The sequence below is a fragment of the Panthera tigris genome, chromosome C1, assembly GCF_018350195.1.
Source record: "Panthera tigris isolate Pti1 chromosome C1, P.tigris_Pti1_mat1.1, whole genome shotgun sequence".
NCBI classification, from domain to species: Eukaryota; Metazoa; Chordata; class Mammalia; order Carnivora; family Felidae; genus Panthera; species Panthera tigris.
In genome coordinates, this window is record NC_056667.1 from 65,254,716 (window position 1) to 65,371,098 (window position 116,383).

Below are 116,383 nucleotides of genomic sequence, written 5' to 3' on the forward strand. Positions count from 1 at the left end.
TACCTGGGATGAGTCCCAGGCACTAGCATGTCTAGTGAGCTGAATCTTCCACTAATCCCACTACATTTAGTCTTTATAAACAGGGTTCTATCTTGGTTTCTTATTCTATGCTCTAGTTCCTTGTGTGATTGCTACCCCAACTGGCTGGTGCTCAGACCACCTGCATGGTATATGGAGGGCCAGTTTCATTTAACATGCCAGAGTATGATCAGGGGTTTGTATCTGGGTTCTCCAGAATAACAGAGCTAAAGGATGTGTGTGTGTGTGTGTGTGTGTGTGTGTGTACGCATATATACATACTGAACACTTGAATAGAACAAAAAGACAGGCTTTTCTAAGGATATGATACATATAATGAAATGTATATATTATGTATATATATCATATCTCATTCTATGTATATCTGTCTATATATCTATGTATGTGCACACACACACACACACACACACACACACACACACACCTTAGTGGTTCTATTTTTCTAGAGAACTTTGACCAATACAGAATCCTAAAGACCATTCTATCCTAGCCATTTCTCCTCTTTTTCTTTCCTTTGCCTATTGCTTTCCAGTGTGGAGATGAGAAAACTAAAGCTTAGAGGGGTCAAGTGACTTGTCCAAGATGATCAGCTGAATGGTGACTGAGTTGGCATGTTGAGCTCTTGGTGGGATGGGGAAGGGGTGGGATCGGTGATGGCTAATACATTGACCTCTTGGATACCTGGGATTGTTTGAAGGAATAGAGATGCCAGGAGAATGTACATATTTTGAGATAAAGTTTTACCTTGATTCAATTGTGTTTAAACCATCAACCGTGGCAGAGATATGCAGAAGGTGTTCAATGTGCAGGAGAGCCATTTTGGAATGGCAGACATTTCTGTCTGATGATTATCCTATTAAGAATAAAGATTTGATTATGTGAAAGAAAAAAACTTCCAACATGTGTGAAAAAAGCAGTTTCTATTTGTCAGGGACACAGTGTTCTGACAGCAGTTTTGTTCCCTCTGGTTAATGATAACTGGCTCTGGCTGACACTTTCATGAGATGAGCTCGTCTTCTAGTTAGAGAAGTCAAACTCTGAAAGCCAAGATTTTTTTGAACTTTAATAAAGAAATGCATGACAACTCGATTTTTAAAAATTTGACAACAAAAGAAACAATGTCAGCAATTTAAGAGTAAGTTACAACTGGCTTTTATAAAATGAGATGTGAATCTTCAACTATGTCTGGATGTAGAACATATTGGAGAATGTGGATAATTAGGTGCACAATTCAGCCAAGAATGACTTTTCCTCTTCGTTTCCTTTTCTGCCTTGTGTGTTGGATAATTTGAGGGTATTTTTTTTGTTTTAATTTATTCAGTCTATAATTTTTATGTCCACTTAAAATTGTATAGAGAGATATAGTCATTGAGACAAGGAAAAGACACAAATGTACATAATATTTAATATACGTTAATAGCTATCACCAAAGGAATTGTGCTAAGTTTTATGGAAGATACAAAAATACAGAGAATATAGCTTCTTTGTCAGTTTAGCTGGTAGAAAGAATTAAGTTCCATAAGGGAGAAATTGTTATAGGAATTTATTTGCTCACTCACCAAATATTTATTGATTGTATATTATAGCTTAGACACTATAGATTTATAGATGTATAGATGCCTAAGATCCAGTGTTCAGTGAGGAAGCTGAGAGAAAAGCAAAAAGTAGGGAAAAGTACTAGAATATAAAGCTTTTTCATTTATTATTTTTGTGGTCTCTGTCTCAACTTGTCATGGTGTTATATGCTATTTGATGTTCTAAGTAAATAAAAATCAAAATGTTAAATTATTAGCATGAATTTTAATTGTTCATCTCTATATTGTGCAATGCCAATTAAAATGCAAATATCAGAGCAGTTCATTTGTGTGCAATCACCAAAATTACACAATTTGTATTTTGTGGCTTGTCCTTGGAAGGTGCCTCTAGTTGGTTAGAGATAAACTCAAGACAGAATGAGGAGGATTGGAAGGAAGAAGAGAAGATCCCCTAGGCATGGAGCTGGCTGAGGGGACACTCAGAGCAATGATATTCATGGGGCTATGCAGCCTCTCACAAGCATCCTGCTCCATGATTTGGGGTGTGTGCGCATTTGCTTGGGCCTGATGGCTACTACTGGGTTTCTCTTTCCATCCGCCAAGGAACCTATAAGCAGCATCCAAGCAGGGGCCTGGGGCCATGGAGTCAAACCAGGGGTCCCTTATTTCCATGGGCCTACCATCCCAACCGATGGTAGATGGCAACCCCTACAGATCCTAAGCCTCTGTGCCAGGATGTATTCCATGCCTGGATGAGGTACAGAGGCTTGCTCCTGTCCTGGCCCAGACAGATCTTACCTGGAATGGAAATGGCAGCAGCTATGCCCGGTCTGAAGATGCCACAGGGTATGGCATCTGATCCCAACCCCACCCAAGCTCATGGCCAGGCCCCTTCCTAGGGTGAAGAGTGACAGCAGTTACAGGTAGGGGTAGGGTTGGGGAGTCTGGCTGGAGTCTGGGACAGGGGAATGGGTTGCCAAGAACTGGTCCCAGGGAGGCCCATCCCAGAAGGTGGGACTGTGCAGGAACCAGAAGTTCTAAGCCCCTGGGGCATGCTCCATTGTCCCGTTGCACTTCACTTACAAAACACAAGTAAAAAATGATTAAGAATTTCAAGATTTCGCTGGCTGCACAGCTAAGAAGCTACTCCTAGTCTGTACTCAGTTTTTTGATACTGTTTCCACAGGTATGATGACCCCATCTTTCAGGGAAAGCAGTTTCTTCTCTGTGCTGAGTTAGAGGAATAGTGAGCTATCAATATTTTCCCCTTCAAGCTCTCTTTCCTTGAATTGCAGTTCCAGAGACTAATTTTTAATTTTTTTTAAGGACTGATTTTCTTCATTTTTACAAGGATGGTATCATCATCCTTCCTAGTAGTTGTGGATTTGCTTTGGATTTGCATGCTGGTGTTTTGAAGCTTCATTAAAGTGAAGTTTCATGTAAAAGTTGTGGACAAGTATTGAATGCAATCAAGAAATCAAGATGATCCTGATAACCACTTAACCACAAAAGGAAGCTCCATAACAGCTTCCTTTGGATATTGGATAACCCTGTATGTCCAACTGCAGTGTGCAGGGGAGTTGTGGCTGCTTATCATTTTCAGTGAGGCAATACAGCCACTGGTTAAGGTCAAGGGAGGTATTGAACAGATCCGAGACTGAGTTCCTCCTCTATCATTATGTGATTTAACCCCTAAATCTTTCTGTCCCTCAGTTGCCTCATGTGCAAAAGGAAAATCATGGTTTTGTCTTTTCTTGTAGAATTCTTATGAAAGTTAATTGAACATGCATGTAAAGCATTTAGCATGGTAGTTGAGACATAGTCACTTCTCAAGAGATGTAAACTCTGTGTCTTTTCATATGCAAGCATGAACAAAAAAGTGAACACTATTCTCCTTTTTGACACCCTGTTCCAGGGTCCCCGTTGCCCTCAAGCATTTCTGGTCCACTCCCTTCCATGCAGCAAACTCTTGCTTGTTACCTTCACTCTTGTCAAACACTATATCTCCTGTGTCCCACCTGCTTAGGACTATTCAAAAAAATAGTTTACTTTGTGGCTTAAATTTGTTTCTTAGTTGGATCCTAGATACCTATATCAAATATTGAAGTCAGGTAAGTCAAGAAGAAAAGTTCCATAGAGCAAATAGGAGTCTGGAAAAGGATGCAGGGGGTACTCCCAGCAGAAAGCCATGGCTGCCATGGATGGCCAGAGATGAGATTGGGTGCTGCCAGGCACTGGGCTGAAGCTGGGGAGCAGTCCAGAGTCATGGAGGGCCAGGGTGGGGGGAGCTGGAGTGGGTGGAGGTTTCTGGAAGATCTCACTAGAAGATTTTACAAAAGAATTTTTTGTGGATGGTTGGTCATAGTAAACTTCCTGAGCCACTTGGGCCCTTCAGGAGTTTCTCTTCAGGCCAGTTTTTTCTTTTTTAAATATATAACTATAATATATATGAATATATAAAAATAGGTAATATTTGTGAGAATGGGGCAGGCTGACTGAGGTGTTGGGGTCAACAGGGAAGGGCCAGAGCATCCTCCCCTTCAGCCAGCACCCCTACCTCCACCCCTAGTCCCAGAGCAGGTGCTTGGAAGCCATGTGGCCTGATCTTGCAGTCACGAGGTGCCTGCTAGCTATCTCCTCTCAAAGGTCAAACCTTCTGGAATCAGAAGAGGACCACCATGGATCCACCCCAAGGAGTACAGCAGGGGCTGCTGGAAGTGAAGGTATGGAGGGCTCCTTGCCATCATGAGCTCTCCCCACCCTCCACAGTGGCCCTGCAGCTCCTTGCCTCTTCTGATGTGACCCATCTCCAGCTGGAGGTGCAGGCTTGTGGAGATCTAAAGAGGTGGCTTGGGTCAAAGGCCCACACTCTGCCTAGGAGGGGGCTTGATTCTCCAGAGCCACCCTGCCTGTCCTGCTGTGTGTCCCATCTGAGTGGGTGACAGAATAGAGAGTTTGCCTTTGGATTTTGTTCCCAAATCAATCATCTCACCAGGGTGAAATTTTAATTTAAAAACTTAAAAGAGACTTTTCTAAAAACAAAAACAAAAAAAAAAAAAAAAAAAAGGAAGGGATGAAGTTGAACTGGAAAGCAAAGTTAAAAAAAAAGGGGGCTGTTAAAGCACTCTAGATTTTAAGTCTCTTGAGGGCAGAACCTGGAGCTATCTGGTCTCTGCATCTTAAATGTTCTTAGCACAATGCCTTGCTCACTTTAAAAGTGCACCAAATTCTTAGAATAAATAGCAAATAGTGCTAGGCCCTCAGGGGTCTGAGGGGAGTGGCCAGGAGCAGAGTCCAGGTTGAAAGGAGGTGTGGGAATGGGCAGGGGGTTTAAGAGGGTCTGTACTGCCCCCTGCTCCCTGAATGAAGCAGAGGGAATGGACACTTCAGGGCTTGGATTGTATCTCACTTTCAGCATAGCTGTGTGATCTTGGATAAATTAATTTATGCTCTTTGGGCTTCAGTTTCTTCCTCTCTTCTCTGTGTAATAAAGGTAAAAATAACCACCTGCTGGTGTTAATGTATACATTAAAAGGGCCTGCCATAGTGCAGGGCAGGAAATCAGTAAATATTATTGTTTTATTCTGCCTCTTTCCAATTGTTCCCTTCTTCCCACCTTGCAGACTTTCTATTCTGCTCCTGTCATAAAGAGTTAACACAAACATTAATGCTAAAAATGAGCCACTGTTGGGTTTTGGGTATTGTGAAAGAATGTCAATGGATTATTGAAAAACTTTTTGCACTGAAAGAAAAACAACAGAGGCTTCTGTCCTTCTGGTGGTAGGATTAGTAGCAACAAACCTTGTGCATAAAGGACAGCACTTTATGTTTTATTAAACCCAGAGGCCATATGAAGAGTTGGTCAGAGTACGGGTTTTGTGGTCAGATAGAATTGATTTTGTCACATGTGCTTGCCATTCTAATCAGGCAAGTCATTTCTTTATGCTTGGGTTTCCACCTCTGTAGTATACATATTTTATTTTTTCATTTCTTCATTCATTCACTCATCATTCATTCATTCATTCCCGAGCACCTTCTCAGCATGTAAAAAATGGTGAAAACACAATGGCAATGGCAGATGTGCAGTTGGCACAATGTATAGAAAGCACACTAACTTCTGGGGCGCTGAGCCCTGAAGCCTGAATAGGAGTCAGGCAATGCATGAGGGGTTGAAGGAAAATCGTTAAAGATAGGAGGTGAATGAAGGCCAAGGGATAGGGTTCAAGTCCTGAGAGTGTCAATGGTGCTGAGACATTGAGCTCTAAGGGTGAGGAATGAGTTAAGCCTTGCGGAGAAGCGGCTGGACAGATTAGGAAAACCATGTTAAAGAGTTCAGAGTGTCCTAAGAGTGACAATAGCACTAGGACCAGAGGGCAGGGGGACTGCTGAGCATTCTGTTCCTTCCAGAATATTCACAATGCACAGTAGTATCTGTTAATGTTCTTCAATAAAGAATTCTATTTAATATTTGTTTGCCAGCTTTCCCAAACCTAATTAATGTTTTTAAGAAATTAGCCTCTTTCAAACTGAGGCCCCAGAGAAACTGCTTGGGAGAAATGATGAGAAATGGAAAGCCATTTCAAGGTTGTAATTTGGGACCCAACATAACCATATTTGCATTTTATAAAGATCTACCATATATGGAGCACCAGGTACTCTTCAAAGCACTTAACTAATTTAATTTAATTTTTATAACAAGTCTGTGAGATAGGTATTGTTATTTTTTGCATTATTAACATGAGAAAATCAAGGCATAAAAGAATTAGGTAATTTCCTAAGGTTATGGAACTAGTTGTAAGTGGAGAGCCTTGAATATGAACTTGGCCAGTCTGGCCTTGGAACCCATACTCAATAGATCAATGTGACTGCATGGGGCAATGGATTAGAGTCAAACAAGCCTGGAGACAATTAGGAGGAGGTTGTTGCCATAATTCAGATGAGAGGTGATGGCCACTTGGACTTCCTACATTGGTTTACAAGATTAAATATCATAACATAATTAAAATATTTAGTATAGTTTTTGCTATACAGTAGGAAGTCACCAAAAATAGTTTTCCCATGAATGTATAGTTAGTGATGAGGCGGGGGGGTGGGGGGGCGGTGTGTGCTGTATCAATTTGCTAGGGCTGCCACAAAAAATGACCACAAACTGGGTGGATTAAATAACAAAAATTTATTATCTCACAGTTCTGGAGGCTAGAAGTCTAAAAGCAAGGTTTGGGCAGGGTTGGTTTTTTCCGAGGTCTGTGAGGAAAGATTCTGCTCCAGGCCTGTTTCCTTGGCTTGTTGCTGGCCATCTTCATGTTCACATTGTGTTCTTCCTGTATGTATCTGTCTCCAAATTTCTTTCTTTCTTTTTTTTATTAGGACACCAGTCATATTGGATCAGGGCCTACCCTGATGACCTCATTTTAACTTTACTACCCAAGACCTTATCTCCAAATAAGGTCACATTCTGAAGCACTGGGGGTTAGGACTTCAACATATGAATTTGGGTGTGAGGGACATAATTCGACCCCAAATAAAAAGATGATTTAGTAATAGCACCACAAAAATCAGTTATCTGTATGGAGAAAAAACCCTGGATTCCTACCTTACATAATACTCAAAAATCATTATCTGAAAGATTGAAGACTTAAATATGGAAGATAAGAATGATAAAATGTTTAGAAAATGTATAGTAGAATATCTTTATAATATGGAAAAACTTAAAATGTGACACAGGGGGTGAATTGCTGGGAAGATGGCAGAGTAGGAGGATTCTAAGCTCACCTTGTCCCATAGATACAACTAGATAACATTCATATTAATGTAAATGATCGAGAAAACAACCTGATGACTGGCAGAACAAACTTCATAACTAAATGTAGGGGAAAAGCCACATTGAAGAGGGTAGGAAGTGTGAAGATGAGGTGGGGAGGGACTGGTAGGCACGGAGAGGGGAGAGAAACAGACTATCACACCAGGGAGCTTGCATGGGGAAGATGAATCCCTATAACATTTGGCTTTGAAAACCAGAGGGGTTGAATTTCATGAATTCTTACACCAGCAGGACTTAAAACCTGGAATTTTAAAAATCAGTGAGCTCAGCTTTGGGAGAGTGGGGAGGGCAAGAGGAAACTGAGTCCTTGCCAATAAAAAGAAAGCACAATAGCCCCTGGAGATACAGCATAGAAGCAGTAGTTTGAAAAATGCCTGAGGCATATGGGAAGGAGAGTTATTTACTAATCTCAGAGCCACAGAGATGTTGGGAGACTCCTCCAGGAATAAAGGAGCTGGCAGGCACCATTTCTACCCCCCCCACCCAGCATAAACACACAGGCAACAGAGGAAACTAGCATGGCACTGACATTCCCTACCTAACTTGCTAATGCTGTGCCCCCTGTTCCCCCTGTTATGCCTCAACAGATCTGCCCCCTCCAGGCAGGCCTGCTTTGGTTCTGGTGCTGTCAGTCCCCTCTCTCAGAAGACCAGTGCAAACTTTCCTAACACCGTATCTCCTGACCTATGTGCTTTGCGGATCTGCCCACTCAAATTTGGTTGGCCTCAGTCCTGGCAGTGGCAATGGCAGGTCCCTCTTATAGAGGACCAAAATGCAAACCTTGCTAAAACTATGTGCCCCACCCCCATGCGTGTTTTGGATCCATTCCCTTCAATGTGCTCTTGGCTGAAGCCCATCCAAACCAGGGCCACAAGCTGGGCTATGTGAAAGCAGCCCTGAGAGAGGCCAACACCACTCCAAAGTGACTCTTGTCCTGGGGAGAAGGAAAGATAACCATACACACCAGTCAGACTATGGTCCCAGCAGTGGGCTGGGGGAAGACAGTCTGATTGGAGGCCCCACCTGCCAATGAAAGCTTCTCAGGGGACAACACAGGGAAAGCACCTTGAAGTTTGGTGATACTGCATCTCTAGCAAATGCCTGGTCTGACTCAGCTCAAGCCCAAGGTGGCCCAGATTGGCTCATTAACACCATGGTGACGAAACACTGCCTACAACAGGCAGAGAGCAGATGACTGGACTGAAGGGAAAATCAGCTTAGCCACAATAGCAGGGCACGTACAACACACATAGGAATCACCTCTGAAGTGCCAGGTTCTGGTAAACAGGGGAGACTGTACTGGGGGCACTCCAGGACATCTTCATAAGGCCATTACTTTAAAGAGAAGGGTATATAGCTGACTTTCCTAATGCACAGAAACAGACACAGAGAGGTATACAAAATGAGGAGACAAAACAATGTATCCCAAATGAAAGAATAAGACAAAATCACAGCAAGATACCTATGCAAAATGGAGATCTGTAATATGTCTGATAGAAAATTTAAAGTTATGGGGGTGCCTGGGTGGCTCAGTCAGTTGAGTGTCCAACTTTGTCTCAGGTCATGATCTCACAGTTCATGGGTTTGAGCCCTGTGTTGGGCTCTGCACTGACAGCTCAGAATCTGGATCCTGCTTCAGATTCTGTGTCTCCCTCTCTCTCTGCCCCTCCCCCACTTGTGCTCTGTCCTTTTCTCTCAAAAATAAATAAATAAACATTAAAAAAAGAAAATTTCAGGTAATGATCATAAAGATACTCACTGGACTTGAGAAGAGGGTGGAGGACATCAGTGAAACATTTAACGAAGAGGAAAAAAAAAGTCAGAGATGAAGAACACAATAAATTAAATTAGAAACATACTAGATGGAATAAATAGCAGACCAGAGGAAGCAAAAGAACAAATCAGTGACCTGGAGGACAGAGTAATGGAAAGTAATCATGCTGAGCAGGTGAAAGAAAAAAAAAAATTACACAAAATGGAAACAGAATGAGGGAACTCAGTGACATCATCAAATATAATAACATTTGCATTATAGGGATCCCAGAAGAAGAGGGAGAAAAGAGGGCAGAAAATTTATTTGATGAAATGATAGCTGAAGACCTTTCCTAATCTGGAGAAGGGACAGAGATCCAGATTTAGGAAGCACAGAGAGCCCCCAATAAGATCAACCCAAGGAGGTACACGCTGAGATACATAGTGATAAAAATGGCAAAAAGTAGTGATAAAGAGAGAATTTTAAAGTTTTTTGTTTTAAATTCTTCAAATTTTTATTTGAGAGAGAGATAAAGAGTAAGCAGGGGAGGGACATAAAAAGAGGGAGACAGAATCCCGAGCAGGCTTTGCACTGCCAGCACAGAGCCTGATGTGGGGCTCGAACCCATGAACTGTGAGATCATGACCTGAGCTGAAGTGAAGAGTCAGACGCTTAACCAACTGAGCCACCCAGGCACCCCTAAAGAGAGAATTTTAAAAGCAGCAAGAGAAGGAGAATAGTTAAAAGGAAACCCCATACATGGATTTAAAGAAGAGTTAATACCTATTATTCTCAAATTATTCCAAAAAATGGAAAAGGAAGAAAAACTTCCAAATTCATTCTATGATCTTTCATTACCCTGATACCAAAACCAGATAAAGACAGCACAAAAAAAGACAACTACAGGCCAATATCTCTGATGAACATAGATGCAAAAATGCCCAACAAAATACTAGCAAAATGAACCCAGCACACGTTAAAAAATCGTTCACCACGATCAAGAGGGAATTATTCCTGGGATGCAAGAGTGGTTCAATATTTAGAAGTTAATCAATGTGATATATCACATCAATAAAATAATGAATAAAAACTCATATGATTATTTCAATAAATGCAGAAAAAGTATTTGACAAAGTACAACATCCATTCATCATGAAAACCCTCAACAAAATGATTTAGAGGGAACCTACTTCAATATAATAAAGGACTTAGAAAAACCCACAGCTAACAACATGCTCAATGGGGAAAACTGAGAGCTTTTCCACAAGGTCAGGGGCAAGACAAAGATGTCCACTTTCACCACTTTTATTCAACATAGTGCCAAAAGTCCTAGCCACAGCAGTCATACATGAAAAAAGAATAAAAGACATCCAGATTGGTAAAGAAGAAGTAAAATTGTCATTATTTGAAGATGACATGATACTATATGTAGTAAACCCTAAAGACCCCACCAGAAAACTACTAGAATTCAGCAAGGTCACAAGATACAAAGTCAACGTACAGAAATCTCATGCATTTCTTTTTTTTTTTTTTTTTTTAAGTTTTTAATTTTTTTATTAAAGTTTTTAAGATGAAAACAAAATGAAAAAGAGAGCCAATTCACAAAGAAACACTTAAAAATATTTTCTTAAGTGAAAGAACACATGTAGATAACGTGCATTTGCACTGGTGATGCTTTCTTTTTTTTTTATTTTATTTTTATTTTTTTTTATTTTTTAATATATGAAATTTACTGTCAAATTGGTTTCCATACAACACCCAGTGCTCATCCCAAAAGGTGCCCTCCTCAATACCCATCACCCACCCTGCCCTCCCTCCCACCCTGCCCTCCCTCCCACCCCCCATCAACCCTCAGTTTGTTCTCAGTTTTTAACAGTCTCTAATGCTTTGGCTCTCTCCCACTCTAACCTCTTTTTTTTTTTTTTTTCCTTCCCCTCCCCCATGGGTTTCTGTTATGTTTCTCAGGATCCACATAAGAGTGAAACCATATGGTATCTGTCTTTCTCTGTATGGCTTATTTCACTTAGCATCACACTCTCCAGTTCCATCCATGATGCTACAAAAGGCCATATTTCATTTTTTCTCATTGCCACGTAGTATTCCATTGTGTATATAAACCACAATTTCTTTATCCATTCATCAGTTGTTGGACATTTAGGCTCTTTCCATAATTTGGCTATTGTTGAGAGTGCCGCTATAAACATTGGGGTACAGGTGCCCCTATGCATCAGTACTCCTGTATCCCTTGGATAAATTCCTAGCAGTGCTATTGCTGGGTCATAGGGTAGGTCTATTTTTAATTTTCTGAGGAACCTCCATACTGTTTTCCAGAGCGGCTGCACCAATTTGCATTCCCACCAACAGTGCAAGAGGGTTCCTGTTTCTCCACATCCTCTCCAGCATCTATAGTCTCCTGATTTCTTCATTTTGGCCACTCTGACTGGCGTGAGGTGGTATCTGAGTGTGGTTTTGATTTTCTCATGCATTTCTATACACTAATAATGAAGCAGCAGAAAGGGAAATTGAGAAAATAATCCCATTTACAGCTGCACCAAAAATAATAAAAATGCCTAGGAATAAACCACCACGGAGGAGAAAGGTCTGTACTCTGAACACTATAAAACATCGATGAAAGAAATTTGAGATGACACAAAGCAATGGAAAGGCATTCCATGCTCATGGACTGGAATAACAAATATTGTTAAAATGTTGATCCCTCCAAAGCAACCTATAGATTTAATGGAATCCCTATCAAAATACCAACAGTATTTTTCACAGAACTGCAACAAACAATCCTAAAATTTACATGGAATCACAAAAGACCCCTGAATAGCCAAAGCAATCTTGAAAAAGAAAAATAAAGCTGGAGGTGTCACAACTCTAGATTTAAAGTTATATTACAAAGGTATAGTATTAAAAATGGTATGGTACTGACACAAATATAGGCACATAAAATAATGGAGCAAAATAGCAAGCCTAGAAGTAAACTCACAATTGTATGGTCAATTAATCTTTGACAAAACAGGCAAAAACATGCAATGGAAAAAAGGCAGTCTTTTCAGCAAATGATGTCGGGAAAATGGACAGCTACCTGCAAAAAAAAAGAAACTGAATCACTTTCTTACACGGTACATAAAAATAAAGTCAAAATGGATTAAAGACCTAAATGCGAGGCAGAAAACCATAAAAATCCTAGAAAAGAGCCTAGGCAGTAATTTCTCTGACATCTGCCATAGCAATATTTTTCTAGATATGTCTTCTCTGGCAAGAGAAACAAAAGCAAAAATAAACTATTGGGACTACATCAAAGTAAAACGCTTCTACACAGCAAGGAAACAATCAACAAAAGTAAAAGACAACCTACCCAATGGGAGAAGATATCTGCAAATGACATATCCAATAAAGGGTCAGTATCCAAAATATATAAAGAACTTGTACAGCTCAACACACAAAAACCTACAAATAATCCAATTAAATACATGCAGAAGACGTGAACAGACATTTCTCTAAAGAAGACATCCAGTGAATGGATAAAGAAGATGTGGTACATATATACAATGGAGTATTAGCAATAAAAAAGAATGAAATCTTGCCATTTGCAACAATGTGGATGGAAGTAGAGGGTATTATGCTAAGTGAAAATAGTCATTCAGAGAAAGACAAATATCATATGACTTCATTCATATGAGGACTTTAAGACACAGAACAGATGAACACAAGTGAAGGGAAGCAAAGATAATATAAAAACAGGCAGGGGGACAAAACATAAGAGACTCTTAAATATGGAGAACAAACAGAGGGTTACTACTGGAGGGGTTATGGGAAGGGGGGATGGGCTAAATGGGTAAGGGGCATTAAGGAATCTACTCCTGAAATCATTGTACTATAGGCTAACTAACTTGAATGTAAATTAAAAAAAAAAAAGTCATATGGACTTATAGACTTAGGCAAGGTTATTGAAATAAAGTTTATTTAAACTTAAAAAGAAGACATCCAGATGGTCAACAGTTACACGAAAAGATGCTCAGCATCACTCATCATCAGGGAAATGCAAATCAAAACCACAATGAGATATTATCTCACACCTGTCAGAATGGCTAAAATCAGAAACACAAGGAGCAATAAGTGTTGTGAGGACATGGAGAAAAAGGAAACCCCTTGCACTTTTGGTAGGAATGCAAACTGGTGCAGCCTGTGGAAGATAGTATGGAGATTCCTCAAGAAATTAAAAACAGATGGGTGCCTGGGTGGCTCCATTGGTTAAGTGCCCGACTTCAGATCAGGTCATGATCTCACAGTTTGTGAGTTGGAGCCCATTTTGGGCTCTGTGCTGACATCTCAGAGCCTGGGGTCTGCTTCAGATTCTGTGTCTCCCCCTCTCTCTGCTCCTCCCCTGCTTGCAGTCTGTCTCTCTCTCAAAAACAAATAAACATTAAAAAACAAGTTAAAAAAATTTAAAAATAGAGATACTCTATGATCCAGTAATTGCAGTACTGGGTATTTACCCAAAGAATATGAAAACACTAATTTGAAAGGATATATGCACCCCTATGTTTATTGCTTAGTATAATAATGGAAGCAGCCCAAGTGTCTATGAATAAATGAATGGATAAAGAAGACATAGTATATTATGTAGCCATAAAAAGAATGAAATCTTGCTATTTTCAACAACATAGATAGAGCTAGAGATTATAATGCTAAGAGAAATTTGTCAGAGAAAGACAAATACCATATGATTTCCCTCATCTGTGGAATTTAAGAAAAAAAAAAAGAAAAAACAAGAGACAAACCAAAAAACAGACTCTTAAGTATAGAGAACAAACTCTTGGTTAGTAGAAGGGAAATTGGGGGGGGGGGAAGGTGAAACAGGTGATGAGGATTAAGAGTACAGTCATCTTGTTGAGTACTGAGTAATGTATAAAATTGTGGAATCACTATATTGTACACCTGAAACTAATATAACACTGTATCTTAACTACACTGGAATTAATATTTTAAAAAATGTGACACGGGGTGCCTGGGTGGCTCAGTCGGTTGGGCGTCCGACTTCAGCTCAGGTCATGATCTCTCAGTCCGTGAGTTTGAGCCCCGCATCTGGCTGTGTGCTCAGAGCCTGCAGCCTGTTTCAGATTCTGTGTCTCCCTCTCTCTCTGACCCTCCCCCATTCATGCTCTGTCTCTCTCTGTCTCAAAAATAAATAAATGAAAAAAAAATTAAAAAAAAATGTGACACAAAAATGCTAAAAGGTAACACAAAAGATAAGATTTAGAATATTTAAATTTGGTCACATTAAAATTAAAAACTGATTTGACAATTACATAGTTTACAAAGTTCTCACCAGCATAAGTGTAGTTACCATCTGTCACTATATACAATTATTACAGTATTATTGACTATATTCCCTATGCTGTACTTTTCATCCCCATGGAATTATTTATTTTATAACTGGAAGTTTGTACCTCTTAATCCCCTTCACCTATTTTGCCCTTCCTTTCATACTCTTTCCCTCTGGCAACCACTTGATTGTTATCTATCTTTATCAGTTTTTTTTCTCTTTTTGTTGTTATTTATTAGTTGTATTTCTTAGATTCCGTGTATAAGTAAAATCATTGTGTATTTTTTTTTGCATGATTTATTTCACTTAGTATAATACTTCTAGGTCCATCCATGTTGCTGTGAATGGCAGATTTTATTCTTTATTTATGGCTAAGTAATATTCCATGTGTGTATATACCACATCTTTCTTATCCACTCATCTATTGATCGATATTTAGATTGCTTCCATATCTTAGCTATTGTAAATAATGCTGCAGTAAATATAGGAGTGCACATGTCTTTGAATTAGTGTTTTCATTTTCTTTGGGTAAACACCCAGAAGTGGAATTCCTGAATTGTATGGTAATTCTATATTTTATACGTGAAACTAACACAGCATTAAATGTCAACTATACTTCCATTAAAAATACAAAAGATAAAAAGTAAAAATATGCAAAAAATGAACAACTGTTCATAAAAATTGATAGCATAAAGAGAATGAAAAGACAAGGTGTGATTTGGAAAAAGATGTTTTCAAAATGTATAACTGAAAGAGGTTAGTATCTAGAACACAAAAGAATTAATGAGAAAAAAAATTGGATGAAAGAGATATTTTATAGAAGAATAAACATAAATGTAAAGGGAAATGTAATTTAGGTTTGCAATGTAATATCATTTTACTACCATCTGGCTGGCAATAAATGAGAAGGTAGACAGTTCCAAGCATTATCACGAAATGTGGCTGGCAAGACATCCTTATGCACTGTTTAAGGAGTATGAATTGATACAAAATTTCAGCATTATCTTGTAAAGTTGAACATTCTCACACCTTATGATCCAGTAATTTCACACAAGGTACATATTCTAGAGAAACTCCTACATAAGGTGAAGAGTATGAGACCATACTCATAGCAGAATATTTTCTGAGAACAAAACCCAAGGGTTATTGACAGAATAATATTTTAAAAATTTGGATATCCAAACAGTGAGATATTATAGAACTTTGTTAAAGAATAAACTACTACTGCATACAACAATATGCATGAATCTTATAAATCTTGTATGAAAAAAGCAAGTTATGGAAGGTTAAGTTATAAGATAAGGAAAATTAAATAATATGTTGGTTCATCTGCATATTTATGTGATAAAACAATGAAATTCAAGAGAATGATGACAGACACACAATTCAGGATAGTGGTTATGTCTATTATTCCTGAGAGAGAGATACAGAGGAATGGAATAGGGCAGAAACATATAAATAAATGTAGCAATATCAGTAATGTTCTAATATGGTTCTTGTTATGGATTGAATTGCTTCCCCCCCCACCAAAGATATATTGATGTCGTAATCCCCAGTATCTCAGAATGTGAATTTATTTGGAAATAGGGTTATTGCAGACATAATTAATTAAGACCAGGTCATAGTGGAGTACAGTGGATCCCGGTCCTTAAAAGACCCCTTGTGAGATCAGAGACATGGGGAGGATGGCATAGATTGCTGATGAAGGTAGAGATTGGAGTGATGCATCTACAAACCAAGAAACACTAAAGATTACCAGCAAATCACCAGAAGGCAGGCCTGGGACATGGAATAGATTCCCCCTCACAGCCCATAGAAGGAGGTTTTGGACTTGTAGCCTCCAGACTGTAAGATGATAAATTTCTATTGTTTAAGCCCCCTCGACTTTGTGGTGCTTTGTAGGAAATGAATGCTGTCCTTATATTAGGTAGTTGGTGCATGGGTGTTTATATTATGTTATAATTCACAATTAACCAATGTGTTACATGTATTACTTTTTATGTATCAAATGGTTATATAATAAAAATAAAAAACCGAAAGAAGTTATTAGTTTCCAAATCAGGGCATGTGTCTACTATTAATCTCAATGGCAAATTCCAGAAAAGATTTCTAGACAGTTTTATTAAAACTATAAAATTCCACTTCCAACACTCCCTTTAACTTTTATGGAGTTTTTATTGCCGCCTCAGTGTCACTGAGTCCCCGTTTCTCTGACTTTAATTATAGTGTTCACGTCTCCTTAGCAAAGTGTCCTGCACTGAATTCTGAGTGAAGGTGGATTGCCATGCACGCACCTGTCCCGGTATGTTATCTCCTTGTAGACCGGCTGACATCAGCTTTGCCTCCATTTCACACAAAGGGAATCCCGGACATCTAAAATCACTTTAAAGTTCCCGGCACAGGTGCCACAAAAGTAAGTGCCTTCTCTTGGCCTAGAAGTCACACCTGAGCAGGGGTGTTTTGTTCACGTAGCTGCATCTCTGCCACCTCGAAACAGCGCCTGACACAAAGTAAGTGCTCAAAAATTTTGTTGAATGCATGTGTAAATGAATAGTTTTATAAGAGTATCCACTTCTCAGGATACCAACTGCTATGTTTCAGAAGAGTTTATCAGCCATTCCCCACGCCCCAATCATTTTTGACCTGTTTGTTTTTCTTGTCTGTGGAATTACATGTTATTCTTCCTTATATAAGCAGCCAAAGGCTACCTTTGGGAACTTGGAATAGAGGACCAGATTTGGGTCCCATAAGGCCAAAGTGTGTGTATGTGTGTAATTTTTAAAGAAAAGTTAGGTGTTTAATCTTCCATACTGATTAGTAGCTGGCTCTACTAAGAGTAACATTGTTTTTATCTTGAGGAGAAGAGATGTTGGTGTTTTAGAATCTTTTATGGAATCCCAAGTGAAATATGTCTTGATTAAGGATTGGATTCTAAAAAAGAAACTCCAAGAATACATGCAAAGTAGATACTTTTTTTTAAAAAGTGGGACTTATGTAGTATTTTGAAAAATAAATTGCTATTGTTTTGCTATTTTGAATATGTCACATAAAGAATGTTATGATGCGACATTACATTAATGAGTTTTTGTTTGTTTGTTTGTTTTTTTTACACGATAGAGCAGCTGATGTTAGTTAGGTGCTCCAGTGAGAGATGGAGAGTTGTCAAGGTCTCAAAAGTATGACACTAGAAATGCTGGTTGTAACATTGATAAACGCAAACAGCAGATAAATGACCAGGCACAGTCCTAGGTGAGGATGGAGAGATGAACAAGACCTCTGCAGAATTAATTTCAGTGGGAGAGACATAAATAAACAGATAATAGAAATGTAATGTGATTAAGTGTTCTTAATCATTCAAGGAAAGAATATTGCTCTATGGCATTCATGTTTTAAGTATAGTTTAGTAAAGTTGTTCTTTGGATACTGGTTACCCAGATATAATATTCCTTTACTAACCAGAATATTTGCTTAATCAAATTGTTCAATTCCCTGACCATACCTGAGTAACAGTTTATTTTACAAGTTATGATCATATCATTAAAAAAAAATCTCAGTATCTACCACAGGGGAAAACTGTGCAGTTGTTCCTTTCTATAGTTAATGGCTAATTTATTTTATCTTACTTTAGCGTTTTATGGTCCTTTTCAATTTCCAGGAATTTAGAGGCCCCTTCTGATTTTAGAACAGAAAAGAGGGTTTATTTCCACGTGGCACTGTTTTTTCACATAGGTGGTGGCAACATTTTACTAAAATAAAAAAGAGCAAGGGTCGGTAATAGATTTCCTTTAGTGTTTCGCTGGAAAAATGAGACACAGCAGGTATGGATCCAAACAATATTAGCAAAAAAGCAGTTACAGTGTTAAAATGACTCAAATCATAATTCCTAAGGAAGTAGTGGGTATTTCTTCACTTGATCATAAAACGATCTCCACAAAATTTAGATTCACAACTCTGGGTAAACACACCATTAGAAATACTGTCAACATTGGGCTTTTAAAATCATTACAATGTTACTAATCCCTTATCTGCAGGTATCCTTCATGAATACTTCCCGTCCCTTCTCCTTCGCACATTAGAAAAGTTAGAAAGTAGTCCAGTCTTCTAAGTGACAGTGAACCCTTAGGCAGCGACTGCTTTCATTTACAACGCGTGGCTTGAATCCTTGTTCTAAACCCCCTGGGGATATCGGCTAAGCCCCACCGTCGCTCTCTCCCTCCTTGGTTTCTTTACCCCTTTCGAGGTGGATTTGGGGCGAATTCAGTCTGCAAACTACAATCTGACAGTACAACACGCTGCCAAGACAGCTGTCTGCAGGCTGTCCTCAACTCTCCCGATTCCTATTTTGCAGCTTTAGAGGCGGCGCCTTTAGCTTGAACACAAGGTTGAAGCAAAACTTTTCCCTGAGCGGTGGGGCTGCTGCAAGGGCCGCTCTGATGCTGAGGGGGGATGCGGTTGCACCGGGGCGCGCAGCCCGGGTGTCTCGCGGTGGGGCTCTGGGCTCCTGGAAAAGGGGGCGGAGAGGAGCGACGAGAGGAAGGGGGGCTGAGGTCACCCGCGTTCTCCATCCCGCCCAGGCTGCGAGCGCCGCTGGGCGCTGAGGGACCAGAGGAGCCCAGCGCGCCCGCAGGTTCCAGGCTGGGGCAGCGCGCGGAGGGACGTGCTGCGGTGCCGAGCGGGGCCGAGCGGGAGCGCGGCGCTGCGCCAGAGGAGCCCGCAGCGGCCGGGAGAGGAGCCGGGCGCGCGATGGCACTGGGAGCCGCGCGCCCTTCGCCGACAGTCCTGCGGGCGGCCCGGGAGGCCAAGGTAACCACCTTTCCAGGGGCTGGATTCCCGCGCGTCGGCCTCCGGGTGCTCCACCCGACCGAGGCGGCGCGCTCACCCAGCCGCACTGGAGGGCACCTTAGTCTGAGCTTGGCAACAAGTTTGGACCAGATGGCCCGAGCTCGGGAGATCTTCAGAGAGAAGAGTATTCCGGCCGACGCGAACCGATTCAGAGCTGCGCGAGTAGGAAGCGGGTGGAAAGGGTCTCAAGGGAGGGAACTGGGCCAAGGGGGAGTTCTCTTCTCGTCCCGCGGTTCCCGGCCAGCGACCCTTGGGAGTCCCGCGCAGGGGCAAGCGCAGGCCTTTGGCGCCCCCCAGGGAGGAAGGGAACCGGCCCTTTGGCGTTTGAGCAATAGCAGAAAGTTTCAGCAAGTTAGGTTTGGGAAGGATGTTGCAAGCGGAGGCTTAGGGGCAGAGGGGTAGTAACGGCGAAAGTTGAGCTGTGAGTAAGACCCGGAGCAGGCGGCCGCCCTCGGGGCAGCCCGGGCGTCCCCACTCGGGCCGGGCCCAGGAAAGGCTGGCTCGGTAATTCCCAGCCTCCCGGAAAGCGGCTCGGGGAAACCCCAATCGAATTAGTTGGGGCGGGTGGGTGGCTGTGGTCTTGGGTATCAAGGTCTGTGACTCAGACCTCAGCACACTACGGAAAGGACGATAAATGAATACAAATGAATACTTCGCGTTAGATGTCGCTCCCCTGAAGCTGTCACTTGATCAACAGCATGTAGGCAGATGTGCTCACAGTGTACATGACCTGCCTCCTTTCCTACCGAGAGAGCCGGGATTTCTGCACAGGTTGTGGCTCGACAAGAAAAGCTTCTTAGCGACCCACCAGTCTACCTTCCAGGGGTTCCAGACCGTGTGGTTTGCTATTATTTGATCTAAATTCAACAGTCTTAGAACGTACTGTGGGAAGCCCCGTTTAACAACAGTGAGTTTGCTGGTCCACTCGCCCCCTCCCAAAGTTCGAAGAAGATGGTTTTGTCCGCCTGACAAACAGGTAGTTTACCTAAAGAATAATCTGCAGTTTGGGGACAAAGCCTATGCAAGAAAAAAAAAAAAAAAAAAAAAAAAAAAAAAAGCAAAACTTGAAATGGTCACTTAATTATTTAAACAGACTAGTATGCTTTTACAAATTTTCTTGGGTTTAAATCTAATCTTGTTAGTGATTTTGTAAGCTTTAAAAGTTTTAAGGTGTCTGTGAAGTGTCAGGAGGAGATTTAGGAGGCACCCATTTGCAGAGGGGCCACAGCCTTAACCAAAGGGTCTCAAGTTTGGCAGCCTCTTTACCTTGAACATGAAATGTGGAGCCACAGGCAGATGTGTGCTGCTTTGGTATGATGCAACCTTGCTTATGATAGGCCAGATAAATCTGATTCTCACCACAGGGTGCTGGGGCGCTTCAGTCTTAAATGTCAGATGAGCAGTTATCCAGGGCTCATAATTCCTCTGTCTTTATGCTGCAGATGTCCGGACTAGAAGCCTGCACAGTTTTGAGAGGGAGATGACTTAAGTGGCCAGCTTTTTATCTCCACAACGATGTCTATGAACAATTCCAAACAGCCAGTGTCTCCTGAAGCTGGGCTCCTTTCAAATACAACTTGCCAGACGGAAAACCGGGTTTCAGTATTTTTTTCAGTAATCTTCATGACAGTGGGAATCTTATCAAACAGCCTTGCCATTGCTATTCTCATGAAGGCCTATCAGAGATTTAGACAGAAGTCCAAGGCATCATTTCTGCTTTTCGCTAGTGCCCTGGTAATCACAGACTTCTTTGGCCACCTCATCAATGGAGCTATAGCAGTCTTTGTATACGCTTCTGATAAAGAGTGGATCCGCTTTGACCAGTCGAACATCCTTTGCAGTATTTTTGGTATCTGCATGGTATTCTCTGGTCTGTGCCCACTTTTTCTAGGCAGCGTGATGGCCATTGAGCGATGTATTGGAGTCACCAAACCAATATTTCATTCAACGAAAATTACATCCAAACATGTGAAAATGATGTTGAGTGGAGTGTGCTTGTTTGCTGTTTTCATAGCTTTGCTACCCATCCTTGGGCATCGAAACTATAAAATCCAAGCATCGAAGACCTGGTGTTTCTACAAAACAGAACACGTCAAAGACTGGGAAGATAGGTTTTATCTTCTACTCTTTTCTTTTCTGGGGCTCTTAGCCCTTGGCGTTTCATTCCTGTGCAATGCCATCACGGGAATTACACTTTTAAGAGTTAAATTTAAAAGTCAGCAGCACAGACAAGGCAGGTCTCATCATTTTGAAATGGTCATCCAGCTCCTGGCTATAATGTGTGTCTCCTGCATTTGCTGGAGTCCATTTCTGGTAAGCGTCTAACGTTTTGACAATTTCTGCTTTCTTCCATTTTTCCATGTTTAATACAGGGTTTGTTGTGTTTTTTGAAGCTGTTAGTCTTGATGGGCAACAGTGTTCAATCTTTTAATGCTGGAGTTTATTCCTACTCAAAACGTATGTCAACACCCAGCTCTGGCTTAGAATTAAGCTACTTATGGTACATGTGGTTATTTTCCCACAAGTCCTGAGTTGAAAGAAGGGTCTTGCTAAACAATTCTAACCATAGTGTAACCTGCTTGCAGTAGAGTAGGGAGTAATTTTAACAGAGTAACATAGTTTTAATATACTTAATAGGATTGGTTTCTAAAGTGTGAAACAAAAATGACCAAGTATAATACAGTATTGGAGTGGACTCAACCAAGTCTTGGTAGCAAGTCACAGAGACTTTTAACTTATAGAAAAGGCATATTAGCTACTGAGTTTTTCTAAACATATAAGACTAAACATATAAACATATAAGTCTCGGCTTGCAAGAGGAGGTGATGAGTTGAGATAGTTGGATAGTGCAGGTGAAGTCTATGGATAGATTAGGTGAAGTGATCACTAGTACCCCAACCCAAGAGCAGTGCCAATAGTTCAGGGAGAGGTATGGTTCTCAGGAGAGCCAAGGATCCTTCCCTTATCATTCCATTCCATTCCATTCCATTCCTTTTTTTTTTTTTTTAATGTAGCCAGTAGCTATGTTTCACAGCTTGATATTTTTATTTGGAAATGAAGGCTAAAGTTAAGGAATTAGCAACAAACATAAGTCATTTATATTACCTTCTTGGTAGAAGGAAAAAATACTTATAATTGATAAGTATGGCCTTAACTCCCTTCATCATTTTATGACAGAAAGGTCGACAACATGTCACGAAAGAGAAAAGAATCCTCTGTACATAGTGAGTGAAAGCAGCAAAGATGATTTTTATTCCTTTTTCTGTGCCAGTGAAGAAATGGGCTAGAGACAATAATATAGGTGGTCCGCAGGCAGAGGTAAGGCAAACTGGGGAGACAAAGGTAGATGGAAGAGAAAGGTTGTGGTCATACTTTGCCCGGTACTTGTTACTGATGCAGTTTTCCTAGGCCCCCAGCAGGACCACTGTCCGAGAATTGTTGCCAGTGGAGTTTTAATCAACAATCCTGCTGATCCTGATGCACAAGAAAGTTGGGGAGAGCTCCTGTGGCTGACAGATTCCGTGACGGCTGACTTTATTTTACAAAAGGATTTCTACTTTTTGAATATTTCTTTATTCATATTATGTCCTCACACTTTGAATTTAGCGTCTTCAATTGTTAAATCACTTAAATATTTTTCATGATGTGCCTGAACTGGTCCTAAGAACCCAACCACGGGGGGTGGGGGTCAGGTTGAGATTGTCAGTGGCAGGTCAACATTTTCAGGCCTGCTTGTTGTCAGTTTAGGAGGCCTGGGGTGAACCCAAGCAGTGATCTGATCTGTGCTCAGAGTCTAGTTATTTGAATCTGAATAGCAGAGAGCAGTTCTATCAATACTTAGAATCACTTTAGTGCTCATTCTTGGAGATTTTAATTTACACCACTCAACAAAGGGAATTTCCCTTGGACAATGCTTCTTCTTTTTTCCTTAAACTTTGAAACACAGTAACTTATCCAAGTAAAAAGTGAGTATGAATAGCACTGAAATTAATTTGGAGGTTGGAAAGGGAATGTGAAGAAGGTGAGAAAAGAGGTACCTGAAAATATTTAAAGAAAAATTTTAAATGAGGGCCCTAGCGCTGGAGAGATCCTGAAAACAACAAAATAGTGAACTCGGTGAGGTACAGATAGTCTGGACAACTGAGATAATCACTGGTGCTTTGGTTTTTTGTTTGTTCCAGTCACGTTTAAAATCCTGCTTCATTCTGGCTTCTGACTGGGAAATAGGAATGACAGGTTAGCTGCGGTGACACGGTGGAAGGTAGCACAATTTCATGCTCATCATGGATATTTTGAACTTATGTTTTTCTTTAATTTCTCTTTCTGAATTCTTGGCTTCCTTCACTGTTAAATTGGATATAATTTAATTCATATTTTGAACATATTTCTAGTAGAAGCATAATTTTATTTCTGAGATCTGTGTTCTACTTACAAGTTATCAATACATCTATGACACCAATGTATCAGTACTTTTTAGTGTGAGAATTATTTCTGTGTGAGATGCATGGTAGATATACCACAGATACATACTCCTTTTATTTGAAACATTCTTTGCATTCCTGGTTTCTCTTGTGGAGACCTGGGTCTTCATAGCACATTCTGCCTAAAGGATTTATAACCTTTGTGGTCTGGACACATGTGCCTTGGGCATTAGGTTAAGGCCATCAGACAGCTCTAAATGGAGCCCTCATAAAAAACTCAGGTTTGGGAATGCCAAATAGCACCCAACACTAATATCTCATTTGAAACATTTCTCTTTTTTTTCCCTTAAATGCTTAGAAAAAGTGCATAGATATTAATGACTGAGCCATCATTCTCTATTCTCCATTTTTATTTTATCTTATATTTTTAATTTTTAAATTTTATTTAAGTCCGAGTTAGTTAACATATAGTGTAATAATGATTTCAGGAGTAGAATTTAGTGATTCATCACTTACATAAAACACCCAGTGCTCATCCCAACAAGTGCCCTCCTTAATGCCCATCACCCATTTAGCCCATCTCCCCACCCAACACCCCTCCACCAGCCCTCAGTTTGTCTTCTGTATTTCAGAATCTCTTATGCTTTGCCTCTCCCTCTCTCTTTATTTTATTTTTCCTTCCCTTCTCCTATGTTCATCTGTTTTGTTTCAATTCCACATATGTCTACTGTCCATTTATAAAGTGCCTCTGAAATCAAGCTTCTGGATTCCCATAGTTGTACTATAATGCGAACAGCTTCCACAGTGCCCTACTTTACATCATGTGTCTTCTTTCTATGATTGATGAGTATGAATCAACTGGATTCATACAATCTAAATCCAATAAACCATTTGGATTTATAATTTGAATGAACATCTATACACATTTTCTGACCTGTTATCACTGTCATGTTCAAGCCTCAAACTGAAACAAAGATACAGGTGCACTCATGAAAAGGAGCAGATGATAGTGTTTGTGCTTGACAAGATTTAGTGCATCAGAATTTATCATTAGAGGCATACTTTCTAAAATTATTTAAATTTGTAGCTGATGACAAAGGGAATACTTTATTAATTTTGATGATTAGGTTCAGTCAATACAAAGTAAGATGATCCTGTTGTTTCAGTTTTCTCTTCCTTTGTGTTTTTAATGGACTTTATTTTTGAGTACCTTTAGGGTTACAGGGAAATGAGTGGTAAGCACAGAGTTCACATATACCCTCTCATGTCCCTCCCACACCCCCAGGTATCCTTATTATTAAGTCTTACCTGGGTGTGGTACATTTGTCACAATTCATGAGTCAATACCGTTACATTCTTATTGACTAAACTCTGTAGTGTTTTACCTTAGTGTTGTAGATTGTGTGAGTTTTGATAAATGTATATTGACATGTGTCCACCATTACAGTATCATGCAGAATAGTTTCATTGCCCTAAAAATCCCGTTTTTTTTAAAATTTTTAAATTTAATGTGTTATTTTTCCAAAGGAGGAAATGTGTGTTTTCAGGAATTAAGATTTAGAAATGTAGTACAAAAATAGTGTTAGTTTAAAATATAGCTCATTAAAATTTTGAAATTAAAAATTTTACAATATCTGGATTTTATAGTTTTAAACATGGTGAGCTCATATAAATTCGTTTAATTACAATCCCAACTGAAAAATACAGGAGACTACAATGGGCACTTATTAGCTTATGATTTCATTTAGCAACAAATTAATACAAAAATCTTTAAGAGTCAAATGGCAGTTATAAAATTGTCTTGTGCATATCCTAGGTGAATCACTTCTCCTTAATAAATAAATCTTAAAGACATTCTTTCATTGTTTCTAGAGTGAGGGAAAAAAAAAACCCATTTATCTACACTTCAAGTAACATTTTCTTATTATTTTTGCCTTTATACAAGTAATGATTCTTTTTAATGTTCCATTTCTAGAATACGTAACCCTGAAAAGAATTTATTATTATTGCTATGCTTATTTAACCAGTTTGGCAGAGCAATAAATACTTGTTGACTGGTTGACTGTAACTTAAGTAGTATGAATGTCAAAAGATTGCAAATGATTGACCAGAATGTGGATTCGCAGTTTTGTAGGTAAGAGTTAATTAAGCAAATACTGAAACCAAGTGGTAATTTTTAATCTGTTCCCTAAGTCAGCAACTGTAGATGCTATTAAACTTCGACAATCTTTTACTAGAAGGCCATACGTTTGTTTACTTTCTCTTCAGGGATAGAAGATAATTTTGACTTGGGAAAAGAAGTGTAAAGTATATGAAAAGTACATAGATTTCTTATGTAGGTGGGTTTACCCAAGAAATGTGTTCTCTTGCATATATAAATTTTGAACTTGATTTTTAAAAAGGTTATTACTCTTACGCTAGTGTTTCTAGTCAATGTAGTTAAACATTTAGTCACTAAGATGTTTGTCAGATATAAATAACAAAATTAGGTAGCTGATTGATGTTTGACTGAATTACTAAAGGTATTGGCATCATAATGAACAGGTCTTAGAGGGCTAATGGCAAATGATAGGTGAGTCTTGCTCTCCGGGAAGTTACCCTTAGCCAACGGAAGCTGCCTTGACTGTGGTGCACCCTTTGGTCACTGTGTATGCAGGGACGGATGGTTGTAGAGATACAAAACTCTTACTCCCTTGCCTCATTTAGGACATTTCTGAAGGGTCATCCATACTTCAGAACTCACTGGCTGAGGCCTTTGTTGCAAATGCACTGAACTCTGCTTCCCTCTTTGCCAAACCCTGCTTCCCTCACCATCCCACACTCCCCGGAACCACTCCCTGCTTGCAGATCTCTGTCTCAAAGTTTATTTCCTGCAGAGTCCAGCTTAAGACAGTCTTTCAGAAGCCCATTTGTTCATATATTATCTAAATAGAACATATATTACACATAGGTTTACAGTCTGATTCGACTAATATATTGAGGTATGTATACATCTTTGGAGGTGAATTCCTTTCAGTTTATTATCTCCCTCCATGGAGCATATGGTGTAAAATTGGTCCTGCAAAGGTCAATCAATTAAAAAAGACATTGCTAAGCTGACGATTTTCATAAAAATCTGCTTTATATGTGTACAGTGGTGTGGAATAATTTTGGTATTTTAAGTTCATTTACTCTTAACAAAACATGATTTCCTGTTTTTAAGGAGAAAGAGTTATAAAAATGCCCAAAGATACCATAGACATTGGGATGGCACTTAAAAACATTGCTTGAGTGATTCAAGTGTAAATGAATCAGAAACATGTGGATTTATTTATACTCCTTTGGATATAAAAATCTTCTGGCTTAATGTGTCTTGGGGTTTTTATTAAGCTCCCAAACATTTAAAGAACAATTCAAGATGTTAATGTGCCCAGAATCTCTCTAGGTTGCCAGTTTTAACTTTATTTGTTTAGTCGTATCCTTACAGGGGGGTATATAAAATGCCTTCCATTTATATTTGCTCTGGAAGGCATTTATAATCACATGAAATTTACCTCGGATATCAATGCTGTTTATCTATATTTAGAGAGGACTTCATCCAATAGGAAAAAAACTGCCTTTTGATATTTGCAAATATTACTTTTCAAAGCTTGTATAAGTTTGTCATTCTGTCCATCCTCTGTGCTGGGTGTAAGTATGGTAGTGTCACAAAAGAGTGGGTACAATTATGGCTTCATACAGATGGGGAGGTGGTTTTTCTCACTCCCCCTTGGCTAATAAATCCTCAAAAAGAGTTCAGACAGTGGAATGTCAGAATGGAGTGGCTGTGGTATGGTGGTGAAGGAGACAGAGACAGTGGGATTATGTAAAAGGATTTGTTTTTAGCTTTTAGTGCACAGTTTCAAATTAAGCCTTCTCTTTAGGTACTGTAGTTGTTCAAGTACAGGAAGGGGACAGGATCCCAGCCCTACCACCTCTTAGCTGTCACATGGAGCTACTCTAAGCCAATTTTGTGCCGTTGTCAACCGATTATAATAATGCTATTTCCTTAAAAGTGCTATCAGAAAAAATGATTTGACCTCCCTACATCGATAGTACAGTGATTGGCTCATAGTAAATCTAAAATCCCCAAATCCTGCCACCCACCATCTCAATTAGAAAAGATCATCCCTGTTTAGTTCAGATGTTTTCCGTGTTCTCCTCTATGAAGAAGCTTTGCTTGCACTGGAAAGGAGCATAGGGAGCTCGCAGCTTCATAAAACTTTTCTTGGACATTTCCACCTGAAGTTTCGGGTCACTGTTCCTTGTTTCACTGTCTCATAAGAAGTAAAGATGTCGCCTGCTAATCTTTTGCATCTTATTCAAATTCTCTAATATTTTATAATTATAATAATTTACAAGGTATTAATGTACAAATTATTTAAATCAAGTTAAAATTAGTTCAAAATGATTGAGACTGTTAGGTATAAGGCATTATGCCCAGGTTGTGAGTAGTTCTAGGGAGTGAGAGATAAAGCTCTTTCCTCAAAGAGCTTATAGCTTGGAGTAAAAGATATACCCTGAGAGCTAAGATAAGTCTTATTTCTTCCACTTCCTGGCTGTGTGACCATAACCACTTTGTGCCTCAGTTTCCTCATATGTAAGACGTGTTGTAATAGTTCTCAACTTCCTTGGGTTGTTGTGAGGACTGAATAAATTAATAATGCAAGTTAAAATAGTGCCTGACATAGTATCATATGCTTCAGTTATTATACTATTATTGTTATGGTTGCTGTTATGATTAAATATTAATGCAGGGGTGCCTGGGTGGCTCAGTCAGTCGAGCATCCGACTCTTGATTTCAGCTCAGGTCATGATCCCGGGTGGTTGGATTGAGTCCCATGTAGCTCTGTGCTGGACATGGAGTCTGCTTAAGATTCTCTCTCACTCTCTCTCTCTCCCTCTGCCTCTCTCCCCAGCTCGTGTGCTCTTTCTCTCTCTCTCAAATTAAAAAAAAAAAAAAACAACAACAAAACATTAATGTTGCCAGACAGTAACTTTGTCAATGAGATGATTGAAGGCACTTTTTAGTTATTAAATGAATAATGGATGCTATAGTAGATGGCTGTCCACGAGTTATTTATTTATTTGACAAATATTTATAGAGCACCTACCATTGTGCAAGGCAGCGTTTTAGATACTATAGTAACAATCTCTGTGATTTAACTGTCACAATATCTGTGCTGTAAGCAACAATACTTGTAGACGTTGAGAAGAAAGGGTATGTGTAGCAAATTGAAATATGAAGATACTTGATTATATTTTCTATTCTAACAGAGTAACAGGTATTCTGTTGTGAATATTTGTGGATGAGATTGTTTTTTATAACATGAAGGTGAAAAATTTCTATAGTATATCACTTAGAAGGAAAAATTACTGGAAGTAAATGTGATCCTAAGTGAGGTCATGTAAACTGTAAAAAACAAGGAGAAGAGAGATCATAATGCATATAATTCCTAGAGATATAAAATTACAAATAAGACAGTATTTGGACAGGTTTGAACAAGATAAGAATACAGCAGGCTGTAATAAACTAATATTGAAAGCTAGAAGAATTTTCAAGTAATGAAACAGGAGTAGCAGAAAAATTAAATCATATCATAACAAGTTAATAATTCAAATAAGTATTTTATGCTATCATTTGATAAGAAAAGTGACTCAAGATATAGAAGAGAAATAAATGGTGAAGTGAAGCATTACAGAAACCACCAACTCTTTCTGAGATTTTACATAAAAAAAGTGTTGGAAAGGACTGAAAATAAAGAAAAAAATGTGAACATTCATAATAGAAATGAAGAAAATAAAATAATTCATTGATGCTTTAATGTCCTCGTTATTTTACTCATTGATTTGTTCATTCAGCAGGCATTTGCTGAGCAAAACGTGGGGTGTCTCTCCAGGTGGAGGGTGAAGCCGAGATGGAGACTTGACCTGGGAAAGTACTCCTGAGGCACACACTAGGAATCATATTTTCTAGCTTCTTCATTTTACCCATGTTCTTTGCACTCCGTTCTTCAATCTCTTGCTCATATGTGCATCCTCCTTTTCCTTCTCTTTCCACATGTAATGTGAGATAAATATAACTGTTTGCATTTTTCCAGCCTTGTCTGGGAGCAGGGCAAAGGGTTGATTGCTTTATTGATTGCTCTAGTGATAGTGGAGGAACATCTGGGCCCAAAGGTGCATTAATAAGTATTAAATAATAACAGTGCTGTAGCAGTCCAGCAACAGTGGTTGACATTGTTATTATGATTACGTATTCCTTTATTTTGCTTCTTGCATTTATGTTCGTGGCAGAGGACCAGAAAACAAGGAAAACGAAACCCACAGGAATGCCCAGGAAGGACTGGGAGACAGAATGCAGGAGTTGCGAGAGAAGCAGGGACTAGGCAGGGAAGGAAGCAGAAAGTCCAGGGTAGGAGTGTAAGTGAAGAGAGAGGCACTCCAGTGTCCTAGGAATTCCGTTGGAAAGGAAAGGCTTCTGTTTATTTCCACAGGTATCTTTTCCTTATTGAGGAATATTAAATTTTGTGTACTGTGTTCTCTCAAGCTATTTTTTAAAATGCAGTGTTTTTTTTTTTAAGTATAAAATTTTAGTGTAAAAAAATATAGTAAGCTACAAGTTAAAATTAAGGAAAAAAATCTTCCAAATCCCCACTCTCCAGAGATAACCACCATTAGCATTCTGAGTATATCCTTTTACTTATCGGATAAGGAAAATATATTGATTTAATTTCTCTGATTGACAGAATAAGCTTTCTTTTTCTTATATAATTGGGCATTATCTTCTTTTTTTTGAGAATATGAAGTTTCTGTGAATCATTTGCAAGAACTCTTTGGATAACAAAACAGATAATTCTATTATATAAAAATAATTTTAAAATCAGTTATTATAAAAACAATTGTTTTTCCATATTTATTGTTAACCTTTTAATTTAGTATTTTAATTTATATAAGTAGTGAATGAATCAATATTTTTTTGTGTGGTTACTGCGTTCATGTTAAGAAATACTTTTCTCAGGCTGAGATGATATGGGTGTTCATCTCTTTTTTCTTGTAGCTTTTTTCTTTTTGCTTTTTCATGTTTTGTATTTATGTTTTTAACACACTTATAGTTAATTTTGTTTAGTTTGCACATTAGTGATATGAATTTTCTTTTGAATGGTTAGCTAGCTGTCCCCAAATAGTTTATTCCATGGTCTTTCTGCAACTGTTTAAAATTCCACCTTTAGTATGTATGAAATTTTTAAATGTGTTTGGCTCTTTCTGGACCCTTTATTTTACCCTACTGATACATCTTTAACTTTATGTACAATTACAATCTTCTTCACATTTTACTTAGGCATACTTTCAGTTTATTAATTACAATGTTCCTTTCCATGATCATGATCTCCCATACTTGAAGTCATTTTTAGAATAATAATTTATTTTTATTGTGACAAAATTCACATAGCGTAACATTCACTATTTTAACCATTTTAAGGGGTACAATTCCGTGACATTTTTTACATTTAAAATGTCATGTAACCATCACCACTATCATGTCTAGAACATTCTCATCATCCCAAAAGGAAGCCCCATACCCATTTAGCAGTCATTCCCCAGACCCTGTTTCCCACCTTGTGGCCCATGGCAGCCACTAATCAATCTCTCTCTGCCTTTATGGATTTGCCTATTTTGGTAATTTTATATAAATGGAATCTTAAAATATGTCGCCTTTTCTGTTTGGCTTCTTTCAGTTAGCATGATGTTTTCAAGGTTCATGCATGTTGTAGCATGTATCAGTATTTCATTCTTTTTTGTGGCTGAATGGTAATTTATTTCTATGGATACACCACATTTTGTTTATCCATTCATTAGTTGATGGACATTTGGGTTGTTTCCAGCTTTGGCTATTGTAAATAGTGTTGCTATTTGTATACAAGGTTTTGTTTGAACACTTGTTTCCAGTTCTTTTGGGTGTATAACTAGGAGTGAAATTTGCTGGGTCATGTAGTAATATTAGGTTTAACTTTTTGAGGTAACACCAAATTATTTTCCACAACAGCTGCACCATTATGCCTTCCAATCAGCAATGTATGAAGGTTCCAGTGTCTCTGTATTTTCACTGACACTTGTTATTTTCTTTTGAAAAAAATTTTATAATAGCTGTTTTAGTGGATATCTAGTGGTAGCTCATTATGCTTTTGATTTTCATTTCCTTTCTGACTAATGATGTTGAGCATCCTTCCATAGGCTTGTTGAGCATTTGTGTATTTTGGGGGAAAGTTGTTCATGCACAACTTTTTTGTGTTTAAAAAAGTCTATAATTTTCTTCTTTTATTGTATTCAGCTTTTGATACTAGAATTATACTAGTTTAAAAAATCAATAGGGAAATTCTATTTCTATGTACTGGAATAATTTAAGTAACTTGGATGTTAGCTGTTTTGTGGTGATTTGCATCATTTTGATGTTTTTTTCATAGGGTTTCAGAGTTTTTTCCTGATTTTTGGTTTGAGTTTTCTACTTTTTCTTGAGCCAACATTGGCATATTTTCTTTTTTTTTTTTTTTGTCATATCATTTATTATTTTTTTTTGCTTGATTTATTTATTTATTTATTTATTTATTTTATTTTTTAATATATGAAATTTACTGTCAAATTGGTTTCCATACAACACCCAGTGCTCATCCCAAAAGGTGCCCTCCTCAATACCCATCACCCACCCTGCCCTCCCTCCCACCCTGCCCTCCCTCCCACCCCCCATCAACCCTCAGTTTGTTCTCAGTTTTTAACAGTCTCTAATGCTTTGGCTCTCTCCCACTCTAACCTCTTTTTTTTTTTTTTTTTTCCTTCCCCTCCCCCATGGGTTTCTGTTATGTTTCTCAGGATCCACATAAGAGTGAAACCATATGGTATCTGTCTTTCTCTGTATGGCTTATTTCACTTAGCATCACACTCTCCAGTTCCATCCATGTTGCTACAAAAGACCATATTTCATTTTTTCTCATTGAACATTGGCATATTTTCACATAACTTAATTTCATCAAGAATATAAACTTAGCAAACTTTTATACTGAGAATTTCTTTATAATTGAAGATATTGTTAACTATTAACTTATATTTATCATACATAAAAGTTATATATACATTTATATGTGTTTATTTTACCAATATTTTATATAATATTTATATTTTTTCTTTTTAAATTAGGCTTTTCAGAGGGTTATATAGTTTAATAGTTTAAAATTTTTTATATCAACTTATAAATCTTACTCTTCAAATTAGTTAACTTTTTACTATCAGATTTTGTAAATATTTCACGGGCATTTGAAAAGAGTCTACATTTTCTTTTTTTAAGTTATAAAGTTCAATACATAGCTATTAAATCAAGATTATTATTTATAGAATTCTATTTTTCTTCTTTTTTTTTAAGGTAAGCAATTATGATTACAATAGTAGCATTAGACTTCTTGTATATTTTGGATTTTGTTGTGCATTTACTATTATTGATATAGTCTAAGAAAGTTTTAGGCACATTCTTATTAATAGGATGCAGCATCATCTTAACATTCAAACAGAACAAGTAGAACTTCTCCCCCCTCTCTGTCATGCCTGCATACCTCTTGGTTGGGCTTCAGAATCCTGACATTGAAAAAAAGATAATGTGGGGAGTAAATTTTCTTCTCATTTTCTGCTACCTGTATTCTGTTAGCTGCTTTGGTTTTGCTAACTTAGGAAGTATGAAGTTAAATCAGAAAGGAGTCAGTGTATGGAAGGACATGGTAAAATCTGCAGTTTAGAAAGCAAATCAATTCTGATTAGTTCCAGGAATCTACTACTGACAACTCTGGACATCAGCGCTTGCCGTTGGCCTGTCCTCCACCCAGTCCTGCTTAAGGTTTTGGTTTAGAATTGCTCAAGACCTGTGCACTAGGAAGAAGCTTCTGAGAATATTCCTCCAACATAACATGTTCTTTGGGTCTGTTGATATTACAAATGCACTCTTTGGAGAAAAGCAGGACTAGAGCTGCATATAGAAAGAAGGAACTGTTGGGTGCCTGGGTGGCTCAGTCGGTTAAGCGTCCAACCTTGGCTTAGGTCATGATCTCACAGTTTGTGGGTTCGAGCCCCTCGTCAGGCTCTGTGCTGACAGCATGGAGCCTGGAGCCTGCTTCGGATTCTGTGTCTCCCTCTCTCTCTGCTCTTCCCCCATTCATGCTCTGTCTCTCTCTGTCTTTCAAAAATAAATAAAAGTTAAAAAAATTTAGAAAGAAAGAACTGTGTGAATGCCTTCTTACTCCTCATTTCCTAATGTAAAAGCTTATTTCCAAATTGCAACAGAAAGTAGCAACAGATGTCTTTATTATTATGCTTGTGATCACTGTAGTTCAGAGAATTAGTTTCTGATACAGTTTAATCTTTATATGCTTCTATAACTACATATTTTTGCGACTGACAATTTCACTATTTCTCTCATACACTATTTCTGAATCAAAAAGCTACCTGATATACCAAAGAATTTTAAAAATTCTAGAGTCTTTATAAACTTTGATAACATGCCGTGATTTTGAAATGATTGTAGGATGTGTGGTGATTCTTTTCTCTACCGAAAGTCCAAAGGCAGACTGTTTCTTATTTCAAAGGAATATAGACTTTCTAAAAAAAAAAAAAAAAAAGCAGTTCTAAATGCACGCTTTTTAGAAGAGATCTTTGTTTTTTTAGTTCATCCCCTGGAGGTTATGGTAGGCTGATCTATGGATTTGGGTGCTGAAGCTAGTTTGCTAGAGGCTCTCCTGGATGGTGGCAGATCCAGTAGTCTGTCCGGGAATAATTTCCGCTGTGTGATATTGACCTTCTCCTAATTGCATGCTTTAGGTTTATCTGTGTAAGCTAAACGGTAGTAATACAAAGCCATTTCTGCTTGTTTAGATAGTTTTAGATTGATGTGGATTTCCATATGGTCGATTTAGCACGCCATTTATATTTGGCTGTAAAGATGAATGGATAACCTCTTTTATCTATATTGGTACCCTTGTCTCTAATACCTCCCTTGTGTAAAAATTGACATTAAGATGTACCCAAACTGTTTATGCCTTCATTTTTTTGAATTTCTTGGATTGTTTTATATGGTTGCCGAAATCTCAAGTTCAAATCAATTCAGCTCACCCAGAGATTATCTGCTAAACAGTATAAAGAACTCAAAAATCACGCATCCAGTGATTTCTGAGTGATGCCCTATGTATTCAGGTACTGAGCAAAGTAATAGAACCCAAAGAATTCTGAGGAATTTCTGTTGGCCTCCCTTCCCTACTCTCCTCCCCAGTCAGGCCAAAACACTAAAAAATGTTTTAGTTTGAAAGATAAAGATCTCTGTTTTGGAATTAACTTCATTTTTCCTGGCTACTGAAGGCCACTCTTTGTGGTGGGTAGAGAGAGAAACCCAGCCTTAGGGTTTCTTACTCAGTGACAGACCTAGTACCCCACACAGTCTGAAGAGGGGAGGGAGGGATGAATGTGCAGTGACTTTATTTTGATTTTTTAAATTTATTATTTTATTACATTTTAATATTTATTTTTTTTTTTGAGGGAGAGAGAGAGAACAAGCAGGAGAGGGGCAGAGAGAGAGGGAGAGAGAGGGAGAGAGAGAGAGAATCCCAAGAAGGCTCCATGCTGTCAGCACAGAGCCTGATGCACAAACTGCAAGATCATGACCTGAGCCGAAATCAGGAGTCAGTCGCTTAATTGACTGGACCACCCAAGTGCCCCTGTGCCATGACTTTAATAATAGGTAAGTGTTGTTCTTTAAATAATGTTTATAATTAAAGTCAGAACGCTCAGGGGCGCCTGGGTGGCTCAGTCAGTTAAGCGCCTGACTTTGGCTCGGGTCATGATCTCATGGTTGACAAATTTGAGTCCCGCGTCGGACTCTGTGCTGACAGCTCAGAGCCTGGAGCCTGTTTCGGATTCTGTGTCTCCCTCTCTCTCTGCCCCTCCCCTACTTGTGCGCTCTCTCTCTCTCTCTCTCTCTCTCTCTCTCTCAAAGAATAGATACATAAATTATTAAAAAAATAAAAAGAGTGCTCATATATAAACGCTGATCAACTATTTTTCCTTTCAAATTTGCTCGAAGAAAGGCTGTTTCATAGATAAAATGCCAAAGTTCAATAGTTTAGCATGAAATGTCATCAAATGTGTACATACCTGGTGGCTAAAAATCATGTCTTTAAGAATATATTACTATAGCACATTACACTGATTCAAGTCTGATTTTCTTTTTATTAGAGGAATCATAATTCTGAAATTCTTTGTTTTTATTTGTAATAATTTTCTCCATGAAACCTGTTCTGATTATTCTATCCCACATATATATCTCTTTCTGTGGATAAAGTATAGCATCTAATTCTATGTAATCATAAAATTCATGCTGTTTGTTGTGTGATTGTCTAATCTCTTAAATGGATAGGGAGCTCTTTAGTGACCGAGTCAATGTCATATGTTTCCTGTGATGTCTGGTATACTTCTTGGAAAGGTTCAAGGAAAATGCAGCTCATCTAATAGAATTCTTTAATCACAATTAAATTAGTGATGAAACAATATCCTTATAGCTATGGTTATTAAATGCCTATGAATATCATATAAAGATTTTATTTTTTAAATTTTATTGTTTTGAAAAAAAAGTAAAATTTTGGAAATATAGCTGTAAAACTCTAATGGTGATGATCATTTTAAATGTAAAGTTCTTCCTCGCTTAGAAATGTTGTTTTGTAGTGTAAGGATTAACTAATTTAAAAACCTGTAAATCTTTAACTCCTACCATATGCCAGACACAGTGCTCTCAGCATTTCACAGAGAATTCAACCTATTGAATCTTTATTATATTTTTGGTTGTATATTTTCTCAACCATGACTCTCTATGTGCAGAGGATTTACCCAAAGGATACAGTCATAGAAGGCTTGATGTTATTTGCAGTTAGCATCAAGAGCAGTTACACTACATTCTTGGTCGTGTGTTATAAGTGAAATTTTAGCTAAAATTAAGATGGCTTCAGATTTAAGCCAAGATTCATGAAAAAGACCTCTGATAGGAAGACAGTTCAAAGACATTGAGTTGCTTGTGATGGAGAAAGATAAACATGATTAAAAGGAAGATTATTTTTGTACTCTTATTGTACTGACCTAGGCCTGATTGAAAGTAAATCTTTGAACAAATTTGCTAAAAAACCTGCCTTCAATAAACTAAAAAAATTTCTTTGCTTCTCTTCTCCTTTCTAGAACATTAACAATGCCCTTAGTCTCCTACCTTCTCCTGTCCCCAACCTAAAAGGGTCCTAATTTATCTGTGTAAATTATAAATTCCAAATTAGAACAAATATGGTAGCTTTGTTAGTTGGTATTGGATATTAAAAATAACCTGGATTTTGTGCAGAATTTTTTTTTACCCTTTGAGAAGTGTTATTTTTATTCTGTCATTGAAAGGGTAAATAAGCCCCTTCCAGGAGAAAGAAGTCTTCACTGAATGTTTTGAGGGACTAGTGAGCTTTGATTAAAACCAGAAGGTGCCATGAGCATTACAACAAAACAAACTTTTATGTTGAAAATATCTTCATCTTTCACTGAACAGCCTGTTTATTCCAAATGTCTTGCAAAATCTGATGGCTTTGGTATCAGAACACTACTGTTTGCAATCATACCCAGGCATGTTTGTAGCTAGAGGATGCCATAGTCCTTGATTTTTAAAGAGAGCCAAAGATATGGCCTTAGTGAGAATTCACTGTAAAAAAGGAATTAAAACATGTCCGTAAATATAATATGTTTAGAAATGCTCATTCACTTATTCAATAAATATTTTTCTTGGCGCCAAGTTTCAGACACTGTTCTGGGTGCTAGGCTATGGTGCTGGACAAGACAGGTGATATTCCCTCTCTTGCGAAGGTTACATTCTTTTGGAGGAGTGGTTGCCAAGGGCTAGGGGCTGTTTGGAGAGCGCGCGAGAGAGCGCGCGCGAGAGAATTTAAGTAAATAAATTAATGGGATGATTTCAAATAGCAATAAGTACTTTAACTGAGGGTGGGTCTAGGACTCTTAGATTGGATGGTCAAGGACGGCCTCACCATGAGGTTAGCCCTGGATGACAAAAAGGAGCCAGCCATGGGGAGAGGGTGGGCAGGGTGGGCAGGTAGAGGGAACAGCCAGCTCAAAAACCCAGTGGTGGGGATGAGCTGCTTGTGATGAGGGACAGAACAAAGGCCATTACCTGGAACAAGGGAACCCAGGTGAAGGTGATAGGATCTGATGATGGAGAGGAAAGCAGGGGCCAGATAAGCTGTGGTGGGTTTGGGTTGAAATTCAGTTGGAAACCCTTGGAGAGTTTCTTAACAAGGGAAAGATATGATCTGATACATGGCTTAGAAAGATCACTTCGGTTGCCAGATATAGAATGGGTTACAATGAAGAAGAACTATAGCAGAAAGTTGTTTGACATTTCATTTGACACATGAATATGAATAAATTACTTTTCTTGAACTTATATTGGGAAGTAAAGCAAATAATAAGTCACTATTAAACAAAGGCTAGCTTGTGAGTAAAAAGGGAAACATTTTGGGGCGCCTGGGTGGCTCAGTCGGTTAAGCATCCGACTTCGGCTCAGGTTATGATCTTGCGGTCCGTGAGTTCGAGCCCCGCGTCAGGCTCTGTGCTGACAGTTCAGAGCCTGAAGCCTGTTTCAGATTCTGTGTCTCCCTCTTTCTCTGACCCTCTCCCATTCATGCTGTCTCTCCCGGTCTCAAAAATAAATAAACGTTAAAAAATATTTTAAAAAAGGAAACATTTTCAAAGTAATTCCCCATAAGGCTTGAAGTATAATTATAAAGGAAATGTTTAATTATACCTCATCTATTCTGCTTGATTAATAATTTCAGTATATCTTCTCTGCTGGTTTAGCAAAGGGCATTTTGATGGGCATTAATTTGACTGAGAATATGCAATTATACATCTGCAGTTTGCTCTTGAAATGAAGTTATTTGGCTCTTTTTTAATTCTTTTTATTATTATTAATTTTTTGTTTCTGGTTTTGCACAGCCTAACACGCACACACACAATTAAATCCCTTCATGTTTTTTAGAAATAGAAACAAATGGTTTTCTATTTCTTGGCTCTTGAGAAGTCAGCTTTGAAATGCTCTAATAATTATTTTACTACAAAAGAGAAATGTTCAGTCATTACGGCATATGTAATTATAGCATGAAGGACACACATGTGCATGCATTTATAGGAAAGTGTGCATTACGTGCCAGATGGACCATCGACAAGGAGTTTATATATCCCTTGTTTAGGGTTTGAGTTTGGAATAAAAGCCATTTTTTCTTTTTTGCAATTGATTTTAATACCACAGTTCCCCCCATTTAAACTGTGTCAAATATGAACAGGGCATATAATTTTATTTTGTGGAGTTTTACTACAGGGCCCTAAAATATTTTAAAACTTGAATACCCTGCAGAAGTGAATCTTTCTGGGCAAAGAAAGACAGCTGACCCCACTGTAACAAACCTCAGCAAATTCTGACTTGAGAAAAGGCTGTGCTTTCTGAGTCAGGGTGCTTAACTATTCTCTACCTTCTGTTATTGGGAAGAAAGGATGGGTATTGACTCCCAGTTGAATGGCATAGTTAGGATCTCAGTAGGATTCCCTAACTTGGAAGACTGGTGGAGTTTCCAACTTCAGTGCTGCATTCACTGACTAAATATTTAGCAGGCATGTTTCATATGCAAAGATACCTCAATCTATGTTGTCTACACCAATGAGCATCTTCATTGGCATTGACTCCACAACATATGACTCTACTGAATCTCCTTAGCCTATCCTTGAATCTCTACTTTTAATAGGTGAACTCATATAGCCTATTGTGGTATGGAGAAATTTCTCACTACTTGAGTTTGGACAGGATAGACACACGTCCTTTGGAAAATTACTAAGAATCTTTGTGAGCTTCAATTTTAACCTCTGTAAAATATGAATAATAGTAATGCTGACCACATCAGTGGTTTAATCAAGTAACATGAGTTTTCACATGATACCTGGTGAACATCCAGTAAAAGATTCTGTGTAATGGTTGCTGTTATGACCATTATTCCCTTTGGTACCATAGTGAAACCCAGAGGTAATTTGAAAAACATTTATTGAGTGTCTAGCATGGGCATTCGCACAAGTGCTGCATGGGTATATAAACATGACTAAAATGGGATCCCAACTTCAAAGGAATGTGTAGTTTATTTGGGGACGCATGAGCAGAACTGGCTGTATTACAAAAGAACAAGTGTGAGCGGAAACTTCATCTGTGTTTAGTCTATGCCAAGAGGCGAAGGGCAGTAAGTTCTTGATGGAAGCCTCCTTGAGTTCAGGTTCACTGTGGTCTCTGGTGGTCTCTGGGTTTAGTGAAGTAGGCTCTTAACCGCCAGTTCTCTCCTAGGAATGCAGTTCCTGTCTTTTGATTTAATCATCAATTTATACACTTTCTGTTTTCTTTTCTTCCTTGGATTAAATGACCTCATCTTTTTCCTCACACTGATTTCTTTTCCATAGACTTGTAGTCAATGCCATTTTAGGTTTATACCTCCTCCTTTCTTTTCATGATGTGCTTCTTAATATGAATGTGTTTAATAAGGTCAGTTCTTCTCTAAGATGCCAACCAGACACTGTTTTACTCTTTGGGATTTTGGACCTTTACCTACAGGTCTAAAGGAGTCTTGGCTCCTTGTATCTTTCACTGGTTAATCCAACCAGGGAAATCTGAGGGCTACTTAAGGCCATTTTATCAAATCACTTACCTGAATGCAAAGCCTAATTTCTTGTTGATTACAGATGTTTTTTACCTCTTGTTTATTTCTGGAAAAAGTCATGGTCTTTTAAGTGAGGCCATTTTTGGGTTATTATTTGAAAAACCTCGTAAGATCACAGTGTCTTCTGTACAACCACAGAGGAAGGACTTGGCTTTCTGGTATTGCAAATAATACCACAAAGGAAAAAATAATAGAATTTGTACTGGAAAGGAGGGAGTGGAATTGGAGCCACAGGTTTACAGTATGCAAGGAGGAAATTTCCTGAGCAAAAACTTCCTAAGGGAAGGAGAACAGTCTTGGTGTTTTTGGTGGTCATTTTCAGACCTGTTCATAGGATTACTTAGACCTCTCTTAGTGATGGGAGTGAATCATTTGGGCAATTTGTGATGATTGGCTTTCATTGTGGGATGGATCATGGTTAAAATATACAGAGGGTGTTTCTCTCCATTGCCTACCTTGAATATGTTCATAAGGTGAAAATAATTTGACCTCCTAAGCTGCTTTTTGTATTAAATTTACATACTGCTCTGATGCATTTTGTAAAGGTACTTATTAAGTATGTTGTGCATTAATCACTATCTTTTGATTGCCTCTGGGATCTGAGAATCAAACTCCATGAGGGATTTTTAATCCTGTTCTTTCATAATTTGAAGGCAGGTAATGGCAAGGTCCCCAGTGTTCTCATTCTTGGAACAGCTGAGTTCATACAGAGAGTTGCAATATGAGCTACATGCACTTTTTTGTTCTGTCTCTTTAGAAAGGACAGGATGGTCAGGTGCAGCCCACGTGTGCTAATTCCCTTTCCTGCTTTTCCATTCTCCAGCCTTATAGACATGTCCTACTTTCCATGCCAGCTCAGTTTTTTGCTCTCTGAAATCTTTTCAGTAAACCATCTTGCCTTCTTGATCTTCTTGGGCTGTGTTCCCTTTTTCCTGACTACAGTACACATAATTAATTCAGAGCAATTTCTCAGAGAAGGTAGAAGGCTGAAGTTTATCTTCCCAGACAGTTCAGAGACAGAAATATAATAATCATTTAATTAACAATTGTAAGGTGCAAGGCTGAACTGCCTATTTATTGCCGGTGCCATTCTGACTGATTGGTGCCAGTGTTCTACATATTTTGAATATCACCACTGCTATATTTTTATTAGCAAAGTAATGTGTGTTTATTATGTGAAATTTGAAAAGTACAGAAAAAGATGAATGAAAATGTAAGCCCCTTTAAAGGCCCTGTTTATTTCTTAAGTAAATTCCTAGAAACCTTATAATTTCTATGCTATTTTGAATGGGAGTTTTATTATATTCTGTGGTTTGTAATGTTAGTTTAGAGAAGTGTCTTTGACTTATCTAAGTTGGTTATGTATTCAGAAACTTGCTGAATGCTTTTATTGGTGTTAATCATTTTTTTAATATTTATTTTTTTTTGAGAGAGAGAGACGGGGGTGGGGAGGGGCAGAGAGAGAGAGAGGGAGACACAGAATTTGAAGCAGGCTCCAGTCTCTGAGCTGTCAACACAGAAGTCAGATGCCTAAGCGACTGAGCCACCCAGGCACCCCTGGTTTTAATCATTTATTGATTCTAATCATTTTTAGATAACAAAAGTTTATATTTTTCTAATTCTTATAACCTCATTTTTTTTCTCAAAGCATTAGCCAGGAATTGCCATGCTTTGTGTTTGTTTTTAAGTTTATTTATTTATTTAGAGAGAGAAAGAGTGTGCAAGTGGGGAAGGAGCAGAGAGAGAGAGAGAATCTCAAGTATGCTCCACATCACAAGTGCAGAGCCCGATGCAAGGCTCAAACTCAAGAACCGGGAGATCATGACCTGAGCCGAAATCAGATGCTCAACTGACTGAGCCACACAGGCGCCCCACCATACTATGTTAAGCACTGGTGGTAATAATGGGTATCTTTGTCTTGTTCCAGATCTTATAATGTATCCATATTTTCTCCATTAAGTGTAATGATTGGAGATTTCTACTATTTCCTAATTTTAAGTCCTGCATAAGTACAGCCTTAGCTTTCCATTACTGTATAACAAATTCCAATAAACTTAGAAGTATGAAACAGCTTTAAAGTATCATAGTTCTGTAAGTCAGAAGTCTGGGTAGGTTCATCTGGGTTCTCTCCCAGGGAACTGAAAACAAGGTAAGAGCAGGCTTGGGCTCTAACCTAGAGGCCTGGGAGAAGAATCTTCTTCAAAGTTGTTGGCAGAATCCAGCAGTTGAAGACCTCAGGTCCCTGTTTTCTGGTCGGCTGGTAGCTGCTCTGACTTCTTGTGCTACCAGCTGGAGAAAGTTGTTTGCTTTTTTTTTTTTTTTAAGTTTATTTATTTATTTTGGGAGAGAGAGTGTGCGTGAGCAGGGGAGGGGCAGAGAGAGAGGGAGAGAGAATCTGTCAGCACAGAGCCCAATGTGGGGCTTGAACCCACGAGCTGTGAGATCATGACCTGAGCTGAAGTAGGATGCTTAACTGACTGAGCCACCCAGGAGCCCTGAAAGTTCTCTGCTTTTAAAGGAGCTCATGTGATTAGATTAGACCCAACTGGATAGCCTCACTGTGTCACCTGTGTCATATAGCATAATTATGATGGGACTTATGTCTTATATTCACAAATCCAGGGATCAGGAGCGTTCACAAATCCACAGGGATTGGGGCATTACGATGCCATTTCAGATTTTTTTTTTTTAACCGTAAGTACATGCCCAGCCTCTGTTAAGCAGTTACATTTTTGCTTATATTCTTCCATTTTCTCAAAGCATATACACATGTATTAGAGAGGCTATATTAAGAGTGTGGCTTTGGGATCCAGATTATCTTTACTAATGATTTGGCTTTGGGCAAGTTAATCAGCTTTCTTTTGTCTCTTTTTCCTTATCATTGAAATGGGAATATTGGTACTACCTGTCTCAGAAGATACATAGTAATTATGCAATAAGTTCTAGCTATTGTGATAATTATTATGTTAATCAAACTGAAATGCTATTATTTAATAATCTTTATTTTCTTAACTGTAACATATTTTATTTGCAAGCATCCTTAAGCAATGCCATTTTAATGGCTGCAAGCTATCCCATTGTGTAGATATACGATAACCAATTTTGTTGGGGGTTGCTTCTATTTTTCTATTTTATAAACAACACTGAGATGAATATCCTGTGAATTTTTGCACACTATTTCTGTTTACTTGATTAGAATAAATTCATGGACATGTTTTTTTTTTTTTCAAGGGGAACTACCTTATAAAGGCTGGTGATGTATTTTACCAAATTGCCCTGCAGAAAGATTGAACCAGGTTGCACATTTCCCTCTCTTTCCCCTCACCCCCAGAAGTTTCACTTACTTTTTATTTATTTATTTTTTAAATTAAAAAAATATTTTAATGTTTATTTATTTTTTTGAGACAGAGAGAGACAGAGCATGAACAGGGGAGGGTCAGAGAGACAGAGAGGGAGACACAGAATCTGAAACAGGCTCCAGGCTCTGAGCTGTCAGCACAGAGCGTGACGCGGGTCTCGAACTCACGGACTGTGAGATCATGACCTGAGCCTAAGTCGGATGCTTAACTGACTGAGCCACCCTCACTTTTTAAATGATGGAATAATACTGTTAGAGAGTGAGCCCTAGAAATAACTACCTTAGAACAGTGGAAGGAGGAGAAATAGTTCAATTTGAAGCTCATGGGGAAGTTCTCATGAATAAAAGTCTGAGTTGGAGAAAAGTCTGAGTTGGGGGAAAGGAGAATGTGAAAGACAAATATAAGTACCTTTGGACTAATAAGGAAATGAAGAATCTGGGAGTTGGAACTCTACATAGCGTTCAGATGGGACATAAAGTTCAATTTAGAAAGCAATATTTTTTTTTGGTGAGGATTACTAACATTGCAACAGAATTTTACTTCAGTTAATTTTTTGTGTCAGTGGCACACTATTTTAAACTAGCTTACACAATAGGTAGACTGCATTGCTATGGTGAGCTATAAATGGTGGGCTCTCAATGATAACTTACAAATGAATGATATTTCAAAAGTTTGTAAATCGGGCACTGTCTGCATGTCATTGTTTAAAAAAGAGATCCATTTTTATTTATTCATTTATTTCATTTATTTCATTCATGTTCACATGTCCTGACACACTCCTAACTCTTGGGAACTCTATACCTAACATATCTAAAAGTGGCATCTGATCCAGCAAAAGTATTAACACCAGATTTCTGAAGAGAAGATCTCAGCAACACTTCTGGCAGGCAGAGATAAAGTTGTGGCTGACAGCATATAAGCAGTGTATGGATGCCTTCTTGTTGGTGTTGCCTTTCAGGCAGCTGCTCATTAACAGAATGATGTAACTTGATGAGGGCACTTGTTCAAAGTGAGCGAGAACTTCTCCATCCCTGTACTTGTCCCTTTCAACTCCCACCCCTCTCACACCACACTCAGCAACTGCATACACTGGATGAGTTGGTTTGTCCCAGACGTACTGGGGCAGGGTTACCCTGTCTGGCTCCAACTAAGTGAAGGAAAGGATAAATGCATACTATCTACAATAGTACTGGACTTTTATTGGTTCTTTTTTTTTAAGTTTATTTACTTAGAGAGAGAAAGAGTGGGAGAGGGGCAGAGAGAGAGAGAGAGAGAGAGAGAGAGAGAGAGAGATGGAATCCCAAGTAGGCTCCATGCTGTCAGTGCAGAGCTTGATGTGGGACTGGATCTCACAAACCGTGGGATTGTGACCTGAGCCCAAATCGAGTCGGACACATAACCGACTGAGCCACCCAGGCGCCGCAAGATTTTTATTAGTTCTTGAACTGACTCCAGGACCAGAAAAATCCTAATAGTAATAACTATAATAATGACAATTATAATAATTATGATAATGTTCATATGCAAATGCTAGATATACTTTTTAAGGAACGTATTATGCACCTGACACAATACTAAGTGTTTAAATACATTATTTGAGTTAATTAATTACTTATAATTTTTTTTTTTAAATTCTCATTTTACTGATGAGGAAACTAAGGCACAGAGAGATTAAGGAATTGTTCAAGGTCACATTGCTAATAAGTGATAGAACCATGTTTTAAACCCAAGACTACTAAAAAATCTCTATTTCTTTAAAAAAAACATGTAAGCTTTTAAAATTTTTAAAAAATAATTTTAAAGGTACTGGAGTTTGCAGAATTATTATGGAGAGTTCCTGTATGTCCTTTACCCATTTTCCTCTAATATTTTCTTTTCTTGGGGGAGGAATAGAGAGAGAGAGGGACAGAGAGAATGAGCAAGGGAGAGGCAGAAAGAGAGGAGGACAGACGATCTGAAGTGGGCTCTGTGCTGTCAGCAGAAAGCCCGATGCAGGGCTCAAACTCAGAACCATGAGATCGTGACCTGAGCTGAAGTCAGACGCTTAACTGACTGTGCCACCCAGGTGCCCCAGTTTCTTCTAATATTAACATTTTGCCTTTCCATAGTATAATTATCAAAACTAAGAAAATCACATTAGTACAATATAAAGACTTTATCTGGATCACCAGCTTTTCTACTTATGTCTTTGTTCTGTTCCAGTGTCCAATTCAAGATCCAGCATTATATTATCATGGCAGCCTTCATTGTCATGTCTCCTTGGCCTTTCCCTGTCTTTCGTGACTTGGACAGTTTTGAAGAATTCTTGCATTATTTTGTAGGATACTCCTCAATTTGGCTCTGCCCGATAATAAAGCTGATATTCTTCACTGCCAGGCCTCTCAATAAAGATTTATTCCGTTTTCTAGATGAGTATATGATTTTTGCATAATTGGTTTATATTTGTGTGTTTTGATGGACTGTATCATTTTGAGTCCCTGGGATCATGAGGAGCAAAAGTTTGTATAGGCAGTAGCATCCCCTCCGCTGCTGCTTCTAGAAGGACCTCTGCAGCCAGAATCTCCTACTTGCTTTTCTCCCCAGATGGTGCCTTGGCCACTCAAGGGGCTGGAGGCCTGAGGGGTTGTCCTTGAATGTGCTTCCATGTCGGCTGTGGGTGCCTGATTCTCTCTATCTGGTTCAAGTTCCTTCCTGCCCCTCACTGGAGCCAGGAATTAGAACTGAGTTTTAACTGTTCAGACAAGGAATCAATTCTACATTTTTTACCACAAGACTTCTATAATAGAGGCTGATGAATACAAAGTTAGAAGTGTGCCTTCTTCATGGCTTTGGCAAAGTCACTGTTGTCACTGAGCCACGTAGAGAGGAAAGCAACAAGATAAAGCATTCCTGTCAAAAGCTTCAAGCAAGTTGGCAAGGTCGTGCCCCATGTATGCAATAGGGAAGTTTGGTTTCCTTTCTTTTCCTAAAATCCTTCAATGACTTGACATGTCTGTAGAATAATGGCCAAATCCCTTTGGCAGAGAAGTCCTTTCACGATACCCCCAGCTGTCTTCACGGTGCTCTCTTGTGGCCTTTGATTACAGGACTTACATAGCTCCATTTATGCTTTTATGAGGATGAAGTTCCTTCCATTAGAAAAGAAAGGCCTAATAATTCTTCTTGACATCTCTAAATGCCTAGTACTGATTTATAATAGATGCTTTACAAATGCTTCTAGAATGAGTGCGGATCTGCATAGTCTACCCCTTTTGTTACGGAGGTCAGCAGAAATGTAAAGAAGACGTTAAAAGTGCTACTTTAATGATCAACAGAAGAAAGACAAGACATTTGATTATCCTGCGTGCCATTTTTTTTTTCTGTCTCAGTGGCAAGGCAACCTGACTAGAATTTATCTGCCTTAGTTCCTGAACAATGTGTTACCACAAGAGGATAAGAATCACAGTATGATTTTAGATACTACAGATCTTATCTTGTCCCAGTTGGATGTTAAAATAGCTGTTGGGCAAATCACTTTTCTCCCTCACCTCAGCTGTTTTTGTCCTTGTGAAATGAACAAATTAGGCTACACAATTTTAAGGTTCTTTGCAGTCCCAACCTGGGACTGGATTTTGAATTCCATTCAAAACCCTACATTTAGAACAAAATGCTGAGAATTTTTTTATTTATTTAAAATTTTTTTTTCTTTTACTGCTAGCCATACCTAGGTTAACCAGATGGCTTAATTGAAAAGTTCATGCATATCCTCCCAAGTGCTTCCTAATGGTATGAAAATGGTATGCAGTTCCAACTGGCAAGATCAATATCAGGATGCCTAAACTGAAGCAGTCCAGGGCTATTGCAATACTTCCCGTGTTACTTAACTTTGTTACTCTGACATGCTCAAAGATGTTACCAGGTACCTGCAAAGCGGTTCTGACGCTAACTGCCTGGAGTTATTTCAGATCTCACAGATTAGGGGCACCTTCTCCCTCCAGATTGCCCTCACTTCAGACACTAGCTGCAAGCCTGAGGATTCCCAGGCCCCTTGCTTTTCTGACCAACTGACTACAGAATCAGGAGTACCCACTACATCTTCAGATATGTTAATTCTCTGGAATGACTCACAGAACTCAGAAAATACTATACTCATGATTACAGTTTTATCGTGGAGGATACCTATCAAGCTCGCCAAAAGAAACCACCCATGGGATGAGACCTGGGAGGGTCCCCAACATGAAGCGTCCACGTCTTCAGGATGTTTTACCTTCCTAATACATCACCGTGTAGCAGCAACCAAGAATGCTCACCTGAGCTTTGAGTGTCCAGAGTTTTCATCAGGTTTCATTACCTACCCATGAGTGACTGAATCATTGATCGTGTCCATCTCCAGGAGGTCAGGCTAATTTCTCATGGCTCAAAGCCTCAACCCACCACAGATCTTACTCAACTCATGAGGGGATTATGATGTCCTGATAAACCCATTGTAAGTCGAGAATATTATAAGTCAAAAATGCTTTCATGTGTTTAAAACATTTTTCCTTTTTTTTTAAGTTTATTTTACTTGGTGGGGGGGAGGGAGAGAGGGAGAGAGAGAGAGAGAATGCACAAGTGGAGGAGGAGCAGAGAGAGAGGGAGAGAGTCCTAAACAAGCTCCTCACTGTCAGCGCAGAGCCCAGTGTAGGGCTTGAACTCACGAACCATGAGATCATGACCTGAGCCAAAATTAAGAGTTGGGTGCTTAGCTGACTGAGCTGTCCAGGCACCCCCAAAATGCTTTAACTATATCTAACCTACTGACCATGATAACTTAGCCTAGCCTACCCTAAACATGCTCAGGACAATTACATTAGCCTATAGTTGGGCAAAATTATCTAACATACGACCTATTTTATAATTGCCTTCAATACCTCCTGTAGTTTATTGAATACTGTACTGAAATTAAAAAAAAAATAGAGCAGTTGTATGGAACAGAAGGGTGATAAGTGTATCATTTTGTTTACCCTGGTGGTTAAGTTGCTGACTGGGAGCTTTGGCTCACTGCCACGTGCTGCGCAGCATCACAAGAGAGGATCATACTGCATATGGCTAGCCTGGGAAAAGATCAAAATTCAGAATTTGAAATACCGTTTCTACTGAATGTGTACAGCTTTTGTATTATTGTAAAGTTGAAAAATCATGAGTTGGACCATCATAATTTAGGGACCATCTGTAACTACATGAGGGGTCTTTCCAGCATGGCCTGCCCTCATCCTGAAATTATCTAGGTGTCTATCAGGAATCACCTAATGAGCATAAACACCCATGATTCCAGGGGTCCACCATGAATAGTAAAGACATACCCACCATTTAGGAAATTCCAAGGGTTTAGAGGCTCCCTCCCAAGAATCAGGGACAATGGCCAGCCAAATTCTTTATAATACCACAATACTAAAAGCAGTATAACAATATTTTGTTTGTTGCTTTAGAATCTTAGAAACTGTTCCAATTCAATAGTTGTAAATTGGAAGCAGTCTTCTGAAATTGGTGATATGCTTATATAATAATTCTTCACATAATGATTATACCAAGGAGACGTGGTTTGTTACTGTGATTAATTTATACCAGATGAACAGTATGTCTTTAAAAAACAAAAACAAACAAATTAAAAAAAACCCACCCAGGTCCTGCTCTGTACTACAAGAACTATACATAATTTAAGTTATTCATTGGAACTAGAACATTATTGCTAGACCTGTATTTGAAAGCGATATCCTATTCAAGTGACAGAAAATTGAAGACAAACTGATACTTTTTTTTTCTGAGAGGCTACTGAAGTATAGGGTTAATGTAGCATCAAGCCAACACTATACTGAGATCCTAGGACGCAGGAGCATTCCTGAACCTCCTCTATGGGCATGACTCATTTCTAGAGATAGTCTTACATGAGATGATTGAATCCTACTAAGCATGTGCTGGTGCTTTTGCCTTTTGCTTTGTTTGGTGTCATTTGTCAGCAGGAATGATGCAGATGTGAGGTATAAATTGACACGTATAACTTGTATAAGCCAAACACCCCATTTGCCACAGATATCTAGGGTCCCAAACAGTTTTACGTACAGATCTTCCTGAACAGCATGGTACAGGGCAAGAACACCAGTGATTTTATTGGAATGAAGTCAAGTCATGGGCTTTTTATAATAGGGGTCCTCAGGATTGGACGAATAAAAAGAATGAGATCACCACATATATAATTGGTGAGTAAGCTACAAGTGAGGCAGTAAACAATATCTTAGTCAGTAGCACAGCAAGGAAATATTCATGACAGGCATTGTGATCTGTGAGAGGAACAGGAATGAGGTGCCTTCAGTGAAGCAAAAGTTTGGGGTCAGTGGTGAATTAGGAAACATTTCATGGATGGGTTACAGTAACACATTAAAGGGGATAGAATGCACTTGTGCTCATGGAAGAAATAACCAGGACTTATCCATAAAATAGATGGTGGACTCAATCTACTTCATAAAAGCCAGGTCTGGAAGGACTGTGAATCCCTTGTTAAGGATAAATGATAGCATGGCTGATGTGTCTTTTCTCGCAGACCACTTTGACACATTCTCAAAAGTTTTCTTACACTTTCATACAAGCCATAGTCTTCAGCTACAGAGGCAGCTGATATACAGATTTTTACTAGCAACTGTGAACTTTTAGGCAATCAGTAATTTTTTTTTCCAGAAAGATCAGCTCAACCTAATGACTGTATATTCTGCATTGTAAAACGGTTCTTTTTATTTAAAAGTTGAGTTTTTGTGATTTCTGAAAAAACAATGGGAATCTTTATTTAGAAATTTAAATGGCATAAAGGCAGTAAGCTTTCATATTTTAGTAAGTTTGATTTTTAGACAATGATTGCTGGTCCCTCAGTACTAACTGTAACTAACAAAAGAATTTAGTGAAATTTATTATTATTATTGTTATTATTATTATTATACTGATAAAGCAGTAAATGATTGACTTTTTGAAGTCTTAGGGAAGTAACGATTAGTGAAATGTAAAAATGTCATCATAATTGCATCCCTAAAATCATACCAAAGATATACATCAGTGACATACTTATGCTAAACTTTCAAGGCCCGATTTTACCACTTTAAATAACTTAGTCTCTTACCAGAATAGATAAGTAAGTAAATAAGTAAAATAAAATGAATTTAAAAAGATCTCTCTTCGGGGCACCTGGGTGGCTCAGTCCGTTAAGCGTCCAACTCTTAGTTTTGGCTCAGGTCATGATCTCGTGGTTGGTGAGTTCAAGCCCTGCATTGGGCTCTGTGCTGACAGTGTGGAGCCTGCTTGGGATTCTCCCTCTCCCTCTCTGTCTGCCCCTCCCCTACTCTCTGTCTCAAATAAATAAACTTAAAAAAATTTTTTTTGAAAGATCTCCCCTCACCCTCACTTAAGACCCCACAACTCATTAAATCTGTCCTCTATTGGATGTTGAACATAACGGTATCATGAACATTATGAATGTTAGCTATTCATCTATAATGGTGGTGTAGCCACTGAAGTAAATTGGAATAGCTTTGTGCGTTATAGAGAAGGTTGTATGCCAATTAATAATTAGTCACCCACTATGTGCCCTGCAGTGTGCAATAATAATCATGGACCTCCATGGACCCTAAAATTTCTAATTTATTTATTTCTTTATTTGGTATTTATTGAGTGCCTGTTATGTACCAAGTATTGAGTGTGGCTCTGGGGATAAAGAAGTCCACAAGACAGATTAAATCTTTCTCTTTCTGGGGTACATGGAGCTGTAGTATCTGGTTCTGAGACAGTTGAAGAATAGACAATGGATATCTTTTTATTTTTAAAAGCATACTCATTTCATTAAAAATTGTCGTTAACTTGCAAATTATGGTCCTAGAACTTAGAGTGCGTCAGAAAATCTTTCTGAACTTCTGTAATAATAAACTAACTTTGCCAGTTGGAAACATCTCTTTGGAAAAACATGGTATGCTTCAGAGCAGACATTTGCTGAATCACCTTACTGCTACAGTCTGCATTTGCTATTGAAACAGTTTTGCCAACAGTCAGAGTAGTTTTTCGTTCCTGAAACAGCGTGCCTCCAATACTACCACTAATTTCCAACTAGGTCTTTTCTCTTTAACTCACACATTAGTTGCTAATAATTACTTTAGTTATGACATTTTAGATAAAAAATTCTTGATTAGGATGAAAATGTCTTAAGTGTCTATCATTGCCAATGTTTAAAGCATAATCCACCTGTGGTACATGACCCTACCTGTCACTTACATCTGTTGTTATGGGCATAAGAGATTTGGAGCAAAGTATTTAATAGCATATGTTCCTGATTTTCACAAAAGATATTAGTGAAATGCATTAACAGAAATACTGAGTGAGAGAGTGCTAGAATTGTAGCAGGATTCTCACACAGAGAGTCATGACACTGAGGCTTTTTAATTTCCAGGAAGCAACTTCATTCATGCCAGCACCGCTTAGTTGTGTTCGTACCGGAAAAACTGAGCACCAAACGTTACATGGCATAGTTTTTTATACATTTTCTGTTTCTTTGTCTCACATATATGGTAACACACACAAACATGTAGTCTGATTAAGTAGTCTCAGTTTATAAGGTCCTGAGGGATGTTGTCACGTAGGCACCTAGCCAGCTTACCTTGAAGTTTTCTCTCCCTTTTTTTCTCTCCTTAGGGAGGGGTCCCTACCACAGAATCAGCTAGAAAGAACACTAGATATGGGCAGAAAGAGATAGGAACCTAGTGAGTTCAAAATGAGATCTGTGAATGCCAAGGAGGCCAACACGTTCATCCTCACTCACCATCTGCAGCTCTTCAAATCCTGACCCTATCACATTTTAGTGCCATGACCTTGGGCAAGTTACTATACTTCTCCATGCTTCAGCTCCTTCATCTTCATATAGAGATAACACTGTTTTCTTCAAGGACTGGTAACAGGATTAAATATGATGATAGATGCAAAATATGTTAAGACAGTGCCTGGAACATAGTAAGTACTCATAAGTGTTTGTTATTACTTTCTTTTTATCATCTTGTTCATAAATGTATCATACAATTATTGGTTTCATTACTGGAAATGGTTTATTAAAGATCATAAGTTTTGAAGCCATATAGACTTGGGTTTAACATTTTTTTAAATGTTTACTTATTTATTTTTGAGAGAGAGAGAAAGAGAGACAGACAGATGGAGCATAAGCAGTGGAGTGGAGAGAGAGGGAGACATAGAATCCCAAGCAGGCTCCAGGCTCGAGCTGTCAGGACAGAGCCCGATGAGGACATGAACCCGTGAACTGCGAGATCATGACTTGAGCTGAAGTCGAACGTTTAACCAACTGAGCCACCCCGGTGCCCCAGACCCAGACTTGGGTTTAAATCCTGCCTCTTCCACCAACCAGCAGTGTGAACTTGGCAAGTTAATGTCTCTCTGATTTTGTTTTCTTATCTGGACTATCAGAAAAATAGTAACAATCCGTGTGAGTTTTGTGAGGATGAAATAGTTAAAATATATAAAGTGCCAACAGGACTTTTCCTTTCCCTTTCTCTCCTTTCTTGTAGACACGTTGGGGCAAAGGAATCCCATCATTCCTACGGCACCTAAGTCACTCCAGTGGACTAGTTTGGTCTTCCTGCAGCCCCCTGTGGCTGGAGCTGTCAATGGCCAGCTGTAGGTGGGCCAAAGCCTCTCTCAAGTTAGATCAAACTCATTTGATTAGTCAGCGAGTTTGATTTAACAGCTGATGCAGGAGGTGCAGGGATGGCAGAAGCCCTTTAGTCAGGACCTCTAAGACAGAGAAGTCTCTGGTGTAGCATTTTGAATGTACCCCCTTGCCCTTCCCCAGGCCCCCAAACCCTCCTGGGGTCTGGCCAAGGTGGGAATCTCTGCATCTGCCCTGCTTCTTTACCCTCTGCAATGATTCTCAATTTGACTAGAGGACTACAGTTCATTTCTCTGAACTGTAAAGGCTTCCGGAGGGAATGTTTGGTTAATCCCCTGAAAAAAATAAAAAATTTGGGGCTCCTGGGTGGCTCAGTAGGTTAAGTGTTCAACTCTTGATTTTGGTCTGGTCATGATCTCCTGGTTCTTGAGTTTGAGGCCTGCATTGGGCCCTGTGCTGATGGTGTGGAACCTGCTTGGGATTCTCTGTCTCCCTCTCCCTCTGCCCTTCCCCAGTCACGCTCTCTCTCAACATAAACATTAAAATAATTAAAAATTTAATTTTTTAAAAAAATTTTATTTATTTTTGAGAGGAGACAGAGCATGAGTCGGGGAGGGCCAGAGAGAGAGAGGGAGACACAGAATCTGAAACAGGCTCCAAGCTCTGAGCTGTCAGGACAGAGCCTGATGCAGGGCTCGAACTCATGGACTGTGAGATCATGAACTGAGCTGAAGTCGGACGCTTAACTGACTGAGCCACCCAAGTGCCCCAAAATAATTAAAAATTTAAAACTAACTTTAATTGTACCAGGTTCTTTTAGTCTTAAATACATGGGTGCTCTGGGTAAGCTATAGACGAATGGTCAGAGAGCCTGAGGCATTCTTTGAGACACAAGTCCACATAAGCTTTCATTTACTTCCCTTATTTTTCAGTAAATCCTTGACTTCTTGGATCTGGGACTGCCTGGCCTACTTTCTGCTTAACCCTCCAAAATTCTGTGCTCAGAATTACCTGTTTCTTCTTGTCTTTCTCATCTCAACTGTGGGAGTCTTTTCCCCAATTATCCTGTCAAAAGTAAAGGAGAAGGATTTGAGAAAGTTAAAGATACAAGACATTTACAATATAATTGAAGGGCTTTATGTTGACTTGATTTGGTTATATTTTACACATGGTACCAGTGGGATGGTGAGAGCATAATGGGAATGTAGAATGAGAGAGTACAAGCCATAGAGTGATTTAGGAAAGACTTCCCAGAGAAGATTGGATAGGAAAGGTGGGAGATTTAGACAGGTCCTGCCTGGTGAGGAAAGGACAGGGAAAATGACCTGTTGTGGCATTTATGAAATATTTGACAAATAAAATGAACAAGTTGAAATAAGATAAATGAATAATTAAATTGTGTCTGGAGGATAAGTTAGGAACGTACAACATAATGGTCTGGTTTTTAAGTGATCAGACACTGAACAAGAGAGGGCAGGTGTCGGTTTGAGAGACATCATGCTAGTGGATCAAAGAGCATATACAGAGGTCCTACCACGGGGTTGACATCTGAAGCTCCAGAACTGGGTATTATACCACAAAACAAATCCATTAGGATAGCCACAGATATGTGCTATAACTGTGCATATTTATGTCTAAATATTTATTTGATTTGATTTAATTATTTATTTTTTTAAATACACATAAAAATTAGCATATAATGAAACAATGATTTCAGGAGTAGATTCCTTAGTGCCCCTTACCCCTTTAGCTCATCCCCCTCCCACAATCCCTCCAGTAACCCTCAGTTTGTTCTCCACATTTATGAGTCTCTTCTGTTTTGTACCCCTCCCTGTTTTTATATTATTTTTGTTTCCCTTCCCTTATGTTCATCTGTTTTGTCCCTTAAAGTCCTCATATGAATTAAGTCATATGATTTTTGTCTTTCTCTGACTAACTTCACTTAGCCTAATACTCTCCAGTTCCATTCACATTGTTGCAAACGGCAAGATTTCATTCTTTTTGATTGCCGAGTAGTACTCCATTGTATATATATACCACATCTTCTTTATCCATTCATCCATTGATTTTTTTTGAGGAACCTCCATACTGTTTTCCAGAGTGGCTGCACCAGCTTGCATTCCCACCAACAATGCAAAAGAGATCCTCTTTCTCCTCATCCTCGCCAACATCTGTTGTTGCCTGAGTTGTTCATGTTAGCCATTCTGACAGCTGTGAGGTGGTATCTCATTGTGGTTTTGATTTGTGTTTCCCTGATGATGAGTGAGGTTGAGCATTTTTTCATGTGTTGGTTGGCCATCTGGATTTCTTCTTTGGAGAAGTGTCTATTTATGTCTTTTGCCCTTTCTTCACTGGATTATTTGTTTTTTGGGTGTTGAGTTTGATATATTCTTTATAGATTTTGGATACTAACCCTTTATTTGATATGTCATTTGCAAATATCTTCTCCCATTCTGTTGGTTGCGTTTAGTTTTGCTGATTGTTTCCTTCGCTGCGCAGAAGCCTTTCATTTTGATGAGGTCCCAGTAGTTCATTTTTGCTTTTGTTTCCCTTGCCTCTAGAGACGTGTTGAGTAAGAAATTGCTGCGGGCAAGATCAAAGAGGTTTTGCCTGCTTTCTCCTCAAGGAATTTGATGGCTTCCTGTCTTACATTGAGGTCTTTCATCCATTTTCAGTTTATTTTTGGGTATGGTGTAAGAAAGTGATCTAGGTTCATTCTTCTGCATGTCGCTGTCCAGTTTTCCCAGCACCACTTGCTGAAGAGACTGTCTTTATTCCATTGGATGTTCTTTCCTGCTTTGTCAAAGATTAGCTGCCCATACGTTTGTGGGTCCATTTCTGGGTTCTCTACTGTGTTCCATTGGTCTGAGTGTCTGTTCTTGTGCCAGTACCATACTGTCTTGATGATTACAGCTTTGTAGTATAGCTTGAAGTCCGGGATTGTGATGCCTCCTGCTTTGGTTTCCTTTTTTCAAGATTGCTTTGGCTATTCACGGTCTTTTCTGGTTCCATACAAATTTTAGGATTATTTGTTCTAGCTCTGTGAAGAATGCCGGTGTTACTTTGATAGGGATTCCATTGAATATGTAGATTGCTTTGGGTAGTATTGACATTTTAACAATATTTGTTCTTCCTATCCAGGAGTATGGAATCTTTTTCCATTTTTTTTGTGTCTTTTTCAATTTCTTTCATAAGCTTTCTATAGTTTTCTATAGTGTATAGATTTTTCACCTCTTTGGTTAGATTTATTCCTAGGTATTTTATGGGTTTTGGTGCAACTATAAATAGGAATTGATAAACCACTAGCCAGTTTTATCAAAAAGAAAAAGGAAAGGACCCAAATAAATAAAATCAAGAATCAAAGAGGAGAGATCACAACAAACACAACAGAAATAAAAACAATAATAAGAGAATATTATGAGCAATTATATGCCAATAAAATGGGTAATCTGGAAGAAATGGACAAATTCCTAGAAACATATACACTACCAAAACTGAAACAGGAAGAAATAGAAAATTTGAACAGACCCATAACCAGTAAGGCAATCGAATTAGTAATCAAAAATCTGCCAAAAAACAAGAGTCCTGGGCCAGATGGCTTTCCAGGGGAATTCTGCCAAACATTTAAGGAAGAGTTAACAACTATTCCCTTGAAACTGTTCCAAAAAATAGAAATGGAAGGAAAACTTCCAAACTCTTTTTATGAAGCCAGCATTACCTTGATTCCAAAACCAGACAGAGACCCCACTAAAAAGGAGAACTATAGACCAATTTCCCTGATAAACTTGGGTGCAAAAATCCTCAACAAGATATTAGCTAACTGGATCCAACAATACATTAAAAAATTATTCACCACGACCAAGTGGGATTTATACCTGGGATGTAGGGCTGGTTCAACATCCACAAAACAACATGATTCATCACATCAATAAAAGAAAGGACGAGAACCATATGATCCTCTCAATAGATGCAGAGAAAGCATTTGACAAAATACAGCATCCTTTCTTGATAAAAACCCTCAAGGAAATAGGGATCGAAGGAGCATACCTTGAGATCATAAAAGCCATATATGAATGACCCAAGGCTAATATCATCCTCAATGGGGAAAAACTGAGAGCTTTCCCCCATGTCTAAATATCCTGACATATACATCCTGACATATAAGCCTGAATAATTTGGAAGCAAGCAGGGAAATATGATGGTTGTCTTGCTCCACATATTCATTAGGAGTACTTTTAGTAAATAAGAAGCTTGTTTCCTGTAATGAGCCAGGATCTGTTCACAAGGGGAAGCTGGCTGACATAATCCTGGAGGCACAGATAGGAGTGGTTTCTCCAGATTTCAAGAAGTGATTGTTCCCCTGAGTTCTGTACTTGTCGGACTATATAAGAAAGTGTTAATTTTACTTCCAACCAGTGCATTTTTTTAAAAGGGAGATTGAGAAACTCAGGTATAAGAGGTGGATAGCCAGGCATTTGCAAGCCATGTTGTATGAGGAGCAGTAGAAGAAATGGAGAAATAGATAAAAGTGTTATTTATAAAAGTTGTGAAAAGCTGACAGCACTTATCGTACGGTGCTCTGGAAACCAAACCTAGAATACATAAATTTCAGCTCATGATAATAGAGAATGTTCAGCAACTCACACAGTTTAAATGGAAGAGATTCTCTCATGAGTAGGGCTGAGTCTTCTCCACCAGATGCTTAAAGACACCTGCAAGGAATTTCCACTTTACAGAGGATTGGACTAGATGAAGGAAGGTTTCCTGCTTTCTCTAAGATTTTGTGATTCTGTCTTCTCATGTGAAGTGATGTAGACAGTTCTGTGTATATAATAAGCAAAGCAGATTTTGTTTGCCTTTTCTCTTAGAATCCCTTCAGTGACATTCCTGCTTTTCTTTCTGAAGTATGAACTTGCGTCTTGGTGGTAGTGATCCCGTGAACACGTAATTGTGCCCTCTACATCATCTCTAGCTTTGGGCCAAGAATTTTGAACGGAATTCCCTGGACCCCTCTGACTAGGAGACATCAATCTGGAATCTTGTTTACCAGCCTCTGCCTTGTCATCCTTGTCCTATCTCAGGGGCAAGGTGTGTATATCTGTGTTAATCTGAAGGGAGAAAGAGAAGGACTTCTTAAGGCATTTTTATGATTGGAGCAGGGCCTTAATTCAGCATTGTTTTCTCCTATCCCCACCACTGCCTCAAGGTGAGTGGAGATGTTGGCAGAAGAAGTGGCAGGAACAAGGCCAGGAAAGGCACTTTTCTTGATGCTGAAACAGATTCTAATGGCGTCCTTTCCTTGGCGTGGTTGCTGTGAGGTCTCTGTTCCTTCAGGCAAGTGCCTTCCTGAATGTGTCCCAGTCCTGAGGAGGCTTCGTCTACTCTTCCTGGGTGAAGTTTGGTCAGAGGATTGAGCCAGTAAGCTGCAGAGCCTGGAGGTAGTAATTAGGAAGACAGGCCTTGGACAGGCTTTTATTCAGGCTCTGACGCTTACCACGGTTGGGTCTCTTATCTTGCTGGACCATACTTTCCTTATCTGTAAGATGCAGATAACAATACACAGGTCACAGGGTTGTTAGGAAGATGATATGACCTGTATATCAAAAGAGCTTTCCTAGCACAGGGAAATACTCAGTTTTAGTTTCTGTTGTTAGTATTCATGGCTATGTCTCTCACTCCTAGGTGGCATGTTCTGGTTTAGAGGAGACTTTGTGTCTTTCCCATGATCCAGGATCCCATCACTGCTGGAATGACCAGTCCTTATGGACTAGTGCCAGCCTGGGTTTTGATAATGGTCAAGTTCTATGAGGGGTCTGCAGTTTGTAATAAGGATGTTCTCTTAACTGGGTAGTTGGTTTTCATTCAGTTATGAATAATTTACTTTTATTGTAACTCAGTACAATCTCTTTGGTCTCTAGAACATATCTTTTGATTGTATTTATTTTACATTTTCTTTTTTTTTTACTTAAATTTTTTTAATGTTTATTTATTTTTGAGAGAGAGACAGAGAGAGAGAGAGAGAGGCAGAGAGAGAGGGAGACAGAATCTGAAGCAGGCTCCAGGCTCCAAGGTGTCAGCACAGGGCCCATCTCGGGGCTCAAACCCGTGAACTGTGAGATCATGACCTGCACCGAAGTCAGATGCTTAACTGACTGAGCCACCCAGGCCCCTATTTTACATTTTCTATATTTTTTCTTAAAGACATGATCACCTGTGACATAACTGATATATACATTTTATTTGAAATTTTGTGATATTTGGTGTTTTGGGATAAATGACTGTTTTATTCCCTTAAAAAGTATCAGAAGAAGAAATTACAGCATTCTTTTGTGAGTACTAACAGCCGAGGACGACATGGACAGTTATACCTCGGGCGTCTGGTATAAATCTTCCCACTAACAGACTTAAAAAATGATGCAGACCTTGGAGAAGAGACTGCAATAGCAAATTAAAATACATAAATTCAGTTCTACAACTGAATCTTCTTTAGAAAGATGAGCTTTTGGATTTTTCAGGTAGCACACATTTTTTTTTTTTTGGTCTCTGTGTACTGTTTAGTTAAAAAATTTTCCCATTGCTCATTTTACACATCATTTCTTCAGCTGATGTGAAGGAGCAAGGATGCATGTGAAGTATTATGGGTGTTATGGTTGGGATTGCACCCATTCCAAAGGGGGCAATATCTATACAGCACTCCCTGTTCTCTCATTTGTTTACAACTTTGTAAGTCTTTAGGCAGGCGCAAGAATGTGCTGTTGACTGGGTCTTTGGTTAATCTTCTTCTTTTTTTACATTTACTTATTTATTTTGAGAAAGAGAGAGAGAGACAGAGAGAAAGAAGGGGAGAAGCAGAGAGAGAGGGAGAGAAAGATAATTCTAAGGAGGCTCCACACTATCAGCCTGGAGCCTGACTCAGGGCTTGAATTCACGAATCATGAGCTCATGACCTGAGCTGAGTCCAAGAGCCAGACGCTCAACCAACCAAGCCATCCAGGTGCCCCTTGTTAATCTGTCAACAAATCAAGTAGAGAATAAAAATTTAATCTGCACAAATGTTTGTATTTTGCAGCACTGATCTGTACTTTGGGGGTGGCAACATTTTGTAGCTGTTCTACAGTTGGGGTATAAGAAATACCATACGCTTTTGTCCTCTCCCTATTGTAGTATTCTAGTTTTACTTATCTCTAAATCATCTACCATGTGCAAAATACTGTTTAAAAAATTTCAATGAGCAGTCTGTAAATGGGAAATGACTGAAATATTGCTACCTTCTATATTTAATGGTGTAAAAGTTTACATGGTGTAAATTTAAGTATGGAAAAAATTCGTAGTTGTAAAGAAGTATCCTGTTAGAGCCTCTATGTTTCTGTTTCTGACAGTTTTTTTAAACCTATTTTTCTAGATTTGCACAAGAGTAGTTTTTTTTTTTTTTTCCCTGAAGGCTCTTGTAGTCACTATTGTAGAGGTACAATACTATTCTAGTTCCAGAATAAATGCTATCTGGTTAAATCACCACAAATATATTTAACTCTAAAAGTCACCCGTTTAGTTGAGACAGATTCAGTAACTTATATGATTTTCCTTTTCCAAAATTGCCATTACAATTGAATTAAATGGAATTTCTCCTTTGAAGATACTCTTAGGTGCTGTGGCACTTAAAAATCCATTATCTTTACCTAGTTCTTTATAGTCAGTAGTCATCCAAATAACATAAGCTAAACTTCTCAAACTTGGAGATAGAATGGAATGGTCCATTGGTAAAGCTTACAGATGGAGCTTTTTTTTGTCATCCAATAAGCCTGGATTGTAATTGCATATTCACAACTATCCCCTATCTCTGTGGTTATTCAAGTGCCAGACCTAAAGATCAGTGTTTGGTTGATAATATTATAAGGGACAGTAACTTGTAATCACTGGATTGTACTTCTGTATACACTATCATTCCCCAAAGAAACTGTCCCTGAACTGGTGTTCTGTGATGACAGAAAGGACGGAAGTTATGGTCTGCTTCTTGGAATAAGATAATTACATGTGAAAACACCTGCTTCAGGGACTAGATGAGAACCCTGTATAATTGTCATAGACATTGTTCATATGCAAATAGATGATAAAATTCTAGAAAATGGTTTGCTGTCTAAAGAAGTTGGACATCCCACCAGAAATGGTTTTGATTATGTATTCATTTAAATTTCCTTAAAAACTAGTGACAAAGAAAATTTTGACAAACTGCAGCAGAATCACCATGAATTCAAAATTAGTCAAGTATGAATAACTATAGTTGTGGTATACTGGGAAGATTGCAAAATGTTATAATTTCAATGACCGCATCTGAGCTCACATGTCAGTAAATAGCCCTGCCTATGGCATCTTTTACATGCCTGTATTACACTATGACATTATAACGTCTGCTTTCTCGTTGGGCTCTCCTCATAGGGACATCCTTCATTTAATGCCTTCAACAAATACCGACTGCCCTACTGTATGGCAGGTGCTGGGGATACAACAGAGAACCAACCAAAGAAAAATATATGCTTTCTAGAAGATTTCATTTTGGTGTGAGAGACAGAAGTAAAAACTAGATTCATAAGCAAAATATGATAGATGGGATTTCTCTATAAATATTCATCTCTGCATCACTACTATCTAGCACAATACCTGGATATAGTAAACACTCAAAAGCTAATCCCTGCTAGATGGATTTACTTATTTAAAAAAACAGATAAAACTGATATATAACATTATATTGGTTTCAGGTTTACAACATAATGATTTGATATTTGTGTAGATTGCAAAATGATCACCACAATAAGTCTAGTTAAGATCACCACAAAATTCCCTCACCTGTGGCAAGCACTGGTCTGTTCTCTGTATCTGTGAGTTATTTTTTATTGTTGTTGTTGCTATTGTTTGTTTGTTTGTTTTAAATTCCATATATATGTGAGATCTAGATTGATTTACTTTTATGATTGCTCAGAGGAAAGGAAGCATGATTTTTGAATTTACCATTGCTTTTAATTGTGAACAGCCACTGGGGTCCTGATAGTGGCCCAAAGATACATAGACTTACAGTAGAGGATGATAAAATAGCTTCCAGAATAAAACTGTTATCTATGAGTAAATACCCTGGCCGATTTATTAATTTCGGTGACCTTAACAATTCATATAATTGTATTACATGGTCCAAATGAATGGATGATTATTCCACCATCTATCTATTTTGGTTTTTGCAACCAGCAGTGAACATAATCCCTTCCCCCCATATACTTCTTTGACTTCATTATTTGTCTTTCATCTTAGTGCAGAGTGTTTAGAGGGATCATGTTAATCAGTTGGTTTTTCCATAGAATATGCAAACACTTGGCCCTGTCCATTTCTCAGAATTCTAATCATTAGTCAAGATGAACATGTCAAGGTTCAAAGGAAGATATTTTAGAAAAATGACACATAATATTCCTCTAGTTCCATGTGATGGATAGCACTTGGAAATTAGATGAAAGGCGGAGTGTGTAATGAGAATCTAATCTGTACACAGCTCTCTGGAATCCAAGTTTGGGTGGGCTGACCAGAGAAGAAGTCTTTCAAGGATTATGAGGTGACTATTGACAGACACAGCCCAGGGAACATGGCAGACTTCCTCATTCACTTCCCAGCCCCCACACTTCTCCTGTCAGGGTCATACATAAATAATCCACATAAGTTCTGATTCTTTAGTACAAGAGTATATTTCAACTAATTACTTGGAAAATGCATGAATTACAAAAGCAATGCATGATCTACCTAAAATATTAGTAAATTAGTGCTTAACCAAAGGCAAAAATCAAAATTATCTGTAATTCTATCTAGATATAACCAATTGAAATACTGATATGCACCCTAGTCTTTTTTCTACACTTTTGCAAAATTACATATTTGGTTTTGTTTTTTTTTCCTCCAAAATTGGGATTACTTAGTTGATACAGTTTAGTAACTTGCTTTTTAAAAAGTTAACTCTGGATCACAAACATTAATGCTTGCATACTTTTCCATTACACAAAATTACCATAATTTATCTTTTGTTGGTTACTTAGGTTGTCCTGAATTTTCAATAATATGCTAATAAATATATTAATATACTTCCGCTAGCCGAGGACACAATGTCTTTGCACAGCTGGTGACCACACTGCAAGGAGAGAGGAGAGTTTGAGAAGCACGTGTCATGTTATTCAGGTGTTTTTAATTTGCATGTCTCTAAACAAGGCCCAGCTGTTCTAGGCAATTACATGAAGCATCTTTGTTCCCAACTTTGTTCCCAGTGTCTTGTCTGGGCCCTGAGATTCCTAGGAACATATCTAATCATTAATAGCAAATACATTCATTTAATACTCACAAGGCAAGAGAAATACTTATTCATTCATCCCCGAGCCAACTCCCCATCTCCCAAACCCCAGCAAAGAGATTGCAAATTCCGTGGGAGGCAGGCACACGTCTACTTGTATGCCACTCCATCCTTGCCTGGCCCATAGCAGATAATCAATAAATATTTGATTAGTAAAGAAAAAATGTAAAGTGAAAATATCTCAATCCAACTACCTGAGTCTTGGCCCTGCTTTCTTCTAAGAGGAACTAGGCTCATAAAGGTTTATTTGTTCTATGCTGTTGGATAACTTGGGGAACAGTGACATAAGAGCCTATACTTGACCCAGGTACTTATTGGATGAGGATTTTTATTTTTATTTTTTTTCTTTTTATTTCCAATTTTTTTTCAATCTTTTTATTTTTGAGAGAGAGACAGAGACAGAGTTAGAGTGGGGAAGGGACAGGGAGAGAGAGGGAGACACATATATGAAGCAGGCTCCAGGCTCTGAGCTGTCAGCACAGAGCTGGATGAGGGGCCTGAACTCATGAACTGTGAGATCATGACCTAACCCTAACCCTAACCCTAAACCTAACCCTAACCCAAAGTCAGGCGCTTAACCAACTGAGTCACCCAGACATCCCAAGGACTGTGATTTTTTTCTATGTTGAAACTTGGTTGGCCTTATTTAGCTACAGAATGGTTAGGTCTAACGTTTGATACATTATTCCCCTAGGAAATGAACCCGAAGGAAAGAGCCATTTCCCAAGGCATTAGCATGGAATGCAAGATCCTGTTCCTTTGAGTGACAATAAAGCATTTTGGAATCTTTCACTAGTGGATGCTGTTGTATTAAAACTTCCAGAAACATTTAAGCCTCAAAATATTAGTTGGTTATGATGGATGATCACATGTTTTGCTGTACTTCTAGAAATAACCTCAATAAATAGAAAATAATACAATTTTATTCATTCTAATACTGAGTACGTTCTAGGTGTCAGCTTTTGTACTGGATATTAGAAAAAAAAGAGATGCTTACAGATAATAGAGATAAATGCATGATTATCACACAGTGTGGTAAGAGATATAATTGGCTATGGACAGGAGGTTGTGATAACACAGAAGAAGGAGCAACTCATCTTGGAGCTAATTCATCTTGGTAAAGTTGGGGAAAATGTCATGGAGATGAGCTCATTTTCCATGGGGCTTGAAGGATGGATTGGAGTTTATCAGGCAGAGAAAGGGGACATAGGAGTTTAAAATAGAGTTGCACAAGCCAAAGCTCAGAAGGGCAGGGTGCTTCTGGGACAGGTGAGGACTTCACAGCAGTTGGAGCATAGCATATAGAATTGCAGCAGACTTCAGATGTATCATCAAGGAGCCAGCCAGCTAAGGAGTTTGTACTTTGTTGTGTAGGTAATGAAGGTTTGGATGAGGGACGTTCATCCTTCAACCATTCATATCAGGCCAAATTAAGACATTTCTTTCTGATAATCGTCCATTAAGAAGACAAGAAAGACGATTTTCTTTTCATTTGGGTTTTAGGCTTTGTTATACCCTCTCTTAATGCTGGTGGTGTAGTGGTCTGACTCTCCTTTAATTTTTCAGTTTCACCTTTGCTTCATTTTCTCTCTTTCTTTCTTTCTTTCTTTCTGATAGCCAAGGTTTTTCAAAGCCCTCTTGTCTGTCTGTTCTGCAACTGTTTATTTGGAAGTCAAAGCTGGGCTCAGTGATTGGACCAGTTCTGACATGTAGCTGGGGCCATTTATGGAACTTATTCCACAAAATGATCTCTTTAACATCACGGGAAGTCAGGAAATGAATACATGAGGCCAAAATCTACATTGTTATTGTTGACCAAGTGGTAGTATAGAGGGGACTCATTTCCTCAGAACCCTTAGAAAATTCCATTGCATTTTTGGAATATTTTAGCCAAGTTAAAGCGAGGGTGAGGAATCAGAGAAGGGAATAAGAAATAAGAAGAAAGCGGTATTGTGGTTACAAAGCAGAAAATTCTAAAAGTAACATTCCAGAACAATACCATTTCCATGTGCAAATTGTATCAGATGCTCTAAATTAATTTTAAGAACCTCTTATCTATAGCTTATCTACACTTTAGTTTATCTGAACTTTAATTGGTTTACATAAATAAACTTTAGTTTTTTTCATTGAAACTTCCAAATGTATGTTGGCTTTGAACTTATTATTCCCAAAAGTAAGAAAAGGTCTGTTCCTGGTCTCATTTTTTGTCCTCTCTTGGGTCATTCTATTTGTGTACATTTGACTTGCCAAATAAGTTATCATTGTTGTAGTTGTAATGTCAATTTGAACTCAAAGGATCCAGATGTCTACATCAGTGTTTTTGCTACTGTTCCTTTCTTTCTGTCAGTATTTTGCAAAATAACATCACTTTGTGGAAAATGAAATGGATGCCCTGTAGCCTAGCTAGTTAAGCTAAACAACTATATGACTGAGAAAATGCCTGTATCAACTGATTTTGTTATTTTGTTTGTTTCTCAGGTGACAATGGCCAACATTGGAATAAATGGAAATAATTCTCTGGAGACTTGTGAAACCACGCTTTTTGCTCTTCGAATGGCAACGTGGAATCAAATTTTAGATCCCTGGGTGTATATTCTGCTACGGAAGGCAGTCCTTAGGAACCTCTACAAACTTGCCAGACGCTGCTGTGGAGTGCATATCATCAGCCTGCAAGTTTGGGAGCTCAGCTCCATTAAAAATTCCTTAAAGGTTGCTGCTATTTCTGAGTCACCAGTTGCAGAGAAAACAAATCAGCGAGCACCTAGTTTAATAGAACAGTAAGTCAGTGTAGGTCTAAGACAAAATTAAAAGCGTCGTCAGTATTTCAGTTAATTGGCTAGAAATAGAAAGCCTAACTGGGAAATTCAGACCTCAGCAGTTAGTTTGGGGGCACTATTGTCAGACTCGGCTTTTGAAATTTGTTAAATTAACTGTATAATTACATCTTTTCACTTGTTTTTGTCAACTGGAGGTAAACACGATGGGATAATTCCATGGGGGAGTCAAATTGAAAAAAAATTGAGCTTATTTATGTTATTTACACTTTTGGAATGAGTGACTGTGTTGAAACCTAAAGCATTGACTCAGCCTATCTGACAAAGAACATCTCAATACTTACCTTCACAGTGAAATGGCTGATTTGGGGGTCACTGCTCTGCAACTGTTCCTTATAAATGAGGCTCAATGAAGGGGAGCACCCTCACTGTTTGATCTGGTCTGTTACACCCCTCATTATGTTGCTTCTATCTATGTATGTATGGTCATGTCACGTGGGAGTCACTGTGGCTTATAGTTATAATGACCTCCCTTACACCAGGTGTGGCTGTCAGGTTGCCTGACTTGGCGAGCCTCTATAGAATGAGCCTATCCTTGTCATTTTGACAAACATGACTGCTTGCATGTTTTACTATGGAGGTAAATTGTTGTTTGAAGGTTTTTGTTTTGTTTTGTTTTGTTTTTTGTTTTCTGGGTTTTTTTTTGGCAAGCTATAGATTTGCACGGTTTTCAAGCAATCTCCTTTTTCTCTGAAAATTCTAGTGCACAGTAAGTAGTTTTTAGAGAAACAAAGGCTCTATGTCAGCACATAAACAGGTAATTTGCAGTATAGCAGATCCTAAGAAACTCTGCCCAGTGATAGGTACAAAGAATTTTGGCAAAGGAGCTCTACTTTGAGCTCTCATTTTTGTATCAGAGAACAAAAGAAACACAACCTATATATAATATTCAAAGACTATCTGTAGCTTATTTGTGCTTTCTACACACACACACACACACACACATGAGAAATTTCTGTTGAAAGCTGGTTCATTAAATCTCTAAGATGGCATCTTTAAAGCCTATGCTACCTGTGTCAAGGGGAAATTGGCAATTAGTCAGGCATTTGGAAATCATTATTATGGTTGACCAAGAGATCAGGGGATGATGATCTCTCCCCAAATTTCCCAGTAATACTTTAGACTTCTTTGCTCGTTTGTACAATTCAACCCCCCAAATTTTAGTAATCATTCAAAATATCCTGGGGCCATCAGAACATAGGGTAGGCAGTTCTGTTTCATAGTAAGGAAATGTATTTCTGTAAAAGAATTTTTTGCCTTCATTAACTGTGGTCCATTTTAAAACTAACCTTCTCTGTGAGACTGATTTCACATTCCCCAGGAAATCTGTGTGGTTCAGCTAGACTTAAATTATTATATTCACAAGTTTTTGCTTTTGGCTGGTAGTTTACATTGGAGGTTGTTAGCTTTTATGAATTTTGGTAAATTATTATGAATAAATTAAAAGAAATGAAGCAAATAGTCTCATTAAAGATTTAAAGGAAACTACTTTTTCCAGTGAATTCAAAGAAAGGAAACACCCTCCCCAACACACACAAAAAGACACATGATATTCTTAAAGACCAGTAAATGATGAGTAACACAAAGGTTATTCTTCTATATAGAACACATAGAAGATGCTCAGTAAATACTTGTCAGTTGAATTACAGACAAGAATTTTTGATGCAAAATAAGCATGGAATTGCAAAGTTTTTGTGCATTTTGTTTCAAATGACAGTTACATATTGGTTATTTTGATATATATATATAATTATATATATATATATTTAAATTATATATATATATATATATATAATTATATATATATATATAATTATATATCCAGTGTATATACTTTAAAAAAGCCATTGCAATTTTTGATTGCTGTTACATTACATGAATGTTCTCGTGTTTCAAGAGCACTTAAAGCCTAGAACTTTTAGATGGTTTAGAGGAGACATTTGTTTCCCATAGCTACTTAAGAGAATGTTGGTTTCCTGGGAATTGAGGCACGAGGAACCAAAATTTCATCCTTCCTCCTCATTTTGGATAAGATGCTGTAGCAAACACTTCCATGTGTTGTGACTCAGGATTCCAGGCCTCTTCTCCTTAAGGCTTCTAAGTAAATGGCATAATGGTTGCTCTATTGCCATGATGTAACCCTGGCCATGTGTATCTGTATTGAAGAGAATTTGTGACATTACCATATGTGGGAATGCATGGGTGTGGAAGGTGTTAGGGAATGACAGGTGAGTCATTCTCTGCATATCCTGGAAGGATTATGTGTATTATCTGAGCGTAGGTTCAGGGCAACTAAGTTGGTTTTATAATGATGTTAAACCCAAGAAATAGACAGCAAAAACTGAAAAAGAAATAAAATAAAAGAATATGCATTTACATTGTTTTAGGCTTTTTGTTCAAGGAAAATGAAATAAAGTGAACACGATAATATGCATATATCTGATTTCAGAATTTTATCCCTGTTATTATATATATTTCTGTGTAGTTTGGCATCCTAAGTTGAATAATAGAGTGTAGCATCCATCAATAACTTTCATATAAATGTTTAACGTGAAAGTACATTTATTAAGATGAATGGAAATAAATAGCACAAATAGTGGTCAACAGGTTAACCAATTTTGAAATTTTAAGCTCTGTTTAAAACTTATAAAATGTATAACTTAAAAATGTATAATTAGATTACCAGAATAACTGACTTTCCCTTCTCATTGGGTAAAGTAGTATCGAAGCAACTTCACATAATATTTGATCTTATTATTTCTGGGAAATTATTTTCTTCTGGGAAAATGGCTTGCAAATGACAGGCTTTTTCTTTTTTTAGTGACTTTAAAAAATGAGCCAAAAAAGCCAATGGCATGTGGGTTTTTATGATTATGATACAAAGACAGATAATACTGACTCATAATTAGTTGTAGGTGCATCTCAACGCATCACACGTTTTACTGAGGCTTTAACTAGGTGACAGAAATTTCTAAATTTTTTCCTAAAGGCCAAAAGTTGCTTTTACTTGTTTGTATTGCTGAAGTGCAATACAGTTTGTATTGCTGAAGTTAACCCAAAAGCTAACAAATGCGTGCGTGCATACATGTGTGCACGCGCGCACGCACACACACACACACACACACACACACACACACACACGTCTTATGGAATAAATGGTCTTGTTTGCTCATTTCAGTCTGTAAAAGAAAAAGCTGCTTTAGTATTGTGTCTGTTCTGAATTTAGAACCCAGATAAGAGCACCTGCTAAATACATAGATGAACTTTTTATGAAACCTGCTGCTAGCTTCACCTGTATTGCCATCATTGCTCCAAATTAATAAACTAAGGTCAGAAGATGAAGGATGAGAATGGACATTTTCTTGCTTCTTCAGCTGGGTGTCAGAATATTTTACCACCTGGTAAATAATGTTGGACTTCAACTTGTTGCTGATGCATTTTAACAGTAGACGCAACGTGTGATGTGAATAAATATATTTTGTGTTCTTCATATGTGCTGCACTGTATGAGATTAAAGATGTGTATATTTTGTTGCTTGTATCAGTATGCAACTCATGTAATTTTAGTGTTTTAGCTTAAAACTTCAAACAAATGATTTATAATAAACTTGGACTAGAGTTTATCAAGAATCTATTTTTGGGAAGGTCATATAAAGCTCGGAACTCTTGAATCTAAACTTCTATTTTTATCTATTCGGTGAGAAGAATTTCAACTTGTTTTCTTTATTATCTTTGGTATGTCTCTCCTTCCTACTTTTCTGTGACATTGGCTTTCTTTCTCTCTTTTTCTTTTTTCTTTTTTCTTTCTTCTTTCTTTCTTTCTTTCTTTCTTTCCTTCTTTCTTCTTTTGTGGTTCACCTAAGCAGGTCATAATTAAAAAAATTTTTTTCTATGTTTTATTGATTTTTGAGAGACATAGAGACAGAGAGTGAGCGGGGGAGGGGCAGAGAGAGAGAGAGAGAGAGAGAGACACCCAGAGAATCTGAAGCAGGCTCCGGGCTCTGAGATGTCAGCACAGAGCTAACAAGTGTCTGAGCTGAAGTCAGACACTTTGCTGATGGATCCAGCCAGGCATCCCAGCAGGTAGTAATTTTGATGGAAATCTGAAAATTTCCAAATGCATCAGGATAGTAGAGAAATGTCTGTGATAACAAATAACCCCCCAAATTCTCACCTATGGCTCCTGTCCATTCAGAAAGGGAGCTCTTTTCATTGTAATGACTCAGAGATGTCACCTTAAGTGACAGAGCAACCACCATCCTACATGTTGTTCGCCATGCTATAGGGGAGAAAACACGGCGAATCGCGAACTGGCTCTTAGAGCTTCCACCTAGAGGTAAGACATAATACTTTTGTTCACGCATCTCTGGCCAAAGCAAGTGATGGCCCTGTGACCTTTGAGGGAAGCAAGTTAGTACAATACTATGAAATGCCCAGGAGGAGAACTGAAAATAATTGGTAGACAGCACAAATGATTTCCATATCAAGTTATATATTTTCATTCTTGCCTTCCTAATATAATTCGAACCTGAACATAAATTTTTTTTTTAAATTTAAGAGTATCATGGGATGAAAGCATTTAGGATTCATTCCTCTGAGTAGCTTATAATCTATAAAGATAAGGGAGAATGAATGCTACATATGTTGTTGGCAATTAATAGAAACGTTAGAAGATAAAAAAACCACTATAGAATAAAAAGTGAAAAAACTTGGTTTTAAAAAAAGGCAGGAAGTGAGACACTTCTGTGCACTGCCCAAACATTGCGTAAATTGCAGCTCAGTCTGGAATGGCTGCTTTTCCAATAAATGAGGATGCTTGAAATACATTTTCTCTTTGTACTTTCAGTTTCCTTATGATAGAATATATTTACCTTTGTATATCCCATGCCATTGAATTCTATCAAATGGTCAGAAAATCTAAAGTAGCGTAATAGCCCTAGAGAGAGATTAAACTGTTCTTTTTCTCCAAGTAAGAACAGTCCCTTCATTTCCAACCTAAACATGAAGTATATAAAACAAATCAGGGGTGCCTGGGTGGCTCGGTTAAGCATCTGACTTCAGCTCAGGTCATGATCTTTGTGAGTTGGAGCCCCACGTCAGGCTCTCTGCTGACAGCTCAAAGCCTGGAGCCTGCTTCAGATTCTGTGTCTCCCTCTGTCTCTGCCCCACCCCCACTCATGGTCTGTGTGTGTGTCTCTCTCTCTCAAAAATACATAAAGATTAAAGAAAAAAATTAAAAAGAAACAAGTCAGAAACCTGGCTAAAATTAAATCATAATCTTGAGATGTATGTTCATATTTACCAAGTATTTTGTTCAAAGCTGCCAGAGGGAAAGAATTGCAAAGATTGCGATTATAAAGAATTTCTGGGAGAGCTGCCTTTCTGCCTGCAAAAATACCACCTGAACACAATATGATGAAGATACGCTATACAATAGGAGAAGTGTGAAGATTTTTATGCTGTCAAAAATCTCACATCCATTAAACATATTTTTAGTTAGCAATCTAGATAGTTTATGAAAGAAAAATGAAAATGTCATTTTATATATACTGTACATCTTATAGTACAGTAGGGGCAGAATTATTGAAATCAAAGGAACCATATTTTGGATTTGAAGTGCACTTTACATTTCCACTTACAAAAGCATGGAAACTCTTAGGTATTTAATAACATTTGAGTTATTTTTTAAAAATATCTGATTGGTAAAACCCCAAACTAACAAAATGACTTCTGTTGTTGTAGTACTGACTTTCCCATGTTAAATACGGCAATCCTATCCTTGTCTACACCTAAATAATGAGATTCTACTAGATATACTCTTGGGTTGTAAAACTTGTGGATTTCAACAACCCATTTTGGTACATACAGAGTATTCTTCTTAACAACTAACTACTCTTACATAATGCAAGTGTTCCGTGATGTAGATAACAATTTTTCTGTTGAAGGAGAGCTGTTTTTGTTTTTGGTTATTTGCCTCTTTCAAACAACGCTATTTCAACACATATCCTTACCCTTTGTTATGTTCTGTGGGATCGCTAGGTAAAGGGCACGTGTGTCCATGGAAACTGCCATATTGCAACATATGTACTCCCATTCTCCTCTTCTTCTTCTTCTTCTTCTTCTTCTTCTTCTTCTCCTTTTAAAAGTTTATTTATTTATTGAAAGAGAGGGAGAGAGAGAGAGAGAGAGAGAGCACATGGAAGGGGCAAAGAAAGAGAGAGGATCCCAAGCAGACTTCACACCATCAGTGAGGAGCCCAATGCAGGGCTTGAACTCATAAACCTTGAGATCGTGACCTGAACTACCCAGGCGCTCCCTCCCATTCTTTTCTTAAGAAAAGGCCCTATTCTTGACACCACCTACTGTTTATTTCAGCAAGCTTTTTATTGTCACCCATGTGATTAGCAAAAGTAAATCATATTTAATACTTTGTTATGTTACTTGTATTTCCCATTGCGAATGAGGCTGAGCATCTTTTCATACCTTTATTAGTCATTTCCACTTCCTCTGTAAATTTTCTGTTCCTGACCTTTCTTTTCAATATGTTACTATTATTTTTTTCTTACTGACTTGGAGGAGGGCTGTGTTTTTTAAGGATATTGTTTTAGACAGCCTGGGCTGCTATCACAAAGTACCATAGACTGACTGCATAAACAAGAGAAATTGATTCCTCACAGTTCTGGAGGCTGAGAAGTCCACGATCAAGGTGCCAGTCAGTGAGGTACCTGGTGAGAGCTGTCTTCCTAGCCATCTTCTTGCTGTACCCTCACACAGTGGAGAAAGGGGGGAAGTTGAGGGGGAAGGAAAAAGAGAGAGAGAGAAGAGAGAGAGAGGGAAAGAGAGAGAATAGACAGACAGAGGTCTCAAAGGTACAAATCCCATCATGAAGATCCCACCCTCATGACCTCATCTAAACCTAGTTAGTTCCCAAAGGCCCATCTTCAAATACTATCACACTGAGGAATAGGTCTTAATATCATGAATTTGGGGGTGGGGGTGGACATCATTCAGTCCATACCAGACTTTTTTTTTTTTTTAATTTTTAAAATGTTTATTATTTTTGAGAGAAACAGTGCAAACGGGGGAGGGACAGAGAGAGAGGGAGACACAGGATCTGAAGCAGGCTCCAAACTCTGAGCTGTCAGCACAGAGCCCGATGCAAAGCTCAAATTCATGAACTGCGAGATCATGACCTGAGCTGAAGTTGGACGCTTAACTGACTGAGCCACCCAGGTGCCCCTATTTTTTACCAGTGTTACAAATACTTTTCTCCCAGGCTGCTATTTTCTTCTGACTTGAAGGTATCTTTCACCATACTAGAGTTCTACATATTTACTTAGGCAGAACTAACCTTTCATGGATTCATTGTTTTGTTTCTTGTTTAGAAAGATGTTCTGCTCTTGGGGTGCCTGGGTGGCTCAGGGGTCTGACTTCAGCTCAGGTCATAATCTCATGGTTCATGAATTCGATCCCTGCATAGCGCTCTGTGCTGACAGCTCAGAGCCTGGAGCCTGCTTCAGATTCTGTGTCTCCCTCTCTCTCTCTGCCCCTCCACCATTCTCTCTCTCTCTCTCTGAAAAATGAATAAACCTTAAAAAAAAAAAGACATTCTGTCCTCAAAGATTATAAACATATCCCCATATGTCATTTTCTACAGTTAGAGTTTTGTTTTTTATCTTTAGATTTTGTAGTTTTCATGGAATTCACTTATTTATTTCTTTTGTGCCATGTAATATAGGGACCTTTTTAAAAAATTTTTTTAATGTTTATTTATTTTTTACAGAGAGAGAGACAGAGCATGAGCAGGGGAGGGGCAGAGAGAGAGGGAGACACAGAATCCGAAACAGGCTCCAGGCTCTGAGCTGTCGGCACAGAGCGCGACGTGGTGCTCGAACTCACAGACTGTGAGATCATGACCTGAGCCGAAGTCGGACACTCAACCGACTGAGCCACCCAGGCGCCCCTGCCTTTTTTTTTTTTAAATACCAAATGTATAAATAATAGACCTAACACCATGATAACAATTTTAGAAAAAACATTTTTTTTTCTAGCTGTATTCTTGGACTCTTATCTGGGGTAGATTTTTATTAGGGATTTTGAAATATTGAGCTTAGCTCACCTGGCCTCTCTTACTAATTCAGGTTGGGAATACTAGTCCAGACATACACAATAATAAAAGTAATACTACCCTTAGGATTCAACAATGACCCTAAGACCTATCACCAGTAGAATATGGCCTTTAAATTGCTTTTTAGTCAAAGAATTTTAGGTATATGCCACATAATTTTATGTAATGCTATTTTCCCTTTTTGCCAGATGTCTGCTGTGGCCAGTAGTTTCCAGATGGTTAAGTGGGTTAATTAGGAGTTGTATTAGTGTGCTAGAGCCGCCATAATAAGTACCACACACTGGGTGGCTTAAACAACAGAGATTTATATCTTCACAATTCTGGAGGCTGGAAGTCTGAGATCAAGATGTCGGTAAGGTTGATTTCTTATGAGACCTCTCTGTCTTGTAGGTGGCTGTCTTCTTCCTGTGTCTTCACATGGCCTTTCATCAGCATATAATCTCCTCTTCTTATATGGTCACTAGTTATAGTAGACCTAGTGACCTCATTTAACCTTAATTACACCTTTAAAGACCATATCTTTAAATCCAGTCACCTCCTGTGGAACTGGGGGATTAGGACTTGAACATGCTAATTTTGGAGGGACACAATTCAGCTCATAACAGGGATATAGTCTGTGATATTGAGATAAAGTTACAGAAACTGACCCACACAGGGATTGAGCTTGTTATCACTGATTTATTACCCAGTGGTTCTCAAATATTAGCATGCATCTGTTTTACATGAAAGACTTGCTAAATTGCTGGGCCCCACCCCAGTGACTGATTCAGTTGGTCTTAAGTAGGGCCAGAAAACTTATATTTCTAACAAGGTCCTGGGGAAGGTCCCAGGGCACTGCTGATCTGAGGAATACACTTTGAGAACCACTGGCTTAATCAACTATGCTAAGCAGCCACAGATGGCATGATATGAAACATATAAAGAACCGTGAAGCTTTCTGTCAATGCAAAATTGTACCACTATTTTAGTACTGGCAATTTAATTCCTTTCCTAAGGACTGTTTTTGCTCCAACCTGGAACAAATTGGACTTGAAAAATGTCAGAGCTATGCAGGAAGGGGCTAGAAGAACACAGGATACTAGAGATTGACAGTAAGAGTCACATATAAAAAGGCAAAGCAGACAAAAGTGAGACCATGGTTTAGCTGCTCACGTATTTCTTACTGGTGTCAAAAAGACTTTTGTTGCCACGTAGACTGGCAAGATTCCCATAGTAGCCTGGAAATTGTGCTATATTGGTTATGTTTTATCAGCAACCTTTTGTTGTTTTTTTTTGTTGTTTTTAAAGAAAAAGAACAAGGCTATTTGGATTAATTTTACATTTTCCTCCCTTACACTTCCAGTGTTTATAATCTTCTTTGATTCTTACATTTTCCATTCTTATTTGAGTCCAGTTGGTTTTAAAATACTTTTCTACTCTAGTAAAATAAATCTTGAGTCAGTTGTTGGGTTTCAAGGTTGGGGGGTAGTACTGAAACTTTTTCAGTTTCCAAATAAAATATAATACTAATACTTTTTGGGACAAGTAAATTATTATAGTGGATTTTGTTGAAGACAATTAGAATGACAGTAGAGAATAAATGGACCCAAACTAAACAAAAATGCTTGAACTCAAAATCTCATTCTGAAGGCATTAAAAATACAGTGTCTTTTATATAAGTCCAAGTAAGTGGCATTTCTAAGGTAAGAAGAAGAAAAAAAACTACAGAAGAAAAAACCCAGGCTGAGATTTTTCAAGACATGGTTCCACTCGGGAAAATTCCTCTCCCTCTTAAGAAGAATATGTCATTGGTCTCTGGGAGATATCAAACCTAAGCACAGAGAAAAATGTTTGAAGTAGTCAGTTATTTAAATATATCATTCTGAAATCTCAGAGCCAAGTATACCAGTCTGTAAAATTTGAACTATTAGAAGAGTTGAAAACAGCAATAGGATATAGTTTCCTGATGATTGTGGCATTTGTCATCACTTATGATTATGGCTTTATAGGATTAGTGATTTCCTCAGAGCAATACTCAAACGCAAATGCAAAACAGAGAGCTCAAAAATGTTTTGAGAATTAAAGAAGCTAAAATTAGAAGTACTACATAGCTATTTGCTTTCTTAATTGTGGTGAGGCAGCTATTAAAGTTGTCCTTTAATGATGTTTCTGGTGGTGCCTTAAAAAAATAATAATGACATTTCCCATGAGGCAGAATTCTCCAGAAGATCTAGCTATGGCTCCTGTGAATCTTACCCAAAACATAAGATTTGTGGTACACATCTCCTAGCCCTTCTTAGTTGCACCAGTCAGTAACTTGTAATCATTGGGAAGAATTTTCTAAGAAGAACTCCATGTGCCAAGGCCTTGGGATGAAAAGGAGCTTGGGTTTGTTTGGTGGCTATAGTTTTACGCTATAATAAAGAAGCATTAACTGACTTCTGTCTCCTACATTCCCTAAACATGTTAGCCCACCCTTCAGGCCTGTGAAGATAGGTGATTTGTCCAATACTGATTTCAGCCCATTACCGCTTATGTCCAACTAAAGTATCAGTATATTTTGGACCAGCTTGCCTTCACATGTCAGGAGAACCTATTGTGGATTGTGATTCAATTCAGAATGGAGGCAGCAGTTCATTTTGACCTAATGAAGCATTGGGTCTGGCATTTTTGTCATTCACTTGTACTTGTGTTTAGGAGCTTTCCACATTTCTGCTTTGTGAGGAGTAGTCATGGAGTAGGATCAAGAGGGAGATGATTTTAGTGTCTCTAGCCTCAGAAGAAAAATCTCTGCAGATTTCAAGAAAGGAAGATATTCTACCATTACATTACAACATTGCTCTTGGAAATACTTCAACTCTCATAAGCCTTACCAGCAATTCTTTACAAGATCATAGCCACCCTCCGCAATTTAACATTTCAGCTGTAATTCTGAGTAAATTTTGCTAGTGGGTAAGAGTGTCATTATTAAATTTGTAACTATTACTACCCTCTTAGCAAAAGCCTGTGATTTAGACTTCACTTGCATAACAACACATTTCTTTATGGAATACAAGTCATTCTTTGCTCTGATGATTAAGAGATGATACCTGGCTGTTGAGTCCCAACATACAAGTTTCTTGATTTTGCTCTTCATTGCAATTGCCACTGTAGATTAAGTTTCATCATGTTTTTCCTAATGTGTAGCTGCCTAGCTGTTTTCTTTGTCACCACTTTGTTTCCGAAAGGGTCACCACTTTGCCTCTTCATATTGAACTTATAATTTCCTTCCTAAAAAATAACTATGACTGTTTTATCTACCTGCTTTCAAATAATTTCTTTCCTCACTGCCTTCAACATCAGGTCAAACTATTTAGCATGACAACAGCTCTTCATTATCTTGTTTATAGTGGATCTTTTCTGAGGAGTCTAAGCAGCCTTCTATCCTCCCTTCTCTGAGATTTCTGAGTCTCCTTCTATCATTATCAGGGGTAGTTATTTACCAATAACTATGCTTGTACCTTGAGACTCACTGGATCTGACCATGAGTAGGTGAGTAGGCCTCTATATCAAGTTGTGAAACTCAGATTCTCCTGAGTGGGATTTTAGATTCATGGAGTACATTGATTATCTAATTTGATCTTACTGTGGTAATATTATTCCATTATATTATCATATTATTTTAAATAGACAGAATCTATAGCTTGAAGAAGCTATTTGCTTAGAAACACATAGAGAGGTTTAAAACACCAGTCTCTTAGAATCCAGGTTACATTGCTGCCATGAAAAAAATTTTTAAATGTGGTTTTATAATTAAAGTATAATTCTACATGAATTACCTAATTTGTAAGACTGGACATCAGAATCATTAGCAAGAATTCCATTTGTCTAATGTCATTTAATAGTGATTAAAGGAACATGAACAGACAATTTCTCAAAAGAAGACATCCAGATGGTCAACAGACACATGAAAAGATGCTCAACATCACTCATTATCAGGGAAATGCAAATCAAAACCACAATGAGATATCACCTCACACCTGTCAGAATGGCTAAAATCAACAACACAAGAAAACAAATGTTGGCAAGGATGTAGAGAAAAAGGAACCCTCTTACATTGTGGGTGGGAATGCAGACTAGTGTAGCCACTATGGAAAGAGAGTGGAGGCCCCTCAAAAAGTTAAAAATAGATCAACTCCATGATCCAGTAATTGCACTGCTGGGTATTTACTCAAAGAATATAAAATCACTAATTCAAAGGGGTACATGCTTTCCTATGCTTATAGCAGCATTATTTACAGTAGTCAAGATATGGAAGCACACACACACACACATATGTATACACATACACACAATGGAATATTATTTAGCCATAAAAAGAATGAAATCTAGCCGTTTGAAATGACATGGATGGAGATAGAGAGTACAATGCTAAGTAAAATAAGTAAGTCAGAGAAAGACAAATACTATATGATTTCACTTTAATGTAAATTTAATAAACAAAACAAATGAGCAAAGGGAAAAAAGAGGGAGAGACAAGCCAAGAAATAGACTCTTAACTATTGACAACAAACTGATGGTTACCAGAGGGGAGGTGGGTAGGGGGATGGGTTAAATAGGTAACAGGGATTAAGAAGTGGACTTGTGATGAGTTCTGGGTGATATATGGACTTGCTGAATCACTATACAGTAAAACCTTAGATTGTGGGTAACTTGTTCTGTGAGTGTTCCACGAGATGAGCAAATATTTCTAATAAATTTTGAGTTGATAAATGAGCAGTGTCTTGCAATACGAATAGTACCTGATACCGAATGTGACATGATCACAACTGAGCCCAATGGTTCTTGAAATTCTCTTTGATACACAAGTGCTTTGGATTACAAGCATGTTTCTGGAATGAATGATGTTCACAAAACCAAGGTTTTACTGTACTGTACACCTGAAACTAATATAACATTGTGTGTGAACTAACTGGAATTAAAAACTTAAAATAAAAAAGAAAAACATTTAAAAACCAGTAAAGGGGCCCCTGGGTGGCTCAATTGGTTAAGCGTCTGACTTATGATCTCATGGCTTGTGAGTTTGAGCCCCACATTGGGCTCCGTGCTGACAGTGCGGAACCTGCTTCAGATACTCTGTCTCCCTCTCTCTCTGACCCACTCCAGCTTGCTCTCTTTCTTTCTCAAAAATAAATAAACAGCAAGAAAATTTAAAAATAGTAAAAAAAAATAAATTCTATGTTTAGTAGATCTACCTCAAATATGACTCATGAATTTTTTTGTTTTTCCAGAATTATGCCTAACCATTTCTAATATTTATTGTAAGTATATTTAATAAATGAACAATCAGGATGAATGTAAATTTTAAAAATAAGTATTTATTTATAGTTGATAATTGGCTTTATAAAAATTGGGGGCAATAAAGTCATTTGGAATTACTGATGCTCATGTATTTCTGCACCAGTTGCAAAAGCCTGGTTGGAAAAGGGAATATATGTGTGAATAGGGAAGAAAGGTGGGAAATACATTTTTTGAGTATGCTCTATCCCAGTCGTTGTACTTGACGCACATTTCTGAATCCTCAAGAAACCCCAAGAAACATGTATTATTATCATTATTTTACAAGGAAACTGAAGTAAAGAAGAAGGACTTTGTAGATTTCTAAGAGACTTTATGTATTTATCACATCACAACCATACTATTAAATATTAAATGTTGTAGAAGATCATGTTAGAAAAAAACCCCTGAAATCTGAAAAAAAAAAAAACCTGTTAGGACAACTGCACTGATACCAGGTGTTGGTTGGCAGGACAAGAGAAAATCGAAGGTAGTCAATCACTCCAGTGACATCTAAGTTTAATTGTTGTCATGGGGATGTTAACTTTGTGAAGTACCAAACTGTGGCACACAAAGGTGATGCTAGAAGTTTGCAGATCTTCAGTTTTAAAAATTATCTGTGCCACTTTCTTTCACTGGTGTAGATGAAGAAGGTCATCTAAAGAAAGATCACAAAGAATGGATTAGTTCAGCACACGGGGCAGGCAACAGAAGACACAGTTGCAGGTACCACCGGATACGATACATTCGGGAACTTTTTGGCACATTAGAAGGGGCTATGGTACGATGTTCATGTTTCCTCTTGGACTTGGGTATTTCATGTCTTCAGGATTTCCGTATTCCTATACTAGCTTCTTTCAAAATTGTAATGCATGAAAGATAAACTGTTAATTGATGTTGTTTAAACAAAGTTTTTCTTGGTCAAACATATTTGAGAAACTCAGTCTAAATCTTTCCCAAGGTGTGCCAAAGTCTACAACAGGGTTAAAAACCTGTTTAGTTTGTTTAATGGTTTTAAAAATGTATTAGCTAGGGCAAAAACTGTTTGCCTTGTATACTTACTATAATCCTTTAAAACCATTTTTGGAAAACACCATTCTTGATAAACAGGACATCATTTCTTGCTGCTCTTAGCTATAATTTGTGGTTTTTCTCTGAGTACTACTATCTTAGATACCAATTACACAAGGAACATTCTAGAGCAGAAAGCCATCAAATAATAAAAATGCCAAGAATTATCAATATTAGTATGCATTCTTGATCTTTGAGAGAATAAAGCAGACGGCTTACTGACTTCTGAGCATTCATCTTAACCATAAGGGAGGATAACCAGGATCAAATAAAGTCACTTAGGGGGCTAGATGAAGTAATGCTTACATTGTTGCCTTATTTTCCAGGGTTTACTTGCTTGTTCCTAAATAGAGATATTTCTGCTCTCACATTCCAAAGCAATGCTTGATGTGGTTTCATCCTTGAATGTCTGAGACAGTTATTAACTAAGTGAGAAGGTGTTAAATGGAAACTAGCTGAGAAAGAAAACTTTGACATGGATTTCAGAAATTGTTTCTGGCCTTCAGAATACTTTTATCCAGTACCAAATTTGTACTATGCATGGTCTACTCTTAGCCATTCCTAATTTTGCCAGTGCTCTTCCTACAACAAAGTAAGTAAATGCAAGCATTCGTTAATAGTGAGAAATGTAGGCTTAGTCCATGAAATCAGGTTCCCAGGAGTAGTCATAACCAAGGATAGCCCAGTGGAAAGGCACAGTGTATTAAATGTGTCTTTAACCAATAAAATAGAAAGTAGGACAAAGAAAATGGAGAAAGTATTTTGAGTAAAATACTTTCTCAGGCTAACCAACTAGTTTGTTAAGCTAACTAACTCAGGCTAACTAGTTTGTTTCTCTTATATGCCTGTTTGACTTCTTTCAGGGTATGAACCCCTGGAAATATTGCAGATTGAATTTTACAAAATGAATGAAAATAATCTAGACCAGGCAAAAGAAAATCTCTACCTTGATTGTTAATTTTGTCATGTTACTACTATCAGTTACTTGGAGCAGTAGAATGACTGATTTGAGCCAAGTGTTACAACTTGAGGTTTTATTTATTTATTTAAAAATTATTTTTTTAAAATTTATTTTGAGAGGAAGAGAGAGAGCATGAGTGGGGAGGGGCAGAGAGAAAAGGAGAGAGAGAAAATCTCAAGCAGTCTCCGTGCTGTCAGCACAGTGCATAAGGTAGGGCTCAAACCCACAAACTGTGAGATCATGACCTGAGCCAAAACCAAAAGTCAATTGCTGAACTGACTGAACCACCCAGGCTCCCCTCACTTGAGGTTTTTGAAGGATGTTCTGCACTGTTTCTTAGAATTGGCTATTCCTGTTTCTGACTTCCATTGACTCTTCTCCAGAAAGAGAAAGTGGAAATGGATACAGCGTTGTCATCACTGATGGGTGAGTCCATGGGACTGAGTTTCAGAAGTCGGTCAGTTGTCCGATGACTATTGAAGGTGAGGAAAATTTTCCCTACCCAGTGGGAAATCTCCATCAGCTATCAGAGTAGGTTTCCTTGGGACTGAATGACAATGGCATTTCTCTTTGCAGTTGTGGTACATCTACCAAGAATTCCATAGCTTACCTTCCACACTGCTATTGCTCAGTCCGAGAGTCACAGAGAAGTTTTGAAGGAATAGTGAATTTATTGACTCATGATAGCATTTTAAAACACAACTTGTATTTCAAACAGATTTCAAAAGTTTCATGTCTGGTTAGTAAAGTGCAGTGAGACTATAGTAGTGATTTTGCATTGCGGTGTTAGTCACGTGAATTTGCAAGGGAGAAATGGCAGGGGCAATGCGTCTTGGCTAAACCACAAGTTAGTCCTCCATGGAATGAAAGATTCTGAATTAAGATTTCAGAACTCTCCTGGAAATGTGATTAGGTATCATGTTCCCATGCATCCCACAGAGTGTGAACCAAAGTGTCTGTGCAAAGATCAGGGCAGTAGGTAGCTAGGCAAAGATATTTACACAAATTTACAAGAAGATTAGAAAATCTAGACATTAAACTGATACTATACTTTTTCTTTTTCTAGAAAGAATATGGGCAACATATTTACAAAAAAAAATTCACGGTAATCAAATAACAGCATTTAAAAGATATTCATAGTTTTAGCGGGAAAAAAATCTGACAGTTGTCAAAGATACTAGAAAAACCAGTGAAGTAAGAGGGTGGATGGAATAGCAGGTGAAGTAAAAACAAAGAATGAGAAAAATTCCAGCTTTGTGAGCTTCCTGGATTGAGGCTGGGCTGCAGTGAGATTGACTGCATCTTTTGGCCTGACCTATCTGACCTGAGCTGCAAGAATTCAGGTAAAGGGCCCTGCCCTGATGACCTTCGTCTGCCTTTCTGCTTTCTCCACCTCCTCCTAGTTTAGAAGAAAAACAAAAGTGCTTCCTTGATCTCCTTTTGTATCTTTCCTTTTTTGATTCCCTCTTAATTTTCCCTAAAATTCCCTTTTTTTAAAAAAAAAATCTTGGTACAATTTTCAGATAATGTAGGTTGCTAGAAGAAAGAAACAAAGTGAATTGAGTGGCTAAACTGTTATTTCTTCTGCTTTTACTGCTTATTTATCCTGCAAGTAATATTCCAAGAAGATCTGCTTTGGTCTTAACAGTTTTTATCATTAGCTTGTAAAGCAATTGATTTTATTAAATGCTTTTATCAAACAAAAGATTGTTTTCTTACTGGCATCCTGGAATTGCCTAAATACAACCCATTATGGATGATCATTTGCTAAAGGTTTTTAATCAGTGGCCGCTCATCTCTTAAATGCTTCAGTAATATATTCTTGGAATCAAAATTGTTGATATTTTTGAGATATTGACTATGCTTATGATATTTTAAAGAAGTTTTATAAATACCCAGCAGGCTTACCTCTACAGAGTAATCAAGTACCTTAATCACTAATAAAATGAACCCAATCTTGTTAGTGTGTACCTCTTTGATGTCAGTTAATCATCACAGTGCATTAAGGAACTCACTAGGTGAAAAATATTAGAATGAGAACTTTAGAAATCAATGTGGAAAATCTTAAAAGTGGAAATGAAGGCAGCAGATCCATTTGAAGTGTGTTTTTTATTTACAAACCTGGAGTCTTGTGCATTGATAAAATAAATAAAAAGTAAACAATAATAACTATTTAACAGATTAGGTCAACTGTCGCAACCTGCTTTGATAAACATGAATGTTTACTAAATCATAAATTATGCTTTAGAATCCTGTGTCTGCAAAGCTAGAACTGGAGCTCTTTCTGAAATTGACACAGAAATGTATCAAATTCAAGTACTTGGAAGAGTCCTCCAACCCAACAGATTAAACTCTTCAACCTATCTGTTCTCTGGGAGGATAATCTGGGGCCTGGCAGGAATGATGAGGACACTCCCATCAGCACAAATTAATGAAGGTAAGAGAAATAGGACTTGCACAGTTAGGGAGAGCACCTTACCTCAACCAGTTTGGAGACTATGTTTATCCAGGGGTTTTCACCAAGTTTTACGATGTTTAAGACTGCAGTGAAAGGCAGGAATGAGCAAAGTGTAAACCAAGTTCAGGATTGTTTCTTATTTCTTAAAGTATTTATTCTCAGATGGCTGGGGGAAAGCTCAGAGACCTGACAAACAATGACCGTCTGATATCACGATGATAATAACATGAATGGGTGGCTTCTCAAGAGCTGTTAGTTTCTGAAGTCAGCACGTATGGCAATGAGGGAGTTATCCTGACAAAGTGACATACCACCTCTGAAGCACAGTATTTGAGGTTTTGTGTATACAACAATATGGGGCAATACATACATATAATGAATATAGAAATATGTAATAAAGAATATTAATATGCAGAACAATCCTCATCACTATTTACATACTTCCTCCCTTACTCCTTTTTTCTTCCTTTTCCAAGCAAATGATGTGACTCCACTGAGATAATATTAATAACTATTTTATTATGGCTTCCATTTAATGAGTGGCTTTATCTTCACCAGAACTTTGCTGATGCTTTTTTATTATTAATTCAATGTATTTTATTTCATTTAACACTTACATTAATACTGTGAGATGGGGATTGTTGATCAGTTAACAGATAATGAATTGGACACTGACCAGAGTTAATAATCAGGTAGCCAGGATTTGAACACAGGTCTGTCTGATGCTGAACCTCACAGACTAGTTAATGTGTCTGTCCATATAACATGAATGCACAAGTCACTATATGTATGTATATATACACACATCCATAGCACACAGATATATAATACAGTGCCACTGCACTTTTCTCTCAGTGGTGTGACTTTAACGCAACTGATAAAATATTACAATTCGATTCAAACTGTTCTAGTTCTTATTTTCTAAATTGCTGACTAAGAATCTGTTGGAGAAAAGAATCAATGTCCTGGGGACCTCAAAGAAGAGTAAGAAAGAAGCCATCCATATTGATATCCATGTTGATATCTTTTATAACCCAGACTTTGTAGAACCATGGGCTAGAGATAGATACTAAAAACTTAAATACTTAATTTTTAATGGGGCTTAATTATGAATTAAACACTTCATATGCATTGCTATGAGTTGAATTTTATCTCCTCAAAGTCCATATGTTGAAGTTCTAAACCTCAGTACCTCAAAATGTGACCTTACTTAGAAATAGGGTCATGTAATTAGTTAAGATGATGTCATACTGGAATGGATGGTCCCCTAACCCAATACAACTTGTGTCCTCCTAAAAAGAATGCCATGTGGAAAGAAGAAAGAGACACCTATAGAAGCAAAATGATATGAAGACACAGGGAGAAGACATCCATCGATAAAGCCACGGAGAGGAGCCTGGAACAGAACCTGCCCTCATAGTTTTCAGAAGGAACCAACCCTGATTTTGGACTTTTAGGCCCTGGAACTGTGAGACAATAAATTTCTGTTGTCTAAATCATCCAGTTTGTGGTTCTTTGTTTTGGCACTGCTAGCAAATAATAGTATTATCTCGTTAAATCTTCACAGCAAACCTGTGAGGTAGGTGTTATTATTGTCTTTAGCTCACCAACAAGGAGAAGTTAAGTACCAGTGAGCAAGGGGTACTCTGGGCTGTGACACCAGGTCCCATTTTTATGACTTAGAGGCTATATTGCCCCAACCCAGGAGAAGAGATAGCCATTGGCCTCAATATTGAGGAGATGTCAAAATACCCCAAAAATTCACTGGTGTGAATTAAAGGGATTGACTGACTATATTTTGTCCTCCAAAGTCTTAGAAGAGTTAATCATGTACTTTGCTGGGGAGTGATAGAGAGTGAACTAGCTTGTCAGGCCCCAAAAGTGTAACATCCCTGCCTGTCACAATCACGAACATAGGAAAACACACACATGCACTCCTGATCTGCTCTTTATAATATAGGGAAAAAATATATCTGGGAAACCTCTTTCCCAGTTTCCCTCAAAAGAATCCCAAACTCACTTGGCTTCTTCGCACAAGCACCTGGTGAGTGATCACTCACACACAACATGTGTCAGGGCCAGAAATACGGCTCCTCTCCGGATATGGTATCCGGTATTTTCATTTCATACAAATCCACCAGTCTCTTTATTAATAACAACTGAAGGATGGACTGCTTATGCTGCCGTAAAATGGGCCATTATTTCCTCAGATTGTTGTGAACACTTTGTGATGATTTATCTTTCCCTTGTAACGTTTTGTTTGTACCTTTGGTGTTAGAGAACAGATTTAACCCACAGTGTTCATTTTTTATTTTCTAAAATAGCATGAGGTTAGTTCTAAAGTAATGTCAGAAGGAATGCTTAGTTTTTTTGTAAATGATCTTTGAACATTTGAAAGTGAACCAAATCAAAAGTCCCATACATTGTATCCTCTTTTCTACTTTGTATATATTTCTGTTTAGAGGCAGTTAGAGGGAAACCATGCTTTTGTAAATAAAGTAAGAGGGTTGGAATCAAAATGGGTTTGAATCCTGTTTCAGTATTTTGTGTTGTCATGTTTTCCTTTAACAATTTGAGCCCCTGTTTCTTCACCTAAATAGAGATAAAAATCAATAACTTTTTATGGACTTTATGTTTTAAGTAAGATGATGGACAAGAAAAGGTCATTGCAGAGTGCCCGGCATACAGTAGGCATCATTATTTACATTTTCTATAGTTCGGGAAAATGTGATTTTCAACCACTTTTAAAGATACATTTGTAATCCCCAGCAAGAGAGGATGAGATAGACACTTATACCTACTAAAACAACAAAAATTAAAAAGTTAATAATACCAAGTAGAGGCAATAATGTGGGAAAATGAAAACTCTTACAAACTGTTAGTGTGTAAGCAAAACTTTTTAAGAATCTGGAGAAAATGAGAAAGTATTCAACAAAACGAAGTAGGTTCACATCCTAAAGGCCCAGAAATTCTATTACCAGAGAAATTCTTTCACATACGCTTGAAGAGGCACTGATAATATTCACTGTGGCGTTTTTTGAAATAATGAAGTCTTAGAAGCAACTATTCTAATGGATAGAATAGGAAATGGACGAACAAACTGTTCATGTTGTGAGATACTATGTGGTGTCAAAGGCACGAATTAGATCTAATTATGGGCAAATTGGTAGATACCAACATTTCAAAAGCACAATTTTTCAAGGAAAGGGTAAATACACAACACTGGATGGGCATGAGACGTGATGGAGAGGTGGACAAGCAAGGTTAGGGGGATAAAGGAGATCAAATATGAGGGACTGGGTCTGGAAGAGTTGATAACTGTACTGTGAACTGAGGACAGGTTTTATCAATCTCATTATGTTTACCTAAGATTCATACAATAAAAATGAAACGATAACAAAAGTAGATATATTACATATTTTTATTCCTCAAAATATATGCATTGGATGCTGATGGAAACAATTTGGGGCCACTAAAAAACAAAGCTTAAGCAAGACTTGTTTTTTTTTCTGGGGCTTTTCCCCCTTCAATTGTACGGGATCTAAATACAGCTTCACATGAGCTCCTCCTCCTCCTCCTCCTTCTTCTTCTTGCTTTATTTATTTATTTAGAGAGAGTCACAGTGCAAGTGGGGGAGGGGCAGAGAGAGAGAGAGGGAGAGAGAGAATCTCTAGCAGACTCCACGTTGTCAGTGTAGAGCCCGACACAGGTCTCAAACTCACAAACTGTGAGATCATGACCTGAGCTGAAACAAAGAGTCAGACGCTTAACTAACTGAGCCACCCAGGCATGCCTGTCACATGAGCTCAGTCTTAAGGAGCCTCCATCTTGTCCCTATAAACACTTATGCAACCTTTGCCCTGACAACTCCCAGCTATTGCCAATGAGCCACTTTTCCTTTGAGTTTTCTACCAGGTTTTAATCAGCTTGCCTTTTGTCCTAAAATTGTAAGACATCAAGCATCACTTCATTGTACCTCCTAACAGCAAGAGAAACAAATTGAATTCCCAGAGAAGACTCTGAAAATCGTTATTGCTTGGGCTACCATAACAAAATACCATATACTGAGTGGCCTAAAACAACAGACATTTATTTCTTACAGTTCTGGAGTCTGGGAAGTCCAAGATCAAGGTGCCTGCAAATTCAGTTCTTGGTGAGAGCTCTTTTCTTGGCTTGTAGAGGTCCCCTCTTCTCAATATAGCCTCACATGAGATGGTGAGGGGGAAGAAGGAGGTGGGAGAGGGAGAGAGAGAGAGAGAGAGAGAGAGGGAATCTTCTTATAAAGGCACTAATCCCATCATGGGGGCTCCATCATCATGACTTCATCTAATCTTAATTACCTCTCAAAGGTTCCACCTTCTAATACCATATAACAATTCCTAATACATAATGATTCCTAATACATGTCACGTTGGGGATGAGGGCTTCAACATATGAATTTTGTAGAGATACAAACTTTCAGTCCAAAACTATGACAAAAACTATGTCACTAGGCTTGAGGTAAGAAGAAACTGCTGCCTTTTAGAAAGACAGGACACAGAGCAGAGCTTTGTTCGATGAAAGCTCTCACAACCTCTCTTCCTGTGATCTTCAGCAACCCTATCATTTTGTACTCTTGGCGTGGGATGGGTTTAAGAGCTAGGCTCTTGCTCCTTCTGTCTGGTACCTTCCATGTCATCTGTGCTGTACTCGAAGGTCTTATTACATTTACTCTCTGCTCCGAAAGCCCAAGGACACCCTTTTTTTTCATATTAAAATCTCCATGCTTACACGCTGTCATATAGTAAGTACTTAATAACTGCTGTTTAAACTCACCTGCAATAGCACAGTAGTATCCTAACTGCCCCTTTGTTTCCAATTTCATCATTCCCACCATCACTCATTTTCTCACATAGCAAGCAAAATGAATCTTTAAAAACATAAATCTGAAATGTTACTCACCAGCCCTAAACCTTTCAATGAGCACCTGCTTAGTGAATACACCCCAGTCTTTACCATCGTCGATACGGCTCTGCCTGATGCAGGCCCTGACTATTTCTTCTACTTCCTCTAAGATTTCCTCACTTCTCACCAGCTGCACAGCCTTATTTCCTGTTCAGTCACCATCCGTGTGAGATGCCACCCCAGGACTTTTGCACTTGGTTTTTCTTCTGGTTCATAGATTCTTCCTTTAGATATTGTCACAACTTGCTTTCACACCTCTGCTCAAATGTCACCTCATCTAAGATGCCTTCTGGAACCACTTAACCCAAGACGGCATCTCATCTCAACACTTCGATCTCCTTGTGTGGCTTTAGTTTTATTCCCAGCACTACTTGGAATTGTATATTTGTTTTTCTCTGCCCATTAGAATGGGAGCTCCACGAAGACAGAGATTTTGGTGATTTTGTTCACCCAGTGCCCAGAACAGTCTTTGGCATATCGTAGGTTGTCACCTCACTGATAGGGGATTGACTGCTTCTCCCATTCTAAGAGGTTGGTTGATTGAACGCTTCTGGCAGAAAACCTTCAGAATGCCACGGAAAGCTATGCAAATCTGCCCCCAACTTCACCTCCTTTCCTTTGTACTTTAATATTGCATCAATTGCCTTGCTTTCTAGTTCTGAATATTCTGTGAAATAAATTCAGATTGGGGATGGTTGAGTTAGCTCAAATTGTGTTTTTCTTTGCAAATTAAATCTGTAAACCTTTAAGTGGCACGTTTGCTCTGGTTCACTCCAGTCTTGGTGAATCTGTATGATATGGTTTCCAGCTGGGTGAGGCTGTTTGCATTACTCGCCTGGTTTCCCTATCCATCTGGGCAAATTTGTTCAGTCACTATTTCTTACATTTGCCATTAAAAAAAAAAATGTATGATCACTGTGATTTTTCCCAAGCACTTCCTTTTACCTAAAACTCCCTCTTCCCTTTTCCATCTATTAAAATCCTATCCATTCTCAGCATGGCACAATCATTGCCTGGAAGCCTCCTACAATGCCCACTTAAGGGTGTGATTTCTTCATCCTCAGAATGCCTTTGGTACTTTACGTTATCATTTCATTGTTTATCTAGTGTATTTTTGTGCTGGTTATTTATATACCTTTTGGAATCTTTCCTCTTGGAGGAAAAGCGTTTTGCTTTATTTGTCTTTCTCCATAGCACCTACCTGCTGGAGCCCAGTATGTGTTTGCTGAATGAAAGCTGACTGAGGAACGAAAACAGAAGCAATATCCACAATAATTCTGAACCAAGTAGGACAAAGACTCTCCTCTACTGTCACTACATGGGGACCCAGACAAGTTAAATGTTTGTCCAAGGTCCCCAGTGAGCCATTACAGCGGGTGGTTAAGAGATGCTGGGTCTTCTGATTACTTGCCAGCATGCTGTCTGCACTCATTTCCATGAGTCATATCAGTCCCAGACAGTCATCAGATATGCCAAATGTTAGATTGCTTTCCTATGTGATATGGATTAGTAATAGTGCAGAAGATGACCGTTATTTAAACAAAATTTTTTAAATGTTTATTTATTTTCGAGAGAGAGACAGAGCGTGAGCAGGGGAGGAGCAGAGAGAGAGGGAGACACAGAATCTGAAGCAGGCTCCAGGCTTGGAGCTGTCAGCACAGAGCCCGATGCAGAGCTCGAACTCACAAGCCATGAGATCATGACTTGAGCCGAAGTTGGACGCTCAACTGACTAAGCTACCCAGGTGCCCCTGTATTTTTTTTTTTTTTTTTTAACTTCACCTATATTTCTCCCCACTAGTAGTTTTATATTTTTACTTTTCAATAGCTTTCTTATTGAGATGGAAACACAAAGGTCAAAGCCAGCATATTAAATTTAGCAAAATATATTCATTGGTTCAGGTAATAAATATTTTTTCCTTTTCATTTTATATATGTAAAAAAATGTTTATTTATTTACTTTGAGAGAAAGAGAGAGAGAACCAGCAGGGGAGTGGCAGAGAGAGAGAAAGAGGGAATCCCAAGCAGGTTCCACACTTAGTGGAGAGTCTGAAATGGGGCTCAATCTCGTGACTGTGAGATCATGACCTGAGCCGCAATGAAGAGGTGGACGTTTAACTGCCTAAGAAACCCAGGTGCCTCATTTCCTTTTAATTTTAAATATGCATATCCATTTGTTTGTTGGGTGAAGAAATTAATTGTGATCTTTCGTTTGAAGGCTTCTGATTAATTTATTCTATGAGTATAGCATATCATCATGGTAGCAATGTGTACTTCCAAACTATTTACTGAAAAAAGATTCAATTCTAATATTATCTTGTGATGACCTCATTTTGCTTTAGAGAGAAGTCATCCATGTAACGGCAGGTGAAAAAAGGCATAGAACAAGTATGGAGTGATTGTCTTATAGTTTGTGAAATGGGTGCTGCTTTCTGATGTCTGAGAAGGCTGTGCAGAGGTGTGAAGAAATCTATATCCACACCACTCATCCATGCTATATCTGTCAGCTGAATATATAATATGACTCTCTATATAAAAAGAGTTCTTTCCCCAATTTTAGACATGTGGCTAATAAAATAATTCATTTAAAATTATTATTTATTATTAATTTTTTGCTATTTATATTCCTGGTCATTGAGTATATAAAAGTACACCTATATCATATGGACTCAAGAGAAATGTTTTCAGCTTAGAAGAAAGACTTATGGCCCCTAAATATTGTGGAATACTGATCTAATTGATGCTCATCATTTTAAAGCTAAGGAAATAGAGCTGCATAGAGCAAAGTGAAACACCCAAGGTCATGCAGGTGGTGAGAGGCAGGGCCCGCCTCGGGTGTCTCTGCCCACAGGGTAGTGCTCTTTCCTTTTGGCCAGTTTGTTTCTCAGTCAAGTGAGACTTGACTTAGGGTCTGGCCTTTCAGGGCCTTTGCCTTCTCACTAGTATTTTCATGACACTTAGACACCCCCTTGTTTTGTGCTTCATTTGTTCTAGTGGATCTGGGAAATGACTGGCTTTCTAATACATAACTGAACTATTAACTGTATTGTGGATATGTGTGATTATGACTCTTTTAGCCCAGGGCAATTTGCGTTGTAGCAGATCACAGCAAAGATAAACTCTATCATGACCCACCTTGGTCAATGATCTACACCACCTTTGACTAAAACTGAGAATAACACTCAACAAACTTGTCAGGTGCGTAATGTTGATCTGGGCTCTGAGACTCATCTGTAAGAAAATAGCTAATTTAGACCTATGCAACACTATGTAATAAGAGACAGAGCTGTGGCATCGTGAACTACTATGGATACATCAGAATATTTTAGTGACCACAGAATAAGTGTCCAGAAACTCCAAAGAAAGCGTGAACACACATTTAAGTTAACTGAGTAAACTAAGATTTAAAAAACATGTTTCAATGCATTTTTTTTCTTTTAGCTTTTTGTTTTGACATAATTTCAGAGAGAAGAGTTGCAAAAATAGTGTTGAGAGTTTGTAGTCACTGCTGTGACGTTATGTGAAGGTCACTTCAGCTTCTCCCTGATATCCCATAGCCCCAGTCCAATCATGAGCAAAACATCAGACAAATTCAAGTTGCAGAACCTTCTACAAAATACCTGACCAGCGCTCTTCTAAACCAACAAGGTTGTGAAAAACAGGCAAGACTAAGAAATTGTCACAGGCCAGAAGAAATGAAATGCAACATGGTATCCTGGATTGGATCCTGGAACAGAAAAATGACAGTGAAAAAACTAGTAAAATCCACATAAATTCTGCAGTTTAGTCATAACGTACCAATATTGCTTTCTTAGTGTTGATAACGGTACCAAGGTCATATGAGATGTTAACATTAGGGAAAACTGGACATATGGGGATTTTCTGTACTATTTTCAAAAAATTTTTTAATCTAAAATTACTTCACAAGGAAATGCTTATTAAAAATATATTAAATCATATTTTGACCATTTCTCACCAAGTCAGACTCTACCTGCCAACCTAGTCTAACTCACTGTGTTACCATGAGTCTTTCTGAATTATTATACTAGACCACCCAAATGATCTCCATGTCTCTACCTTTATCACCTTCCAATCTCTTCTCCATGTAGCAGCCTGTATTTCTCTTCTCAAGGTGGCTTCTCATCAGTCACCTTAGAAAAAGTCCTGACCATAGACGATGAGGGCCTGCAAGGGCTGAAATTATCTTCTTACCTGCATTTCACTCTACCCAGTGGGCCTCCTTGTTCCTCGAATACACTAAGCACTTCTACACTTGCTGTTCCTGGAATATTCTTCAGATGGCCTTTGGAGTGTGCTATTGTTATTCATATTTATTTTTCCCACTTGGAGCTACAGGGGAGCCATACATGTTTTCTTGTCCACTCCTTTTGCCATTTGGATTTTTTTCCCCTCACACAGATTTTTTTTCTTCCTTCTGAATATCTAAGCTTTATGCAGGGGCTCAAGTTCATTTCCTCCAAAGCCTACTTGCTTGTTATTTAAATTTTTGGGAGGAGAGACAAGTTAATTTTCAATACTTTCTTGGGAGTTAAACAGTTTTTTAAGCACAGATTTCACTCATTCAAGAAATATGTATTGAGCACAGTAAAGAAAGAGAAATATATAAAGTTGCATCCCCACCTTGATCATTCTTTTATTCTGTTTGGATAATTTTAATCAGCAACCAAATATATGGTGACAAATTCTATCATAAATGACAACCAAATTTCCACTTTTATTAATATCGTACAAAAGATACGTATATTATCTAACTCTTGAGACTGTTGGAACAGAAAACAATAAGGCTAGAAAAAGCAGAGATTTCTGAAAGATGGACATCATGGACAAGACTTGAGTCTGTATGGAAAAAATGGTAACTATTTTCAGGAGAGAGAGATTTTTTGTTTTGTTTTGTTTTTTTCCTAAATGAGAGGTAGGAATTAAGATTAAATTCAGATGGGGAGAAGAGGTGATCAGAGGGGGTAACCCTATTCTCATGAAAAATTGCAAAATGGTTTTTTAAATATTAGAAATGAGTCTCATAGTTAATTGTTAGGCTAAAAAAAAGCATTCAATTCGAATACTCCTCAAGGAGCATATCCCACTTGGGCCTGTTGGTTTCCCTTTATTATAGCCTTTGTTTATAATTTTGGCAGCAAAAGAACAGCAACATCAGTTCAGAGCATCTCTGACAAATGATGCAAGCTATTGGACAGCACGGTAGCCACAGACACCATTGGAGATGGCTTGACCAGAAACTGTTGAGTAACTGATAACTGAGCCAGGAAATTTATTTGAAGATGAATGAGACTTGTGCTCATTCTCTCAACCCCTCATTGGCTGAGAGTGGGTCTGAAGGGTTTGCCAGTGCATTTCTGATCTCCACTATATTTATAATTCTATGACAACCAGAAGGATGAGTTCTTTATACTTTAAAACTTCCTTCATGTGTTGATGCAATACCATGCACTGAATACTGTTTAACAATTTGATTTTCCTTTGTTTTATATTAGTTTACTCAGCTACTACATTGACTCACTTATCTTTTCTACTTGACAACAATCTACAAACCTGAGATTTTAGCAGGCATTGATCCCCAAATGATTCTGCATTCTTCCTACCTAACCGAAACCATTTGTTTCTAGAGAAACTATGAACAAAGACGCAGACAAACCCAATTTGGGTTTTCAATATCATCAAATAGCATCTATAGTGGTCATGATAATAAATTAATACAGGATCAGGGGTGCTTGGGTGGCTCAGTCGGTTGAGCCTCTGACTTTGGCTTAGGTCATGATCTCACAGTTTGTGAGCTTGAGCCCTGTGTCAGGATCTGTGCTGACAGCTCAGGGCCTGGAGGCTGCTTCGGATTCTGTGTCTCCCTCTCTCTCTGCCCCTCCCCTGTTCATGCTCTGTCTCTCTCAAAAATAAATAAACATTAAAAAAATTAAAAAAAATAAAGATTGATGGGAACAAACTAAATGTCTAATTGGAAGTTAACCTTATTATTTTAAAAACGTGGGGCACGTGGCTGGTTTGGCTCTCCCGTGCCCACACTGGTCTCTCTCTGTCTCTGAAAAATGAATAAACCTTACAAAAAAAAAAAAACTTAATTAAATGACAATTTGGATACGAAGAAAGATATACATATTAAAAATTACTGTTTAATGTATAAATATAAACAAAAAAAGAGGAATGGTGCCATATAGAAAAAGAGAGAAGAACTGGATTGCGAAGATACAGATATCTGTTTATAAGCTTAATCTGCTTTATTTTAATTAACATTTATTTATTTTTGAGAGACAGAGACAGAGAGCGAGCAGGGGAAGGGCAGAGAGAGAGAGAGGGAGACACAATCTAAAGCAGACTCCAGGCTCTGAGCTGTCAGCACAGAGCCTGACATGAGGCTTGACCTCATAGACCCTGAGATCATGACCTGAGCTGAAGTCAGAGGCTTAACCAACCGAGCCACCCAGGTGCCCCTAACCTGCTTTAAAATCATCACTAATTTCCTTAAGAGCAAAATCATATGGATTAAAATTCTGAATGATAGTACATTGGACACAACTCTAATTCAATAATGTGGAAAAATCCTACAGAGTTAAAGGCCTGTATAGTTGGAGATATAAATTGGAAAGGAAGAAATAACGTTATGCCTATTTTCAGATGACATGAATGTCTACATAGAAAATCCCAAAGAATTTACCAAAAAATTCTTAGAAGCAGTGGGTGAATTTATCAGGATCATAGGATATAAAGTCTATATACAAAAACCAATAATATTTCTATTTACTAGCAATGAACAAGTAGAATTTGAAATAGAAAAAGAATATACCATTTACAATATCACCAACAACCTTTAGGTAGAAAGCTAACAAAATATGAACTGGATCTGGATGCTGAAAACTATGAAAATAAATGAAATAAATAAAAAATATTTAAATTAATAAAGAGATATCATGTGTCTATGGACTAGAGGCTCAATATTATTAACATGTCAGTTCTTTCCAATTTGATCTATAGTTTCAATATAATCCTAATCAAAATCCCAGGCAGCCATTTTATGGAAATTGACAAATTGATTTTAAAATTGCATAGAAAGGCAAAGGTATTAGACTATCCAAAATAATTCTGAAGAACAAGATCAAAGTTGAAGGACTCAATTTTGTGATTCAAGACTGCTGATGTATGGAACATCTGAGCGTCTCAGCTCATTAGGCATCCAGCTCTTGACTTCAGTGCAGTTCATGATTTCACAGTTTGTGGGTTCGAGCCCCATGTTGGGCTCTGTGCTGGCAGTGTGGAGCCTGGTTGGGATTCTCTTTCTGTTCCTCCCTCTCTGCCTCTCTCCTGCTCACCTGCTCTGTCTCTCTCTCTCAAAGTAAATAAACTTAAAAAAAAAAAGACTTGCTGATATAATTACTGTAAAGCTTCAGTAATGAAGACAGTGTAGTATAGGTGAGAGAATAGAGGTGTACACAGGGCTGGCCTTTTGGGTGTGTGATCCGTGCAGTCAGACAGGACCCTTTCCTCTGAAGCATTCTGTGCTTGGCTTATGCTCTGCTCTCATAGTTTTGAAGTTCTTAATAGGTATTGAACATGGAAGCTGACTCGACAAAAAATACAAGATCCAATTTAAATCACTTAACTTCTTTTCATTGATGTTCCAGAAAAAAAACAAAACATGCAATTTAAAATTCTATTTTCAGTGTTTTTCTATGTACTGAAGATAAAACAAGAGGAGAAACAAAGAAATCAAGGGGGGGGTCTATACACATAGGGTGCATTTTTATTTTCATGTAAAGGTCTTCAGCATATTTCATGTTGGAAAAAACTTACCAGGCAAAAATACCCTATTTTAAACACTATTTATTATTCCTGTTGCAAGAGTAACATGAGCTTTTTATATTTTGAGACGCCACTTAGAAAATGATGGCAGCAATTTCCCCCTGCCAGGTTTCTTCACAGTCTCTCAAGGTATAGATCACAGGATCATAGCAGGATAGTAGAGGCCCTGGAAAGACACTGTGTTCATTAAATTTATTTCATTTTGTCCTGACCATTAAAGAAAGGCTAGATTTTTCAACTACTTGCAGTTAGGAGTGGAGACAAAGTTCTGGCTGATGGAATAAATGAAATGTAGCCCTTCCAGGGCTGGCTTCCAAAACCTCTCCCATGATCCTATATGTCTTTCTTCTTCAAGTGCTGGGAGGATGTCATTACCAAGGGCGAACTGAGGAGCCATGTGTTGAAGATTGTGGAGGCTTTGTCAGCTTGGATGCCTGAATGACTGTGCAGTAGAGGGACAGTCTCCCTCCAACCCCCTGCTACCATTTATTGGGCTGTTTTATGAGCAAAGAATAAACTTCTCTTGGTTTACCCATTGAGATTCTGGGGGAAGGTCTTGTAGCAGTTATTTGCCAGAATTAACATTCAGATTAACTGAACTTTTTAATGAACAAATTGCCAGCAAATGAAGCAGTTTCAATTCATCAGCAAAGAAGAAATTACTTCAAGTATATAGAACACTTAGATGATTTTATGAATTGTTTTAATTCAAAATTTAGAAACAGAAAGTTTTCTGTAAATTGGGTTCGGGTAAAAGAGAAATGACCTTGCGCGCAGACTCCCAAGAGGTAACGGCAGTGTGTACTATTATTTACATTTTAGAGATGAGTCAAATGAGGCATGGAGGAACTTCATACAAGTTTATACCATTGGCAAGGAGGCAATGTGGCTGCAGAAGTTGTGCGTGTATTCCCCATGCTGTACTGGTTCTTATTGCTAGAAGGCCCTGGTCATCAGTTGGGGAAATCATAGAGCTGTTGACAAATCAACAACTGTATTCTTGTGGCTGTTAAAACATCGAGGCATCCTTTGCAAGAAGAGCAAATGATAATAACTTGAATCTCATGATAGATTGTTTTGTGCAAATCATTCTAGCTTCAAATTGCTTTTCAATGATTCATTATGCATAAAGAACTATAGTATAAAGTTGGAGTTTCAACACTTACAGAAACTTTCCTCTAAATTCATATGGAGAAACTGACTTTTCTTTTCCTGCAAATTGCTTTAGTGCTGCTAGCTCAGCATGGCTCTCTATCCTTAGTGCACATTCAAAACAAATAGGCATTTTGGAATTGTCATATCAAGACTGATTAGCAAAACTTAGCAATTCAAATGCAGTGCAGAGACTCAGAGATATGTCAATCATAAACATTTTTTCAGTTCATGTTAAAATCTTGAATGAGAATTTCTCGCTAATTTGTATACAAATAACTAATCTAATTTGAATATAAATAACTCTTTGTAGCAGAGTACCCTGCCAACTTTCATTTATTCATCAAATATTTATTATGTACCCGTCTGTCATTAGACACTATTTTAGGTGTTTGGGATTTATTGCTCAAAAAACAAAGATTCTAGCCTTCATAGAGCAAATTGTGAATGTTTTCCTCAGGGAACAATCCATTATAATGCCACTGGAAGAAGTTTGAGCATACTGGCTCTTTTTTTTTTTTTTTCCAAGAATGCCAAGCACATGATATTTGCATGTAATGGGTGCCATAGGGTTACACTAGTGTGCTCCATTTGGGTTCCAACCTGTGACACTCCTGGTAACCCTTTTGTTGCCTTTGGGAATATAAATCATTTCTGAGTCACAAAAGATAGTTTCTTCTGAGGACGAGGTGTGTCAAAGGTTTGTGCCTTCCTTAAAGGAAATCAAGATTTACTCTTCAGAAAGTTGAAGCAATCAATGGAGGGCATGGATGAATCAACCTTTTATGTATGGGCAAAAAAGTGAGATCTCACCAGGAGTTGTTCTCTCACTAAGAGAAATAGAAATAGATGGTGTGTATCTACATAGTGTGCATATCATGAATAACGTATCACGAGTAACTAGATTGGTAACTTTCTATTGCTTAAAGTCAGATTTCTCATAACTCAGACCTTCTAGAACATGGCCACAGAGCCAAAAATATGTGAAAATATTCTTTTTAAAAGGATAATTACACTCTTAACAAAGTCCCCCCCCCCCCCCCCCCCCCCCGATCTATCCTCTGACCTCAGCTCACCATGTTGAGCTGCACTGGCCTTCTTTCTGTCCTTTAAACAAGCCAGACTTGTTAACTCCGGTGGCTTGGCTCTCTCCTGGGAGGACTCTTTCCCAGATCTGTAAGTGATGGTTGGTTCAGTTTTCTTAATCAGGTTTCTGATTAAATGCTCCCTTCTCAGACAGGCCTTCCTTGATCAGTCTGACTGAAATACTGTTCCCCATCCACTCTTGAGCCTCCATGCAATCAGATATCTAGTTTATTATTCCCATGGAACTTGTTACTCTGTTGTCTCATTTATTAGGTTTTTTTTTTTGCCTCTCCTACATGGGCTCACCACTCTAAAAGTTAGGCCCCATTAGAACAGGAACCTTGTCTGTTCTGTTGTATCCCTGGCATACAGAATCACATCTGGACCTTAGAAGGAGTTCATGAGTATTTGCTGAATGAATGGATACAAGCTGCATTTCATAAAACGAGGCCTGACAGCTACCGAAAAACTATATTTGCTTGAATTCAAAGTTATTATAAATCTAGTTTACAAACTTGTTATTTAAACAGTAAAAAGTGTCAGACTACCATCATCCAACTGATATTTCAATATTTTGCCCAGAATTTAACCTAAGACATCATGTAGTCTCACCATTTGTCTCCAATTTTCATTTTGTTTATATGTATACCCACGTATACTAATATATTTAGTTATAGGAATATAAACACACAGTGAATTAAGCAGAAAAGTGTCAGGAACACAGGCAGCCTGTGGTTAATAAGCCATGACCTTGAACCTATGCCGTCAAGAAGTGATTACTGGATCGGGGCACCTGGGTGGCTCAGTTGGTTAGGCGACTGACTTCAGCTCAGGTCATGATCTCACAGTTTGTGAGTTTGAGCCCCGCATCGGGCTCTGTGCTGACAGCTCAGAGCCTGGAGCCTGCTTCAGATTCTGTCTCTTCCTCTCTCTCTCCCCCTCCTCTGCTCACGCTCTGTGTCTCTTTGTCCCTCAATAAGAAATAAATGTTAAAAAAAAAAAGTGATTACTAGATCAAAGGTAACACTTCTGTAGAGAAATGGTAGTAGGAGGAGAATCTAAACTTAACCACATGGCCTCAATTCTAGGCAAGTACAGTTTTATAACAAGCGTTCTTCTATAAAATCCTAAGCATCTGTGCCTAGAGCTCAATGCATTCATGATGCAGAAGTCAAACATTAACGGGCAGCAAACATTTCCTGCATTGTCTTCTGTGAGCCAATCTCTTTATCCGCGAAGTAGATAGACTGATTCTTGCCACACTGAATTTTTGTGAGACTAAAACAAAACTACATATGTGGCCTTGCCTGTGCCCAAAACACAATAGGTACTTTGTAAATATTCCCATATTCCTGAATTCATTCAAAAATATTGTGCTTGGTGTAAATATAGAATTAGTGGAAGCAGTTAAAAAAAGACTATCTTGGGGCACTCGACAGCCTTTCTGATTCTTACTATCCAACTATTCTCTGTTGGGTTGCCTGTCCTAAACAGTCGCTGTGTATGTTGATGTGTGCTGGAGGGGAGTGAGGATCGTGATGAGCGGTGGCGTGAGAGAAGAAGTACAGTGGGATATGGTAAGTTAGAATACATGCGAAGTGATTTTCCGTTTTGTACATGAGAAGGGACTGGATGAGTATGTGAGGTCATTATTTAAAAATTTTTTTAACGTTTTATTTTATTTTTGAGAGAGAGAGAGAGAGAGAGAGAGAGAGTTAGCGGGGGAGGGGCAGAGAGACAGGGAGACAAAGAATCCAAAGGAGGCTCCAGGCTCCGAGCTGTCAGCACCAGCAATCATTCAGCAGCTTGTTCCACCAAATGATATTCTTAAGACCTGTAAATCAGTGTTATTTAAGGCACTTGGCCATGAGAAAACCACTGTAAATACCTGGGGGATGTGTTTATTTAACCTTTGCTTGCTTCATAACTAATATTCTAATAAACGCCATTCAAATTTTCATACTCCAGTGGAATAAAAGACATCCAATCTTTATTCTTATCCTAAAAGCTTTTATACATAATATTTACCTCAATGCTAAAGTGATGTGTATAAATAGTCCCGTTAAACCGGCCTAGATGTCATTTTAAAAGTGTATATTAAGATCTGCTGACTAGCATGAAATATTAGGGTTGTATCTAAATACTTCTGATATATCAAGTGTATTTCACATCTGTGGGAAGAGAGTGAGTTTCAAAGCCTACTTCTGGCTAAATATTTGGCTCTGTGGAAAACTTTGGAAAGGTGATATAATAGCTTTCTGTTATAATAGCTATTAGTGGTAGCTGCGTGCTATATGCTTTTGTTATTAAAAATTTTTTTTAAATGTTTATTTACTTTTGAGAGAGAGAGACACAGAGTGTGAGTGGGGGAGGAGCAGACAGAGAGGGAGACACAGAATCTGAAGCAGGCTCCAGGCTCTGAGCTGTTAGCGGAGAGCCCGATGCGTGTGGCTTGAAATCACAAACTGCGAGATCATGAGCTGAGCCAAAGTTGGTGTTCAGCTGACTGAGCCACCCAGGTGCTCCTGGTTTTGTTATTTTTAATCCTCCTGTATCAATGAGAGCCTTGATGGAAAATAGAATTCCACGTAGATAATTCTACTGAAAAGACTTTAACAAGGGTGGGGACAGGGTTAAGAGAACCCTGATGAGGGGTTGCCCAGGAGGCTAGCAGCCCAGCAACAGTGGCAAATAGTTATCACTTGAGGAGGCTAAAAGGGAAAAGGGGAATGTCACCAGAAGCCAAGGAGAGATAGAGCCCTGAAGGAAGATGCAACTGGCAGAAGTGGAAGTCCTGAGACGTTCAGCCACTGTGTGAGCCTTCTCATACTAAGATGGAGGGGGGAGAGGGAAGAAATGCCACAGCTTCTCTCTTTTCCTGATCTCTGATCTTCTACTGACAGGTTACACTAGCAGCAGAGTCTGTGGATGCAATCCATTGCTGTCAGCCTATTGGAGCATAGATTAGGGCAGAGAAAGATGGAAAAGGGTTAATCCTCTCAAGGGGCAAAAGCTATATTATGAATATGAAGACACTGAGCATGACAAACTACACAGATTATAAATGGGAAAGTTGCAACCTGAACTCATATTCTTTCCATGATAGCATTAGGATTATTTAACTCAGGATGAAAAAGAATGGGTCTAGACTAGCATGCAATCAAGAGTGACAATGGTGGATAGAGTAGATAGGATGACAAAAAGAAGGAATGGAGGGTTAAGGGTGAATTCCAGAAAAGAGACAAGGTAAATAAAAGATAGTCTCTGAGACAGTCATTACATCATATCAAAATAGTCTCACCATGATTGAAAGAATGGTAAACAGAATTTCTAAGCAACTGGGATCATATAATAAGCCAAAGGTTAAGTGTATGGTAGGTGTTAAATAAACACTTGTAGAATGAATGAAGACAAATATATTAGTCATTAAGGTCATGAGTTGTGCAGAAAAAATGACTAGAGGGGACCCAGGCTCTGGAATTTAGGTAATTGGGAGCAAGGACCTCATTTCCCTTATCTGTAAAATCAGACTACCCCATAAGGTTGTATACATTGAATAAATATAAATGAATAGATATAAATGTATGTGTACACACACATATGCATACACACATTGCTTGGTAAAGTGCCTAGCACATAGTGGTGTATAATTTTTATCTATTTTATATTCTAACGAGACTGATGTTAACCCCAACCGTTACAGGAACATCATTTGTAATCATGTATACTACTTAAAAAAGTGTCTATTTATTTACTTTGAGAGAAGGTGAGAGAGAGAGAATGAGTGAGTGTGGGGGAGGAGCAGAGAGAGAGGGAGAGAGAGACTCCCAAACAGGTTCCGTGCTCTCAGCACAGAGCCCCATGTGGGATTCGATCTCAGGAACCATGAGATCATGACCAAGAGTTGGATGCTTAACCAACTGAGCCACCCTGGCACCCCTCATGTGTACTGCTTTTGAGTAGACTACATTGAGATATTTAAAGTTTTCTTTAAAACCCGCTTTGTATATTGTAATGGCCTTGAGCAGTATGCCCTAAATGCCTTTAGTTCACATCAAAATACACATTGACATCTCAAATAGCTATAGGTCATCAAGTGCTGTGATTTATAACTGAACACTCATTAACTGCATCAGAAGACACAAATGATTTACTGTTTCTTAATGTGAAATGAAAGGTTTTGTGATTTATCCTCTTTCCTTTCAATAATCCGAACACCAGTGCTTCCAAGAGAACTAACTAGATGAATGCTTGTCTTCATTCAGGGCACCCAACTTCTGCCGCACTTCCTGGCACTTCCAAAAATAAATTTACTGTCTGTAAAAAGATTCTGATGCTGGGGCAATGTTTCATTTCACTTATCACTCTATTTTATAGCAATATCACTTATTTTATTTGCGTTTAAAGAAAAGTAGAAATTTCAGTCCTTTTTTCCTGGCACATTAACTTTTATAACTTGCATATTTTTTATACCACAGTTGTAGCTGTCACTATGGTTTATTTCATAATGGAGTCTTATGTTGTATCTTTTTTGACACAGAGGTACTTTATTTATTCAAACATGCATTCCATTTGTTTTTTATCTTTATTTTCCCACTTTTGAAAGAGAAATGCCTTTGGAGATGCTGTTGGTGTCTCCAGCCGCATCCTTTCCACCCGCCTTTGATTTTCACTGTGATCTGGTAGATACTTCTTTGCTTCCCACTTCAAGCACCATCTGTATCTGTTAGTTTCTGTTTTGTTTTGTTTTGTTTTTTCCTGCCGGAAGGCTTTTCCCAAAGCCATGGGAGCCTAAGATTCTGCCTTAGAGTTGGGGGATGGGGGTGGGATAGATGTATCCCTAGGTGCCACCTCCAAGTAACGTGGAGTAGGGGAAGCAGTGGGTAAATTCACCCGCCTTCCAACAAGAGCAGTCATATTTGTCTCTTTTTACTCAGCCTCAGTTTTGGAATAAAAGCAGTGGAGGGAAGTAACTTGGAAAGGGTATTCCCCATGCAAAGGGGACAGAGCAACTAGAGTGCAGCCAACTGGTAACTAGGGGGAACAGCCCAGATCTCTCCATTTTTTGAAAGAAGTTAGAAATATTGCTAATTCAAGTTTTTGAAATGAAGAAAATATTCAGAATAAAATATCTTGCTTTTAGTCTGGATTCAGCCATTGATTCCCAGTTGCAAAATAAAACTATAATGTCAGTAACTGGCTTTCCTATGTGATAGCCAAACCAGTTAGTATCAAGTATCTGGGAAAAAAATGTAATGAAAATGTTGTGTAGGATCTAAATGCAAAATACAGAGTCTTATTGAGAGACATAAAAAATATTCAAAAATTATAAAGATGTAAATTGTCCCTAAATTAACTGTTAAAATTACCACAATACTAATAAAAATTGCATTAGTTTTTTTTTGAAGCTGAAAGAATTATTTTAAAGTCCATTTGGAAAACTAAATAAAAATATTTTCCAAAGAAAAACAGGAAGCACATATTAAATGTATTATAAAATTACGGACTTGAAACCCTGTAGAACCACAATGAGATATTATTTCATACCCACTAAGATGGCAATAATAAACAGGAAATAACAAATGTTGGTGAGGATGTGAAGAAAGTGGAGGCCTTGTACATTGCTGATGGAAATGTCAAACGGGGAGGCTGCTATGGAAAATAGATTGAAGTTTCCTCAAAAAGTTACGCATAGAATTATCATATGACTCAGTAATTCTACTTCTAGGAATATATGGAGAAGAATTGGAACAGGTATTCAGACAAGAACTTGTGTACAGATAGATGTTTTACAAAAAGTGGAAACAACCCAAATGTCTATCAGACATCAGTTTGGGCCCATATTTACAGAATTTTGAAGAGAAGACTTTTAAAAACGTTTACTGACTTATTTTGAGAGATACATATAGAGAACAAGTGGAGGGGAACAGAGAGAGAGAGGGAGAGAGAGAATCCCAAGTAGGCTCCATGCTGTCAGTGCAGAGCCTGATGCAGGGCTTCATGTCATGGAACATGAGGTCATGATCTGAGCTGAAATCAAGAGTTGGATGCTTAACTGACTGAGTCAGTCACCCCAGTGCTCCTAAAGAGGAAATTTTTGATCAAAGAAAATTATAACCATTCAAATTGTAGTTCATATATGATACTAATGAAAAAATAAAATCAGATGCACAGTAGTGCAGAGAATATATCCCAAAAGTATGCTTCTTGAGAAATATGTCAAGGCATGCACAAGTCAACAGAGAAACAAAGTTTATAATCCAAGAATGAGGAGTTTGTGGTGTTATAGCAATGGGATGAGTATGGAAAACATTTCAGTACAGAATAAATAATCAGCAATTATGTTAAATATTGCTTTAAAACATTGTAAATGTCAAAAGTAATTTTTAAAAGAAAAAACATGTAATAACGAAAATAATAATTTGATGTGACTAACCTATATTGAACACCCCGGATTATATTTACAGATGTAGGATGGGGAGAAGAAAAGCTAAGTAAATTCCCATTTTACATAGAGTGAAGTAAGGCAAATTCATTATTGATTTTGGTAAACAGAAAATTATAGTATTTTAATTTTATTTTTTATTTGAGAGAGAGAGAGAGAGAGAGAGAGCATGAGCAGGGGAAAGAGGAGCAGAAGGAGAGAATCTTAAGCCAGCTCAGTGTGGAACCTGATGCAAGGCTCCATCCCATGACCTTGGGATCATGACCTGAGCCGAAATTGAGAGTCAGAGCTTAAGTTATTGAATCACCCAGGTGCTCCAGTATTTTTACATTATAATCTTAATGTGACTAGAAGCGTATATTAAAGTTGTGTATATATCTGTGAAATCAGTGGAGTAGATAAAAACTAAGAATATTTAGCCTATGCAACAAAACACAAAAAATTAAGAGTGTATTTTTTAAAGTAGGAAATAGGAAATAAAAGAACAGTTATATCAGTCATTAGAATAGACACCAATAGGTTAATGTCCCCTATTGCATAGCAACATTCTCATGTTGACTTAAAAAGGATATTTCAACAGTAAGTTGCTTGTTAGAGCACATCTAAAGTAGTGACACAGGTGGTTAAAAAATGTAGAGATGATGAAAAGTTATAAGGCAAGTAGAAACGAAGAGCAAAGGAAGCAACATTAAATTTCAAAGAAAGGATAATTCAAGACAAATTATTAAATGAGATAATTTTATACCAATAAGTATGGTTCACAATGACAATATAATAGGCATGAACCGTTTTAGCAGAATATGTAGCTTTGAAATATTTCATGTGAAAAGGTGTTAGAAGTATACAGATAACTTGATAAAAACAATTGTGGAATATTATGAAACAGGCAACTAATGAAGCAAATTATATCCAAAGGAGAGATATTTCAATGACAAAATCATTTTATTTATTTATTTTTACATTTTTATTATTATTTTTTTGAGTGAGAGAGAGCACACACGTGTGTGTGCAAGCAGGGGAGGGGCAGAGGAAGAGGGAGAGAGAATCCCAAGCAGGCTCCATGCCCATCACGGAACCCGGCTTGGGGCTTGATCTCACCACCATGAGCTAAAATCAAGAGTCAACACTTAACCGACTGAGCCATCCGGGCACCCCACAAACTCAAGTAATTTAAAATTTGTATACATTAAAAAAATGAATTATTATATACAACCACCTAAATTACTACCAGATATAAAGTAATATCCAAACTCAACTTTATACTATTTAGAGAAAGTGAGACTATTTCATATCAAAACATGAAATATACCCAAAGAGCTACTCCAAAGCAAATCCAAAACCTTAAATATTTAATAGTTCAAACAGATGAAATTTAAAAATAATTGAATTAAACACCCAACCAATGAAATTTGAAAATGAACAACAAAAGAGTTATTGAAAGCATTGTGGACTAAAGGGAAATTCTACAGTAAAGGTAAAAGCAATGTTATTCCCAAAGTTCAGAGAAGAGCACAATGCCAAAAATGATGCAGAATATAGAGCAAACAAGGAACCAATAACTTAGAAAATAGTTAAAACAAGAAAATTGATAAAATCTAAATCTTTGTTACTTGTCTGAGGGAAACTCAACAATTCAGTGTCCTTGAAAAGCAAACTTAATTGGGATAAAGAGGAAACCGCTAAAATCAATAATGAGAAGCTAGATATAGTAACACATGTCTAAATTATTTTTTAAAATTAAGAAAATATTGTACACAGTTCCATGCTATATATTAAATAAACTGGATAAAGTTGGTTATTTGATTATTTCTATTCATCCCAATTGTCCTGTATCAACACACATTGTAAAACATGAACAGTATTTTACAGTGTACAAAACCATGTTGTTAACTATAGGTATTATGCTGTAGAGCAGATCTTTACTCCTTACTCATTTGCATAACAGAAACCTTGCATATGTGCAAACTCATCAAGAGTTTGCAGACTTTAAATGTGTGCAATACTTTTGTGTACTAGTTATATCTCAATAAGCTAAAAATGTGAACAGTATTTAACCAGGCTTTTATAAGGGCACAGTCTCAATCAGACTTCAGAATCTAGACTCCATTACTGTTTACTTTTGTCCAAATATTGTTTGATCTATTATTTAACTGTTTTGTCTCCAGTCACTTTCTCCAATTGTCATTTTGTATACTCTATCTACCTTCATGATAATTTGTCTATCATCTGTCTCTAATCTCATCGTTCATAAAATGTTATTCATATAAGCCCTCCAATACTTGCAAAACTCTTTTAAGGTTTCTTGAAGCAGTTAACAGATAATTTGGAGTGTCTTTGTAAACACCAGAATATACACTTATCCTGATAAGCTACCAAAGCATCAGCATAAATTTATCTGGTTGTACAGCTTCCCCCAAATACATTATGCCTTATTAGTGTTGGCTGGAAATTTGGGCTAAAAAAAAGGACCTCAGTGAGAAGCTCATGCTTCATTTGAGTTCAGCTTTCCAAGGCCATAAATAATGAAAGACAAATTTTAACTTAGTATTTCCAAGAAGTCATCAGGCATTAAAGCATGGCAGTGAAACAGAGCATTAGGACATGAGCAGGCTCTTTGTACATCAATAGAAACAACATCTGTTTGATCCTGATCTCTGCACTCTGTGTTCTTCAAAACAGGTGCTTAATTTTCCTGAGCTAATAAGTCTGTGTAAATTGAAATGTTATATCTTCTTCATGGGAAGTACTGATTCTTCCTTCCCTCTAAACAAATATTTGTTAAACGCTTTCAATATCTCCTAATTTTAGAAGCCATACATTAAAACTACATATTAATCATTAGGCTCATGGCAACTAAGTGGCCAATATTACTTTTATAAAAATACAAAGCACAACGAGAATTTGAAACTTATATTGGGTATTATTAACTTAATAGCACCTGGTGGTTTTAAGCATAAAAGAATTTGTCCTTGGTTTCTTTTTCAAAAACACTTTTATTATTGAAATATAGTTTACATACAATGTTATATTAGTTTCAGGTGTATAACTTAGTGACTGGACAATAGTGTACATTACACAATGCTTACAATGATAAGTATACCTTCCGTTATTATAATATTATTGACTGTATTCTCCATGTTGTACTTTTCATCTCTGTGACTGATTTACTTATTTTATAACTAGGAGTTTGTACTTCTTAATCCCCTTCACCTATTTCTCCCATTTCCTTACTCTTTTTCCCTCTGGCAACCACCAGTTTATTTTTTGTATTTATGAATCTGTATCTGTTTGTTCATTTGATCATTTGTTTTGTATTTTAGATTCCACATATAAATAAAATCATATGGTATTTATCTTTCTCTGTCTGACTTATTTCACTTAGCATCATACCCTCTAGGTCTACCCATGTCATGAATGGCAAGACCTTATTCTTTTATTTTAAAGCTGAATAATACTCCCTTGTGTATATATATCACAGCTTCTTATCCATTCATCTACTGGTGGACACTTAGGCTGCTTCCATATCTTGGCTATTGTCAATAATGCAGCAGTAAAAATAGAGTGTACATATCGTTTTGGACTGGTGCTTTCATTTTCTTTGGGTAAATACTCAATAGTGAAACTATTGGATCATATGGTATTTCTATTTTTCATTTTTTGAGGGACCTCCATATTGTTTTCCATGGTGGCCGCTCCAATTTACATTCTCACCAACAGTGAGAAGAGATTTCCTTTTTCTCCACATCCTTACCAACACTTGTTGTTTCTTGTCTTTTTGATACTAGCCATTCTGACTGGTGTGAGATTATGTCTCACTGAGGTTTTCATTTGCATCTCACTGATGTAGTGATGTTGAACATTGTTTTGCGTGTCTGTTGGTCATTTGTATATCTTCTTTGAGAAATGACTATTCAGGTCCTTTACCCTAATCAGATTACTGGTGCTTGTTGGTGTTGCATTGTATAGTTTCTTTACGTATTTTTAATATTAATCCCTTTTGGATCTGTCATTTGCAAATACTTTCTCCCAGTCAATAGGCAGTTTATTTTTGCTTTTGTTTCCCTTGACTGAGGAGACGTATCTATAAAAATGTTACTGAGGCCAATGTCCAGGAGATTATTGCCTATGTTTTCTTTTAGGAGTTATATGTCTTCGGGTCTCACATTTAGGGCTTTAATCCATTTTCAGTTTATTTTTGTGTGGTGTAAGAGAGTGGTCCAGTTTCATCCTTTTGCTTGTAGCTGACAGTTTTCCCAACACTGTTTATTGAAGAGACTGTCTTTTCTCCATTGCGCATTTTTGCCTCCTTAGTTGTAGTTTAACTAACCATATAAGCATGGGTTTATTTCCAGGCTTTCTTGTTCCCCTGATCTGTGTGTTTATTTTTGTGCCAGTACCCTACTGTTTTTATTACTATGTCTTTGTAGTATATCTTGAAACCTGAGATTGGTAGTTAGAGGCGAAACGGTTATAGTAACTGAATCTTGTGGGTGGCAGACTAGCATGGGATTCAGGGACTCCCACTGTGGTAGGGTGGCAAGTGGACCAGAGGTTTAAAGCTTCTAGTGCTGTGAGAGCCAACAGCACTGTAGTATCTTTTCTTCCTGTAGGGTCAGGGTGCTTGGCTTTTCTTGAATTCTCTTGACAACTAACCATGTGCCTATGATTCCTACTTCTGTCATTTCCATGCATCCAATCAGTTAGATACTCATTAACTGAAATAACTTGAGTAAAACTCTGTATTTTGCCAAAAACCTAAAGCACACACACACATACACAAAATTTATTCACTATTCCATCAACAGTATTCCTAGATTCTAACCAATGATTTAAAGTGAAACCAAACATTTATGAAATCACGAGAGCAATATCTCTAAATTTAAGGTACGTAATGACAAGGAAACCATTCTGAAAGTTAATGAATTGAATGATTCTCACCAAGGTTAATGACCTTATATGGAAGGCAAAAAAAATACTATTCATATTTTGAAAAATAATAGTAAGAACTGTGGAGTATACAAAAGTTAAGTTCTAGACACTTTGAAATTTTAAATGAAGTCTTGTCAAAAATAATCAAACAAATTTAGTATTATATTAGCAAAGATATTAAGATATTAAGAAACTGGAGAGTATAATTCTATAAAATACAATTCTAAAGGATCTTAAAATTTCAAAAATTATAAATTATCTATTAGTTGGAAAAAATAAACATAATGTTTATACAGTATTGGATATATGACTTACACACAAAATTGTACTTTCCTGAATAAAGTCAGATTATATGAATCATAGATATAGGATTGTATGAGTCAGGAATAATCTTAATGACTAGTATTTGAGAAACCTAAGGAGATTCAAAGCAAAAGACACTCAGGTGCAATGTTCTCACTGCACATATTTTTAAAGTGCCAAATATTTGAGAGAAGACCAGAAAACAAATTTATAAGTTATATTCCAAAGCCACTGGCTAGTATGTAGTCTGAAGTCGCAACAAACCAATGATTATGACAATGTTGTTCCTCCTCTCTCCTTGTCCAATGGTATGTGTGATCTCATCCCATTTTATCAAAGCTTGCAAATTTTCTATCCAGCTATGTTCAACCCTACACTTATGGAACTACCTTGATGCAAACATTTAAAAAATAATTTTGTTGGGTGATCGAAAAAGGGTGGAGATTTAAATTGTTATGACCACCATCTGTAATTTATGTATGTTTGTGTGGATGTTTTCTCAAGGTCTGTGTCCTGCACTACATGGAAATCTCTGTGAGAACCAGCACCATATGTATTCTGTACACAACTTTCTTCTCAGTACCTGGCTTAGTAACCAGGCACATGCGAGAGTCAGTAAAGATTAAGTAAATTAATAATAATGGAAAATGGTTTAAAAAAATTTCTCTGTCTGCTTCTCCAACCCTGCCATTCCTTATCAGTTGTTAATTCTTTATTTCTTGACCCTACTGGTATAGTTTAGATACACTGGAATCTTCTGCAAGATAACAGGGACTATATGAATAATACACATGAAGAGGTTCTTTAAAGTTTGACTTTCTAGAATAGCGAAATGTAAAGCTTGATCAGTATAATTCTCTCAAAATTTTATTCAATTTTCTTGGACAATTTTTAGGATATTTAGTAAGCTAGAGTTTTGATGATTTGCTGCAGTAGGCATAAAAGCCAGGGTTATTTGTTGATTGGACCTAAATAGAACCAAAGATTCCAACGCAGGCCCTGCCGGCTGCAGTGACTTATTTTCAACATACCATAGTGTTTTCCATAACACGCTATTTACCACTGAATTGAAAATCAGACTTTGAATGATAAGGGAAACTTTATTTATATACCTATATTTTCTATTATCATTCTCTATCTTTTAATTTTTAAATACTTGCAGGGAGCAGTGTTTGCTGATCTGTTGGAATATGGAATGCTTTTCTTTAATTTCAAAAGGTAAATATATTTATGATCATCTTGTAAAAAGAAAAGAGAGTTTTATTTATAATTATTTTAATATTTGCTATTTTGTAGGTAATTTCCATTCTAAGAAAATACATTTGTTGTCCATGGTACTGTCACTATTAATATATCCTTTTATTATTCTGACTGAATATTGTTTTAATATTTTACTGAACAAACTGTAAAAGTGAAGATTTTATTTACAGCACCTTCAAGATATAAAATCTTTAATTACCAGCAGACCTAAATATTTATAAACAAAGCAATATATTTCTCTGTAATCTGTTTCTTTCCTCTTCTCCCTGTCCTTATCTGTCCATTTGTCTGTCTGTCTGTCTGTTTCTGTCACTCCTTCCCTCTCTTGCCTGGCTTTCTCATTATTTTATATTCTGACTAAAATTAAAACATGCTTTTTTATGAGTAGTTTTCTTTAAATCAAAAAGTGAAGTCATTCAGTGAGACTGATACTTAAGTGTTGTCCAATGCCACTTAGGTAAATCTCCCTCTATTTTGCCAAACAGGTTTAGCTGCTAGGATTGACCTGACCTATCAGGTTACTGGAGAAAACAAACTTAAGTCAGGCAAACAATGCTTTTATCTGCCTTATAAAAAAATTGCCAAAGTTTTGGTCTTTGAGCTGGCTTAAAAGTGTTTTTTAAATGGCAAAATTTTGTTTACAGAATCTCTGTTTAATTAATGTGTTTTATATAAATATTAGCATTAGTTCAGGTAATACAAACATGGACACACACAAAAAAATCCAGTTCCTGATTTCCGACAAGAAATCTTTCCTGATTCCTGCAACTTTTTACTCTCTGGGGAGGGGAATGAGATAAAGGTACAGTATATAAGGCAGGTTAAACTGCACAATCTGTTTTAAGTAATGGCTATTCGGAGACATGTTAGGCAGTGGGGGTTGAGGGGTGAATCTTTGAACATTATCTAAATAAAACCTGGGATATGCATTCTACTAGAATTTCCAAAATCAGCTTGCAGATGGAGAGAGGAGGGGAAAGTAAGGGGCTGAACAAATCATGAAGTGATGGGCGACCTTAGGGAGCCCCTCAATTCTCTCATGTCTAACAGCCATGAAACACCATGTAGGTGTTTAGCATCCAGCCTTGTACGTTCAGAATGGAACCTTTGCATCTGGCTTCCAGATCTGATCTTCCTCAGTTTCTCTTTGGCTCGGGAAATGACACTTATATGCTTAAGCCAAAAATTTAGAAGTTGTTCTTTGTTTCTCTCCTTCTATTAGTCCCTTATACAATCCATCATCAGCAAGGTCTCCTGGCTTTACCTCCAAAGTATTTTCCCTATCTTTTCATTTATTTTTATCTTGACCATCACTACCCCATGCCAGTCCATCATTACCACTTGGATAAATAACCCAATTTTGCCACCTTCCCTCGCAATCCATCTTCTTCCCAGCACCCACAGGAATGCTTTTAATTTATCAAAAGGATCATAGCTTTCTTTCATTGGAAATCTTCGGTGGCACCCTATTACACTTGGAATTAAACACAAACTCCTAGACATGGCTAAGTCAGGTCTCAACTCAAACGATCCTTTTTCAAAGAGGTCTTCCCTGACCACAGGTATCTTTTCTCCCTGTAACTCTTTACTGCCCCAGGCTTGCTTTTATTAGCTTAGCAGAACTTACTGCGATGTGATGTTAGCTTGCTAATTTGTTTGTTCACATATTTATTTTCCATTTTTTAATGTTTATTTTGGAGAGAGAGAGAGACAGAGGGAGAGAGAGAGAGAACAAGCGGGGGAGGGGCAGAGAGAGAGGGAGACACAGAATCTGAAGCAGACTCCAGGCTCTGAGCTGTCAGTGCAGAGCCCAATGCGGGGCTCCAACCCATGGACCCGGACCATAAGATCATGACCTGAGCTGAAGTTGGATGCTTAACTGACTGAGCCACCCAGGCACTCCTATTTTCCATTTTTATCCCACTGAAAATAAGGCTTCTTGAAAGTAGGAACTGTTTGTCATATTCAAGGTCCCCATCCCCAGCTTCTAAAAAGTTCCTAGCATCTTGCAGGCACTTCATATATGTTTGGCGAATGAATGATTGAATGAATAAATGAACAAACTTATAAAGGAAAGCAATTATCATCAGGTACCATCATAAATTAGTCAAAAAAGAGGTCCTGCCAGAAAAACCCAATTCTCTTTGTGAAGTAGGTTTGCTAGATCCAAAGACTTAGGTCATGCTGTAGACGTAGGATATATGGATTTCAGGAAAAAAAAAAAAAAGAATAAATGCTTAAAAAAATATAGAGACAAGACAGAGAAATGTAAATTCACTTTATAATCATTTTGGATTCAAATTGTTCTGTTCCTAAATATATTATTTCATCAAATTGATGAAATGAATATTATTGAGTATTACTTTATGCTAGACTCATAAGATATGAGACATTCAGTATATTTGTGTCTAACCTAAGATTTGTGGAATCTAGCTTAATAATTGAATCAGATTGAAATATCATAATAGGCTGAAATGATTGTTTAACCTTAACAGAAAGCAAATAAGGATTAATGTAGGAATTAGCAGAGCCCTACAATGTGGATTATACAAATGGTTTCAATATGATGACCCTCAGAAAAAAACCCATCTGTGGGTATCACCCAGTTGTCTGTTCAAGAGCAGAGACAAGATGTAGGTGATAAAAATACTTCAGTTGCCTTCATAGTTTATACTGTGTCAAAAACAGAGGATTTGGTCATAAGAAGCAAAGGAAGAACAAAATCTAGAAATGACCAGGAGTAGATTTAAATATCAAATTAGGATGCATTTTTCTAGTAATCAGATATAGGTTTTTGGAGAAACATGTTCCAGTACTTGTTGGATGACTATTTTCAGAGTAATTGTGAAGAAACTTCATGCTTTATATTGTATTCTGTACATTTATGGATTTCAGCAAAGGGTGTGCCATGTTGAACCCTTCAAAGATAAACAGGTAAAATGCATTAGAACACCAACACAATCTAGAAAATATGTACTGCCATAAATAAAGGAGTGTAGCAAGAGAACCCCCTTGTGGCCAGAGAATATTTATTCCAAATGAAGACTGCAGCTAGAACTGGATTTTTCCTACCACAGACCCAGTACACTTAAATCATGAGTTCATTATACGCCATTCACTAATTTGATGTCATCCTATTTTCTGGTTTTGTTTGCTTTTCTTTTCTCTCTTTTAAAAACAATTTACTGAAGTATATAACATACATACATACAGAAAAGTATATGTCACAAGTATGTATCGTGCAGTGAATTACCACAACTTGAACACACCTATGTAACCAGCACCCAGATCAAAAATAAGAATATACCCAGCACCCAGCACATTTCCTTCATCCCTGCTTCTAGTCACTATCCCTGCAATGGCAGCCACTATTTTGTGGATTAACGCCACAAGTAAGTTCTGATTATGCTTGAACTTTGGGAAATCACCCAGTATGTATTCTTTTTCCCTCTGGCTTCTTTTTCACTTAACGTTATATTTGTGGTGCTCATGTATGCATATTGTGTTGTAGATGTGGTTCTTTTGTTCTCAGGGCTGTACAGTATTCCATTTTGTGCATATACCATAATATATCTGTTCTATTGTTAACAGGCATTTGAGTAGTTTTTAGTCTGGGAAATTATCAACAGCAGTGCTACGAACATTCTTGTGCATGTCCCATAAGCTTATGAGAACACATAGGTAGTAGAATT

The 116,383-nt window shown here is 37.8% G+C and overlaps 1 protein-coding gene and 1 long non-coding RNA gene across 2 annotated transcripts; both read left to right on the plus strand.

The window, feature by feature from the left end:
* Positions 1 to 19,206: 19,206 nt before the first annotated feature.
* On the plus strand, positions 19,207 to 68,481 carry PTGFR (prostaglandin F receptor). Its single transcript, XM_042996243.1, has 3 exons — positions 19,207 to 19,286; positions 20,768 to 21,638; positions 66,458 to 68,481. The coding sequence occupies exons 2-3, from the start codon at positions 20,841 to 20,843 to the stop codon at positions 66,758 to 66,760; spliced, it is 1,101 nt and encodes a 366-aa protein (XP_042852177.1). The 5' UTR covers positions 19,207 to 19,286; positions 20,768 to 20,840; the 3' UTR covers positions 66,761 to 68,481.
* Positions 68,482 to 84,401: 15,920 nt separating this feature from the next.
* Positions 84,402 to 86,221, plus strand: LOC122241392. The gene is made up of 2 exons (XR_006221504.1): positions 84,402 to 84,704; positions 86,026 to 86,221. It is a non-coding gene; the product is annotated as an uncharacterized LOC122241392 (long non-coding RNA).
* Positions 86,222 to 116,383: the final 30,162 nt, after the last annotated feature.

Coding starts and splice junctions, on each gene's coding strand:
- PTGFR (XM_042996243.1), top strand. CDS start 20,841: ATGTCTATGAACAATTCCAAACAGCCAGTGTCTCCTGAAGCTGGGCTC. Junction 21,639..66,457: donor TTTGCTGGAGTCCATTTCTG/GTAAGCGTCTAA, acceptor TTTGTTTCTCAG/GTGACAATGGCCAACATTGG.